Source organism: Bombus pascuorum, chromosome 3 (assembly GCF_905332965.1).
Source record: "Bombus pascuorum chromosome 3, iyBomPasc1.1, whole genome shotgun sequence".
Taxonomy (NCBI): domain Eukaryota; kingdom Metazoa; phylum Arthropoda; class Insecta; order Hymenoptera; family Apidae; genus Bombus; species Bombus pascuorum.
This window is the reverse complement of record NC_083490.1, coordinates 16,502,573-16,646,751: the sequence shown is the minus strand read 5'-3', so window position 1 is coordinate 16,646,751 and position 144,179 is coordinate 16,502,573.

The window sequence follows — 144,179 nt, the reverse complement described above, 5'->3', positions numbered from 1 at the left end:
TAACGTAATAGTATATAACGTTATATATTAGTACGTAATATTATATAACGTTATATGCTCGTACGTAATAGTATATAATGTTATAAATTAGTACGTAATGGTATATAACGTTATACGTTATTAGGTAGCAGTGTATAACGTTATACGTTAGTACGTAATAGTACATAACGTTATACATTCGAACGTTTTAGTATATAACGTTACACGACAGTACGTAATAGTATATAACGTTATACGTTAGTACGTATTATAATATAACGTTATACGTTAGTACGTAATAGTATATAACATTATACGTTAGTACCTATTAGTATATAACTTTATACGTTATAACGTAATAGTATATAACTGTATACGTTGTAAGGTAATACTACATAACGTTATTCGATATAACGTAATAGTATATAACGTTATACGTCAGAAGGTAATACTACATAAAGTTATGCGTTATAAGGTAATACAACATCACCTTTTACGACATAACGTAATAGTATATAACGTTATACGTCGAAAGGTAATACTACTTAACATTATACGTCATGAGGTAATACTATATAACGTTATACGTTATACGGTAATACTACACAACGTTTTACGTTATAACGTAATAGTATATAACGTTATACGTTAGTACGTAATAGTATATAACGTTATACGTTATTACGTAATAGTATACAGCGTTATACGTTAGTACCTATTAGTATCTAACTTTATACGTTATAAGGTAATACTATATAACGGTGTACGTTATAAGGTAATACTACATAAAGTTATACGTTAGTACGTAATAGTATATAGAGTTATACGTTATTACGTAATAGTATACAGCGTTATACATTAGTACCTACTAGTATATAACTTTATACGTTATAATGTAATACTTCATAACGTTATACGTTATAACGTAATAGTATATAACGTTATGCGTTATACGGTAATACTACATGACGTTTTACGTTATAACGTAATAGTATATAACGTTATATATTAGGACGTATTAGTATATAACGTTGTATGTTCGTATGTAATAGTATATAACGTTATACGTTATAACGTAATAGTATATAACGTTATACGTTATACGGTAATACTACACAACGTTTTAAATTATAACGTAATAGTATATAACGTTATACGTCGAAAGGTAATACTACTTAACATTATGCGTCATGAGGTAATACTATATAACGTTATACGTTATACGGTAATACTTCATAACGTTATACGTTATAACGTAATAGTATATAACGTAATACGTTAGTACGTAATAGTATATAACGTTATACGTTATTACGTAATAGTATACAGCGTTATACGTTAGTACCTATTAGTATATAACTTTATACGTTATAAGGTAATACTACATAACGTTATACGTTAGTACGTAATAGTATATAACGTTATACGTCAGAAGGTAATACTACATAACGTTATGCGTTATAAGGTATTTCTACATATCGTTTTACGTTATTACGTAACAGTGTATAACGTTATACGTTAGTACGTAATAGTACATAACGTTATACATTAGAATGTATTAGCATATAACGTTACACGACAGTACGTAATAGTATATAACGTTATACGTCAGAAGGTAATACTACATAACGTTATACGTCATAACGTGATACTACATAACGTTTTACGTTATAACGTAATAGTATATAACATTATATATTAGTACGTAATAGTATATAACGTTATATGTTCGTACGTAAGAGTATATAACGTTATACATTAGTACGTAATAGTATATAACGTTATATGTTCGTCCGTAATAGTATATAACGTTATATGTTACTACGTAATAGTATATAACTTTATACATTAGTACGTAATAGTATATAACGTTATACGTTAGTACGATATAGTACATAACGTTATACATTAGAACGTATTAGCTTACAACGTTACACGACAGTACGTAATAGTATATAACGTTATACGTCAGAAGGTAATACTACATAAAGTTATGCGTTATAAGGTAATACAACATCACCTTTTACGACATAACGTAATAGTATATAACGTTATACGTCGAAAGGTAATACTACTTAACATTATACGTCATGAGGTAATACTATATAACGTTATACGTTATACGGTAATACTACACAACGTTTTACGTTATAACGTAATAGTATATAACGTTATACGTTAGTACGTAATAGTATATAACGTTATACGTTATTACGTAATAGTATACAGCGTTATACGTTAGTACCTATTAGTATCTAACTTTATACGTTATAAGGTAATACTATATAACGGTGTACGTTATAAGGTAATACTACATAAAGTTATACGTTAGTACGTAATAGTATATAGAGTTATACGTTATTACGTAATAGTATACAGCGTTATACATTAGTACCTACTAGTATATAACTTTATACGTTATAATGTAATACTTCATAACGTTATACGTTATAACGTAATAGTATATAACGTTATGCGTTATACGGTAATACTACATGACGTTTTACGTTATAACGTAATAGTATATAACGTTATATATTAGGACGTATTAGTATATAACGTTGTATGTTCGTATGTAATAGTATATAACGTTATACGTTATAACGTAATAGTATATAACGTTATACGTTATACGGTAATACTACACAACGTTTTAAATTATAACGTAATAGTATATAACGTTATACGTCGAAAGGTAATACTACTTAACATTATGCGTCATGAGGTAATACTATATAACGTTATACGTTATACGGTAATACTTCATAACGTTATACGTTATAACGTAATAGTATATAACGTAATACGTTAGTACGTAATAGTATATAACGTTATACGTTATTACGTAATAGTATACAGCGTTATACGTTAGTACCTATTAGTATATAACTTTATACGTTATAAGGTAATACTACATAACGTTATACGTTAGTACGTAATAGTATATAACGTTATACGTCGAAAGGTAATACTACATAACGTTATGCGTTATAAGGTATTTCTACATATCGTTTTACGTTATTACGTAACAGTGTATAACGTTATACGTTAGTACGTAATAGTACATAACGTTATACATTAGAATGTATTAGCATATAACGTTACACGACAGTACGTAATAGTATATAACGTTATACGTCAGAAGGTAATACTACATAACGTTATACGTCATAACGTGATACTACATAACGTTTTACGTTATAACGTAATAGTATATAACATTATATATTAGTACGTAATAGTATATAACGTTATATGTTCGTACGTAAGAGTATATAACGTTATACATTAGTACGTAATAGTATATAACGTTATATGTTCGTCCGTAATAGTATATAACGTTATATGTTACTACGTAATAGTATATAACTTTATACATTAGTACGTAATAGTATATAACGTTATACGTTAGTACGATATAGTACATAACGTTATACATTAGAACGTATTAGCTTACAACGTTACACGACAGTACGTAATAGTATATAACGTTATACGTCAGAAGGTAATACTACAGAACGTTATACGTTATAACGTAATAGTATATAACTGTATACGTTATACGGTAATACTACATAAGGTTATACGCTCAAACGTAATAGTATATAACGTTATACGTCAGAAGGTAATACTACATAACGTTATGTGTTATAAGGTAATTCTACATATCGTTTTACGTTATTACGTAACAGTGTATAACGTTATACGTTAGTACGTAATAGTACATAACGTTATACATTAGAATGTATTAGCATATAACGTTACACGACAGTACGTAATAGTATATAACGTTATACGTCAGAAGGTAATACTACATAACGTTATACGTTATAACGTAATAGTATATAACGTCATATATTAGTACGTAGTGGTATATAACGATATATGTTCGTACGTAATAGTATATAACGATATACATTAGTACGTAGTAGTATATAACGTTATACGTTCGTTTGTAATAGTATATAACGTTATAAGTTAGTACGTAAGATTATATATCGTTATACGTTATTCCTTAACAGTATATAACGTTATACGACAGTACGCAATAGTATATAACGTTATACTTTATAACGTAATAGTATATAACGTTATACTTTATAACGTAATAGTATATAACGTTATACTTTATAACGTAATAGTATATAACGTTATACTTTATAACGTAATAGTATATAACGTTATACTTTATAACGTAATAGTATATAACGTTATACTTTATAACGTAATAGTATATAACGTTATACTTTATAACGTAATAGTATATAACGTTATACTTTATAACGTAATAGCATATAACGCTATACGTTCGTAAGTAATAGTATATAACGTTATATGTTAGTACGTAATAGTATATAACGTTATACGTTAGTACGTAATAGTATATAGAGTTACACGTTCGTAAGTAATACTGTATAACGTTATAAGTTAGTACGTAAGATTATATAGTGTTATACGTTATTCCTTAAAAGTATATAACGTTATACGACAGTACGTAATAGTATATAACGTTATACGTTAGTATCTATTAGTATCTAACTCTATATGTTATAACGTAATAGTATATAACTGTGTACGTTAGAAGGTAATACTACATAACGTTATACATTATAACGTAATAGTATATAACGTTATACGTCAGAAGGTATTACTACATAACGTTATGCGTTATAAGGTAATACTGCATAACGTTATACGTTATAACGTAATAGTATATAACTTCATAATTTAGTACGTAATAGTATATAACGTTATATGTTCGTACGTAATAGTATATAACGATATACATTAGTACGTGATAGTATATAACGTTATACGTTCGTAAGTAATAGTGTATAACGTTATAAGTTAGTACGTAAGATTATATAGTGTTATACGTTATTCCTTAAAAGTATATAACGTTATACGACAGTACGTAATAGTATATAACGTTATATATTAGTACGTAATAGTATATAACGTTATTCGTTCGTAGGTAGTAGTATATAACGTTATACATTAGCTCGTAATAGCATATAACGTTATACGTTCGTGCGTAATGGTATATAACGTTATACATTAGTACGTAATAGTATAAAACGTTATACGTTAGTACGTAATAGCATACAACGTTATACGTTAGTACGGAATAGTATATAACTTTATACGTTAGTACCTATTAGTATATAACTTTATACATTATAACGTAATAGTATATAACTGTATACGTTGTAAGGTAATACTACATAACGTTATACGATATAACGTAATAGTATATAACGTGTTACGTCAGAAGGTAATACTACATAACGTTATGTGTTATAAGGTAGTACTACATAACGTTATACTTTATAACGTAATAGCATATACCGTTATACGTTAGTACGTATTAGTATATAACGTTATACGTTAGTACCTATTAGTATTTAACTTTATACGTTATAACGTAATAGTATATAACTGTATACGTTATAAGGTAATACTACATAACGTTATTAGATATAACGTAATAGCATATAACGTTATACGTCAGAAGGTAATACTACATAACGTTATGCGTTATAAGGTAATACTACATAACGTTTTACGTTATAACGTAATAGTATATAACGTTATACGTTAGTACGTAATAGTATATAGAGTTATACGTTATTACGTAATAGTATACAGCGTTATACGTTAGTACCTATTAGTATTTAACTTTATACGTTATAACGTAATAGTATATAACTGTATACGTTATAAGGTAATACTACATAACTTTATACGATATAACGTAATAGTATATAACGTTATTCGTCAGAAGGTAATACTACATAACGTTATGCGTCATAAGGTAATACTACATAACGTTTTACGTTATAACGTAATACTACATAACGTTATGCGTTATAAGGTAATACTACATAACGTTTTACGTTATAACGTAATAGTATATAACGTTATACGTTAGTACGTATTATAATATAACGTTATGCGTTAGTACGTAATAGTATATAACATTATACGTTAGTACCTATTAGTATATAACTTTATACGTTATAACGTAATAGTATATAACTGTATACGTTGTAAGGTAATACTACATAACGTTATTCGATATAACGTAATAGTATATAACGTTATACGTCAGAAGGTAATACTACATAACGTTATGCGTTATAAGGTAATACAACATCACCTTTTACGACATAACGTAATAGTATATAACGTTATACGTCGAAAGGTAATACTACTTAACATTATACGTCATGAGGTAATACTATATAACGTTATACGTTATACGGTAATACTACACAACGTTTTACGTTATAACGTAATAGTATATAACGTAATACGTTAGTACGTAATAGTATATAACGTTATACGTTATTACGTAATAGTATAGAGCGTTATACGTTAGTACCTATTAGTATCTAACTTTATATGTTATAAGGTAATACTTCATAACGTTATACGTTATAACGTAATAGTATATAAAGTTATACGTTATACGGTAATACTACATAACGTTTTACGTTATAACGTAATAGTATATAACGATATACGTTAGTACGTAATAGTATATAACGTTATACTTTATAACGTAATAGTATATAACTTTATAAATTAGTACGTAATAGTATATAACGTTATACGTTAGTACGTAATAGTACATAACGTTATACATTAGAACGTATTAGCTTATAACGTTACACGACAGTACGTAATAGTATATAACGTTATACGTCAGAAGGTAATACTACATAACGTTATACGTTATAACGTAATAGTATATAACGTTATACGTTAGTACGTAATAGTATATAGAGTTATACGTTATTACGTAATAGTATACAGCGTTATACGTTAGTACCTATTAGTATATAAGTTATACGTTATAACGTAATAGTATATAACTGTATACGTTATAAGGTAATACTACATAACTTTATACGATATAACGTAATAGTATATAACGTTATACTTTATAACGTAATAGTATATAACTTTATACATTAGTACGTAATAGTATATAACGTTATACGTTAGTACGTAATAGTACATAACGTTATACATTAGAACGTATTAGCTTATAACGTTACACGACAGTACGTAATAGTATATAACGTTATTCGTCAGAAGGTAATACTACAGAACGTTATACGTTATAACGTAATAGTATATAACTGTATACGTTATACGGTAATACTACATAAGGTTATACGCTCAAACGTAATAGTATATAACGTTATACGTCAGAAGGTAATACTACATAACGTTATGTGTTATAAGGTAATTCTACATATCGTTTTACGTTATTACGTAACAGTGTATAACGTTATACGTTAGTACGTAATAGTACATAACGTTATACATTAGAATGTATTAGCATATAACGTTACACGACAGTACGTAATAGTATATAACGTTATACGTCAGGAGGTAATACTACATAACGTTATACGTTATAACGTAATAGTATATAACGTCATATATTAGTACGTAGTGGTATATAACGATATATGTTCGTACGTAATAGTATATAACGATATACATTAGTACGTAGTAGTATATAACGTTATACGTTCGTTTGTAATAGTATATAACGTTATAAGTTAGTACGTAAGATTATATATCGTTATACGTTATTCCTTAACAGTATATAACGTTATACGACAGTACGCAATAGTATATAACGTTATACTTTATAACGTAATAGTATATAACGTTATACTTTATAACGTAATAGTATATAACGTTATACTTTATAACGTAATAGTATATAACGTTATACTTTATAACGTAATAGTATATAACGTTATACTTTATAACGTAATAGTATATAACGTTATACTTTATAACGTAATAGTATATAACGTTATACTTTATAACGTAATAGTATATAACGTTATACTTTATAACGTAATAGCATATAACGCTATACGTTCGTAAGTAATAGTATATAACGTTATATGTTAGTACGTAATAGTATATAACGTTATACGTTAGTACGTAATAGTATATAGAGTTACACGTTCGTAAGTAATACTGTATAACGTTATAAGTTAGTACGTAAGATTATATAGTGTTATACGTTATTCCTTAAAAGTATATAACGTTATACGACAGTACGTAATAGTATATAACGTTATACGTTAGTATCTATTAGTATCTAACTCTATATGTTATAACGTAATAGTATATAACTGTGTACGTTAGAAGGTAATACTACATAACGTTATACATTATAACGTAATAGTATATAACGTTATACGTCAGAAGGTATTACTACATAACGTTATGCGTTATAAGGTAATACTGCATAACGTTATACGTTATAACGTAATAGTATATAACTTCATAATTTAGTACGTAATAGTATATAACGTTATATGTTCGTACGTAATAGTATATAACGATATACATTAGTACGTGATAGTATATAACGTTATACGTTCGTAAGTAATAGTGTATAACGTTATAAGTTAGTACGTAAGATTATATAGTGTTATACGTTATTCCTTAAAAGTATATAACGTTATACGACAGTACGTAATAGTATATAACGTTATATATTAGTACGTAATAGTATATAACGTTATTCGTTCGTAGGTAGTAGTATATAACGTTATACATTAGCTCGTAATAGCATATAACGTTATATGTTCGTGCGTAATGGTATATAACGTTATACATTAGTACGTAATAGTATAAAACGTTATACGTTAGTACGTAATAGCATACAACGTTATACGTTAGTACGGAATAGTATATAACTTTATACGTTAGTACCTATTAGTATATAACTTTATACGTTATAACGTAATAGTATATAACTGTATACGTTGTAAGGTAATACTACATAACGTTATACGATATAACGTAATAGTATATAACGTGTTACGTCAGAAGGTAATACTACATAACGTTATGTGTTATAAGGTAGTACTACATAACGTTATACTTTATAACGTAATAGCATATACCGTTATACGTTAGTACGTATTAGTATATAACGTTATACGTTAGTACCTATTAGTATTTAACTTTATACGTTATAACGTAATAGTATATAACTGTATACGTTATAAGGTAATACTACATAACGTTATTAGATATAACGTAATAGCATATAACGTTATACGTCAGAAGGTAATACTACATAACGTTATGCGTTATAAGGTAATACTACATAACGTTTTACGTTATAACGTAATAGTATATAACGTTATACGTTAGTACGTAATAGTATATAGAGTTATACGTTATTACGTAATAGTATACAGCGTTATACGTTAGTACCTATTAGTATTTAACTTTATACGTTATAACGTAATAGTATATAACTGTATACGTTATAAGGTAATACTACATAACTTTATACGATATAACGTAATAGTATATAACGTTATTCGTCAGAAGGTAATACTACATAACGTTATGCGTCATAAGGTAATACTACATAACGTTTTACGTTATAACGTAATACTACATAACGTTATGCGTTATAAGGTAATACTACATAACGTTTTACGTTATAACGTAATAGTATATAACGTTATACGTTAGTACGTATTATAATATAACGTTATGCGTTAGTACGTAATAGTATATAACATTATACGTTAGTACCTATTAGTATATAACTTTATACGTTATAACGTAATAGTATATAACTGTATACGTTGTAAGGTAATACTACATAACGTTATTCGATATAACGTAATAGTATATAACGTTATACGTCAGAAGGTAATACTACATAACGTTATGCGTTATAAGGTAATACAACATCACCTTTTACGACATAACGTAATAGTATATAACGTTATACGTCGAAAGGTAATACTACTTAACATTATACGTCATGAGGTAATACTATATAACGTTATACGTTATACGGTAATACTACACAACGTTTTACGTTATAACGTAATAGTATATAACGTAATACGTTAGTACGTAATAGTATATAACGTTATACGTTATTACGTAATAGTATAGAGCGTTATACGTTAGTACCTATTAGTATCTAACTTTGTATGTTATAAGGTAATACTTCATAACGTTATACGTTATAACGTAATAGTATATAAAGTTATACGTTATACGGTAATACTACATAACGTTTTACGTTATAACGTAATAGTATATAACGATATACGTTAGTACGTAATAGTATATAACGTTATACTTTATAACGTAATAGTATATAACTTTATAAATTAGTACGTAATAGTATATAACGTTATACGTTAGTACGTAATAGTACATAACGTTATACATTAGAACGTATTAGCTTATAACGTTACACGACAGTACGTAATAGTATATAACGTTATACGTCAGAAGGTAATACTACATAACGTTATACGTTATAACGTAATAGTATATAACGTTATACGTTAGTACGTAATAGTATATAGAGTTATACGTTATTACGTAATAGTATACAGCGTTATACGTTAGTACCTATTAGTATATAAGTTATACGTTATAACGTAATAGTATATAACTGTATACGTTATAAGGTAATACTACATAACTTTATACGATATAACGTAATAGTATATAACGTTATACTTTATAACGTAATAGTATATAACTTTATACATTAGTACGTAATAGTATATAACGTTATACGTTAGTACGTAATAGTACATAACGTTATACATTAGAACGTATTAGCTTATAACGTTACACGACAGTACGTAATAGTATATAACGTTATACGTCAGAAGGTAATACTACATAACGTTATGCGTCATAAGGTAATACTACATAACGTTTTACGTTATAACGTAATACTACATAACGTTATGCGTTATAAGGTAATACTACATAACGTTTTACGTTATAACGTGATATTATATAACGTCATACGTTAGTACCTATTAGTATCTAACTTTATACGTTATAACGTAATAGTATATAACGTTATACGCTAATACTTAACAGTATATAACGTTACACGACAGTACGTAATAGTATATAACGTTATACGTCAGAAGCTAATATACATAACGTTATACGTCATAAGGTAATATACATAACGTTATGCGTCATAAGGTGATACTACATAACGTTATACGTTTTGAAGTAATACTACATAACGTTATACGTCATAATGTAATGCTATATAACGTTATATATTAGTACGTAATAGTATATAACGTTATACGTTATAAAGTACTACTACATAACGTTATACGTTAGTAGCACGTAGTATATAACTTTATACGTTATAACGTAGTAGTATATAACGGTATACGTTATAAGGTAATACTACATAACGTTATACGTTATAACGTAATGGTATATAACGTTATACGTTATAACGTAACAGTATATAACGTTATATATTAGGACGTAATAGTATATAACGTTATATGTTCGTTCGTTATAGTATGTAACGTTATACATTAGAACGTATTATTATATAACGTTACACGGCAGTGCGTAATAGTATATAACGTTATACTTTATAACGTAATAGTATATAACGTTATACGTCAGAAAGTAATATACATAACGTTATACGTCATAACGTGATACTACATAACGTTTTACGTTATAACGTAATAGTATATAACGTTATATATTAGTACGTAATATTATATAACGTTATATGCTCGTACGTAATAGTATATAATGTTATAAATTAGTACGTAATGGTATATAACGTTATACGTTATTAGGTAGCAGTGTATAACGTTATACGTTAGTACGTAATAGTACATAACGTTATACATTCGAACGTTTTAGTATATAACGTTACACGACAGTACGTAATAGTATATAACGTTATACGTTAGTACGTATTATAATATAACGTTATACGTTAGTACGTAATAGTATATAACATTATACGTTAGTACCTATTAGTATATAACTTTATACGTTATAACGTAATAGTATATAACTGTATACGTTGTAAGGTAATACTACATAACGTTATTCGATATAACGTAATAGTATATAACGTTATACGTCAGAAGGTAATACTACATAAAGTTATGCGTTATAAGGTAATACAACATCACCTTTTACGACATAACGTAATAGTATATAACGTTATACGTCGAAAGGTAATACTACTTAACATTATACGTCATGAGGTAATACTATATAACGTTATACGTTATACGGTAATACTACACAACGTTTTACGTTATAACGTAATAGTATATAACGTTATACGTTAGTACGTAATAGTATATAACGTTATACGTTATTACGTAATAGTATACAGCGTTATACGTTAGTACCTATTAGTATCTAACTTTATACGTTATAAGGTAATACTATATAACGGTGTACGTTATAAGGTAATACTACATAAAGTTATACGTTAGTACGTAATAGTATATAGAGTTATACGTTATTACGTAATAGTATACAGCGTTATACATTAGTACCTACTAGTATATAACTTTATACGTTATAATGTAATACTTCATAACGTTATACGTTATAACGTAATAGTATATAACGTTATGCGTTATACGGTAATACTACATGACGTTTTACGTTATAACGTAATAGTATATAACGTTATATATTAGGACGTATTAGTATATAACGTTGTATGTTCGTATGTAATAGTATATAACGTTATACGTTATAACGTAATAGTATATAACGTTATACGTTATACGGTAATACTACACAACGTTTTAAATTATAACGTAATAGTATATAACGTTATACGTCGAAAGGTAATACTACTTAACATTATGCGTCATGAGGTAATACTATATAACGTTATACGTTATACGGTAATACTACACAACGTTTTATGTTATAACGTAATAGTATATAACGTTATACGTTAGTACGTAATAGTATATAACGTTATACGTTATTACGTAATAGTATAGAGCGTTATACGTTAGTACCTATTAGTATCTAACTTTATACGTTATAAGGTAATACTACATAACGTTATACGTTAGTACGTAATAGTATATAACGTTATACGTCGAAAGGTAATACTTCATAACGTTATACGTTATAACGTAATAGTATATAACGTAATACGTTAGTACGTAATAGTATATAACGTTATACGTTATTACGTAATAGTATACAGCGTTATGCGTTAGTACCTATTAGTATATAACTTTATACGTTATAAGGTAATACTACATAACGTTATACGTTAGTACGTAATAGTATATAACGTTATACGTCAGAAGGTAATACTACATAACGTTATACGTTATAACGTAATAGTATATAACTGTGTACGTTATTCGGTAATACTACATAACGTTATACGCTCAAACGTAATAGTATATAACGTTATACGTCAGAAGGTAATACTACATAACGTTATGTGTTATAAGGTAATTCTACATATCGTTTTACGTTATTACGTAACAGTGTATAACGTTATACGTTAGTACGTAATAGTACATAACGTTATACATTAGAATGTATTAGCATATAACGTTACACGACAGTACGTAATAGTATATAACGTTATACGTCAGAAGGTAATACTACATAACGTTATACGTTATAACGTAATAGTATATAACGTCATATATTAGTACGTAATGGTATATAACGATATATGTTCGTACGTAATAGTATATAACGATATACATTAGTACATAGTAGTATATAACGTTATACGTTCGTTTGTAATAGTATATAACGTTATAAGTTAGTACGTAAGATTATATATCGTTATACGTTATTCCTTAACAGTATATAACGTTATACGACAGTACGCAATAGTATATAACGTTATACTTTATAACGTAATAGTATATAACGTTATACTTTATAACGTAATAGTATATAACGTTATACTTTATAACGTAATAGTATATAACGTTATACTTTATAACGTAATAGTATATAACGTTATACTTTATAACGTAATAGTATATAACGTTATACGTTCGTACGTAATAGTATATAACGTTATACATTAGTACGTAATAGCATATAACGTTATACGTTCGTGCGTAATGGTATATAACGTTATACATTAGTACGTAATAGTATAAAACGTTATACGTTAGTACGTAATAGCATACAACGTTATACGTTAGTACGGAATAGTATATAACTTTATACGTTAGTACCTATTAGTATATAACTTTATACGTTTGTTTGTTCATCCAGTCGCGGGGAGACGAGTCTCCGTTAGGAGCGTCAACGGGAGTCGTAAATTCCCGTTACGATCTGATGATCGACACCACGAGCAGGGCGATCCCCTGATTTCAGTTACGACAATAGGGGTGGTTAATTGAAATAACTGTAGTCTCCAGTTATCTGTTTTTATTTATTTCGCCACTTTTCACAACACTTGGAACGTATGTATAAATATGTTATAATGGATATCGGTTAATGTGATGAATCCCGATATCGTGTGAAACTATTAGACTAGCTTGCCGAATGAATGCAAGAACCGTCCGACGTATGTTGACGCGAAGAATCGAATGTCTCGTTCGCGTGAATTGAAGTTACTACTTAGTGCCTCGATGGCTAGAATTATACTTGAATGACTTGCCGAATGTTAGATTGCGAATTTGCGATACTTCTCAATGAGTTCGTTGGACCGAGCGATCGTGGTAGACGTGTTGATTGACTTGACGACGGAGATGAACTGACTTGATCGTGACGATGCTGTGTCGGAGGTGAGCTAAGGAAGGGTGTGTCTAACGCACGGAGTCATCCGATTTGTTGATGACAGTTTTTGGTTGGAGAAGTGAGGGCAATAGAAATTGTTTCTATTGGTTAGTAAGACTATCGATGGACTAGGAAGGGTATTAGCCACCCTCGATGGAAAGTTGGGAGTAGGAGGCATCGCACGTGTGAACACTTAGCGTTCACGTGTTTTCCAGATGCTAACCAGAAACCTTGGAAAACGCTTTCGCGGAAAAGTCCTTGTTTGCAATGAAAGACTTTCGCCAGATTTTTCTGTGATTTATAGTCGGGCTGCGAGTATTTTCAAGAGTACGCGATAAGGATGTGCGGACATCTGGCTGCCATCCGTCCGCGATGTGAGGTCCGGCCCAGGTAGAGAGTCGGGCGACGTAACAACGTTATAACGTAATAGTATATAACTGTATACGTTGTAAGGTAATACTACATAACGTTATACGATATAACGTAATAGTATATAACGTGTTACGTCAGAAGGTAATACTACATAACGTTATGCGTTATAAGGTAGTACTACATAACGTTATACTTTATAACGTAATAGCATATACCGTTATACGTTAGTACGTATTAGTATATAACGTTATACGTTAGTACCTATTAGTATTTAACTTTATACGTTATAACGTAATAGTATATAACTGTATACGTTATAAGGTAATACTACATAACGTTATTAGATATAACGTAATAGCATATAACGTTATACGTCAGAAGGTAATACTACATAACGTTATGCGTTATAAGGTAATACTACATAACGTTTTACGTTATAACGTAATAGTATATAACGTTATACGTTAGTACGTAATAGTATATAGAGTTATACGTTATTACGTAATAGTATACAGCGTTATACGTTAGTACCTATTAGTATTTAACTTTATACGTTATACCGTAATAGTATATAACTGTATACGTTATAAGGTAATACTACATAACGTATTACGTTATAACGTGATATTATATAACGTTATACGTTAGTACCTATTAGTATCTAACTTTATACGTTATAACGTGTTAGTATATAACGTTATACGTTAATACTTAACAGTATATAACGTTACACGACAGTACGTAATAGTATATAACGTTATACGTCAGAAGCTAATATACATAACGTTATACGTCATAAGGTAATATGCATAACGTTATGCGTCATAAGGTGATACTACATAACGTTATACGTTTTGAAGTAATACTACATAACGTTATACGTCATAATGTAATGCTATATAACGTTATACGTTATACGGTAATACTACATAACGTTATATATTAGTACGTAATAGTATATAACGTTATACGTTATAAAGTACTACTACATAACGTTATACGTTAGTAGCTCGTAGTATATAACTTTATACGTTATAACGTAGTAGTATATAACGGTATACGTTATAAGGTAATACTACATAACGTTATACGTTATAACGTAATGGTATATAACGTTATACGTTATAACGTAATAGTATATAACGTTATACGTTATACGGTAATACTACATAACGTTTTACGTTATAACGTAATAGTATATAAAGTTATATATTAGGACGTAATAGTATATAACATTATATGTTCGTACGTTATAGTATGTAACGTTATACATTAGAACGTATTATTAAATAACGTTACACGGCAGTACGTAATAGTATATAACGTTATACTTTATAACGTAATAGTATATAACGTTATACGTCAGAAAGTAATATACATAACGTTATACGTCATAACGTGATACTACATAACGTTTTACGTTATAACGTAATAGTATATAACGTTATATATTAGTACGTAATATTATATAACGTTATATACTCGTACGTAATAGTATATAATATAGTATAAACTTAACATTATACGTCATGAGGTAATACTATATAACGTTATACGTTTTACGGTAATACTACACAACGTTTTACGTTATAACGTAATAGTAAATAACGTTATACGTTAGTACGTAATAGTATATAACGTTATACTTTATAACGTAATAGTATATAACGTTATACGTCAGAAAGTAATATACATAACGTTATACGTCATAACGTGATACTACATAACGTTTTACGTTATAACGTAATATTATATAACGTTATATATTAGGACGTATTAGTATATAACGTTGTATGTTCGTATGTAATAGTATATAACGTTATACGTTATAACGTAATAGTATATAACGTTATACGTTATACGGTAATACTACATAACGTTTCACGTTATAACGTAATAGTATATAACGTTAAATATTAGGACGTAATAGTATATAACGTTATATGTTCGTACGTAATAGTATATAACGTTATACATTAGTACGTAATAGTATATAACGTTATACGTTATAAAGTACTACTACATAACGTTATACGTTAGTAGCTCGTAGTATATAACTTTATACGTTATAACGTAGTAGTATATAACGGTATACGTTATAAGGTAATACTGCATAACGTTATACGTTATAACGTAATGGTATATAACGTTATACGTTATAACGTAATAGTATATAACGTTATACGTTATACGGTAATACTACATAACGTTTTACGTTATAACGTAATAGTATATAACGTTATATATTAGGACGTAATAGTATATAACGTTATATGTTCGTACGTTATAGTATGTAACGTTATACATTAGAACGTATTATTATAAAACGTTACACGTCAGAAAGTAATATACATAACGTTATACGTCATAACGTGATACTACATAACGTTTTACGTTATAACGTAATAGTATATAACGTTATATATTAGTACGTAATATTATATAACGTTATATGCTCGTACGTAATAGTATATAATGTTATACATTAGTACGTAATGGTATATAACGTTATACGTTATTAGGTAACAGTGTATAACGTTATACGTTAGTACGTAATAGTACATAACGTTATACATTCGAACGTTTTAGTATATAACGTTACACGACAGTACGTAATAGTATATAACGTTATACGTTAGTACGTAATGGTATTTAACGTTATACGACAGTACGTAATAGTATATAACGTTATACGACACAAGGTAATACTACATAACGTTTTACATTATAACCTAATAGTATATAACGTTATATGTTAGTACGTATTATAATATAACGTTATACGATAGTACGTATTATAATATAACGTTATACGTTAGTACGTAATAGTATATAACGTTATACGTTATTACGTAATAGTATACAGCGTTATACGTTAGTACCTATTAGTATCTAACTTTATACGTTATAAGGTAATAGTATATAACGGTGTACGTTATAAGGTAATACTACATAACGTTTTACGTTATAACGTAATAGTATATAACGTTATATATTAGGACGTATTAGTATATAACGTTGTATGTTCGTATGTAATAGTATATAACGTTATACGTTATAACGTAATAGTATCTAACGTTATACGTTATTACGTGATAGTATGTAACGTTATAAGTTAATACGTAGTAGTATATAACGTTATACGTTATAACATAATAGTATATAACGTTATACGTTATAAAGTACTACTACATAACGTTATAGGTTAGTAGCTCGTAGTATATAACTTTATACGTTATAACGTAGTAGTATATAACGGTATACGTTATAAGGTAATACTACATAACGTTATACGTTATAACGTAATAGTATATAACGTTATACGTTATAACGTAATAGTATATAACGTTATACGTTATACGGTAATACTACATAACGTTTTACGTTATAACGTAATAGTATCTAACGTTATATGTTAGGACGTATTAGTATATAACGTTGTATGTTCGTATGTAATAGTATATAACGTTATACATTAGTACGTAATAGTATATAACGTTGTACATCAGTACGTAATAGTATATATCGTTATACGTTATTACGTAACAGTGTATAACGTTATACGTTAGTACGTAATAGTACATATCGTTATACATTAGAACGTATTAGCATATAACGTTACACGACAGTACGTAATAGTATATAACGTTATACGTCGGAAGGTAATACTACATAACGTTATACATTATAACGTAATAGTATATAACTGTATACGTTATACGGTAATACTACATAACGTTATACGATCTAACGTAATAGTATATAACGTCAAACGTCAGAAGGTAATACTACATAACGTTATGCGTTATAAGGTAATTCTACATATCGTTTTACGTTATAACGTAATAGTATATAACGTTATACGTTATACCGTAATAGTATATAACGTTATACGTTATAACGTAATAGTATATAACGTTATACGTTATACGGTAATACTACATAACGTTTTGCGTTATAACGTAATAGTATATAACGTTATATATTAGGACGTATTAGTACATAACGTTGTATGTTTGTATGTAATAGTATATAACGTTATACATTAGTACGTAATAGTATATAACGTTATACGACAGTACGCAATAGTATATAACGTTATACTTTATAACGTAATAGTATATAACGTTATGCTTTATAACGTAATAGTATATAACGTTATACGTTCGTACGTAATAGTATATAACGTTATACATTAGTACGCAATAGCATATAGCGCTATACGTTCGTAAGTAATAGTATATAACGTTATATGTTAGTACGTAATAGTATATAACGTTATACGTTAGTACGTAATAGTATATAGAGTTATACGTTATTACGTAATAGTATACAGCGTTATACGTTAGTACCTATTAGTATCTAACTTTATACGTTATAAGGTAATAGTATATAACGGTGTACGTTATAAGGTAATACTACATAACGTTATACGTTAGTACGTAATAGTATATAGAGTTATACGTTATTACGTAATAGTATACAGCGTTATAGGTTAGTACCTATTAGTATATAACTTTCTACGTTATAAGGTAATACTTCATAACGTTATACGTTATAACGTAATAGTATATAACGTTATACGTTATACGGTAATACTACATAACGTTTTACGTTATAACGTAATAGTATATAACGTTATATATTAGGACGTATTAGTATATAACGTTGTATGTTCGTATGGAATAGTATATAACGTTATACGTTATAACGTAATAGTATATAACGTTATACGTTATACGGTAATACTACACAACGTTTTACGTTATAACGTAATAGTATATAACGTTATACATTAGTACGTAATAGTATATAACGTTATACGTTATAACGTAATAGTATATAACTGTATACGTTGTAAGGTAATACTACATAACGTTATTCGATATAACGTAATAGTATATAACGTTATACGTCGAAAGATAATACTACTTAACATTATACGTCATGAGGTAATACTATATAACGTTATACGTTATACGGTAATACTACACAACGTTTTACGTTATAACGTAATAGTATATAACGTTATACGTCAGAAGGTATTACTACATAACGTTATGCGTTATAAGGTAATACTAAATAACGTTATACGTTATAACGTAATAGTATATAACGTAATACGTTATAACGTAATAGTATATAACGTTATACGTTATACGGTAATACCATATAACGTTTTACGTTATAACGTAATAGTATATAACGTTATATATTAGGACGTAATAGTATATAACGTTGTATGTTCGTATGTAATAGTATATAACGTTATACATTAGTACGTAATAGTATATAACGTTGTACATCAGTACGTAATAGTATATAACGTTATACGTTATTACGTAACAGTGTATAACGTTATACGTTAGTACGTAATAGTACATAACGTTATACATTAGAACGTATTAGCATATAACGTTACACGACAGTACGTAATAGTATACAACGTTATACGTCAGAAGGTAATACTACATAACGTTATACGTTATAACGTAATAGTATATCTGTATACGTTATACGGTAATACTACATAACGTTATACGATCTAACGTAATAGTATATAACGTTATACGTCAGAAGGTAATACTACATAACGTTATGCGTTATAAGGTAATTCTACATATCGTTTTACGTTATAACGTAATAGTATATAACGTTATAAGTTATAACGCAATAGTATATAACGTTATACGTTATAACGTAATAGTATATAACGTTATACGTTATACGGTAATACTACATAACGTTTTGCGTTATAACGTAATAGTATATAACGTTATACTTTATAACGTAATAGTATATAACGTTATACGTTCGTACGTAATAGTATATAACGTTATACATTAGTACGCAATAGCATATAGCGCTATACGTTCGTGAGTAATAGTACATAACTTTATATGTTAGTACGTAACAGTATATACAGTTATACGTTAGTACGTAATAGTATATAGAGTTATACGTTATTACGTAGTAGTATACAGCGTTATACGTTAGTACCTATTCGTATATAACTTATACGTTGTAACGTAATAGTATATAACTGTATCCGTTATAAGGTAATACTATATAACGTTATACGCTATAACGCAATAGTATATAACGTTATACGTAAGAAGGTAATACTACATAACGTTATGCGTTATAAGGTAATACTACATAACGTTTTACGTTATAATGTAATAGTATATAACGTTATACGTTATACGGTAATACTACATAACGTTTTACGTTATAACGTAATAGTATATAACGTTATATATTAGTACGTAATATTATATAACGTTATATGCTCGTATGTAATAGTATATAATGTTATACATTAGTACGTAATGGTATATAACGTTATACGTTATTAGGTAACAGTGTATAACGTTATACGTTAGTACGTAATAGTACATAACGTTATACATTCGAACGTTTTAGTATATAACGTTACACGACAGTACGTAATAGTATATAACGTTATACGTTAGTACGTAATGGTATTTAACGTTATACGACAGTACGTAATAGTATATAACGTTATACGACAGAAGGTAATACTACATAACGTTTTACATTATAACCTAATAGTATATAACGTTATATGTTAGTACGTATTATAATATAACGTCATACGATAGTACGTATTATAATATAACGTTATACGTTAGTACGTAATAGTATATATCATTATACGTTAGTATCTATTAGTATATAACTTTATACGTTATAACGTAATAGTATATAACTGTATAAGTTGTAAGGTAATACTACATAACGTTATTCGATATAACGTAATAGTATATAACGTTACACGTTATACGGTAATACTACACAACGTTTTACGTTATAACGTAATAGTATATAACGTTATACGTTAGTACGTAATAGTATATAACGTTATACGTTATTACGTAATAGTGTACAGCGTTATACGTTAGTACCTATTAGTATCTAACTTTATACGTTATAAGGTAATAGTATATAACGGTGTACGTTATAAGGTAATACTACATAACGTTATACGTTAGTACGTAATAGTATATAGAGTTATACGTTATTACGTAATAGTATACACCGTTATAGGTTAGTACCTATTAGTATATAACTTTCTACGTTATAAGGTAATACTTCATAACGTTATACGTTATAACGTAATAGTATATAACGTTATACGTTATACGGTAATACTACATAACGTTTTACGTTATAACGTAATAGTATATAACGTTATATATTAGGACGTATTAGTATATAACGTTGTATGTTCGTATGTAATAGTATATAACGTTATACGTTATAACGTAATAGTATATAACGTTATACGTTATACGGTAATACTACACAACGTTTTACGTTATAACGTAATAGTATATAACGTTATACGTCAGAAGGTATTACTACATAACGTTATGCGTTATAAGGTAATACTAAATAACGTTATACGTTATAACGTAATAGTATATAACGTAATACGTTATAACGTAATAGTATATAACGTTATACGTTATACGGTAATACCATATAACGTTTTACGTTATAACGTAATAGTATATAACGTTATATATTAGGACGTAATAGTATATAACGTTGTATGTTCGTATGTAATAGTATATAACGTTATACATTAGTACGTAATAGTATATAACGTTGTACATCAGTACGTAATAGTATATAACGTTATACGTTATTACGTAACAGTGTATAACGTTATACGTTAGTACGTAATAGTACATAACGTTATACATTAGAACGTATTAGCATATAACGTTACACGACAGTACGTAATAGTATACAACGTTATACGTCAGAAGGTAATACTACATAACGTTATACGTTATAACGTAATAGTATATCTGTATACGTTATACGGTAATACTACATAACGTTATACGATCTAACGTAATAGTATATAACGTTATACGTCAGAAGGTAATACTACATAACGTTATGCGTTATAAGGTAATTCTACATATCGTTTTACGTTATAACGTAATAGTATATAACGTTATAAGTTATAACGCAATAGTATATAACGTTATACGTTATAACGTAATAGTATATAACGTTATACGTTATACGGTAATACTACATAACGTTTTGCGTTATAACGTAATAGTATATAACGTTATACTTTATAACGTAATAGTATATAACGTTATACGTTCGTACGTAATAGTATATAACGTTATACATTAGTACGCAATAGCATATAGCGCTATACGTTCGTGAGTAATAGTACATAACTTTATATGTTAGTACGTAACAGTATATACAGTTATACGTTAGTACGTAATAGTATATAGAGTTATACGTTATTACGTAGTAGTATACAGCGTTATACGTTAGTACCTATTCGTATATAACTTATACGTTGTAACGTAATAGTATATAACTGTATCCGTTATAAGGTAATACTATATAACGTTATACGCTATAACGCAATAGTATATAACGTTATACGTAAGAAGGTAATACTACATAACGTTATGCGTTATAAGGTAATACTACATAACGTTTTACGTTATAATGTAATAGTATATAACGTTATACGTTATACGGTAATACTACATAACGTTTTACGTTATAACGTAATAGTATATAACGTTATATATTAGTACGTAATATTATATAACGTTATATGCTCGTATGTAATAGTATATAATGTTATACATTAGTACGTAATGGTATATAACGTTATACGTTATTAGGTAACAGTGTATAACGTTATACGTTAGTACGTAATAGTACATAACGTTATACATTCGAACGTTTTAGTATATAACGTTACACGACAGTACGTAATAGTATATAACGTTATACGTTAGTACGTAATGGTATTTAACGTTATACGACAGTACGTAATAGTATATAACGTTATACGACAGAAGGTAATACTACATAACGTTTTACATTATAACCTAATAGTATATAACGTTATATGTTAGTACGTATTATAATATAACGTCATACGATAGTACGTATTATAATATAACGTTATACGTTAGTACGTAATAGTATATATCATTATACGTTAGTATCTATTAGTATATAACTTTATACGTTATAACGTAATAGTATATAACTGTATAAGTTGTAAGGTAATACTACATAACGTTATTCGATATAACGTAATAGTATATAACGTTACACGTTATACGGTAATACTACACAACGTTTTACGTTATAACGTAATAGTATATAACGTTATACGTTAGTACGTAATAGTATATAACGTTATACGTTATTACGTAATAGTGTACAGCGTTATACGTTAGTACCTATTAGTATCTAACTTTATACGTTATAAGGTAATAGTATATAACGGTGTACGTTATAAGGTAATACTACATAACGTTATACGTTAGTACGTAATAGTATATAGAGTTATACGTTATTACGTAATAGTATACACCGTTATAGGTTAGTACCTATTAGTATATAACTTTCTACGTTATAAGGTAATACTTCATAACGTTATACGTTATAACGTAATAGTATATAACGTTATACGTTATACGGTAATACTACATAACGTTTTACGTTATAACGTAATAGTATATAACGTTATATATTAGGACGTATTAGTATATAACGTTGTATGTTCGTATGTAATAGTATATAACGTTATACGTTATAACGTAATAGTATATAACGTTATACGTTATACGGTAATACTACACAACGTTTTACGTTATAACGTAATAGTGTATAACGTTATACATTAGTACGTAATAGTATATAACGTTATACGTTATAACGTAATAGTATATAACTGTATACGTTGTAAGGTAATACTACATAACGTTATTCGATATAACGTAATAGTATATGACGTTATACGTCAGAAGGTAATACTACATAACGTTATGCGTTATAAGGTAATACAACATCACCTTTTACGACATAACGTAATAGTATATAACGTTATACGTCGAAAGGTAATACTACTTAACATTATACGTCATGAGGTAATACTATATAACGTTATACGTTATACGGTAATACTACACAACGTTTTACGTTATAACGTAATAGTATATAACGTTTTACGTTATAATGTAATAGTATATAACGTTATACGTTATAACGTAATAGTATCTAACGTTATACGTTATTACGTGATAGTATGTAACGTTATAAGTTAATACGCAGTAGTATATAACGTCATACGTTATAACGTAGTAGTATATAACGGTATACGTTATAAGGTAATACTACATAACGTTATACGTTATAACGTAATAGTATATAACGTTATACGTTATAACGTAATAGTATATAACGTTATACGTTATACGGTAATACTACATAACGTTTTACGTTATAACGTAATAGTATCTAACGTTATATATTAGGACGTATTAGTATATAACGTTGTATGTTCGTATGTAATAGTATATAACGTTATACATTAGTACGTAATAGTATATAACGTTGTACATCAGTACGTAATAGTATATATCGTTATACGTTATTACGTAACAGTGTATAACGTTATACGTTAGTACGTAATAGTACATATCGTTATACATTAGAACGTATTAGCATATAACGTTACACGACAGTACGTAATAGTATATAACGTTATACGTCGGAAGGTAATACTACATAACGTTATACATTATAACGTAATAGTATATAACTGTATACGTTATACGGTAATACTACATAACGTTATACGATCTAACGTAATAGTATATAACGTCAAACGTCAGAAGGTAATACTACATAACGTTATGCGTTATAAGGTAATTCTACATATCGTTTTACGTTATAACGTAATAGTATATAACGTTATACGTTATAACGTAATAGTATATAACGTTATACGTTATAACGTAATAGCATATAACGTTATACGTTATACGGTAATACTACATAACGTTTTGCGTTATAACGTAATAGTATATAACGTTATATATTAGGACGTATTAGTACATAACGTTGTATGTTTGTATGTAATAGTATATAACGTTATACATTAGTACGTAATAGTATATAACGTTATACGACAGTACGCAATAGTATATAACGTTATACTTTATAACGTAATAGTATATAACGTTATGCTTTATAACGTAATAGTATATAACGTTATACGTTCGTACGTAATAGTATATAACGTTATACATTAGTACGCAATAGCATATAGCGCTATACGTTCGTAAGTAATAGTATATAACGTTATATGTTAGTACGTAATAGTATATAACGTTATACGTTAGTACGTAATAGTATATAGAGTTATACGTTATTACGTAATAGTATACAGCGTTATACGTTAGTACCTATTAGTATCTAACTTTATACGTTATAAGGTAATAGTATATAACGGTGTACGTTATAAGGTAATACTACATAACGTTATACGTTAGTACGTAATAGTATATAGAGTTATACGTTATTACGTAATAGTATACAGCGTTATAGGTTAGTACCTATTAGTATATAACTTTCTACGTTATAAGGTAATACTTCATAACGTTATACGTTATAACGTAATAGTATATAACGTTATACGTTATACGGTAATACTACATAACGTTTTACGTTATAACGTAATAGTATATAACGTTATATATTAGGACGTATTAGTATATAACGTTGTATGTTCGTATGGAATAGTATATAACGTTATACGTTATAACGTAATAGTATATAACGTTATACGTTATACGGTAATACTACACAACGTTTTACGTTATAACGTAATAGTATATAACGTTATACATTAGTACGTAATAGTATATAACGTTATACGTTATAACGTAATAGTATATAACTGTATCCGTTGTAAGGTAATACTACATAACGTTATTCGATATAACGTAATAGTATATAACGTTATAAGTCAGAAGGTAATACTACATAACGTTATGCGTTATAAGGTAATACAACATCACCTTTTACGACATAACGTAATAGTATATAACGTTATACGTCGAAAGATAATACTACTTAACATTATACGTCATGAGGTAATACTATATAACGTTATACGTTATACGGTAATACTACACAACGTTTTACGTTATAACGTAATAGTATATAACGTTATACGTCAGAAGGTATTACTACATAACGTTATGCGTTATAAGGTAATACTAAATAACGTTATACGTTATAACGTAATAGTATATAACGTAATACGTTATAACGTAATAGTATATAACGTTATACGTTATACGGTAATACCATATAACGTTTTACGTTATAACGTAATAGTATATAACGTTATATATTAGGACGTAATAGTATATAACGTTGTATGTTCGTATGTAATAGTATATAACGTTATACATTAGTACGTAATAGTATATAACGTTATACATCAGTACGTAATAGTATATAACGTTATACGTTATTACGTAACAGTGTATAACGTTATACGTTAGTACGTAATAGTACATAACGTTATACATTAGAACGTATTAGCATATAACGTTACACGACAGTACGTAATAGTAAATAACGTTATACGTCAGAAGGTAATACTACATAACGTTATACGTTATAACGTAATAGTATATCTGTATACGTTATACGGTAATACTACATAACGTTATACGATCTAACGTAATAGTATATAACGTTATACGTCAGAAGGTAATACTACATAACGTTATGCGTTATAAGGTAATTCTACATATCGTTTTACGTTATAACGTAATAGTATATAACGTTATAAGTTATAACGCAATAGTATATAACGTTATACGTTATAACGTAATAGTATATAACGTTATACGTTATACGGTAATACTACATAACGTTTTGCGTTATAACGTAATAGTATATAACGTTATACTTTATAACGTAATAGTATATAACGTTATACGTTCGTACGTAATAGTATATAACGTTATACATTAGTACTCAATAGCATATAGCGCTATACGTTCGTGAGTAATAGTACATAACTTTATATGTTAGTACGTAACAGTATATACAGTTATACGTTAGTACGTAATAGTATATAGAGTTATACGTTATTACGTAGTAGTATACAGCGTTATACGTTAGTACCTATTCGTATATAACTTATACGTTGTAACGTAATAGTATATAACTGTATCCGTTATAAGGTAATACTATATAACGTTATACGCTATAACGCAAAAGTATATAACGTTATACGTAAGAAGGTAATACTACATAACGTTATGCGTTATAAGGTAATACTACATAACGTTTTACGTTATAATGTAATAGTATATAACGTTATACGTTATACGGTAATACTACATAACGTTTTACGTTATAACGTAATAGTATATAACGTTATATATTAGTACGTAATATTATATAACGTTATATGCTCGTATGTAATAGTATATAATGTTATACATTAGTACGTAATGGTATATAACGTTATACGTTATTAGGTAACAGTGTATAACGTTATACGTTAGTACGTAATAGTACATAACGTTATACATTCGAACGTTTTAGTATATAACGTTACACGACAGTACGTAATAGTATATAACGTTATACGTTAGTACGTAATGGTATTTAACGTTATACGACAGTACGTAATAGTATATAACGTTATACGACAGAAGGTAATACTACATAACGTTTTACATTATAACCTAATAGTATATAACGTTATATGTTAGTACGTATTATAATATAACGTCATACGATAGTACGTATTATAATATAACGTTATACGTTAGTACGTAATAGTATATATCATTATACGTTAGTATCTATTAGTATATAACTTTATACGTTATAACGTAATAGTATATAACTGTATAAGTTGTAAGGTAATACTACATAACGTTATTCGATATAACGTAATAGTATATAACGTTACACGTTATACGGTAATACTACACAACGTTTTACGTTATAACGTAATAGTATATAACGTTATACGTTAGTACGTAATAGTATATAACGTTATACGTTATTACGTAATAGTGTACAGCGTTATACGTTAGTACCTATTAGTATCTAACTTTATACGTTATAAGGTAATAGTATATAACGGTGTACGTTATAAGGTAAAGTACATAACGTTATACGTTAGTACGTAATAGTATATAGAGTTATACGTTATTACGTAATAGTATACACCGTTATAGGTTAGTACCTATTAGTATATAACTTTCTACGTTATAAGGTAATACTTCATAACGTTATACGTTATAACGTAATAGTATATAACGTTATACGTTATACGGTAATACTACATAACGTTTTACGTTATAACGTAATAGTATATAACGTTATATATTAGGACGTATTAGTATATAACGTTGTATGTTCGTATGTAATAGTATATAACGTTATACGTTATAACGTAATAGTATATAACGTTATACGTTATACGGTAATACTACACAACGTTTTACGTTATAACGTAATAGTGTATAACGTTATACATTAGTACGTAATAGTATATAACGTTATACGTTATAACGTAATAGTATATAACTGTATACGTTGTAAGGTAATACTACATAACGTTATTCGATATAACGTAATAGTATATGACGTTATACGTCAGAAGGTAATACTACATAACGTTATGCGTTATAAGGTAATACAACATCACCTTTTACGACATAACGTAATAGTATATAACGTTATACGTCGAAAGGTAATACTACTTAACATTATACGTCATGAGGTAATACTATATAACGTTATACGTTATACGGTAATACTACACAACGTTTTACGTTATAACGTAATAGTATATAACTTTATACGTTATAACGTAGTAGTATATAACGGTATACGTTATAAGGTAATACTACATAACGTTATACGTTATAACGTAATAGTATATAACGTTATTCGTTATAACGTAATAGTATATAACGTTATACGTTATACGGTAATACTACATAACGTTTTACGTTATAACGTAATAGTATATAACGTTATATATTAGGACGTATTAGTATATAACGTTGTATGTTCGTATGTAATAGTATATAACGTTATACATTAGTACGTAGTAGTATATAACGTTGTACATCAGTACGTAATAGTATATAACGTTATACGTTATTACGTAACAGTGTATAACGTTATACGTTAGTACGTAATAGTACATAACGTTATAAATTAGAACGTATTAGCATATAACGTTACACGACAGTACGTAATAGTATATAACGTTATACGTCGGAAGGTAATACTACATAACGTTATACGTTATAACGTAATAGTATATAACTGTATACGTTATACGGTAATACTACATAACGTTATACGATCTAACGTAATAGTATATAACGTCAAACGTCAGAAGGTAATACTACATAACGTTATGCGTTATAAGGTAATTCTACATATCGTTTTACGTTATAACGTAATAGTATATAGCGTTATACGTTAGTACGTAATGGTATTTAACGTTATACGACAGTACGTAATAGTATATATCGTTATACGACAGAAGGTAATACTACATAACGTTTTACATTATAACGTAATAGTATATAACGTTATATGTTAGTACGTATTATAATATAACGTTATACGATAGTACGTATTATAATATAACGTTATACGTTAGTACGTAATAGTATATAACATTATACGTTAGTATCTATTAGTATATAACTTTATACGTTATAACGTAATAGTATATAACTGTATACGTTGTAAGGTAATACTACATAACGTTATTCGATATAACGTAATAGTATATAACGTTATACGTCAGAAGGTAATACTACATAACGTTATGCGTTGTAAGGTAATACAACATAACATTTTACGACATAACGTAATAGTATATAACGTTATACGTCGAAAGGTAATACTATTTAACATTACACGTCATGAGGTAATACTATATAACGTTATACGTTATACGGTAATACTACACAACGTTTTACGTTATAACGTAATAGTATATAACGTTATACGTTAGTACGTAATAGTATATAACGTTATACGTTATTACGTAATAGTATACAGCGTTATACGTTAGTACCTATTAGTATCTAACTTTATACGTTATAAGGTAATAGTATATAACGGTGTACGTTATAAGGTAATACTACATAACGTTATACGTTAGTACGTAATAGTATATAGAGTTATACGTTATTACGTAATAGTATACAGCGTTATAGGTTAGTACCTATTAGTATATAACTTTCTACGTTATAAGGTAATACTTCATAACGTTATACGTTATAACGTAATAGTATATAACGTTATATATTAGGACGTATTAGTATATAACGTTGTATGTTCGTATGTAATAGTCTATAACGTTGTACGTTATAACGTAATAGTATATAACGTTATACGTTATACGGTAATACTACACAACGTTTTACGTTATAACGTAATAGTATATAACGTTATACATTAGTACGTAATAGTATATAACGTTATACGTTATAACGTAATAGTATATAACTGTATACGTTGTAAGGTAATACTACATAACGTTATTCGATATAACGTAGTAGTATATAACGTTATACGTCAGAAGGTAATACTACATAACGTTATGCGTTATAAGGTAATACAACATCACCTTTTACGACATAACGTAATAGCATATAACGTTATACGTCGAAAGGTAATACTACTTAACATTATACGTCATGAGGTAATACTATATAACGTTATACGTTATACGGTAATACTACACAACGTTTTACGTTATAACGTAATAGTATATAACGTTATACGTCAGAAGGTATTACTACATAACGTTATGCGTTATAAGGTAATACTAAATAACGTTATACGTTATAACGTAATAGTATATAACGTTATACGTTATAACGTAATAGTATATAACGTTATACGTTATACGGTAATACCACATAACGTTTTACGTTATAACGTAATAGTATATAACGTTATATATTAGGACGTAATAGTATATAACGTTGTATGTTCGTATGTAATAGTATGTAACGTTATACATTAGTACGTAATAGTATATAACGTTATACATCAGTACGTAATAGTATATAACGTTATACGTTATTACGTAACAGTGTATAACGTTATACGTTAGTACGTAATAGTACATAACGTTATACATTAGAACGTATTAGCATATAACGTTACACGACAGTACGTAATAGTATACAACGTTATACGTCAGAAGGTAATACTACATAACGTTATACGTTATAACGTAATAGTATATCTGTATACGTTATACGGTAATACTACATAACGTTATACGATCTAACGTAATAGTATATAACGTTATACGTCAGAAGGAAATACTACATAACGTTATGCGTTATAAGGTAATTCTACATATCGTTTTACGTTATGACGTAATAGTATATAACGTTATACGTTATACGGTAATACTACATAACGTTTTACGTTATAACGTAATAGTATATAACGTTATATATTAGTACGTAATATTATATAACGTTATATGCTCGTACGTAATAGTATATAATGTTATACATTAGTACGTAATGGTATATAACGTTATACGTTATTAGGTAACAGTATATAACGTTATACGTTAGTACGTAATAGTACATAACGTTATACATTCGAACGTTTTAGTATATAACGTTACACGACAGTACGTAATAGTATATAACGTTATACGTTAGTACGTAATGGTATTTAACGTTATACGACAGTACGTAATAGTATATAACGTTATACGACAGAAGGTAATACTACATAACGTTTTACATTATAACCAAATAGTATATAACGTTATATGTTAGTACGTATTATAATATAACGTTATACGATAGTACGTATTATAATATAACGTTATACGTTAGTACGTAATAGTATATAACATTATACGTTAGTATCTATTAGTATATAACTTTATACGTTATAACGTAATAGTATATAACTGTATACGTTGTAAGGTAATACTACATAACGTTATTCGATATAACGTAATAGTATATAACGTTATACGTCAGAAGGTAATACTACATAACGTTATGCGTTGTAAGGTAATACAACATAACCTTTTACGACATAACGTAATAGTATATAACGTTATACGTCGAAAGGTAATACTACTTAACATTATACGTCATGAGGTAATACTATATAACGTTATACGTTATACGGTAATACTACACAACGTTTTACGTTATAACGTAATAGTATATAACGTTATACGTTAGTACGTAATAGTATATAACGTTATACGTTATTACGTAATAGTATACAGCGTTATACGTTAGTACCTATTAGTATCTAACTTTATACGTTATAAGGTAATAGTATATAACGGTGTACGTTATAAGGTAATACTACATAACGTTATACGTTAGTACGTAATAGTATATAGAGTTATACGTTATTACGTAATAGTATACAGCGTTATACGTTAGTACCTATTAGTATCTAACTTTATACGTTATAAGGCAATAGTATATAACGGTGTACGTTATAAGGTAATACTACATAACGTTATACGTTAGTACGTAATAGTATATAGAGTTATACGTTATTACGTAATAGTATACAGCGTTATAGGTTAGCACCTATTAGTATATAACTTTCTACGTTATAAGGTAATACTTCATAACGTTATACGTTATAACGTAATAGTATATAACGTTATACGTTATACGGTAATACTACATAACGTTTTACGTTATAACGTAATAGTATATAACGTTATATATTAGGACGTATTAGTATATAACGTTGTATGTTCGTATGTAATAGTATATAACGTTATACGTTATAACGTAATAGTATATAACGTTATACGTTATACGGTAATACTACACAACGTTTTATGTTATAACGTAATAGTATATAACGTTATACATTAGTACGTAATAGTATATAACGTTATACGTTATAACGTAATAGTATATAACTGTATACGTTGTAAGGTAATACTACATAACGTTATTCGATATAACGTAATAGTATATAACGTTATACGTCAGAAGGTAATACTACATAACGTTATGCGTTATAAGGTAATACAACATCACCTTTTACGACATAACGTAATAGTATATAACGTTATACGTCGAAAGGTAATACTACTTAACATTATACGTCATGAGGTAATACTATATAACGTTATACGTTATACGGTAATACTACACAACGTTTTACGTTATAACGTAATAGTATATAACGTTATACGTCAGAAGGTATTACTACATAACGTTATGCGTTATAAGGTAATACTAAATAACGTTATACGTTATAACGTAATAGTATATAACGTTATACGTTATAACGTAATAGTATATAACGTTATACGTTATACGGTAATACCACATAACGTTTTACGTTATAACGTAATAGCATATAACGTTATATATTAGGACGTAATAGTATATAACGTTGTATGTTCGTATGTAATAGTATATAACGTTATACGTTAGTACGTAATGTTATATAACGTTATACGAAAGTACGTAATAGTATATAACGTTATACGTTATTACGCAACAGTATATAACGTCATACGTTAGTACGTAATAGTGCATAACGTTGTACATTAGAACGTATTAGTATTTAACGTTACACGACAGTACGTAATAGTATATAACTTTAGACGTTATAACGTAATAGTATATAACGTTATACGTTAGTACGTATTATAATATAACGTTATACGTTAGTACGTAATAGTATATAACTTTATACGTTAGTACCTGTTAGTATATAACTTTATACGTTATAACGTAATAGTATATAACTGTATACGTTGTAAGGTAATACTTCATAACGTTATTCGATATAACGTAATAGTATATAACGTTATACGTCATGAGGTAATACTATATAACGTTATACGTTATAAAGTACTACTACATAACGTTTTACGTTATCACGTAAGAGTATATAACGTTATACATTAGTACGTAATAGTATATAACGTTATACGTTATTACGTAATAGTATGTAACGTTATAAGTTAGTACGTAATAGTATATAACGTTATACGTTATAAACTACTACTACATAACGTTATACGTTAGGACCTAGTAGTATATAACTTTATACGTTATAACGTAGTAGTATATAACGGTATACGTTATAAGGTAATACTACACAACGTTTTACGTTATAACGTAATAGTATATAACGTTATACGTTTGTACGCAATAGTATATATCGTTATACGTTATTACGTAATAGTATACAGCGTTATACGTTAGTACCTATTAGTATCTAATTTTATACGTTATAAGGTAATAGTATATAACGGTGTACGTTATAAGGTAATACTACATAACGTTATACGTTATAACGTAATAGTATATAACGTTATACGTCAGAAGGTATTACTACATAACGGTATGCATTATAAGGTAATACTACATAACGTTTTACGTTATAACGTAATAGTATATAACGTTATACGTCGGAAGGTAATACTACATAACGTTATGCGTTATAAGGTAATACTATATAACCTTTTACGTTTTAACGTGATAGTATATAACGTTATACGTTAGTACTTATTAGTATCTAACTTTATACGTTATAAAGTAATAGTATATAACGTTATACGTCGAAAGGTAATACTACTTAACATAATACGTCATAAGGTAAAACTATATAACGTTATACGTTATAAAGTACTACTACATAACGTTTTACGGTATATGGTAATAGTATATAACGTTATACATTAGTACGTAATAGTATATAATGTTATAAGTTAGTACGTAATAGTATATAACGTTATATGTTATAACGTAATAGTATATAACGTTATACGTTATACGGTAATACTACATAACGTTATACGATCTAACGTAATAGTATATAACGTTATACGTCAGAAGGTAATACTACATAACGTTATGCGTTATAAGGTAATTCTACATATCGTTTTACGTTATAACGTAATAGTATATAACGTTATACGTTATAACGTAATAGTATATAACGTTATACGTTATAACGTAATAGTATATAACGTTATACGTTATACGGTAATACTACATAACGTTTTGCGTTATAACGTAATAGTATATAACGTTATACTTTATAACGTAATAGTATATAACGTTATACGTTCGTACGTAATAGTATATAACGTTATACATTAGTACGCAATAGCATATAGCGCTATACGTTCGTGAGTAATAGTACATAACGTTATATGTTAGTACGTAATAGTATATAAAGTTATACGTTAGTACGTAATAGTATATAGAGTTATACGTTATTACGTAGTAGTATACAGCGTTATACGTTAGTACCTATTCGTATATAACTTATACGTTGTAACGTAATAGTATATAACTGTATCCGTTATAAGGTAATACTATATAACGGTATACGCTATAACGTAATAGTATATAACGTTATACGTAAGAAGGTAATACTACATAACGTTATGCGTTATAAGGTAATACTACATAACGTTTTACGTTATAATGTAATAGTATATAACGTTATACGTTATACGGTAATACTACATAACGTTTTACGTTATAACGTAATAGTATATAACGTTATATATTAGTACGTAATATTATATAACGTTATATGCTCGTACGTAATAGTATATAATGTTATACATTAGTACGTAATGGTATATAACGTTATACGTTATTAGGTAACAGTGTATAACGTTATACGTTAGTACGTAATAGTACATAACGTTATACATTCGAACGTTTTAGTATATAACGTTACACGACAGTACGTAATAGTATATAACGTTATACGTTAGTACGTAATGGTATTTAACGTTATACGACAGTACGTAATAGTATATAACGTTATACGACAGATGGTAATACTATATAACGTTTTACATTATAACCTAATAGTATATAACGTTATATGTTAGTACGTATTATAATATAACGTTATACGATAGTACGTATTATAATATAACGTTATACGTTAGTACGTAATAGTATATAACATTATACGTTAGTATCTATTAGTATATAACGTTATACGTTATAACGTAATAGTATATAACTGTATACGTTGTAAGGTAATACTACATAACGTTATTCGATATAACGTAATAGTATATAACGTTATACGTCAGAAGGTAATACTACATAACGTTATGCGTTATAAGGTAATACAACATCACCTTTTACGACATAACGTAATAGTATATAACGTTATACGTCGAAAGGTAATACTACTTAACATTATACGTCATGAGGTAATACTATATAACGTTATACGTTATACGGTAATACTACACAACGTTTTACGTTATAACGTAATAGTATATAACGTTATACGTCAGAAGGTATTACTACATAACGTTATGCGTTATAAGGTAATACTAAATAACGTTATACGTTATAACGTAATAGTATATAACGTTATACGTTATAACGTAATAGTATATAACGTTATACGTTATACGGTAATACCACATAACGTTTTACGTTATAACGTAATAGCATATAACGTTATATATTAGGACGTAATAGTATATAACGTTGTATGTTCGTATGTAATAGTATATAACGTTATACATTAGTACGTAATAGTATATAACGTTATACATCAGTACGTAATAGTATATAACGTTATACGTTATTACGTAACAGTGTATAACGTTATACGTTAGTACGTAATAGTACATAACGTTATACATTAGAACGTATTAGCATATAACGTTACACGACAGTACATAATAGTATACAACGTTATACGTCAGAAGGTAATACTACATAACGTTATACGTTATAACGTAATAGTATATCTGTATACGTTATACGGTAATACTACATAACGTTATACGATCTAACGTAATAGTATATAACGTTATACGTCAGAAGGTAATACTACATAACGTTATGCGTTATAAGGTAATTCTACATATCGTTTTACGTTATAACGTAATAGTATATAACGTTATACGTTATAACGTAATAGTATATAACGTTATACGTTATAACGTAATAGTATATAACGTTATACGTTATACGGTAATACTACATAACGTTTTGCGTTATAACGTAATAGTATATAACGTTATACTTTATAACGTAATAGTATATAACGTTATACGTTCGTACGTAATAGTATATAACGTTATACATTAGTACGCAATAGCATATAGCGCTATACGTTCGTGAGTAATAGTACATAACGTTATATGTTAGTACGTAATAGTATATAAAGTTATACGTTAGTACGTAATAGTATATAGAGTTATACGTTATTACGTAGTAGTATACAGCGTTATACGTTAGTTCCTATTCGTATATAACTTATACGTTGTAACGTAATAGTATATAACTGTATCCGTTATAAGGTAATACTATATAACGTTATACGCTATAACGTAATAGTATATAACGTTATACGTAAGAAGGTAATACTACATAACGTTATGCGTTATAAGGTAATACTACATAACGTTTTACGTTATAATGTAATAGTATATAACGTTATACGTTATACGGTAATACTACATAACGTTTTACGTTATAACGTAATAGTATATAACGTTATATATTAGTACGTAATATTATATAACGTTATATGCTCGTACGTAATTGTATATAATGTTATACATTAGTACGTAATGGTATATAACGTTATACGTTATTAGGTAACAGTGTATAACGTTATACGTTAGTACGTAATAGTACATAACGTTATACATTCGAACGTTTTAGTATATAACGTTACACGACAGTACGTAATAGTATATAACGTTATACGTTAGTACGTAATGGTATTTAACGTTATACGGCAGTACGTAATAGTATATAACGTTATACGACAGAAGGTAATACTACATAACGTTTTACATTATAACCTAATAGTATATAACGTTATATGTTAGTACGTATTATAATATAACGTTACACCATAGTACGTATTATAATATAACGTTATACGTTAGTACGTAATAGTATATAACATTATACGTTAGTATCTATTAGTATATAACTTTATACGTTATAACGTAATAGTATATAACTGTATACGTTGTAAGGTAATACTACATAACGTTATTCGATATAACGTAATAGTATATAACGTTATACGTCAGAAGGTAATACTACATAACGTTATGCGTTGTAAGGTAATACAACATAACCTTTTACGACATAACGTAATAGTATATAACGTTATACGTCGAAAGGTAATACTACTTAACATTATACGTCATGAGGTAATACTATATAACGTTATACGTTATACGGTAATACTACACAACGTTTTACGTTATAACGTAATAGTATATAACGTTATACGTCAGAAGGTATTACTACATAACGTTATGCGTTATAAGGTAATACTAAATAACGTTATACGTTATAACGTAATAGTATATAACGTTATACGTTATAACGTAATAGTATATAACGTTATACGTTATACGGTAATACCACATAACGTTTTACGTTATAACGTAATAGTATATAACGTTATATATTAGGACGTAATAGTATATAACGTTGTATGTTCGTATGTAATAGTATATAACGTTATACATTAGTACGTAATAGTATATAACGTTATACATCAGTACGTAATAGTATATAACGTTATACGTTATTACGTAACAGTGTATAACGTTATACGTTAGTACGTAATAGTACATAACGTTATACATTAGAACGTATTAGCATATAACGTTACACGACAGTACATAATAGTATACAACGTTATACGTCAGAAGGTAATACTACATAACGTTATACGTTATAACGTAATAGTATATCTGTATACGTTATACGGTAATACTACATAACGTTATACGATCTAACGTAATAGTATATAACGTTATACGTCAGAAGGTAATACTACATAACGTTATGCGTTATAAGGTAATTCTACATATCGTTTTACGTTATAACGTAATAGTATATAACGTTATACGTTATAACGTAATAGTATATAAAGTTATACGTTAGTACGTAATAGTATATAGAGTTATACGTTATTACGTAGTAGTATACAGCGTTATACGTTAGTTCCTATTCGTATATAACTTATACGTTGTAACGTAATAGTATATAACTGTATCCGTTATAAGGTAATACTATATAACGTTATACGCTATAACGTAATAGTATATAACGTTATACGTAAGAAGGTAATACTACATAACGTTATACGTTATACGGTAATACTACATAACGTTTTACGTTATAACGTAATAGTATATAACGTTATATATTATGACGTATTAGTATATAACGTTGTATGTTCGTATGTAATAGTATATAACGTTATACGTTATAACGTAATAGTATATAACGTTATACGTTATAACGTAATAGTAAATAACGTTATACGTTATACGGTAATGCTACACAACGTTATACGTTATAACGTAATAGTATATAACGTTATACATTAGTACGTAATAGTATATAACGTTATACGTTATAACGTAATAGTATATAACGTTATACGTTATACGGTAATACTACATAACGTTTTACGTTATAACGTAATTGTATATAACGTTATACGTCAGAAGGTAATACTACATAACGTTATGCGTTATAAGGTAATACTACAGAACGTTTTACGTTATAACGTAATAGTATATAACGTTATACGTTAGTACGTAATAGTATATAGAGTTATACGTTATTAAGTAATAGTATACAGCGTTATACGCTAGTACCTATTAGTATATAACTTATACGTTATAACGTAATAGTATATAACTGTATCCGTTATAAGGTAATACTATATAACGTTATACGATATAACGTAATAGTATATAATGTTATACGTAAGAAGGTAATACTACATAACGTTATGCGTTATAAGGTAATACTACATAACGTTTTACGTTATAATGTAATAGTATATAACGTTATACGTTATAACGTAATAGTATCTAACGTTATACGTTATTACGTGATAGTATGTAACGTTTTACGTTATAACGTAATAGTATATAACGTTATACGTTATAAAGTACTACGACATAACGTTATAGGTTAGTAGCTCGTAGTATATAACTTTATACGTTATAACGTAATAGTATATAACGTTATACGTCATACGGTAATACTACATAACGTTTTACGTTATAACGTAATAGTATATAACGTTATATATTAGGACGTATTAGTATATAACATTGTATGTTCGTATGTAATAGTATATAACGTTATACATTAGTACGTAATAGTATATAACGTTATACGACAGTACGCAATAGTATATAACGTTATACTTTATAACGTAATAGTATATAACGTTATACTTTATAACGTAATAGTATATAACGTTATACTTTATAACGTAATAGTATATAACGTTATACGTTCGTACGTAATAGTATATAACGTTATACATTAGTACGCAATAGCATATAGCGCTATACGTTCGTAAGTAATAGTATATAACGTTATATGTTAGTACGTAATACTATATAACGTTATACGTTAGTACGTAATAGTATATAGAGTAATACGTTATTACGTAGTAGTATACAGCGTTATACGTTAGTACCAATTCGTATATAACTTATACGTTGTAACGTAATAGTATATAACTGTATCCGTTATAAGGTAATACTATATAACGTTATCCGATATAACGTAATAGTATATAACGTTATACGTAAGAAGGTAATACTACATAACGTTATGCGTTATAAGGTAATACTACATAACGTTTTACGTTTTAATGTAATAGTATATAACGTTATACGTTATAACGTAATAGCATATAACTGTATACGTTATAAGGTAATACTACATAACGTTATACGTCAGAAGGTAATACTACATAACGTTATGCGTTATAAGGTAATACTACATAACGTTTTACGTTATAACGTAATAGTATATAACGTTATATATTAGGACGTAATAGTATATAACGTTATATGTTCGTACGTAATAGTATATAACGTTATACATTAGTACGTAATAGTATATAACGTTATACGTTCGTCCGTAATAGTATATAACGTTATATGTTACTACGTACTAGTATATAACGTGATACATTAGAACGTAATAGTATATAACGTTATACATCAGTACGTAATAGTATATAACGTTATACGTTATTACGTAACAGTGTATAACGTTATACGTTAGTACGTAATAGTACATAACGTTATACATTAGAACGTATTAGTATATAACGTTATACGTTATTACGTAACAGTGTATAAAGTTATAGGTTAGTACGTAATAAGTACATAACGTTATACATTATAACGTATTAGTATATAACGTTACACGACAGTACGTAATAGTATATAACGTTATAATTTATAACGTAATAGTATATAACGTTATAAGTCAGAAGGTAAAATACATAACGTTATACGTCATAACGTGATACTACATAACGTTTTACGTTATAACGTAATAGTTAATAACATTATATATTAGTACGTAATAGTATATAAAGTTATATGTTCGTACGTAATAGTATATAACGTTATACATTAGTACGTAATAGTATATAACATTATATGTTCGTCCGTAATAGTATATAACGTTATATGTTACTACGTAATAGTATTACTTTATACATTAGTACGTAATAGTATATAACGTTATACATTAGAACGTATTAGTATATAACGTTACACGACAGTACGTAATAGTATATAACGTTATACGTTATACGGTAATACTACACAACGTTTTACGTTATAACGTAATAGTATATAACGTTATACATTAGTACCTAATAGTATATAACGTTATACGTTATAACGTAATAGTATATAACGTTATATATTAGGACGTAATAGTATATAACGTTATATGTTCGTACGTAATAGTATATAACGTTATACATTAGTACGTAATAGTATATAACGTTATACGTTCGTCCGTAATAGTATATAACGTTATATGTTACTACGTACTAGTATATAACGTGATACATTAGAACGTAATAGTATATAACGTTATACATCAGTACGTAATAGTATATAACGTTATACGTTATTACGTAACAGTGTATAACGTTATACGTTAGTACGTAATAGTACATAACGTTATACATTAGAACGTATTAGTATATAACGTTATACGTTATTACGTAACAGTGTATAAAGTTATAGGTTAGTACGTAATAAGTACATAACGTTATACATTATAACGTATTAGTATATAACGTTACACGACAGTACGTAATAGTATATAACGTTATAATTTATAACGTAATAGTATATAACGTTATAAGTCAGAAGGTAAAATACATAACGTTATACGTCATAACGTGATACTACATAACGTTTTACGTTATAACGTAATAGTTAATAACATTATATATTAGTACGTAATAGTATATAAAGTTATATGTTCGTACGTAATAGTATATAACGTTATACATTAGTACGTAATAGTATATAATATTATATGTTCGTCCGTAATAGTATATAACGTTATATGTTACTACGTAATAGTATTACTTTATACATTAGTACGTAATAGTATATAACGTTATACATTAGAACGTATTAGTATATAACGTTACACGACAGTACGTAATAGTATATAACGTTATACGTTATACGGTAATACTACACAACGTTTTACGTTATAACGTAATAGTACATAACGTTATACATTAGAACGTATTAGTATATAACGTTATACGTTATTACGTAACAGTGTATAAAGTTATAGGTTAGTACGTAATAAGTACATAACGTTATACATTATAACGTATTAGTATATAACGTTACACGACAGTACGTAATAGTATATAACGTTACACGACAGTACGTAATAGTATATAACGTTATAATTTATAACGTAATAGTATATAACGTTATAAGTCAGAAGGTAAAATACGTAACGTTATACGTCATAACGTGATACTACATAACGTTTTACGTTATAACGTAATAGTTAATAACATTATATATTAGTACGTAATAGTATATAAAGTTATATGTTCGTACGTAATAGTATATAACGTTATACATTAGTACGTAATAGTATATAATATTATATGTTCGTCCGTAATAGTATATAACGTTATATGTTACTACGTAATAGTATTACTTTATACATTAGTACGTAATAGTATATAACGTTATACATTAGAACGTATTAGTATATAACGTTACACGACAGTACGTAATAGTATATAACGTTATACGTTATACGGTAATACTACACAACGTTTTACGTTATAACGTAATAGTATATAACGTTATACATTAGTACCTAATAGTATATAACGTTATACGTTATAACGTAATAGTATATAACGTTATATATTAGGACGTAATAGTATATAACGTTATATGTTCGTACGTAATAGTATATAACGTTATACATTAGTACGTAATAGTATATAACGTTATACGTTCGTCCGTAATAGTATATAACGTTATATGTTACTACGTACTAGTATATAACGTGATACATTAGAACGTAATAGTATATAACGTTATACATCAGTACGTAATAGTATATAACGTTATACGTTATTACGTAACAGTGTATAACGTTATACGTTAGTACGTAATAGTACATAACGTTATACATTAGAACGTATTAGTATATAACGTTATACGTTATTACGTAACAGTGTATAAAGTTATAGGTTAGTACGTAATAAGTACATAACGTTATACATTATAACGTATTAGTATATAACGTTACACGACAGTACGTAATAGTATATAACGTTATAATTTATAACGTAATAGTATATAACGTTATAAGTCAGAAGGTAAAATACATAACGTTATACGTCATAACGTGATACTACATAACGTTTTACGTTATAACGTAATAGTTAATAACATTATATATTAGTACGTAATAGTATATAAAGTTATATGTTCGTACGTAATAGTATATAACGTTATACATTAGTACGTAATAGTATATAATATTATATGTTCGTCCGTAATAGTATATAACGTTATATGTTACTACGTAATAGTATTACTTTATACATTAGTACGTAATAGTATATAACGTTATACATTAGAACGTATTAGTATATAACGTTACACGACAGTACGTAATAGTATATAACGTTATACGTTATACGGTAATACTACACAACGTTTTACGTTATAACGTAATAGTATATAACGTTATACATTAGTACCTAATAGTATATAACGTTATACGTTATAACGTAATAGTATATAACGTTATACGTTATAACGTAATAGTATCAAACGTTATACGTTATTACGTGATAGTATGTAACGTTATAAGTTAATACGTAGTAGTATATAACGTTATACGTTATAACATAATAGTATATAACGTTATACGTTATAAAGTACTACTACATAACGTTATAGGTTAGTAGCTCGTAGTATATAACTTTATACGTTATAACGTAGTAGTATATAACGGTATACGTTATAAGGTAATACTCCATAACGTTATACGTTATAACGTAATAGTATATAACGTTATACGTTATAACGTAATAGTATATAACGTTATACGTTAGTACGTAATAGTACTTAACGTTATACATTAGAACGTATTAGCATATAACGTTACACGGCAGCACGTAATAGTATATAACGTTATAAGTCAGAAGGTAATACTACATAACGTTATACGTTATAACGTAATAGTATATAACTGTATACGTTATACGGTAATACTACATAACGTTATACGCTCTAACATAATAGTATATAACGTTATACGTCAGAAGGTAATACTACATAACGTTTTACGTTATAACGTAATAGTATATAACATTATGTATTAGTACGTAATAGTATATAACGTTATATGTTCGTACGTAACAGTATATAACGATATACATTAGTACGTAATAGTATACAACGTTATACGTTAGTACGTAATAGTACATAACGTTATACATTAGAACGTATTAGTATATAACGTTATACGTTATTACGTAACAGTGTATAACGTTATACGTTAGTAGGTAATAGTACATAACGTTATACATTAGAACGTATTAGTATATAACGTTACACGACAGTACGTAATAGTATATAACGTTATACTTTATAACGTAATAGTATATAACGTTATAAGTCAGAAGGTAATATAGATAACGTTATGCGTTATAAGGTAATACTGCATAACGTTTTACTTTATAACGTAATAGTATATAACGTCATATATTAGTACGTAATGGTATATAACGCTATATGTTCGTACGTAATAGCATATAACGATATACATTAGTACGTAATAGTACATAACGTTATACGTTCGTAAGTAATATTATATAACGTTATAAGTTAGTACGTAAGATTATATATCGTTATACGTTTTTGCTTAACAGTATATAACGTTATACGACAGTACGTAATAGTATATAACGTTATACGTTATTACGTAATAGTATACAGCGTTATACGTTAGTACCTATTAGTATCTAATTTTATACGTTATAAGGTAATAGTATATAACGGTGTACGTTATAAGGTAATACTACATAACGTTATACGTTAATACGTAATAGTATATAACGTTATACGTCGAAAGGTAATACTACTTTACATTATACGTCATGAGGTAACACTATATAACGTTATATGATATACGGTAATACTACACAACGTTTTACGTTATAACGTAATAGTATATAACGTAATACGTTAGTACGTAATAGTATATAACGTTGTACGTTATACGGTAATACTACACAACGTTTTACGTTATAACGTAATAGTATATAACATTATATATTAGTACGTAATAGTATATAACGTTATATGTTCGTACGTAATAGTATATAACGATATACGTTAGTACGTAATAAGATATAACGTTATACTTTATAACGTAATAGTATATAACGTTATAAGTCAGAAGGTAATATACATAACGTTATACGTCATAACGTGATACTACATAACGTTTTACGTTATAACGTAATAGTATATAACATTATATATTAGTACGTAATAGTATATAACGTTATATGTTCGTACGTAATAGTATATAACGTTATACATTAGTACGTAATAGTATATAACGTTATATGTTCGTACGTAATAGTATGTAACGTTATACGTTATTACGTAACAGTGTATAACGTTATACGTTAGTACGTAATAGTACATAACATTATACATTAGAACGTATTAGCATATAACGTTACACGACAGTACATAATAGTATACAACGTTATACGTCAGAAGGTAATACTACATAACGTTATACGTTATAACGTAATAGTATATCTGTATACGTTATACGGTAATACTACATAACGTTATACGATCTAACGTAATAGTATATAACGTTATACGTCAGAAGGTAATACTACATAACGTTATGCGTTATAAGGTAATTCTACATATCGTTTTACGTTATAACGTAATAGTATATAACGTTATACGTTATAACGTAATAGTATATAACGTTATACGTTATACGGTAATACTACATAACGTTTTACGTTATAACGTAATAGTATATAACGTTATATATTAGTACGTAATATTATATAACGTTATATGCTCGTACGTAATTGTATATAATGTTATACATTAGTACGTAATGGTATATAACGTTATACGTTATTAGGTAACAGTGTATAACGTTATACGTTAGTACGTAATAGTACATAACGTTATACATTCGAACGTTTTAGTATAAAACGTTACACGACAGTACGTAATAGTATATAACGTTATACGTTAGTACGTAATGGTATTTAACGTTATACGACAGTACGTAATAGTATATAACGTTATACGACAGAAGGTAATACTACATAACGTTTTACATTATAACCTAATAGTATATAACGTTATATGTTAGTACGTATTATAATATAACGTTATACGATAGTACGTATTATAATATAACGTTATACGTTAGTACGTAATAGTATATAACATTATACGTTAGTATCTATTAGTATATAACTTTATACGTTATAACGTAATAGTATATAACTGTATACGTTGTAAGGTAATACTACATAACGTTATTCGATATAACGTAATAGTATATAACGTTATACGTCAGAAGGTAATACTACATAACGTTATGCGTTGTAAGGTAATACAACATAACCTTTTACGACATAACGTAATAGTATATAACGTTATACGTCGAAAGGTAATACTACTTAACATTATACGTCATGAGGTAATACTATATAACGTTATACGCTATAACGTAATAGTATATAACGTTATACGTAAGAAGGTAATACTACATAACGTTATGCGTTATAAGGTAATACTACATAACGTTTTACGTTATAATGTAATAGTATATAACGTTATACGTTATACGGTAATACTACATAACGTTTTACGTTATAACGTAATAGTATATAACGTTATATATTAGTACGTAATATTATATAACGTTATATGCTCGTACGTAATTGTATATAATGTTATACATTAGTACGTAATGGTATATAACGTTATACGTTATTAGGTAACAGTGTATAACGTTATACGTTAGTACGTAATAGTACATAACGTTATACATTCGAACGTTTTAGTATAAAACGTTACACGACAGTACGTAATAGTATATAACGTTATACGTTAGTACGTAATGGTATTTAACGTTATACGACAGTACGTAATAGTATATAACGTTATACGACAGAAGGTAATACTACATAACGTTTTACATTATAACCTAATAGTATATAACGTTATATGTTAGTACGTATTATAATATAACGTTATACGATAGTACGTATTATAATATAACGTTATACGTTAGTACGTAATAGTATATAACATTATACGTTAGTATCTATTAGTATATAACTTTATACGTTATAACGTAATAGTATATAACTGTATACGTTGTAAGGTAATACTACATAACGTTATTCGATATAACGTAACAGTGTATAACGTTATACGTTAGTACGTAATAGTACATAACATTATACATTAGAACGTATTAGCATATAACGTTACACGACAGTACATAATAGTATACAACGTTATACGTCAGAAGGTAATACTACATAACGTTATACGTTATAACGTAATAGTATATCTGTATACGTTATACGGTAATACTACATAACGTTATACGATCTAACGTAATAGTATATAACGTTATACGTCAGAAGGTAATACTACATAACGTTATGCGTTATAAGGTAATTCTACATATCGTTTTACGTTATAACGTAATAGTATATAACGTTATACGTTATAACGTAATAGTATATAACGTTATACGTTATAACGTAATAGTATATAACGTTATACGTTATACGGTAATACTACATAACGTTTTGCGTTATAACGTAATAGTATATAACGTTATACTTTATAACGTAATAGTATATAACGTTATACGTTCGTACGTAATAGTATATAACGTTATACATTAGTACGCAATAGCATATAGCGCTATACGTTCGTGAGTAATAGTACATAACGTTATATGTTAGTACGTAATAGTATATAAAGTTATACGTTAGTACGTAATAGTATATAGAGTTATACGTTATTACGTAGTAGTATACAGCGTTATACGTTAGTACCTATTCGTATATAACTTATACGTTGTAACGTAATAGTATATAACTGTATCCGTTATAAGGTAATACTATATAACGTTATACGCTATAACGTAATAGTATATAACGTTATACGTAAGAAGGTAATACTACATAACGTTATGCGTTATAAGGTAATACTACATAACGTTTTACGTTATAATGTAATAGTATATAACGTTATACGTTATACGGTAATACTACATAACGTTTTACGTTATAACGTAATAGTATATAACGTTATATATTAGTACGTAATATTATATAACGTTATATGCTCGTACGTAATTGTATATAATGTTATACATTAGTACGTAATGGTATATAACGTTATACGTTATTAGGTAACAGTGTATAACGTTATACGTTAGTACGTAATAGTACATAACGTTATACATTCGAACGTTTTAGTATATAACGTTACACGACAGTACGTAATAGTATATAACGTTATACGTTAGTACGTAATGGTATTTAACGTTATACGACAGTACGTAATAGTATATAACGTTATACGACAGAAGGTAATACTACATAACGTTTTACATTATAACCTAATAGTATATAACGTTATATGTTAGTAGGTATTATAATATAACGTTATACGATAGTACGTATTATAATATAACGTTATACGTTAGTACGTAATAGTATATAACATTATACGTTAGTATCTATTAGTATATAACTTTATACGTTATAACGTAATAGTATATAATGTTATACGTAAGAAGGTAATACTACATAACGTTATGCGTTATAAGGTAATACTACATAACGTTTTACGTTATAATGTAATAGTATATAACGTTATACGTTATAACGTAATAGTATCTAACGTTATACGTTATTACGTGATAGTATGTAACGTTATAAGTTAATACGTAGTAGTATATAACGTTATACGTTATAACATAATAGTATATAACGTTATACGTTATAAAGTACTACGACATAACGTTATAGGTTAGTAGCTCGTAGTATATAACTTTATACGTTATAACGTAGTAGTATATAACGGTATAGGTTATAAGGTAATACTCCATGACGTTATACGTTATAACGTAATAGTATATAACGTTATACGTTATAACGTAATAGTATATAACGTTATACGTCATACGGTAATACTACATAACGTTTTACGTTATAACGTAATAGTATATAACGTTATATATTAGGACGTATTAGTATATAACGTTGTATGTTCGTATGTAATAGTATATAACGTTATACATTAGTACGTAATAGTATATAACGTTATACGACAGTACGCAATAGTATATAACGTTATACTTTATAACGTAATAGTATATAACGTTATACTTTATAACGTAATAGTATATAACGTTATACGTTCGTACGTAATAGTATATAACGTTATACATTAGTACGCAATAGCATATAGCGCTATACGTTCGTAAGTAATAGTATATAACGTTATATGTTAGTACGTAATAGTATATAACGTTATACGTTAGTACGTAATAGTATATAGAGTTATACGTTATTACGTAGTAGTATACAGCGTTATACGTTAGTACCAATTCGTATATAACTTATACGTTGTAACGTAATAGTATATAACTGTATCCGTTATAAGGTAATACTATATAACGTTATCCGATATAACGTAATAGTATATAACGTTATACGTTATTACGTAATAGTATACAGCGTTATACGTTAGTACCTATTAGTATCTAACTTTATACGTTATAAGGTAATAGTATATAACGGTGTACGTTATAAGGTAATACTACATAACGTTATACGTTAGTACGTAATAGTATATAGAGTTATACGTTATTACGTAATAGTATACAGCGTTATACGTTAGTACCTATTAGTATATAACTTTCTACGTTATAAGGTAATACTTCATAACGTTATACGTTATAACGTAATAGTATATAACGTTATACGTTATACGGTAATACTACATAACGTTTTACGTTATAACGTAATAGTATATAACGTTATATATTAGGACGTATTAGTATATAACGTTGTATGTTCGTATGTAATAGTATATAACGTTATACGTTATTACGTAATAGTATACAGCGTTATACGTTAGTACCTATTAGTATCTAACTTTATACGTTATAAGGTAATAGTATATAACGGTGTACGTTATAAGGTAATACTACATAACGTTATACGTTAGTACGTAATAGTATATAGAGTTATACGTTATTACGTAATAGTATACAGCGTTATACGTTAGTACCTATTAGTATATAACTTTCTACGTTATAAGGTAATACTTCATAACGTTATACGTTATAACGTAATAGTATATAACGTTATACGTTATACGGTAATACTACATAACGTTTTACGTTATAACGTAATAGTATATAACGTTATATATTAGGACGTATTAGTATATAACGTTGTATGTTCGTATGTAATAGTATATAACGTTATACGTTATAACGTAATAGTATATAACGTTATACGTTATACGGTAATACTACACAACGTTTTATGTTATAACGTAATAGTATATAACGTTATACATTAGTACGTAATAGTATATAACGTTATACGTTATAACGTAATAGTATATAACTGTATACGTTGTAAGGTAATACTACATAACGTTATTCGATATAACGTAATAGTATATAACGTTATACGTCAGAAGGTAATACTACATAACGTTATGCGTTATAAGGTAATACAACATCACCTTTTACGACATAACGTAATAGTATATAACGTTATACGTCGAAAGGTAATACTACTTAACATTATACGTCATGAGGTAATACTATATAACGTTATGCGTTATAAGGTAATTCTACATATCGTTTTACGTTATAACGTAATAGTATATAACGTTATACGTTATAACGTAATAGTATATAACGTTATACGTTATAACGTAATAGTATATAACGTTATACGTTATACGGTAATACTATATAACGTTTTGCGTTATAACGTAATAGTATATAACGTTATACTTTATAACGTAATAGTATATAACGTTATACGTTCGTACGTAATAGTATATAACGTTATACATTAGTACGCAATAGCATATAGCGCTATACGTTCGTGAGTAATAGTACATAACGTTATATGTTAGTACGTAATAGTATATAATGTTATACGTTAGTACGTAATAGTATATAGAGTTATACGTTATTACGTAGTAGTATACAGCGTTATACGTTAGTACCTATTCGTATATAACTTATACGTTGTAACGTAATAGTATATAACTGTATCCGTTATAAGGTAATACTATATAACGTTATACGCTATAACGTAATAGTATATAACGTTATACGTAAGAAGGTAATACTACATAACGTTATGCGTTATAAGGTAATACTACATAACGTTTTACGTTATAATGTAATAGTATATAACGTTATACGTTATACGGTAATACTACATAACGTTTTACGTTATAACGTAATAGTATATAACGTTATATATTAGTACGTAATATTATATAACGTTATATGCTCGTACGTAATTGTATATAATGTTATACATTAGTACGTAATGGTATATAACGTTATACGTTATTAGGTAACAGTGTATAACGTTATACGTTAGTACGTAATAGTACATAACGTTATACATTCGAACGTTTTAGTATATAACGTTACACGACAGTACGTAATAGTATATAAAGTTATACGTTAGTACGTAATGGTATTTAACGTTATACGACAGTACGTAATAGTATATAACGTTATACGACAGAAGGTAATACTACATAACGTTTTACATTATAACCTAATAGTATATAACGTTATATGTTAGTACGTATTATAATATAACGTTATACGATAGTACGTATTATAATATAACGTTATACGTTAGTACGTAATAGTATATAACATTATACGTTAGTATCTATTAGTATATAACTTTATACGTTATAACGTAATAGTATATAACTGTATACGTTGTAAGGTAATACTACATAACGTTATTCGATATAACGTAATAGTATATAACGTTATACGTCAGAAGGTAATACTACATAATGTTATGCGTTGTAAGGTAATACAACATAACCTTTTACGACATAACGTAATAGTATATAACGTTATACGTCGAAAGGTAATACTACTTAACATTATACGTCATGAGGTAATACTATATAACGTTATACGTTATACGGTAATACTACACAACGTTTTACGTTATAACGTAATAGTATATAACGTTATACGTTAGTACGTAATAGTATATAACGTTATACGTTATTACGTAATAGTATACAGCGTTATACGTTAGTACCTATTAGTATCTAACTTTATACGTTATAAGGTAATAGTATATAACGGTGTACGTTATAAGGTAATACTACATAACGTTATACGTTAGTACGTAATAGTATATAGAGTTATACGTTATTACGTAATAGTATACAGCGTTATACGTTAGTACCTATTAGTATCTAACTTTATACGTTATAAGGTAATAGTATATAACGGTGTACGTTATAAGGTAATACTACATAACGTTATACGTTAGTACGTAATAGTATATAGAGTTATACGTTATTACGTAATAGTATACAGCGTTATACGTTAGTACCTATTAGTATATAACTTTCTACGTTATAAGGTAATACTTCATAACGTTATACGTTATAACGTAAAAGTATATAACGTTATACGTTATACGGTAATACTACATAACGTTTTACGTTATAACGTAATAGTATATAACGTTATATATTAGGACGTATTAGTATATAACGTTGTATGTTCGTATGTAATAGTATATAACGTTATACGTTATAACGTAATAGTATATAACGTTATACGTTATAACGTAATAGTATATAACGTTATACGTTATACGGTAATGCTACACAACGTTATACGTTATAACGTAATAGTATATAACGTTATACATTAGTACGTAATAGTATATAACGTTATACGTTATAACGTAATAGTATATAACGTTATACGTTATACGGTAATACTACATAACGTTTTACGTTATAACGTAATTGTATATAACGTTATACGTCAGAAGGTAATACTACATAACATTATGCGTTATAAGGTAATACTACAGAACGTTTTACGTTATAACGTAATAGTATATAACGTTATACGTTAGTACGTAATAGTATATAGAGTTATACGTTATTAAGTAATAGTATACAGCGTTATACGCTAGTACCTATTAGTATATAACTTATACGTTATAACGTAATAGTATATAACTGTATCCGTTATAAGGTAATACTATATAACGTTATACGATATAACGTAATAGTATATAATGTTATACGTAAGAAGGTAATACTACATAACGTTATGCGTTATAAGGTAATACTACATAACGTTTTACGTTATAATGTAATAGTATATAACGTTATACGTTATAACGTAATAGTATCTAACGTTATACGTTATTACGTGATAGTATGTAACGTTATAAGTTAATACGTAGTAGTATATAACGTTATACGTTATAACATAATAGTATATAACGTTATACGTTATAAAGTACTACGACATAACGTTATAGGTTAGTAGCTCGTAGTATATAACTTTATACGTTATAACGTAGTAGTATATAACGGTATACGTTATAAGGTAATACTACATAACGTTATACGTCAGAAGGTAATACTACATAACGTTATGCGTTATAAGGTAATACTACATAACGTTTTACGTTATAACGTAATAGTATATAACGTTATATATTAGGACGTAATAGTATATAACGTTATATGTTCGTACGTAATAGTATATAACGTTATACATTAGTACGTAATAGTACATAACGTTATACATTAGAACGTATTAGTATATAACGTTATACGTTATTACGTAACAGTGTATAAAGTTATAGGTTAGTACGTAATAAGTACATAACGTTATACATTATAACGTATTAGTATATAACGTTACACGACAGTACGTAATAGTATATAACGTTATACTTTATAACGTAATAGTATATAACGTTATAAGTCAGAAGGTAAAATACATAACGTTATACGTCATAACGTGATACTACATAACGTTTTACGTTATAACGTAATAGTTAATAACATTATATATTAGTACGTAATAGTATATAAAGTTATATGTTCGTACGTAATAGTATATAACGTTATACATTAGTACGTAATAGTATATAATATTATATGTTCGTCCGTAATAGTATATAACGTTATATGTTACTACGTAATAGTATTACTTTATACATTAGTACGTAATAGTCTATAACGTTATACATTAGAACGTATTAGTATATAACGTTACACGACAGTACGTAATAGTATATAACGTTATACGTCAGAAGGTAATACTACATGACGTTATACGTCATAAGGTAATTCTACATATCGTTTTACGTTATAACGTAATAGTATATAACGTTATACGTTAGTACGTAATAGTACTTAACGTTATACATTAGAACGTATTAGCATATAACGTTACACGGCAGCACGTAATAGTATGTAACTTTATACGTCAGAAGGTAATACTACATAACGTTATACGTTATAACGTAATAGTATATAACTGTATACGTTATACGGTAATACTACATAACGTTATACGCTCTAACATAATAGTATATAACGTTATACGTCAGAAGGTAATACTACATAACGTTTTACGTTATAACGTAATAGTATATAACATTATGTATTAGTACGTAATAGTATATAACGTTATATGTTCGTACGTAACAGTATATAACGATATACATTAGTACGTAATAGTATACAACGTTATACGTTAGTACGTAATAGTACATAACGTTATACATTAGAACGTATTAGTATATAACGTTATACGTTATTACGTAACAGTGTATAACGTTATACGTTAGTAGGTAATAGTACATAACGTTATACATTAGAACGTATTAGTATATAACGTTACACGACAGTACGTAATAGTATATAACGTTATACTTTATAACGTAATAGTATATAACGTTATAAGTCAGAAGGTAATATAGATAACGTTATGCGTTATAAGGTAATACTACATAACGTTTTACTTTATAACGTAATAGTATATAACGTCATATATTAGTACGTAATGGTATATAACGCTATATGTTCGTACGTAATAGTATATAACGATATACATTAGTACGTAATAGTACATAACGTTATACGTTCGTAAGTAATATTATATAACGTTATAAGTTAGTACGTAAGATTATATATCGTTATACGTTTTTGCTTAACAGTATATAACGTTATACGACAGTACGTAATAGTATATAACGTTATACGTTATTACGTAATAGTATACAGCGTTATACGTTAGTAGGTAATAGTACATAACGTTATACATTAGAACGTATTAGTATATAACGTTACACGACAGTACGTAATAGTATATAACGTTATACATTAGAACCTATTAGCATATAACGTTACACGGCAGCACGTAATAGTATATAACGTTATACGTCAGAAGGTAATACTACATAACGTTATACGTTATAACGTAATAGTATATAACTGTATACGTTATACGGTAATACTACATAACGTTATACGCTCTAACATAATAGTATATAACGTTATACGTCAGAAGGTAATACTACATAACGTTATACGTTATAACGTAATAGTATATAACTGTATACGTTATACGGTAATACTACATAACGTTATACGCTCTAACGTAATAGTATATAACGTTATACGTCAGAAGGTAATACTACATAACGTTATGCGTCATAACGTGATACTACATAACGTTTTACGTTATAACGTAATAGTATATAACATTATATATTAGTACGTAATAGTACATAACGTTATACATTAGAACGTATTAGCATATAACGTTACACGGCAGTACGTAATAGTATATAACGTTATACGTCAGAAGGTAATACTACATAACGTTATACGTTATAACGTAATAGTATATAACTGTATACGTTATACGGTAATACTACATAACGTTATATGCTCTAACGTAATAGTATATAACGTTATACGTCAGAAGGTAATACTACATAACGTTTTACGCTATAACGTAATAGTATATAACATTATATATTAGTACGTAATAGTATATAACGTTATATGTTCGTACGTAAGAGTATATAACGTTATACATTAGTACGTAATAGTATATAACGTTATATGTTCGTACGTAATAGTATATAACGTTATACGTTATTACGTAATAGTATACAGCGTTATATGTTAGTACCTATTAGTATCTAACTTTATAGGTTATAAGGTAGTAGTATATAACTTTATACGTTATAAGGTAATACTTCATAACGTTATACGTTATAACGTAATAGTATATAACGTTATACTTTATACGGTAATACTACACAACGTTTTACGTTATAACGTAATAGTATATAACGATAAACGTTAGTACGTAATAGTATATAACGTTATACTTTATAACGTAATAGTATATAACGTTATAAGTCAGAAGGTAATATACATAACGTTATACGTCATAACGTGATACTACATCACTTTTTACGTTATAACGTAATAGTATATAACATTATATATTAGTACGTAATAGTATATAACGTTATATGTTCGTACGTAATAGTATATAACGTTATACATTAGTACGTAATAGTATATAACGTTATATGTTCGTACGTAATAGTATGTAACGTTATACATTAGTACGTAACAGTATATAACGTTATATGTTCGTCCGTAATAGTATATAACGTTATATGTTACTACGTAATAGTATATAACTTTATACATTAGTACGTAATAGTATATAACGTTATACGTTAGTACGTAATAGTACATAACGTTATACATTATAACGTATTAGTATATAACGTTACACGACAGTACGTAATAGTATATAACGTTATAATTTATAACGTAATAGTATATAACGTTATAAGTCAGAAGGTAAAATACATAACGTTATACGTCATAACGTGATACTACATAACGTTTTACGTTATAACGTAATAGTTAATAACATTATATATTAGTACGTAATAGTATATAAAGTTATATGTTCGTACGTAATAGTATATAACGTTATACATTAGTACGTAATAGTATATAATATTATATGTTCGTCCGTAATAGTATATAACGTTATATGTTACTACGTAATAGTATTACTTTATACATTAGTACGTAATAGTATATAACGTTATACATTAGAACGTATTAGTATATAACGTTACACGACAGTACGTAATAGTATATAACGTTATACGTTATACGGTAATACTACACAACGTTTTACGTTATAACGTAATAGTATATAACGTTATACATTAGTACCTAATAGTATATAACGTTATACGTTATAACGTAATAGTATATAACGTTATACGTTATAACGTAATAGTATCTAACGTTATACGTTATTACGTGATAGTATGTAACGTTATAAGTTAATACGTAGTAGTATATAACGTTATACGTTATAACATAATAGTATATAACGTTATACGTTATAAAGTACTACTACATAACGTTATAGGTTAGTAGCTCGTAGTATATAACTTTATACGTTATAACGTAGTAGTATATAACGGTATACGTTATAAGGTAATACTCCATAACGTTATACGTTATAACGTAATAGTATATAACGTTATACGTTATAACGTAATAGTATATAACGTTATACGTTATACGGTAATACTACATAACGTTTTACGTTATAACGTAATGGTATATAACGTTATATATTAGGACGTATTAGTATATAACGTTGTATGTTCGTATGTAATAGTATATAACGTTATACGTTATAACGTAATACTATATAACGTTATACGTTATACGGTAATACTACACAACGTTTTACGTTATAACGTAATAGTATATAACGTTATACATTAGTACCTAATAGTATATAACGTTATACGTTATAACGTAATAGTATATAACGTTATACGTTATACGGTAATACTACATAACGTTTTACGTTATAACGTAATTGTATATAACGTTATACGTCAGAAGGTAATACTACATAACGTTATGCGTTATAAGGTAATACTGCATAACGTTTTACGTTATAACGTAATAGTATATAACGTTATACGTTAGTACGTAATAGTATATAGAGTTATACGTTATTACGTAATAGTATACAGCGTCATACGTTAGTACCTATTAGTATATAACTTATACGTTATAACGTAATAGTATATAACTGTATCCGTTATAAGGTAATACTATATAACGTTATACGATATAACGTAATAGTATATAATGTTATACGTAAGAAGGTAATACTACATAACGTTATGCGTTATAAGGTAATACTACATAACGTTTTACGTTATAATGTAATAGTATATAACGTTATACGTTATAACGTAATAGTATCTAACGTTATACGTTATTACGTGATAGTATGTAACGTTATAAGTTAATACGTAGTAGTATATAACGTTATACGTTATAACATAATAGTATATAACGTTATACGTTATAAAGTACTACTACATAACGTTATAGGTTAGTAGCTCGTAGTATATAACTTTATACGTTATAACGTAGTAGTATATAACGGTATACGTTATAAGGTAATACTCCATAACGTTATACGTTATAACGTAATATTATATAACGTTATACGTTATAACGTAATAGTATATAACGTTATACGTTATACGGTAATACTACATAACGTTTTACGTTATAACGTAATAGTATATAACGTTATATATTAGGACGTATTAGTATATAACGTTGTATGTTCGTATGTAATAGTATATAACGTTATACGTTATAACGTAATACTATATAACGTTATACGTTATACGGTAATACTACACAACGTTTTACGTTATAACGTAATTATATATAACGTTATACGTCAGAAGGTAATACTACATAACGTTATGCGTTATAAGGTATTACTGCATAACGTTTTACGTTATAACGTAATAGTATATAACGTTATACGTTAGTACGTAATAGTATATAGAGTTATACGTTATTACGTAATAGTATACAGCGTTATACGTTAGTACCTATTAGTATATAACTTATACGTTATAACGTAATAGTATATAACTGTATCCGTTATAAGGTAATACTATATAACGTTATACGATATAAAGTACTACGACATAACGTTATAGGTTAGTAGCTCGTAGTATATAACTTTATACGTTATAACGTAGTAGTATATAACGGTATACGTTATAAGGTAATACTCCATAACGTTATACGTTATAACGTAATAGTATATAACGTTATACGTTATAACGTAATAGTATATAACGTTATACGTCATACGGTAATACTACATAACGTTTTACGTTATAACGTAATAGTATATAACGTTGTATGTTCGTATGTAATAGTATATAACGTTATACATTAGTACGTAATAGTATATAACGTTATACGACAGTACGCAATAGTATATAACGTTATACTTTATAACGTAATAGTATATAACGTTATACTTTATAACGTAATAGTATATAACGTTATACTTTATAACGTAATAGTATATAACGTTATACGTTCGTACGTAATAGTATATAACGTTATACATTAGTACGCAATAGCATATAGCGCTATACGTTCTTAAGTAATAGTATATAACGTTATATGTTAGTACGTAATAGTATATAACGTTATACGTTAGTACGTAATAGTATATAGAGTTATACGTTATTACGTAGTAGTATACAGCGTTATACGTTAGTACCAATTCGTATATAACTTATACGTTGTAACGTAATAGTATATAACTGTATCCGTTATAAGGTAATACTATATAACGTTATCCGATATAACGTAATAGTATATAACGTTATACGTAAGAAGGTAATACTACATAACGTTATGCGTTATAAGGTAATACTACATAACGTTTTACGTTATAATGTAATAGAATATAACGTTATACGTTACAACGTAATAGCATATAACTGTATACGTTATAAGGTAATACTACATAACGTTATACGTCAGAAGGTAATACTACATAACGTTATGCGTTATAAGGTAATACTACATAACGTTTTACGTTATAACGTAATAGTATATAACGTTATATATTAGGACGTAATAGTATATAACGTTATATGTTCGTACGTAATAGTATATAACGTTATACATTAGTACGTAATAGTATATAACGTTATACGTTCGTCCGTAATAGTATATAACGTTATATGTTACTACGTACTAGTATATAACGTGATACATTAGAACGTAATAGTATATAACGTTATACATCAGTACGTAATAGTATATAACGTTATACGTTATTACGTAACAGTGTATAACGTTATACGTTAGTACGTAATAGTACATAACGTTATACATTAGAACGTATTAGTATATAACGTTATACGTTATTACGTAACAGTGTATAAAGTTATAGGTTAGTACGTAATAAGTACATAACGTTATACATTATAACGTATTAGTATATAACGTTACACGACAGTACGTAATAGTATATAACGTTATACTTTATAACGTAATAGTATATAACGTTATAAGTCAGAAGGTAAAATACATAACGTTATACGTCATAACGTGATACTACATAACGTTTTACGTTATAACGTAACAGTTAATAACATTATATATTAGTACGTAATAGTATATAAAGTTATATGTTCGTACGTAATAGTATATAACGTTATACATTAGTACGTAATAGTATATAATATTATATGTTCGTCCGTAATAGTATATAACGTTATATGTTACTACGTAATAGTATTACTTTATACATTAGTACGTAATAGTCTATAACGTTATACATTAGAACGTATTAGTATATAACGTTACACGACAGTACGTAATAGTATATAACGTTATACGTCAGAAGGTAATACTACATGACGTTATACGTCATAAGGTAATTCTACATATCGTTTTACGTTATAACGTAATAGTATATAACGTTATACGTTAGTACGTAATAGTACTTAACGTTATACATTAGAACGTATTAGCATATAACGTTACACGGCAGCACGTAATAGTATATAACTTTATACGTCAGAAGGTAATACTACATAACGTTATACGTTATAACGTAATAGTATATAACTGTATACGTTATACGGTAATACTACATAACGTTATACGCTCTAACATAATAGTATATAACGTTATACGTCAGAAGGTAATACTACATAACGTTTTACGTTATAACGTAATAGTATATAACATTATGTATTAGTACGTAATAGTATATAACGTTATATGTTCGTACGTAACAGTATATAACGATATACATTAGTACGTAATAGTATACAACGTTATACGTTAGTACGTAATAGTACATAACGTTATACATTAGAACGTATTAGCATATAACGTTATACGTTATTACGTAACAGTGTATAACGTTATACGTTAGTAGGTAATAGTACATAACGTTATACATTAGAACGTATTAGTATATAACGTTACACGACAGTACGTAATAGTATATAACGTTATACTTTATAACGTAATAGTATATAACGTTATAAGTCAGAAGGTAATATAGATAACGTTATGCGTTATAAGGTAATACTACATAACGTTTTACTTTATAGCGTAATAGTACATAACGTCATATATTAGTACGTAATGGTATATAACGCTATATGTTCGTACGTAATAGTATATAACGATATACATTAGTACGTAATAGTACATAACGTTATACGTTCGTAAGTAATATTATATAACGTTATAAGTTAGTACGTAAGATTATATATCGTTATACGTTTTTGCTTAACAGTATATAACGTTATACGACAGTACGTAATAGTATATAACGTTATACGTTATTACGTAATAGTATACAGCGTTATACGTTAGTACCTATTAGTATCTAATTTTATACGTTATAAGGTAATAGTATATAACGGTGTACGTTATAAGGTAATACTACATAACGTTATACGTTAATACGTAATAGTATATAACGTTATACGTCGAAAGGTAATACTACTTTACATTATACGTCATGAGGTAACACTATATAACGTTATATGATATACGGTAATACTACACAACGTTTTACGTTATAACGTAATAGTATATAACGTTATACGTTAGTACGTAATAGTACTTAACGTTATACATTAGAACCTATTAGCATATAACGTTACACGGCAGCACGTAATAGTATATAACGTTATACGTCAGAAGGTAATACTACATAACGTTATACGTTATAACGTAATAGTATATAACTGTATACGTTATACGGTAATACTACATAACGTTATACGCTCTAACGTAATAGTATATAACGTTATACGTCAGAAGGTAATACTACATAACGTTATGCGTCATAACGTGATACTACATAACGTTTTACGTTATAACGTAATAGTATATAACATTACATATTAGTACGTAATAGTACATAACGTTATACATTAGAACGTATTAGCATATAACGTTACACGGCAGTACGTAATAGTATATAACGTTATACGTCAGAAGGTAATACTACATAACGTTATACGTTATAACGTAATAGTATATAACTGTATACGTTATACGGTAATACTACATAACGTTATATGCTCTAACGTAATAGTATATAACGTTATACGTCAGAAGGTAATACTACATAACGTTTTACGCTATAACGTAATAGTATATAACATTATATATTAGTACGTAATAGTATATAACGTTATATGTTCGTACGTAAGAGTATATAACGTTATACATTAGTACGTAATAGTATATAACGTTATATGTTCGTACGTAATAGTATATAACGTTATACGTTATTACGTAATAGTATACAGCGTTATATGTTAGTACCTATTAGTATCTAACTTTATAGGTTATAAGGTAGTAGTATATAACGGTGTACGTTATAAGGTAATACTACATAACGTTATACGTTAGTACGTAATAGTATATAGAGTTATACGTTATTACGTACTAGTATACAGCGTTATACGTTAGTACCTATTAGTATATAACTTTATACGTTATAAGGTAATACTTCATAACGTTATACGTTATAACGTAATAGTATATAACGTTATACTTTATACGGTAATACTACACAACGTTTTACGTTATAACGTAATAGTATATAACGATAAACGTTAGTACGTAATAGTATATAACGTTATACTTTATAACGTAATAGTATATAACGTTATAAGTCAGAAGGTAATATACATAACGTTATACGTCATAACGTGATACTACATCACTTTTTACGTTATAACGTAATAGTATATAACATTATATATTAGTACGTAATAGTATATAACGTTATATGTTCGTACGTAATAGTATATAACGTTATACATTAGTACGTAATAGTATATAACGTTATATGTTCGTACGTAATAGTATGTAACGTTATACATTAGTACGTAACAGTATATAACGTTATATGTTCGTCCGTAATAGTATATAACGTTATATGTTACTACGTAATAGTATATAACTTTATACATTAGTACGTAATAGTATATAACGTTATACGTTAGTACGTAATAGTACATAACGTTATACATTATAACGTATTAGCATATAACGTTACACGACAGTACGTAATAGTATATAACGTTATACGTCAGAAGGTAATACTACATAACGTTATACGTTATAACGTAATAGTATATAACTGTATACGTTATACGGTAATACTACATAACGTTATACGCTCTAACGTAATAGTATATAACGTTATACGTCAGAAGGTAATACTACATAACGTTATACGTCATATCGTGATACTACATAACGTTTTACGTTATAACGTAATAGTATATAACATTATATATTAGTACGTAATAGTATATAACGTTATATGTTCGTACGTAAGAGTATATAACGTTATACATTAGTACGTAATAGTATATAACGTTATATGTTCGTACGTAATAGTATATAACGTTATACATTAGTACGTAATAGTATATAACGTTATATGTTCGTACGTAGGAGTATATAACGTTATATGTTACTACGTAATAGTATATAACTTTATACATTAGTACGTAATAGTATATAACGTTATACATTAGTACGTAATGGTATATAACGTTATACGTTATTACGTAACAGTGCATAACGTTATACGTTAGTACGTAATAGTACATAACGTTATACATTAGAACGTATTAGTATATAACGTTATACGTTATTACGTAACAGTGTATAAAGTTATAGGTTAGTACGTAATAAGTACATAACGTTATACATTATAACGTATTAGTATATAACGTTACACGACAGTACGTAATAGTATATAACGTTATAATTTATAACGTAATAGTATATAACGTTATAAGTCAGAAGGTAAAATACATAACGTTATACGTCATAACGTGATACTACATAACGTTTTACGTTATAACGTAATAGTTAATAACATTATATATTAGTACGTAATAGTATATAAAGTTATATGTTCGTACGTAATAGTATATAACGTTATACATTAGTACGTAATAGTATATAATATTATATGTTCGTCCGTAATAGTATATAACGTTATATGTTACTACGTAATAGTATTACTTTATACATTAGTACGTAATAGTATATAACGTTATACATTAGAACGTATTAGTATATAACGTTACACGACAGTACGTAATAGTATATAACGTTATACGTTATACGGTAATACTACACAACGTTTTACGTTATAACGTAATAGTATATAACGTTATACATTAGTACCTAATAGTATATAACGTTATACGTTATAACATAATAGTATATAACGTTATACGTTATAACGTAATAGTATCTAACGTTATACGTTATTACGTGATAGTATGTAACGTTATAAGTTAATACGTAGTAGTATATAACGTTATACGTTATAACATAATAGTATATAACGTTATACGTTATAAAGTACTACTACATAACGTTATAGGTTAGTAGCTCGTAGTATATAACTTTATACGTTATAACGTAGTAGTATATAACGGTATACGTTATAAGGTAATACTCCATAACGTTATACGTTATAACGTAATAGTATATAACGTTATACGTTATAACGTAATAGTATATAACGTTATACGTTATACGGTAATACTACATAACGTTTTACGTTATAACGTAATAGTATATAACGTTATATATTAGGACGTATTAGTATATAACGTTGTATGTTCGTATGTAATAGTATATAACGTTATACGTTATAACGTAATACTATATAACGTTATACGTTATACGGTAATACTACACAACGTTTTACGTTATAACGTAATTATATATAACGTTATACGTCAGAAGGTAATACTACATAACGTTATGCGTTATAAGGTATTACTGCATAACGTTTTACGTTATAACGTAATAGTATATAACGTTATACGTTAGTACGTAATAGTATATAGAGTTATACGTTATTACGTAATAGTATACAGCGTTATACGTTAGTACCTATTAGTATATAACTTATACGTTATAACGTAATAGTATATAACTGTATCCGTTATAAGGTAATACTATATAACGTTATACGATATAACGTAATAGTATATAATATTATACGTAAGAAGGTAATACTACATAACGTTATGCGTTATAAGGTAATACTACATAACGTTTTACGTTATAATGTAATAGTATATAACGTTATACGTTATAACGTAATAGTATCTAACGTTATACGTTATTACGTGATAGTATGTAACGTTATAAGTTAATACGTAGTAGTATATAACGTTATACGTTATAACATAATAGTATATAACGTTATACGTTATAAAGTACTACGACATAACGTTATAGGTTAGTAGCTCGTAGTATATAACTTTATACGTTATAACGTAGTAGTATATAACGGTATACGTTATAAGGTAATACTCCATAACGTTATACGTTATAACGTAATAGTATATAACGTTATACGTTATAACGTAATAGTATATAACGTTATACGTCATACGGTAATACTACATAACGTTTTACGTTATAACGTAATAGTATATAACGTTATATATTAGGACGTATTAGTATGTAACGTTGTATGTTCGTATGTAATAGTATATAACGTTATACATTAGTACGTAATAGTATATAACGTTATACGACAGTACGCAATAGTATATAACGTTATACTTTATAACGTAATAGTATATAACGTTATACTTTATAACGTAATAGTATATAACGTTATACTTTATAACGTAATAGTATATAACGTTATACGTTCGTACGTAATAGTATATAACGTTATACATTAGTACGCAATAGCATATAGCGCTATACGTTCTTAAGTAATAGTATATAACGTTATATGTTAGTACGTAATAGTATATAACGTTATACGTTAGTACGTAATAGTATATAGAGTTATACGTTATTACGTAGTAGTATACAGCGTTATACGTTAGTACCAATTCGTATATAACTTATACGTTGTAACGTAATAGTATATAACTGTATCCGTTATAAGGTAATACTATATAACGTTATCCGATATAACGTAATAGTATATAACGTTATACGTAAGAAGGTAATACTACATAACGTTATGCGTTATAAGGTAATACTACATAACGTTTTACGTTATAACGTAATAGTATATAACGTTATATATTAGGACGTAATAGTATATAACGTTATATGTTCGTACGTAATAGTATATAACGTTATACATTAGTACGTAATAGTATATAACGTTATACGTTCGTCCGTAATAGTATATAACGTTATATGTTACTACGTACTAGTATATAACGTGATACATTAGAACGTAATAGTATATAACGTTATACATCAGTACGTAATAGTATATAACGTTATACGTTATTACGTAACAGTGTATAACGTTATACGTTAGTACGTAATAGTACATAACGTTATACATTAGAACGTATTAGTATATAACGTTATACGTTATTACGTAACAGTGTATAAAGTTAAAGGTTAGTACGTAATAAGTACATAACGTTATACATTATAACGTATTAGTATATAACGTTACACGACAGTACGTAATAGTATATAACGTTATACTTTAAACGTAATAGTATATAACGTTATAAGTCAGAAGGTAAAATACATAACGTTATACGTCATAACGTGATACTACATAACGTTTTACGTTATAACGTAATAGTTAATAACATTATATATTAGTACGTAATAGTATATAACGTTATATGTTCGTACGTAATAGTATATAACGTTATACATTAGTACGTAATAGTATATAATATTATATGTTCGTCCGTAATAGTATATAACGTTATATGTTACTACGTAATAGTATTACTTTATACATTAGTACGTAATAGTCTATAACGTTATACATTAGAACGTATTAGTATATAACGTTACACGACAGTACGTAATAGTATATAACGTTATACGTCAGAAGGTAATATAGATAACGTTATGCGTTATAAGGTAATACTACATAACGTTTTACGTTATAACGTAATAGTATATAACATTATGTATTAGTACGTAATGGTATATAACGCTATATGTTCGTACGTAATAGTATATAACGATATACATTAGTACGTAATAGTACAGAACGTTATACGTTCGTAAGAAATATTATATAACGTTATAAGTTAGTACGTAAGATTATATATCGTTATACGTTTTTGCTTAACAGTATATAACGTTATACGACAGTACGTAATAGTATATAACGTCATACGTTATTACGTAATAGTATACAGCGTTATACGTTAGTACCTATTAGTATCTAATTTTATACGTTATAAGGTAATAGTATATAACGGTGTACGTTATAAGGTAATACTACATAACGTTATACGTTAATACGTAATAGTATATAACGTTATACGTCGAAAGGTAATACTACTTTACATTATACGTCATGAGGTAACACTATATAACGTTATACGATATACGGTAATACTACACAACGTTTTACGTTATAACGTAATAGTATATAACGTTATAAGTCAGAAGGTAATATACATAACGTTATACGTCATAACGTGATACTACATAACGTTTTACGTTATAACGTAATAGTATATAACATTATATATTAGTACGTAATAGTATATAACGTTATATGTTCGTACGTAATAGTATATAACGTTATACATTAGTACGTAATAGTATATAACGTTATATGTTCGTACGTAATAGTATGTAACGTTATACATTAGTACGTAATAGTATATAACGTTATATGTTCGTCCGTAATAGTATATAACGTTATATGTTCGTACGTAATAGTATATAACGTTATACATTAGTACGTAATAGTATATAACGTTATATGTTCGTACGTAAGAGTATATAACGTTATACATTAGTACGTAATAGTATATAACGTTATATGTTCGTACGTAATAGTATATAACGTTATACGTTATTACGTAATAGTATACAGCGTTATATGTTAGTACCTATTAGTATCTAACTTTATAGGTTATAAGGTAGTAGTATATAACGGTGTACGTTATAAGGTAATACTACATAACGTTATACGTTAGTACGTAATAGTATATAGAGTTATACGTTATTACGTAATAGTATACAGCGTTATACGTTAGTACCTATTAGTATATAACTTTATACGTTATAAGGTAATACTTCATAACGTTATTCGATATAACGTAATAGTATATAACGTTATACTTTATACGGTAATACTACACAACGTTTTACGTTATAACGTAATAGTATATAACGATAAACGTTAGTACGTAATAGTATATAACGTTATACTTTATAACGTAATAGTATATAACGTTATACTTTATAACGTAATAGTATATAACGTTATAAGTCAGAAGGAAATATACATAACGTTATACGTCATAACGTGATACTACATAACTTTTTACGTTATAACGTAATAGTATATAACATTATATATTAGTACGTAATAGTATATAACGTTATATGTTCGTACGTAATAGTATATAACGTTATACATTAGTACGTAATAGTATATAACGTTATATGTTCGTACGTAATAGTATGTAACGTTATACATTAGTACGTAACAGTATATAACGTTATATGTTCGTCCGTAATAGTATATAACGTTATATGTTACTACGTAATAGTATATAACTTTATACATTAGTACGTAATAGTATATAACGTTATACGTTATTACGTAATAGTATGTAACGTTATAAGTTAGTACGTAATAGTATATAACGTTATACGTTATAACGTAATAGTACATAACGTTATACGTTATTACGTGATAGTATGTAACGTTATAAGTTATTACGTAATAGTATATAACGTTATACGTTATAACGTAATAGTATATAACGTTTTACGTTATCACGTAATAGTATATAACGTTATACATTAGTACGTAATAGTATATAACGTTATTACGTGATAGTATGTAACGTTATAAGTTATTACGTAATAGTATATAACGTTATACGTTATAACGTAATAGTATATAACGTTTTACGTTATCACGTAATAGTATATAACGTTATACATTAGTACGTAATAGTATATAACTTTATACGTTATTACGTAATAGTATGTAACGTTATAAGTTAGTACGTAATAGTATATAACGTTATACGTTATAACGTAATAGTACATAACGTTTTACGTTATAACGTAATAGTATATAACGTTATATATTAGGACGTAATAGTCTATAACGTTATATGTTCGTACGTAACAGTGTATAACGTTATACATTACTACGTAATAGTATATAACGTTATACGTTCGTGCGTAATAGTATATAACGTTATATGTTACTACGTACTAGTATATAACGATATACATTAGTACGTAATAGTATATAACGTTATACATCAGTACGTAATAGTATATAACGTTATAAGGTATTACGTAACAGTGTATAGCGTTATACGTTAGTACGTAATAGTACATAACGTTATACATTGGAACGTATTTGTATATAACGTTACAGGACAGTACGTAATAGTATATAACGTTACACGACAGTACGTAATAGTATATAACGTTATACGTTAGAAGGTAATACTACATAACGTTATACGTTATAACGTGATAGTATATAACGTTATACGTTAGTACCTATTAGTATCTAACTTTATACGTTATAACGTAATAGTATATAACTTGTACGTTAGAAGGTAATACTACATAACGTTATACATTACAACGTAATAGTATATAACGTTATACGTCAGGAGGTAATACTGCATAACGTTATGCGTTATAAGGTAATACTACATAACATTTTACGTTATAACGTAATAGTATATAACGTCATATATTAGTACGTAATGGTATATAACGTTATATGTTCGTACGTAATAGTATATAACGATATTCATTAGTACGTAATAGTATATAACGTTATACGTTATAACATAATAGTATATAACGTTATACGATATAAAGTACTACTACATAACTTTATACGTTAGTAGCTCGTAGTATATAACTTAATACGTTATAACGTAGTAGTATATAACGGTATACGTTATAAGGTAATACTACATAACGTTATGCGTTATAACGTAATAGTGTATAACGTTAATCGTTAGTACGTAATGGTATATAACGTTATACGACAGTACGTAATAGTATATAACATTATACGTTATTACGTAACAGTATATAACGTCATACGTTAGTACGTAATAGTACATAACGTTATACATTAGAACGTATTAGTATATAACGTTACACGACAGTACGCAATAGTATATAACTGTAGACGTTATAACGTAATAGCATATAACGTTATACGTTGGTACGTATTATAATATAACCTTATACGTTAGTACGTAATAGTATATAACTTTATACGTTAGTACCTATTAGTATATAACTTTATACGATATAACGTAATAGTATATAACTGTATACGTTGTAAGGTAATACTTCATAACGTTATTCGATATAACGTAATAGTATATAACGATATACGTCATGAGGTAATGCTATATAACGTTATGCGTTATAAAGTACTTCTACATAACGTTTTACGTTATCACGTAATAGTATATAACGTTATACATTAGTACGTAATAGTATATAACGTTATACGTTATTACGTAATAGTATGTAACGTTATAAGTTAGTACGTAATAGTATATAACGTTATACGTTATAACGTAATAGTACATAACGTTATACGTTATTACGTGATAGTATGTAACGTTATAAGTTATTACGTAATAGTATATAACGTTATACGTTATAACGTAATAGTATATAACGTTTTACGTTATCACGTAATAGTATATAACGTTATACATTAGTACGTAATAGTATATAACGTTATTACGTGATAGTATGTAACGTTATAAGTTATTACGTAATAGTATATAACGTTATACGTTATAACGTAATAGTATATAACGTTTTACGTTATCACGTAATAGTATATAACGTTATACATTAGTACGTAATAGTATATAACGTTATACGTTATTACGTAATAGTATGTAACGTTATAAGTTAGTACGTAATAGTATATAACGTTATACGTTATAACGTAATAGTACATAACGTTTTACGTTATAACGTAATAGTATATAACGTTATATATTAGGACGTAATAGTCTATAACGTTATATGTTCGTACGTAACAGTGTATAACGTTATACATTACTACGTAATAGTATATAACGTTATACGTTCGTGCGTAATAGTATATAACGTTATATGTTACTACGTACTAGTATATAACGATATACATTAGTACGTAATAGTATATAACGTTATACATCAGTACGTAATAGTATATAACGTTATAAGGTATTACGTAACAGTGTATAGCGTTATACGTTAGTACGTAATAGTACATAACGTTATACATTGGAACCTATTTGTATATAACGTTACAGGACAGTACGTAATAGTATATAACGTTACACGACAGTACGTAATAGTATATAACGTTATACGTTAGAAGGTAATACTACATAACGTTATACGTTATAACGTGATAGTATATAACGTTATACGTTAGTACCTATTAGTATCTAACTTTATACGTTATAACGTAATAGTATATAACTTGTACGTTAGAAGGTAATACTACATAACGTTATACATTACAACGTAATAGTATATAACGTTATACGTCAGAAGGTAATACTATATAACGTTATGCGATATAAGTTAATACTACATAACATTTTACGTTATAACGTAATAGTATATAACGTCATATATTAGTACGTAATAGTATTTAACGTTATACGTTATAACATAATAGTATATAACGTTATACGATATAAAGTACTACTACATAACTTTATACGTTAGTAGCTCGTAGTATATAACTTAATACGTTATAACGTAGTAGTATATAACGGTATACGTTATAAGGTAATACTACATAACGTTATATGTTATCACGTAATAGTAAATAACGTTATACATTAGTACGTAATAGTATATAACGTTATACGTTATTACGTAATAGTATGTAACGTTATAAGTTAGTACGTAATAGTATATAACGTTATACGTTATAACGTAATAGTACATAACGTTTTACGTTATAACGTAATAGTATATAACGTTATATATTAGGACGTAATAGTCTATAACGTTATATGATCGTACGTAAAAGTGTATAACGTTATACATTACTACGTAATAGTATATAACGTTATACGTTCGTGCGTAATAGTATATAACGTTATATGTTACTACGTACTAGTATATAACGTTATACATTAGTACGTAATAGTATATAACGTTATACATCAGTACGTAATAGTATATAACGTTATAAGGTATTACGTAACAGTGTATAGCGTTATACGTTAGTACGTAATAGTACATAACGTTATACATTGGAACGTATTTGTATATAACGTTACAGGACAGTACGTAATAGTATATAACGTTACACGACAGTACGTAATAGTATATAACGTTATACGTTAGAAGGTAATACTACATAACGTTATACGTTATAACGTGATAGTATATAACGTTATACGTTAGTACCTATTAGTATCTAACTTTATACGTTATAACGTAATAGTATATAACGGTGTACGTTAGAAGGTAATACTACATAACGTTATACATTACAACGTAATAGTATATAACGATATACGTCAGGAGGTAATACTACATAACATGCGTTATAAGTTAATACTACATAACATTTTACGTTATAACGTAATAGTATATAACTTGAACGTTAGAAGGTAATACTACATAACGTTATACATTACAACGTAATAGTATATAACGTTATACGTCAGGAGGTAATACTGCATAACGTTATGCGTTATAAGGTAATACTACATAACATTTTACGTTATAACGTAATAGTATATAACGTCATATATTAGTACGTAATGGTATATAACGTTATATGTTCGTACGTAATAGTATATAACGATATTCATTAGTACGTAATAGTATATAACGTTATACGTCAGGAGGTAATACTGCATAACGTTATGCGTTATAAGGTAATACTACATAACATTTTACGTTATAACGTAATAGTATATAACGTCATATATTAGTACGTAATAGTATATAACGTTATACGTTATTACGTAATAGTATGTAACGTTATAAGTTAGTACGTAATAGTATATAACGTTATACGTTATAACGTAATAGTACATAACGTTTTACGTTATAACGTAATAGTATATAACGTTATATATTAGGACGTAATAGTCTATAACGTTATATGTTCGTACGTAACAGTGTATAACGTTATACATTACTACGTAATAGTATATAACGTTATACGTTCGTGCGTAATAGTATATAACGTTATATGTTACTACGTACTAGTATATAACGATATACATTAGTACGTAATAGAATATAACGTTATACATCAGTACGTAATAGTATATAACGTTATAAGGTATTACGTAACAGTGTATAGCGTTATACGTTAGTACGTAATAGTACATAACGTTATACGGTATTACGTAACAGTGTATAGCGTTATACGTTAGTACGTAATAGTACATAACGTTATACATTGGAACGTATTTGTATATAACGTTACAGGACAGTACGTAATAGTATATAACGTTACACGACAGTACGTAATAGTATATAACGTTATACGTTAGATGGTAATACTACATAACGTTATACGTCATAAGGTGATACTACATAACGTTATACGTTTTAAGGTAATACTACATAACGTTTTACGTTATAACGTTATAGTATATAACGTTATACGTCAGAAGTGGATACTACATAACGTTATACGTTAGTACGTAATAGTACATAACGTTATACGTTCGTACGTAATGGTATATAACGTTATACATTAGTACGTAATAGTATATAACGTTACACGACAGTTCGTAATAGTATATAACGTTATACGTCAGAAGGTAATACTACATAACGTTTTACGTTATAACGTAATAGTATATAACGTTATACGTTAGTACGTAATAGTACATAACGTTATACGTTCGTACGTAATGGTATATAACGTTATACGTTAGTACGTAATGGTAGATAACGTTATACGACAGTACGTAATAGTATATAACGTTATACGTTATTACGTAACAGTACATAACGTCATACGTTAGTACGCAGTAGTACATAACGTTATACATTAGAACGTATTAGTATATAACGTTACACGACAGTACGTAATAGTATATAACTTTAGACGTTATAACGTAATAGCATATAACGTTATACGTTAGTACGTATTATAATATAACGTTATACGTTAGTACGTAATAGTATATAACTTTATACGTTAGTACCTATTAGTATATAACTTTATACGTTATAACGTAATAGTATATAACTGTATACGTTGTAAGGTAATACTTCATAACGTTACTCGATATAACGTAATAGTATATAACGTTATACGTCATGAGGTAATACTATATAACGTTATGCGTTATAAAGTACTTCTACATAACGTTTTACGTTATCACGTAATAGTATATGTATAACGTTATACATTAGTACGTATTAGTATATAACGTTATACATTATTACGTAATAGTATGTAACGTTATAAGTTAGTACGTAATAGTATATAACGTTATACGTTATAACGTAATAGTACATAACGTTATACGTTATTACGTGATAGTATGTAACGTTATAAGCTATTACGTAATAGTATATAACGTTATACGTTATAACGTAATAGTATATAACGTTATACGTTATACGGTAATACTACATAACGTTATACGTTATTACGTAATAGTATGTAACGTTATAAGTTAGTACGTAATAGTATATAACGTTGTACGTTATAACGTAATAGTATATAACGTTATATGTTACTACGTACTAGTATATAACGTTATACATTAGTACGTAATAGTATATAACGTTATATGTTACTACGTACTAGCATATAACGTTATACATTAGTACGTAATAGTATATAACGTTATACATCAGTACGTAATAGTATATAACGTTATACGGTATTGCGTAACAGTGTATAGCGTTATACGTTAGTACGTAATAGTACATAACGTTATACATTGGAACGTATTAGTATATAACGTTACAGGACAGTACGTAATAGTATATAACGTTACACGACAGTACGTAATAGTATAAAACGTTATACGTTAGAAGGTAATACTACATAACGTTATACGTCATAATGTGATACTACATAACGTTATACGTTTTAAGGTAATACTACATAACGTTTTACGTTATAACGTTATAGTATATAACGTTATACGTCAGAAGGGGATACTACATAACGTTAAACGTTTTGAGGTAATACTACATAACGTTATACGTTAGTACGTAATAGTACATAACGTTATACGTTCGTACGTAATGGTATATAACGTTATACATTAGTACGTAATAGTATATAACATTACACGACAGTACGTAATATTATATAACGTTATACGTCAGAAGGTAATACTACATAACGTTTTACGTTATAACGTAATAGTATATAACGTTATACGTTAGTACGTAATAGTATATAACGTTATACGTTATACGGTAATACTACATAACGTTATACGTTATTACGTAATAGTATGTAAAGTTATAAGTTAGTACGTAATAGTATATAACGTTATACGTTATAACGTAATATTATATAACGGTGTACGTTCTAAGGTAATACTACATAACGTTTTACGTTATAACGTAATAGTATATAACGTTATACGTTGAATGTTAATACTACTTAACATAATACGTCATAAGGTAAAATTATATAACGTTATACGTTCTAAAGTACTACTACATAACGTTTTACGTTATAACGTAATAGTATATAACGTTATACATTAGTAGGTAATAGTATATAACGTTATATGTTCGTACGTAATAGTATATAACGTTATACATTAGTACGTAATAGTATATAACGTTATACGTTCGTAAGTAATAGTATATAACGTTATATGTTAGTACGTAATAGCATATAACGTTATACGTTAGTACGTATTAGTATATAACGTTATACGTTAGTACCTATTAGTATATTACTTTATACGTTATAACGTAATAGTATATAACGTTATACATTAGTAGGTAATAGTATATAACGTTATACGTTCGTACGTAATAGTATATAACGTTATACATTCGTACGTAATAGTATATAACGTTATACGTTCGTACGTAATAGTATATAACGTTATACATTAGTACGTAATAGTATATAATGTTATACGCTCGTAAGTAATAGTATATAACGTTATATGTTAGTACGTAATAGTATATAACGTTATACGTTATTACATAATAGTATGTAACGTTTTAAGTTAGTACGTAATAGTATATAACGTTATACGTTATAACATGACAGTACATAACGTTATACGTTATAAACTACTACTACATAACGTTATAAGTTAGTACCTAGTATTATATAACTTTATACGTTATAACGTAATAGTAAATAACTGTATACGTTATAAGGTAATACTACATAACGTTATTCGATATAACGTTGTAGTATATAACGTTATACTTCATAAGGTAATACTATATAACGTTATAGGTCATAAGGTGATACTACATAATGTTATACGCTTTAAGGTAATACTACATAACGGTTTACGTTATAACGGAATAGTATGTAACGTTATACGTCAGAAGGTAATACTACATAACGTTATGCGTTATAAGGTAATACTACATAGCGTTTTACGGTATAACGTAATAGTATATAACGTTATACGTTAGTACGTAATAGTATATAAATTTATACGTTATTACGTAATAGTATACAGCGTTATACGTTAGTACCTATTAGTATATAACTTATACGTTATAACGTAATAGTATATAACTGTATACGTTATAAGGTAATACTACATAACGTTATACGATATAACGTAATAGTATCTAACTTTACACGTTATTACGTAATATTATATAACGGTGTACGTTATAAGGTAATACTACATAACGTTTTACGTTATAACGTAATAGTATATAACGTTATACATTAGTACGTAATAGTATATAACGTTATACGTTAGAAGGTAATATACATAACGTTATACGTCATAAGGTAATATACATAACGTTATACGTCATAAGGTGATTCTACATAACGTTATACGTTTTGAAGTAATACTACATAACGTTATACTTTATAACGTAATGTTATATAACGTTATACTTTATAACTTAATACTATATAACGTTATACGTTAGTACGAAATACTACACAATGTTATACGTTATAACGTAATAGTACATAACGTTATACGCTATTACGTGATAGTATGTAATGTTATACGTTATTACGTAATAGTATATAACGATATACGTTATAACATAATAGTATATAACGTTATACGTTATTACGTAACAGTGCATAACGTTATACGTTAGTACGTAATAGTACATAACGTTATACATTAGAACGTATTAGCATATAACGTTACACGACTGTAGGTAATAGTATATAACGTTATACGTCAGAAGGTAATACTACATAACGTTATACGTCATAAGGTAATGCTATCTAACGTTATACGTTATTACTTAACAGTATATAACCTTACACGACAGTACGTGATAGTATATAACGTTATACGTCAGAAGGTAATACTACATAACGTTATACGTCATAAGGTGATACTACATAACGTGTTACGTTTTAAGGTAATACTACATAACGTTTTACGTTATAACGTAATAGTATATAACGTTATACGTCAGAAGGGTATACTACATAACGTTATACGTTTTAAGGTAATACTACATAACGTTATACGTTTTAAGGTAATACTACATAACGTTATACGTTAGTACGTAATAGTACATAACGTTATACGTTAGTACGTAATAGCATACAACGTTATACGTTAGTACGTAATAGTATATAACTTTATACGTTAGTACTTATTAGTATCTAACTTTATACGTTATAACGTAATAGTATATAACGGTGTACGTTAGAAGGTAATACTACATAACGTTATACATTATAATGTAATAGTATATAACGTTATACGTTAGTACGTAATAGTATATAACGTTATACGTTATTACGTAATAGTATACAGCGTTATACGTTAGTACCTATTAGTATCTAACTTTATACGTTATAAGGTAATAGTATATAACGGTGTACGTTATAAGGTAATACTACATAACGTTATACGTTAGTACGTAATAGTATATAACGTTATACGTCGAAAGGTAATACTACTTAATATTATACGTCATGAGGTATTACTATATAGCGTTATACGTTATACGGTAATACTGCACAACGTTTTACGTTATAACGTAATAGTATATAACGTTATAGGTTAGTACGTAATAGTATATAACGTTATACGTTATTACGTAATAGTATACAGCGTTATACGTTAGTACCTATTAATATCTAACTTTATACGTTATAAGGTAATAGTATATAACGGTGTACGTTATAAGGTAATACTACATATCGTTATACGTTAGTACGTAATAGTATATAGAGTTATACGTTATTACGTAATAGTATACAGCGTTATACGTTAGTACCTATTAGTATATAACTTTATACGTTATAAGGTAATACTTCATAACGTTATACGTTATAACGTAATAGTATATAACGTTATACGTTATACGGTAATACTACATAACGTTTTACGTTATAACGTAATAGTATATAACGTTATAAATTAGGACGTATTAGTATATAACGTTGTATGTTCGTATGTAATAGTATATAACGTTATACGTTATAACGTAATAGTATATAACGTTATACGTTATACGGTAATACTACACAACGTTTTACGTTATAACGTAATAGTATATAACGTTATACGTCGCAAGGTAATACTACTTAACATTATGCGTCATGAGGTAATACTATATAACGTTATACGTTATACGGTAATACTACATAACGTTATGCGTTATAAGGTAATACTACATAACGTTTTACGTTATAATGTAATAGTATATAACGTTATACGTTATAACGTAATAGCATATAACTGTATACGTTATAAGGTAATACTACATAACGTTGTACGATATAACGTAATAGTATATAACGTTATACGTCAGAAGGTAATACTACATAACGTTATGCGTTATAAGGTAATACTACATAACGTTTTACGTTATAACGTAATAGTATAAAACGTTATACGTCGGAAGGTAATACTACATAACGTTATGCGTTATAAGGTAATACTACATAACGTTTTATGTTATAACGTGATAGTATATAACGTTATACGTTAGTATCTATTAGTATCTAACTTTATACGTTATAACGTAATAGTTTATAACTGTGTACGTTAGAAGGTAATACTACATAACGTTATACATTATAACGAAATAGTATATAACGTTATACGTCAGAAGGTATTACTACATAACGTTATGCGTTATAAGGTAATACTACATAACGTTTTACGTTATAACGTAATAGTATACAACTTCATAATTTAGTACGTAACAGTATATAACGTTATATGTTCGTACGTAATAGTATATAACGATATACATTAGTACGTAATAGTATATAACGTTATATGTTACTACGTACTAGTATATAACGTGATACATTAGAACGTAATAGTATATAACGTTATACATCAGTACGTAGTAGTATATAACGTTATACATTAGTACGTAATAGTATATAACATTATATGTTCGTCCGTAATAGTATATAACGTTATATGTTACTACGTAATAGTATTACTTTATACATTAGTACGTAATAGTATATAACGATATACATTAGAACGTATTAGTATATAACGTTACACGACAGTACGTAATAGTATATAACGTTATACGTCAGAAGGTAATACTACATAACGTTATACGTCATAAGGTAATGCTATCTAACGTTATACGTTATTACTTAACAGTATATAACCTTACAACGACAGTACGTGATAGTATATAACGTTATACGTCAGATGGTAATACTACATAACGTTATACGTGATAAGGTGATACTACATAACGTGTTACGTTTTAAGGTAATACTACATGACCCTTTACGTTATAACGTAATAGTATATAACGTTATACGTCAGAAGGGTATACTACATAACGTTATACGTTATACGGTAATAATACATAACGTTTTACGTTATAACGTAATAGTATATAACGTTATATATTAGGACGTATCAGTATATAACGTTGTATGTTCGTATGTAATAGTATATAACGTTATACGTTATAACGTAATAGTACATAACGTTATACGTTATACGGTAATACTACACAACGTTTTACGTTATAACGTAATAGTATATAACGTTATACGTCGAAAGGTAATACTACTTAACATTATGCGTCATGAGGTAATACTATATAACGTTATACGTTATACGGTAATACTACACAACGTTTTACGTTATAACGTAATAGTATATAACGTTATACGTTAGTACGTAATAGTATATAACGTTATACGTTATTACGTAATAGTATACAGCGTTATACGTTATTACCTATTAGTATATAACTTTATACGTTATAAGGTAATACTACATAACGTTATACGTTAGTACGTAATAGTATATAGAGTTATACGTTATTACGTAATAGTATACAGCGTTATACGTTAGTACCTATTAGTATATATCTTTATACGTTATAAGGTAATACTTCATAACGTTATACGTTATAACGTAATAGTATATAACGTTATACGTCAGAAGGTAATACTACATAACGTTATGCGTTATAAGGTAATACTACATAACATTTTACGTTATAACGTAATAGTATATAACGTCATATAATTAGTACGTAATGGTATATAACGTTATATGTTCGTACGTAATAGTATATAACGATATACATTAGTACGTAATAGTATACAGCGTTATACGTTAGTACCTATTAGTATATAACTTTATACGTTATAAGGTAATACTTCATAACGTTATACGTTATAACGTAATAGTATATAACGTTGTACGTTATACGGTAATACTACATAACGTTTTACGTTATAACGTAATAGTATATAACGTTATATATTAGGACGTATTAGTATATAACGTTGTATGTTCGTATGTAATAGTATGTAACGTTATACATTAGTACGTAATAGTATATAACGTTATATGTTCGTCCGTAATGGTATATAACGTTATATGTTACTACGTAGTAGTATATAACGTTATAAGTCAGAAGGTAATATAGATAACGTTATGCGTTATAAGGTAATACTACATAACGTTTTACTTTATAACGTAATAGTATATAACGTCATATATTAGTACGTAATGGTATATAACGTTATATGTTCGTACGTAATAGTATATAACGATATACATTAGTACGTAATAGTATACAGCGTTATACGTTAGTACCTATTAGTATATAACTTTATACGTTATAAGGTAATACTACATAACGTTATACGTACAGTAGCGGACAAAAGTTTAAGACGAAATGGAAGAAATAAATAATTGATTTACTTTCCATAAAAAATATAAATACGGTGTTCTACTTTTGGTATTAACTAATTGTACATTTGTTTGTACACTTAGAAAAAAAATTTCATTTTGATATTTTGCTCAATAGCTAAGTTATAAAAAAGGAACGAAATCTGTATAATATTTCGTCGGTCAAAAGTTTAAGACTATACAAAAAATATTAATTTTTGGTTAAAAAATATACACAATTTTTGTTTAAATTCAATATTTTGTTCAATATCCGTTATTTCTTATCCCTTCGGTACATCTTCTTGGCATAGAATCTATTAATTTTTTATATTAATCTACCGTAATATTATTCCAGGCTGTTTCAATCGTAGAGTAAAGTTCATTTAAATTTTTCGGTTTATAACCTTGTACTGTCTTTTTTATGATGCTTCACAAATTCTCGATTGGGTTAATGTCTGGTGATTGCGACGGCCACGGCAGCACGGTGATATTTTCTTCTTGAAAAAACTGTTTCACAACCCGAGCCGTGTGCTTCGGATCATTATCATTTTGAAAAATAAAATCATCACTCATATTGTTGCGTGCAAAAGGTAACATTGTGTTCTTGAGTATGTCCTTGTATTGAAAACGGTCCATAATTCCATTGATACGACATATCGGACCAGGGCCGCTTCGAGAAAAACACGCCCACACCATAACGTTGCCACCACCATGTTTAAGAGTTTTTAAAACGCACTGTGTTTTCAAACTTTCGCCAATTCGACGTCTAACGTACCGTATCCCGTCAGAACAGACGCGATTGAATTTCGATTCGTCAGAAAACAATACCTTTTGCCAATCTTCACTTGTCCAATGCTTATGAGCTTTAGCAAATGCAAGTCGTCTTTTTCGATTCCTAGAACTCAGCAGTGGTTTCTTTTGGGGTTTTCGTCCTCTTAAGTTAAAGTCTTCTAATCTTCTCCTAACAGTTCTAGCACTAATTTGTGTATCGTTTTCATAGTTTATCTCCGCAGCAATATTATTTGCACTACGAAAACGATCCTTTTCGCTCAATCGATGAATCCGGCGATCCATTTTCGGTGTTGTTTTCCGTGGTCTTCCGTTTTTCGGTTGATCGCAATACATGCCTGTCTTTAAACATTTATACCAAGCTTGTTTACAAGCTGTTTCTGACCTGTTCACTATATTTGCTATTTCGGTGAAGGTTTTACTTTGCTTTCGCAGCCTTACGATTTGTTCCCTTTCGTTTTCAAGTAAATTCTTTGATTTACCCATAGTCTGTTCCTACCTAAATGAATTTTAAGCAATAAAAGGTACACTAAACAATGATTTTGACATTCCAGAATCAAAATGTTCAAAAACTGTACTCGTACTCACGTTTTACACAGATCGTCTTAAACTAATGTCCACTGTTTCCAAGTGCTAGGCGGTAACTAACTGTTGTAACTCCTACATTGTTTGTATTTAACAACTGACTGTCTGAGGTTACGAAGGTCAAACATACAGCTACGTTATTCCAAAGAGACAAACCGAATAGAAGAACAATATGCGTATAAGATGTTTGTAATCCGGTTTACAAATCATCGTCTTAAACTTTTGTCCGCTACTGAAAGTACGTAATAGTATATAGAGTTATACGTTATTACGTAATAGTATACAGCGTTATACGTTAGTACCTATTAGTATATAACTTTATACGTTATAAGGTAATACTTCATAACGTTATACGTTATAACGTAATAGTATATAACGTTATACGTTATACGGTAATACTACACAACGTTTTACGTTATAACGTAATAGTATATAACGATATACGTTAGTACGTAATAGTATATAACGTTATACTTTATAACGTAATAGTATATAACGTTATAAGTCAGAAGGTAATATACATAACGTTATACGTCATAACGGGATACTACATAACGTTTTACGTTATAACGTAATAGTATATAACATTATATATTAGTACGTAATAGTATATAACGTTATATGTTCGTACGTAATAGTATATAACGTTATACATTAGTACGTAATAGTATATAACGTTATATGTTCGTACGTAATAGTATGTAACGTTATACATTAGTACGTAATAGTATATAACGTTATATGTTCGTCCGTAATAGTATATAACGTTATATGTTACTACGTAATGGTATATAACTTTATACATTAGTACGTAATAGTATATAACGTTATACGTTAGTACGTAATAGTACATAACGTTATACATTAGAACGTATTAGCATATAACGTTACACGACAGTACGTAATAGTATATAACGTTATACGTCAGAAGGTAATACTACATAACGTTATACGTTATAACGTAATAGTATATAACTGTATACGTTATACGGTAATACTACATAACGTTATACGCTCTAACGTAATAGTATATAACGTTGTACGTCGGAAGGTAATACTCCATAACGTTATGCGTTATAAGGTAATTCTACATATCGTTTTACGTTATAACGTAATAGTATATAACGTTATACGTTAGTACGTAATAGTACATAACATTATACATTAGAACGTATTAGCATATAACGTTACACGACAGTACGTAATAGTATATAACGTTATACGTCAGAAGGTAATACTACATAAAGTTATACGTTATAACGTAATAGTATATAACTGTATACGTTATACGGTAATACTACATAACGTTACACGCTCTAACGTAATAGTATATAACGTTATACGTCAGAAGGTAATACTACATAACGTTATACGTCATAACGTGATACTACATAACGTTTTACGTTATAACGTAATAGTATATAACATTATATATTAGTACGTAATAGTATATAACGTTATATGTTCATACGTAAGAGTATATAACGTTATACATTAGTACGTAATAGTATATAACGTTATATGTTCGTACGTAATAGTATATAACGTTATACATTAGTACGTAATAGTATATAACGTTATACATTAGTACGTAATGGTATATAACGTTATACGTTATTACGTAACAGTGTATAACGTTATACGTTAGTACGTAATAGTACATAACGTTATACATTAGAACGTATTAGTATATAATGTTACACGACAGTACGTAATAGTATATAACGTTATACTTTATAACGTAATAGTATATAACGTTATATATTAGTACGTAATAGTATATAACGTTATATGTTCGTACGTAATAGTATATAACGTTATACATTAGTACGTAATAGTATATAACGTTATACATTAGTACGTAATGGTATATAACGTTATACGTTATTACGTAATGGTATATAACGTTATACGTTATTACGTAACAGTGTATAACGTTATACGTTAGTACGTAATAAGTACATAACGTTATACATTATAACGTATTAGTATATAACGTTACACGACAGTACGTAATAGTATATAACGTTATACTTTATAACGTAATAGTATATAACGTTATAAGTCAGAAGATAAAATACATAACGTTATACCTCATAACGTGATACTACATAACGTTTTACGTTATAACGTAATAGTTAATAACATTATATATTAGTACGTAATAGTATATAAAGTTATATGTTCGTACGTAATAGTATATAACGTTATACATTAGTACGTAATAGTATATAACATTATATGTTCGTCCGTAATAGTATATAACGTTATATGTTACTATGTAATAGTATATAACTTTATACATTAGTACGTAATAGTATATAACGTTATACATTAGAACGTACTAGTATATAACGTTACACGACAGTACGTAATAGTATATAACGTTATACGTCAGAAGGTAATACTACATAACGTTATACGTCATAAGGTAATGCTATCTAACGTTATACGTTATTACTTAACAGTATATAACCTTACACTACAGTACGTGATAGTATATAAAGTTATACGTCAGAAGGTAATACTACATAACGTTATACGTCATAAGGTGATACTACATAACGTTATACGTTTTAAGGTAATACTACATAACGTTTTACGTTATAACGTAATAGTATATAACGGTGTACGTTAGAAGGTAATACTACATAACGTTATTCATTATAATGTAATAGTATATAACGTTATACGTTAGTACGTAATAGTATATAACGTTATACGTTATTACGTAATAGTATACAGAGTTATACGCTAGTACCTATTAGTATCTAACTTTATACGTTATAAGGTAATAGTATATAACGGTGTACGTTATACGGTAATACTACATAACGTTTTACGTTATAACGTAATAGTATATAATGTTATATATTAGGACGTATTAGTATATAACGTTGTATGTTCGTATGTAATAGTATATAACGTTATACGTTATAACGTAATAGTATATAACGTTATACGTTATACGGTAATACTACACAACGTTTTACGTTATAACGTAATAGTATATAACGTTATACGTCGAAAGGTAATACTACTTAACATTATGCGTCATGAGGTAATACTATATAACGTTATACGTTATACGGTAATACTACACAACGTTTTACGTTATAACGTAATAGTATATAACGTTATACGTTAGTACGTAATAGTATATAACGTTATACGTTATTACGTAATAGTATACAGCGTTATACGTTAGTACCTATTAGTATATAACTTTATACGTTACAAGGTAATACTACATAACGTTATACGTTAGTACGTAATAGTATATAACGTTATACGTCGGAAGGTAATATACATAACGTTATACGTCAGAAGGTAATATACATAACGTTATACGTCATAAGGTAATATACATAACGTTATACGTCATAAGGTGATACTACATAACGTTATACGTTTTGAAGTAATACTACATAACGTTATACGTCATAATGTAATGCTATATAACGTTATACGTTATACGGTAATACTACATAACGTTATATATTAGTACGTAACAGTATATAACATTATATATTAGTACGTAATAGTATATAACGTTATATGTTCGTACGTAATAGTATATAACGTTATACATTAGTACGTATTAGTATATAACGTTGTACGTTATTACGTAACAGTGTATAACGTTATACGTTAGTACGTAATAGTACATAACGTTATACATTAGAACGTATTAGTATATAACGTTACACGACAGTACGTAATAGTATATAACGTTATACGTCAGAAGGTAATACTACATAACGTTATACGTCATAAGGTAATGCTATCTAACGTTGTACGTTATTACTTAACAGTATATAACCTTACACGACAGTACGTAACAGTATATAACATTATATATTAGTACGTAATAGTATATAACGTTATACATTAGTACGTATTAGTATATAACGTTGTACGTTATTACGTAACAGTGTATAACGTTATACGTTAGTACGTAATAGTACATAACGTTATCCATTAGAACGTATTAGTATATAATGTTACACGACAGTACGTAATAGTATATAACGTTATACTTTATAACGTAATAGTATATAATATTATATATTAGTACGTAATAGTATATAACGTTATATGTTACTACGTAATAGTATATAACTTTATACATTAGTACGTAATAGTATATAACGTTATACATTAGTACGTAATGGTATATAACGTTATACGTTATTACGTAAGAGTGTATAACGTTATACGTTAGTACGTACTAGTATATAACGGTATACATTAGTACGTAATAGTATATAACGTTATACATCAGTACGTAATAGTATATAACGTTATACTTTATAACGTAATAGTATATAACGTTATACGTTATTACTTAACAGTATATAACGTTATACGACAGTACGTAATAGTATGTAACGTTATACTTTATAACGTAATATTATATACCGTTATAATTTATAACGTAATGTTATATAACGTTATACTTTTTAAATTAATACTATATAACGTTATGCGTTAGTACGAAATACTACACAACGTTATACGTTATAACGTAATAGTATATAACGTCATACATCGAAAGGTAATACTACTTAACATTATACGTCATAAGGTATTACTACATAACGTTATACTCTATAACGTAATAGCATATAACGTTATACGTTATTACGTAATAGTATACAGCGTTATACGTTAGTACCTATTAGTATAAAACTTATTCGTTATAACGTAATAGTATATAACTGTATACGATATAAGGTAATACTACATAACGTTATATATTAGTACGTAATAGTATATAACGTTATACATTAGTACGTAATAGTATATAACGTTATAATTTATAACGTAATATTATATAACGTTATACTTTATAACGTAATGTTATATAACGTTATACTTTATAACTTAATACTATATAACGTTATACGTTAGTACGAAATACTACACAACGTTATACGTTATAACGTAATAGTACATAACGCTATACGTTATTACGTGATGGTATGTAACGTTATAAGTTATTACGTAATAGTATATAAAGTTATACGGTATAACATAATAGTATATAACGTTATACGTTATAAAGTAATACTACATAACGTTATACGTTAGTAGCTCGTAGTATATAACTTTATACGTTATAACGTAATAGTATATAACTGTATACGTTGTAAGGTAATACTTCATAACGTTATTCGATATAACGTAATAGTATATAACGTTATACGTCAGAAGGTAATACTACATAACGTTATGCGTTATAAGGTAGTACTACATAACGTTATACTTTAAGACGTAATAGCATATAACGTTATACGTTAGTACGTATTAGTATTTAACGTTATACGTTAGTACCTATTAGTATATAACTTTATACGTTATAACGTAATAGTATATAACTGTATACTTTATAAGGTAATACTACACAACGTTATTCGATATAACGTCATAGTATATAACGTTATACGTCAGACGGTAATACTACATAACGTTATGCTTTATAAGGTAATACTGCATAACGTTTTACGTTATAACATAATAGTATATAACGTTATACGTTAGTACGTAATAGCATACAACGTTATACGTTAGTACGTAATAGTATATAACTTTATACGTTAGTACCTATTAGTATATAACTTTATACGTTATAACGTAATAGTATATAACTGTATACGTTGTAAGGTAATACTGAATAACGTTATTCGATATAACGTAATAGTATATAACGTTATACGTCAGAAGGTAATACTACATAACGTTATGCGTTATAAGGTAGTACTACATAACGTTATACTTTATAACGTAATAGCATATAACGTTATACGTTAGTACGTATTAGTATTTAACGTTATACGTTAGTACCTATTAGTATATAACTTTATACGTTATAACGTAATAGTATATAACTGTATACTTTATAAGGTAATACTACACAACGTTATTCGATATAACGTAATAGTATATAACGTTATACCTCAGAAGGCAATACTACATAACGTTATGCGTTATAAGGTAATACTGCATAACGTTTTACGGTGTAACATAATAGTATATAACGTTATACGTTAGTACGTAATAGCATACAACGTTATACGTTAGTACGTAATAGTATATAACTTTATACGTTAGTACCTATTAGTATATAGCTTTATACGTTATAACGTAATAGTATATAACTGTATACGTTGTAAGGTAATACTGAATAACGTTATTCGATACAACGTAATGGTATATAACGTTATACGTCAGAAGGTAATACTACATAACGTTATACGATATGCGGTAACACTACATAACGTTATATATTAGTACGTAATAGTATATAACGTTATACGTTCGTAAATAATAGTATATAACGTTATAAGTTAGTACGTAAGTGTATATAACGTTATACGTTGTTACTTAACAGTATATAACGTTATACGACAGTACGTAATAGTATATAACGTTATACGACAGTACGTAATAGTATATAACGTTATAATTTATAACGTAATATTATATAACGTTATACTTTATAACGTAATGTTATATAACGTTATACTTTATAACTTAATACTATATAACGTTATACGTTAGTACGAAATGCTACACAACGTTATACGTTATAACGTAATAGTACATAACGTTATACGTTATTACGTGATAGTATGTAACGTTATAAGTTATTACGTAATAGTATATAAAGTTATACGGTATAACATAATAGTATATAACGTTATACGTTATAAAGTAATACTACATAACGTTATACGTTAGTAGCTCGTAGTATATAACTTTATACGTTATAACGTAATAGTATATAACTGTATACGTTGTAAGGTAATACTTCATAACGTTATTCGATATAACGTAATAGTATATAACGTTATACGTCATGATGTAATACTATATAACGTTATACGTTATAAAGTACTACTACATAACGTTTTACGTTATAACGTAATAGTATATAACGTCATACATCGAAAGGTAATACTACTTAACATTATACGTCATAAGGTAATGCTATATAACGTTATACGTTATAAAGTACTACTACACAACGTTTTACGTTATAACGTAATAGTATATAACGTTGCATATTAGTACGTAATAGTGTATAACGTTATACGTTCGTACGTAGTAGTATTAGCACGTAATAGCATATAACGTTATACGTTAGTACGTATTCGTATATAACGTTATACGTTAGTACGTAATAGTATATAACGTTATATGTTAGTACGTAATAGCATAAAACGTTAGACCTTAGTACGTAATAGTATATAACTTTATACGTTAGTACCTGTTAGTATATAACTTTATACGTTATAACGTAATAGTATTTAACTGTATACGTTGCAAGGTAATACTGAATAACGTTATTCCATATAACGTAATAGTATATAACGTTATACGTCAGAAGGTAATACTACATAACGTTATGCGTTATAAGGTAGTACTACATAACGTTATACTTTATAACGTAATAGCATATAACGTTATACGTTAGTACGTATTAGTATTTAACGTTATACGTTAGTACCTATTAGTATATAACTTTATACGTTATAGGGTAATAGTATATAACTGTATACTTTATAAGGTAATACTACACAACGTTATTCGATATAACGTCATAGTATATAACGTTATACGTCTGACGGTAATACTACATAACGTTATGCTTTATAAGGTAATACTGCATAACGTTTTACGTTATAACATAATAGTATATAACGTTATACGTTAGTACGTAATAGCATACAACGTTATACGTTATTACGTAATAGTATACAGCGTTATACGTTAGTACCTATTAGTATAAAACTTATTCGTTATAACGTAATAGTATATAACTGTATACGATATAAGGTAATACTACATAACGTTATACGATATAACGTAATAATATATAAAGTTATACGTCAGAAGGTAATATACATAACGTTATACGTCAGAAGGTAATATACATAACTTTATACGTCATAAGGTAATATACATATACGTTATACGACATAAGGTGGTACTACATAACGTTATACGTTTTGAAGTAATACTACATAACGTTATACGTTATAACGTAATAGTATATAACGTTTTACGTTATAACGTAATAGTATATAACGTTATATATTAGGACGTAATAGTCTATAACGTTATATGTTCGTACGTAATAGTATATAACTTTAGACGTTATAACGTAATAGCATATAACGTTATACGTCAGTACGTATTATAATATAACGTTATACGTTAGTACGTAATAGTATATAACTTTATACGCTAGTACCTATTAGTATATAACTTTATACGTTATAACGTAATAGTATATAACTGTATACATTGTAAGGTAATACTACACAACGTTATTCGATATAACGTCATAGTATATAACGTTATACGTCAGACGGTAATACTACATAACGTTATGCTTTATAAGGTAATACTGCATAACGTTTTACGTTATAACATAATAGTATATAACGTTATACGTTAGTACCTATTAGTATATAGCTTTATACGTTATAACGTAATAGTATATAACTGTATACGTTGTAAGGTAATACTGAATAACGTTATTCGATACAACGTAATGGTATATAACGTTATACGTCAGAAGGTAATACTACATAACGTTATACGATATGCGGTAACACTACATAACGTTATATATTAGTACGTAATAGTATATAACGTTATACGTTCGTAAATAATAGTATATAACGTTATAAGTTAGTACGTAAGTGTATATAACGTTATACGTTGTTACTTAACAGTATATAACGTTATACGACAGTACGTAATAGTATATAACGTTATACGACAGTACGTAATAGTATATAACGTTATAATTTATAACGTAATATTATATAACGTTATACTTTATAACGTAATGTTATATAACGTTATACTTTATAACTTAATACTATATAACGTTATACGTTAGTACGAAATGCTACACAACGTTATACGTTATAACGTAATAGTACATAACGTTATACGTTATTACGTGATAGTATGTAACGTTATAAGTTATTACGTAATAGTATATAAAGTTATACGGTATAACATAATAGTATATAACGTTATACGTTATAAACTACTACTACATAACGTTATACGTTAGTGCCTAGTAGTATATAACTTTATACGTTATAACGTAATAGTATATAACTGTATACGTTGTAAGGTAATACTTCATAACGTTATTCGATATAACGTAATAGTATATAACGTTATACGTCATGATGTAATACTATATAACGTTATACGTTATAAAGTACTACTACATAACGTTTTACGTTATAACGTAATAGTATATAACGTCATACATCGAAAGGTAATACTACTTAACATTATACGTCATAAGGTAATGCTATATAACGTTATACGTTATAAAGTACTACTACACAACGTTTTACGTTATAACGTAATAGTATATAACGTTGCATATTAGTACGTAATAGTGTATAACGTTATACGTTCGTACGTAGTAGTATTAGCACGTAATAGCATATAACGTTATACGTTAGTACGTATTCGTATATAACGTTATACGTTAGTACGTAATAGTATATAACGTTATATGTTAGTACGTAATAGCATAAAACGTTAGACCTTAGTACGTAATAGTATATAACTTTATACGTTAGTACCTGTTAGTATATAACTTTATACGTTATAACGTAATAGTATTTAACTGTATACGTTGCAAGGTAATACTGAATAACGTTATTCCATATAACGTAATAGTATATAACGTTATACGTCAGAAGGTAATACTACATAACGTTATGCGTTATAAGGTAGTACTACATAACGTTATACTTTATAACGTAATAGCATATAACGTTATACGTTAGTACGTATTAGTATTTAACGTTATACGTTAGTACCTATTAGTATATAACTTTATACGTTATAGGGTAATAGTATATAACTGTATACTTTATAAGGTAATACTACACAACGTTATTCGATATAACGTCATAGTATATAACGTTATACGTCTGACGGTAATACTACATAACGTTATGCTTTATAAGGTAATACTGCATAACGTTTTACGTTATAACATAATAGTATATAACGTTATACGTTAGTACGTAATAGCATACAACGTTATACGTTATTACGTAATAGTATACAGCGTTATACGTTAGTACCTATTAGTATAAAACTTATTCGTTATAACGTAATAGTATATAACTGTATACGATATAAGGTAATACTACATAACGTTATACGATATAACGTAATAATATATAAAGTTATACGTCAGAAGGTAATATACATAACGTTATACGTCAGAAGGTAATATACATAACTTTATACGTCATAAGGTAATATACATATACGTTATACGACATAAGGTGGTACTACATAACGTTATACGTTTTGAAGTAATACTACATAACGTTATACGTTATAACGTAATAGTATATAACGTTTTACGTTATAACGTAATAGTATATAACGTTATATATTAGGACGTAATAGTCTATAACGTTATATGTTCGTACGTAATAGTATATAACTTTAGACGTTATAACGTAATAGCATATAACGTTATACGTCAGTACGTATTATAATATAACGTTATACGTTAGTACGTAATAGTATATAACTTTATACGCTAGTACCTATTAGTATATAACTTTATACGTTATAACGTAATAGTATATAACTGTATACATTGTAAGGTAATACTTCATAACGTTATTCGATATAACGTAATAGTATATAATGTTATACGTCATGAGGTAATACTATATAATGTTATACGTTATAAAGTACTAGTACATAACGTTTTACGTTATCACGTAATAGTATATAACGTTATACATTAGTACGTAATAGTATATAACGTTATACGTCAGAAGGTAATAATAAATAACGTTATGCGTTATATGGTAATACTACATAACGTTTTACGTTATAACGTAATAGTATATAACGTTATATATTAGTACGTAATAGTATATAACGTTATACGTTCGTACGTAGTAGTATTAGCACGTAATAGCATATAACGTTATACGTTAGTACGTATTCGTATATAACGTTATACGTTAGTACGTAATAGCATACAACGTTATACGTTAGTACGTAATAGTATATAACTTTATACGTTAGTACCTATTAGTATATAACTTTATACGTTATAACGTAATAGTATATAACTGTATACGTTGTACGGTAATACTTCATAACGTTATTCGATATAACGTAATAGTATATAACGTTATACGTCATGAGGTAATACTATATAACGTTATACGTTATAAAGTACTACTACATAACGTTTTACGTTATAACGTAATAGTATATAACGTCATACATCGAAAGGTAATACTGCTTAACATTATACGTCATAAGGTAGTACTACATAACGTTATACTTTATAACGTAATAGCATATAACGTTATACGTTATTACGTAATAGTATACATCGTTATACGTTAGTACCTATTAGTATATTACTTATACGTTATAACGTAATAGTATATAACTGTATACGTTGTAAACTACTACTACATAACGTTATATGTTCGTACGTAATAGTATATAACTTTAGACGTTATAACGTAATAGCATATAACGTTATACGTCATGAGGTAATACTATATAACGTTATACGTTATAAAGTACTACTACATAACGTTTTACGTTATCACGTAATAGTATATAACGTTATATATTAGTACGTAATAGTATATAACGTTATACGTTCGTACGTAGTAGTATTAGCACGTAATAGCATATAACGTTATACGTTAGAACGCATTCGTATATAACATTATACGTTAGTACGTAATAGTATATAACGTTATACGTTATTACGTAATAGCATACAACGTTATACGTTAGTACGTAATAGTATATAACATTATACGCTAGTACCTATTAGTATATAACTTTATACGTTATAACGTATTAGTATATAACTGTATACGTTGTAAGGTAATACTGAATAACGTTATTCGATATAACGTAATAGTATATAACGTTATACGTCAGAAGGTAATACTACATAACGTTATGCGTTATAAGGTAATACTACATAACGTTTTACGTTATAACATAATAGTATATAACGTTATACGTTAGTACGTAATAGTATGTAACGTTATACGTTATTACGTAATAGTATACAGCGTTATACGTTAGTACCTATTAGTATATAACTTATACGTTATAACGTAATAGTATATAACTGTATACGTTATAAGGTAATACTACCTAGCGTTATGCGATATAACGTAAAAGTTTATAACGTTATACGTCATAAGGTGATACTACATAACGTTCTACGTTTTGAAGTAATACTAGATAACGTTTTACTTTATAACGTAATGTTATATAACGTTATACTTTATAACTTAATACTATATAACGCTATACGTTAGTACGTAATAGTATATAACGTTATACGTTATTACGTAACAGCATATAACGTTATACGTTATTACTAAATAGTATGTAACGTTATAAGTTCGTACGTAATAGTACATAACGTTATACGTTAGTACGTAATAGTATATAGAGTTATACGTTATTACGTAATAGTATACAGCGTTATACGTTAGTACCTACTAGTATATAACTTATACTTTATAACGTAATTGTATATAACTGTATACGGTATAAGGTAATACTACATAACTTTATACGATATAACGTAGTAGTATATAACGTTATTCGTCAGAAGGTAATATTACATAACGTTATGCGTTATATGGTAATACTACATAACGTTTTACGTTATAACGTAATAGTATAAAACGTTATACGTCGGAAGGTAATACTACATAACGTTATGCGTTATAAGGTAATACTACATAACGTTTTACGTTATAACGTGATAGTATATAACGTTATACGTTAGTACCTATTAGTATCTAACTTTATACGTTATAACGTATTAGTATATAACGGTGTACGTTAGAAGGTAATACTACATAACGTTATACATTACAACGTAATAGTATATAACGTTATACGTCAGATGGTAATACTACATAACGTTATGCGTTATAAGGTAATACTATATAACATTTTACGTTATAACGTAATAGTATATAACGTCATATATTAGTACGTAATGGTATATAACGTTATATGTTCGTACGTATTAGTATATAACGATATACATTAGTACGTAATAGTATATAACGTTATACGTTATAACATAATAGTATATAACGTTATACGATATAAAGTACTACTACATAACGTTATACGTTAGTAGCTCGTAGTATATAACTTAATACGTTATGACGTAGTAGTATATAACGCTATACGTTATAAGGTAATACTACATAACGTTATACGTTAGTACGTAATAGTACATAACGTTATACGTTCGTACGTAATGGTATATAACGTTATACATTAGTACGTAATAGTATATAACGTTACACGACAGTTCGTAATAGTATATAACGTTATACGTCAGAAGGTAATACTACATAACGTTTTACGTTATAACGTAATAGTATATAACGTTATACGTTAGTACGCAATGGTATATAACGTTATACGACAGTACGTAATAGTATATAACGTTATACGTTATTACGTAACAGTATATAACGTCATACGTTTGTACGTAATAGTACATAACGTTATACATTAGAACGTATTAGTATATAATGTTACACGACAGTACGTAATAGTATATAACTTTAGACGTTATAACGTAATAGCATATAACGTTATACGTTAGTACGTATTATAATATAACGTTATACGTTAGTACGTAATAGTATATAACTTTATACGTTAGTACCTATTAGTATATAACTTTATACGTTATAACGTAATAGTATATAACTGTATACGTTGTAAGGTAATACTTCATAACGTTATTCGATATAAGGTAATAGTATATAACGTTATACGTCATGAGGTAATACTATATAACGTTATGCGTTATAAAGTACTTCTACATAACGTTTTACGTTATCACGTAATAGTATATAACGTTATACATTAGTACGTAATAGTATATAACGTTATACGTTATTACGTAATAGTATGTAACGTTATAAGTTAGTACGTAATAGTATATAACGTTATACGTTATAACGTAATAGTACATAACGTTATACGTTATTACGTGATAGTATGTAACGTTATAAGCTATTACGTAATAGTATATAACGTTATACGTTATAACGTAATAGTATATAACGTTATACGTTATACGGTAATACTACATAACGTTATACGTTATTACGTAATAGTATGTAAAGTTATAAGTTAGTACGTAATAGTATATAACGTTATACGTTATAACGTAATAGTATATAACGTTATATGTTACTACGTACTAGCATATAACGTTATACAATAGTACGTAATAGTATATAACGTTATATGTTACTACGTACTAGCATATTACGTTATACATTACTACGTAATAGTATATAACGTTATACATCAGTACGTAATAGTATATAACGTTATACGGTATTGCGTAACAGTGTATAGCGTTATACGTTAGTACGTAATAGTGCATAACGTTATACATTGGAACGTATTAGTATATAACGTTACAGGACAGTACGTAATAGTATATAACGTTACACGACAGTACGTAATAGTATATAACGTTATACGTTAGAAGGTAATACTACATAACGTAATACGTCATAATGTGATACTACATAACGTTATACGTTTTAAGGTAATACTACATAACGTTTTACGTTATAACGTTATAGTATATAACGTTATACGTCAGAAGGGGATACTACATAACGTTAAACGTTTTGAGGTAATACTACATAACGTTATACGTTACTACGTAATAGTACATAACGTTATACGTTCGTACGTAATGGTATATAACGTTATACATTAGTACGTAATAGTATATAACGTTACACGACAGTACGTAATATTATATAACGTTATACGTCAGAAGGTAATACTACATAACGTTTTACGTTATAACGTAATAGTATATAACGTTATACGTTAGTACGTAATAGTATATAACGTTATACGTTATACGGTAATACTACATAACGTTATACGTTATTACGTAATAGTATGTAAAGTTATAAGTTAGTACGTAATAGTATATAACGTTATACGTTATAACGTAATAGTATATAACGTTATACGTTATACGGTAATACTACATAACGTTATACGTTATTACGTAATAGTATGTAAAGTTATAAGTTAGTACGTAATAGTATATAACGTTATACGTTATAACGTAATAGTATATAACGTTATATGTTACTACGTACTAGTATATAACGTTATACAATAGTACGTAATAGTATATAACGTTATATGTTACTACGTACTAGCATATAACGTTATACATTAGTACGTAATAGTATATAACGTTATACATCAGTACGTAATAGTATATAACGTTATACGGTATTGCGTAACAGTGTATAGCGTTATACGTTAGTACGTAATAGTACATAACGTTATACATTGGAACGTATTAGTATATAACGTTACACGACAGTACGTAATATTATATAACGTTATACGTCAGAAGGTAATACTACATAACGTTTTACGTTATAACGTAATAGTATATAACGTTATACGTCAGACGGTAATACTACATAACGTTATACGTCATAAGGTAATGCTATCTAACGTTGTACGTTATTACTTAACAGTATATAACCTTACACGACAGTACGTAACAGTATATAACATTATATATTAGTACGTAATAGTATATAACGTTATACATTAGTACGTATTAGTATATAACGTTGTACGTTATTACGTAACAGTGTATAACGTTATACGTTAGTACGTAATAGTACATAACGTTATCCATTAGAACGTATTAGTATATAATGTTACACGACAGTACGTAATAGTATATAACGTTATACTTTATAACGTAATAGTATATAATATTATATATTAGTACGTAATAGTATATAACGTTATATGTTACTACGTAATAGTATATAACTTTATACATTAGTACGTAATAGTATATAACGTTATACATTAGTACGTAATGGTATATAACGTTATACGTTATTACGTAAGAGTGTATAACGTTATACGTTAGTACGTACTAGTATATAACGGTATACATTAGTACGTAATAGTATATAACGTTATACATCAGTACGTAATAGTATATAACGTTATACTTTATAACGTAATAGTATATAACGTTATACGTTATTACTTAACAGTATATAACGTTATACGACAGTACGTAATAGTATGTAACGTTATACTTTATAACGTAATATTATATACCGTTATAATTTATAACGTAATGTTATATAACGTTATACTTTTTAAATTAATACTATATAACGTTATGCGTTAGTACGAAATACTACACAACGTTATACGTTATAACGTAACAGTATATAACGTCATACATCGAAAGGTAATACTACTTAACATTATACGTCATAAGGTATTACTACATAACGTTATACTCTATAACGTAATAGCATATAACGTTATACGTTATTACGTAATAGTATACAGCGTTATACGTTAGTACCTATTAGTATAAAACTTATTCGTTATAACGTAATAGTATATAACTGTATACGATATAAGGTAATACTACATAACGTTATATATTAGTACGTAATAGTATATAACGTTATACATTAGTACGTAATAGTATATAACGTTATAATTTATAACGTAATATTATATAACGTTATACTTTATAACGTAATGTTATATAACGTTATACTTTATAACTTAATACTATATAACGTTATACGTTAGTACGAAATACTACACAACGTTATACGTTATAACGTAATAGTACATAACGCTATACGTTATTACGTGATGGTATGTAACGTTATAAGTTATTACGTAATAGTATATAAAGTTATACGGTATAACATAATAGTATATAACGTTATACGTTATAAAGTAATACTACATAACGTTATACGTTAGTAGCTCGTAGTATATAACTTTATACGTTATAACGTAATAGTATATAACTGTATACGTTGTAAGGTAATACTTCATAACGTTATTCGATATAACGTAATAGTATATAACGTTATACGTCAGAAGGTAATACTACATAACGTTATGCGTTATAAGGTAGTACTACATAACGTTATACTTTAAGACGTAATAGCATATAACGTTATACGTTAGTACGTATTAGTATTTAACGTTATACGTTAGTACCTATTAGTATATAACTTTATACGTTATAACGTAATAGTATATAACTGTATACTTTATAAGGTAATACTACACAACGTTATTCGATATAACGTAATAGTATATAACGTTATACCTCAGAAGGCAATACTACATAACGTTATGCGTTATAAGGTAATACTGCATAACGTTTTACGGTGTAACATAATAGTATATAACGTTATACGTTAGTACGTAATAGCATACAACGTTATACGTTAGTACGTAATAGTATATAACTTTATACGTTAGTACCTATTAGTATATAGCTTTATACGTTATAACGTAATAGTATATAACTGTATACGTTGTAAGGTAATACTGAATAACGTTATTCGATACAACGTAATGGTATATAACGTTATACGTCAGAAGGTAATACTACATAACGTTATACGATATGCGGTAACACTACATAACGTTATATATTAGTACGTAATAGTATATAACGTTATACGTTCGTAAATAATAGTATATAACGTTATAAGTTAGTACGTAAGTGTATATAACGTTATACGTTGTTACTTAACAGTATATAACGTTATACGACAGTACGTAATAGTATATAACGTTATACGACAGTACGTAATAGTATATAACGTTATAATTTATAACGTAATATTATATAACGTTATACTTTATAACGTAATGTTATATAACGTTATACTTTATAACTTAATACTATATAACGTTATACGTTAGTACGAAATGCTACACAACGTTATACGTTATAACGTAATAGTACATAACGTTATACGTTATTACGTGATAGTATGTAACGTTATAAGTTATTACGTAATAGTATATAAAGTTATACGGTATAACATAATAGTATATAACGTTATACGTTATAAAGTAATACTACATAACGTTATACGTTAGTAGCTCGTAGTATATAACTTTATACGTTATAACGTAATAGTATATAACTGTATACGTTGTAAGGTAATACTTCATAACGTTATTCGATATAACGTAATAGTATATAACGTTATACGTCATGATGTAATACTATATAACGTTATACGTTATAAAGTACTACTACATAACGTTTTACGTTATAACGTAATAGTATATAACGTCATACATCGAAAGGTAATACTACTTAACATTATACGTCATAAGGTAATGCTATATAACGTTATACGTTATAAAGTACTACTACACAACGTTTTACGTTATAACGTAATAGTATATAACGTTGCATATTAGTACGTAATAGTGTATAACGTTATACGTTCGTACGTAGTAGTATTAGCACGTAATAGCATATAACGTTATACGTTAGTACGTATTCGTATATAACGTTATACGTTAGTACGTAATAGTATATAACGTTATATGTTAGTACGTAATAGCATAAAACGTTAGACCTTAGTACGTAATAGTATATAACTTTATACGTTAGTACCTGTTAGTATATAACTTTATACGTTATAACGTAATAGTATTTAACTGTATACGTTGCAAGGTAATACTGAATAACGTTATTCCATATAACGTAATAGTATATAACGTTATACGTCAGAAGGTAATACTACATAACGTTATGCGTTATAAGGTAGTACTACATAACGTTATACTTTATAACGTAATAGCATATAACGTTATACGTTAGTACGTATTAGTATTTAACGTTATACGTTAGTACCTATTAGTATATAACTTTATACGTTATAGGGTAATAGTATATAACTGTATACTTTATAAGGTAATACTACACAACGTTATTCGATATAACGTCATAGTATATAACGTTATACGTCTGACGGTAATACTACATAACGTTATGCTTTATAAGGTAATACTGCATAACGTTTTACGTTATAACATAATAGTATATAACGTTATACGTTAGTACGTAATAGCATATAACGTTATACGTTATTACGTAATAGTATACAGCGTTATACGTTAGTACCTATTAGTATAAAACTTATTCGTTATAACGTAATAGTATATAACTGTATACGATATAAGGTAATACTACATAACGTTATACGATATAACGTAATAATATATAAAGTTATACGTCAGAAGGTAATATACATAACGTTATACGTCAGAAGGTAATATACATAACTTTATACGTCATAAGGTAATATACATATACGTTATACGACATAAGGTGGTACTACATAACGTTATACGTTTTGAAGTAATACTACATAACGTTATACGTTATAACGTAATAGTATATAACGTTTTACGTTATAACGTAATAGTATATAACGTTATATATTAGGACGTAATAGTCTATAACGTTATATGTTCGTACGTAATAGTATATAACTTTAGACGTTATAACGTAATAGCATATAACGTTATACGTCAGTACGTATTATAATATAACGTTATACGTTAGTACGTAATAGTATATAACTTTATACGCTAGTACCTATTAGTATATAACTTTATACGTTATAACGTAATAGTATATAACTGTATACATTGTAAGGTAATACTTCATAACGTTATTCGATATAACGTAATAGTATATAATGTTATACGTCATGAGGTAATACTATATAATGTTATACGTTATAAAGTACTACTACATAACGTTTTACGTTATCACGTAATAGTATATAACGTTATACATTAGTACGTAATAGTATATAACGTTATACGTCAGAAGGTAATACTACATAACGTTATGCGTTATATGGTAATACTACATAACGTTTTACGTTATAACGTAATAGTATATAACGTTATATATTAGTACGTAATAGTATATAACGTTATACGTTCGTACGTAGTAGTATTAGCACGTAATAGCATATAACGTTATACGTTAGTACGTATTCGTATATAACGTTATACGTTAGTACGTAATAGCATACAACGTTATACGTTAGTACGTAATAGTATATAACTTTATACGTTAGTACCTATTAGTATATAACTTTATACGTTATAACGTAATAGTATATAACTGTATACGTTGTACGGTAATACTTCATAACGTTATTCGATATAACGTAATAGTATATAACGTTATACGTCATGAGGTAATACTATATAACGTTATACGTTATAAAGTACTACTACATAACGTTTTACGTTATAACGTAATAGTATATAACGTCATACATCGAAAGGTAATACTGCTTAACATTATACGTCATAAGGTAGTACTACGTAACGTTATACTTTATAACGTAATAGCATATAACGTTATACGTTATTACGTAATAGTATACATCGTTATACGTTAGTACCTATTAGTATATTACTTATACGTTATAACGTAATAGTATATAACTGTATACGTTGTAAACTACTACTACATAACGTTATATGTTCGTACGTAATAGTATATAACTTTAGACGTTATAACGTAATAGCATATAACGTTATACGTCATGAGGTAATACTATATAACGTTATACGTTATAAAGTACTACTACATAACGTTTTACGTTATCACGTAATAGTATATAACGTTATATATTAGTACGTAATAGTATATAACGTTATACGTTCGTACGTAGTAGTATTAGCACGTAATAGCATATAACGTTATACGTTAGAACGCATTCGTATATAACATTATACGTTAGTACGTAATAGTATATAACGTTATACGTTATTACGTAATAGCATACAACGTTATACGTTAGTACGTAATAGTATATAACATTATACGCTAGTACCTATTAGTATATAACTTTATACGTTATAACGTATTAGTATATAACTGTATACGTTGTAAGGTAATACTGAATAACGTTATTCGATATAACGTAATAGTATATAACGTTATACGTCAGAAGGTAATACTACATAACGTTATGCGTTATAAGGTAATACTACATAACGTTTTACGTTATAACATAATAGTATATAACGTTATACGTTAGTACGTAATAGTATGTAACGTTATACGTTATTACGTAATATTATACAGCGTTATACGTTAGTACCTATTAGTATATAACTTATACGTTATAACGTAATAGTATATAACTGTATACGTTATAAGGTAATACTACCTAGCGTTATGCGATATAACGTAAAAGTTTATAACGTTATACGTCATAAGGTGATACTACATAACGTTCTACGTTTTGAAGTAATACTAGATAACGTTTTACTTTATAACGTAATGTTATATAACGTTATACTTTATAACTTAATACTATATAACGCTATACGTTAGTACGTAATAGTATATAACGTTATACGTTATTACGTAACAGCATATAACGTTATACGTTATTACTAAATAGTATGTAACGTTATAAGTTCGTACGTAATAGTACATAACGTTATACGTTAGTACGTAATAGTATATAGAGTTATACGTTATTACGTAATAGTATACAGCGTTATACGTTAGTACCTACTAGTATATAACTTATACTTTATAACGTAATTGTATATAACTGTATACGGTATAAGGTAATACTACATAACTTTATACGATATAACGTAATAGTATATAACGTTATTCGTCAGAAGGTAATATTACATAACGTTATGCGTTATATGGTAATACTACATAACGTTTTACGTTATAACGTAATAGTATAAAACGTTATACGTCGGAAGGTAATACTACATAACGTTATGCGTTATAAGGTAATACTACATAACGTTTTACGTTATAACGTGATAGTATATAACGTTATACGTTAGTACCTATTAGTATCTAACTTTATACGTTATAACGTATTAGTATATAACGGTGTACGTTAGAAGGTAATACTACATAACGTTATACATTACAACGTAATAGTATATAACGTTATACGTCAGATGGTAATACTACATAACGTTATGCGTTATAAGGTAATACTATATAACATTTTACGTTATAACGTAATAGTATATAACGTCATATATTAGTACGTAATGGTATATAACGTTATATGTTCGTACGTATTAGTATATAACGATATACATTAGTACGTAATAGTATATAACGTTATACGTTATAACATAATAGTATATAACGTTATACGATATAAAGTACTACTACATAACGTTATACATTAGTACGTAATAGTATATAACGTTATACATCAGTACGTAATAGTATATAACGTTATACGGTATTGCGTAACAGTGTATAGCGTTATACGTTAGTACGTAATAGTACATAACGTTATACATTGGAACGTATTAGTATATAACGTTACAGGACAGTACGTAATAGTATATAACGTTACACGACAGTTCGTAATAGTATATAACGTTATACGTCAGAAGGTAATACTACATAACGTTTTACGTTATAACGTAATAGTATATAACGTTATACGTTAGTACGCAATGGTATATAACGTTATACGACAGTACGTAATAGTATATAACGTTATACGTTATTACGTAACAGTATATAACGTCATACGTTTGTACGTAATAGTACATAACGTTATACATTAGAACGTATTAGTATATAATGTTACACGACAGTACGTAATAGTATATAACTTTAGACGTTATAACGTAATAGCATATAACGTTATAAGTTAGTACGTAATAGTATATAACGTTATACGTTATAACGTAATAGTACATAACGTTATACGTTATTACGTGATAGTATGTAACGTTATAAGCTATTACGTAATAGTGCATAACGTTATACATTGGAACGTATTAGTATATAACGTTACAGGACAGTACGTAATAGTATATAACGTTACACGACAGTACGTAATAGTATATAACGTTATACGTTAGAAGGTAATACTACATAACGTAATACGTCATAATGTGATACTACATAACGTTATACGTTTTAAGGTAATACTACATAACGTTTTACGTTATAACGTTATAGTATATAACGTTATACGTCAGAAGGGGATACTACATAACGTTAAACGTTTTGAGGTAATACTACATAACGTTATACGTTACTACGTAATAGTACATAACGTTATACGTTCGTACGTAATGGTATATAACGTTATACATTAGTACGTAATAGTATATAACGTTACACGACAGTACGTAATATTATATAACGTTATACGTCAGAAGGTAATACTACATAACGTTTTACGTTATAACGTAATAGTATATAACGTTATACGTTAGTACGTAATAGTATATAACGTTATACGTTATACGGTAATACTACATAACGTTATACGTTATTACGTAATAGTATGTAAAGTTATAAGTTAGTACGTAATAGTATATAACGTTATACGTTATAACGTAATAGTATATAACGTTATACGTTATACGGTAATACTACATAACGTTATACGTTATTACGTAATAGTATGTAAAGTTATAAGTTAGTACGTAATAGTATATAACGTTATACGTTATAACGTAATAGTATATAACGTTATATGTTACTACGTACTAGTATATAACGTTATACAATAGTACGTAATAGTATATAACGTTATATGTTACTACGTACTAGCATATAACGTTATACATTAGTACGTAATAGTATATAACGTTATACATCAGTACGTAATAGTATATAACGTTATACGGTATTGCGTAACAGTGTATAGCGTTATACGTTAGTACGTAATAGTACATAACGTTATACATTGGAACGTATTAGTATATAACGTTACAGGACAGTACGTAATAGTATATAACGTTACACGACAATACGTAATAGTATATAACGTTATACGTTAGAAGGTTTTTTTTTTTTTTTTTTTTTTTTTTTTTTTTTTTTTTTTTTTTTTTTTTTTTTTTTTTTTTACGACTTTTTTATTTTATTTTGGTTATTTTACAATTTGTCCTTGCGGACATTTGGTAAAGTGTTATATCTTGTTGGTGAAGAAAAAAAAATATAAATAAAAAATAATATAGCATGTGGGCGGCTACCCCCAGCGGGGTGCCAGCTTCGTTTTTTCTAAGTTATATCTTTTATGAGGTCTATTGGGTGTTTCCTTTTTAGTCTTCTTACGATGTTTGTTGTGTTGCACGTTTCAGCTGCCAGATGGTTCGGGTGTGTTTCTATTCTTGTTCTGTATCTTGTTGCGAATCTGGTAATCTCCTCCTTGACCGTTGGTATTCCGAGGTCTTTCCTTATGTCCTCGTTTCTAACGTACCACGGGGCGTTTACCATTGTTCTAAGGATTTTGGCTTGGATTGTTTCTATTTTGTTTATATGGCTCATTGCTGCTGTTCCCCATAGTGGAATTCCGTATGTCCAGATTGGCTTTATGATTATTTTGTATATTTTCAGTTTGTTTTCTGTGCTTAGTTTGGATTTTCGGCTTGTTAGCCAGTACATTTGTCTCCTTGCTATCTGTATCTTGTCTATTATTGATTTGATGTGCTGTTTCCATGTGAAGTGTGTATCTATGTGAAGTCCAAGGTATTTGACTTGCCTTGTTTGTGTTATTTGCGTGCCGTTCAGGAAGATGTTTGGTGTTATCTGTTTTCTCAATGTGAATGTAATGTGGTTGCATTTGTCAGGGTTAGCTTTGATTTGTTTGTCCTGTAGCCACTTTTCTATTTTTGTGATGTGCTCTTGTAGTATTGTGGCTGCTATTACAGGGTTAGTGTGCCTGACTAGCACGGCTGTGTCGTCCGCGAATGTCAGTATTTTGCTATTGGTAGTTGTTGGAATGTTGGCCGTGTATAATGTGTATAGTATGGGTCCTAGGACGCTTCCTTGTGGAACTCCTGCTTTGATGTCTTTTGCTTCGGAGTGTGCGTCCTTGATTTTTACTGTGAAGGTTCTGTTGCTTATGTATGATTTTATTATTTGGTATATTTTTTCCGGGAATTGTTTCTTGATTGTTTGTATTAGGCTTTCGTGGTTTATTTTGTCGAAAGCTTTCTCTATGTCCATGAATAGGGCTGTACAATATTGTTTGTTTTCTATTGTGTGTATTATTTCGTTGACAAGCCTGTGCATTTGTTCTATGGTGGAGTGTTTATTTCTGAATCCAAATTGATGGTCTGGTATTAGTTTTTCCTTCTCTATTATTGGTTTTAGTCGGGCGTATATTACTTTTTCTAGTATTTTGGAGAGCACGGGGAGTAGTGATATTGGTCTGTAGGATGTTGCTTCATGTGGGTCTTTGCCTGGTTTGGGTAACATTATGATTTGTGCCTGTTTCCATAATGCAGGATAATATTGTATTCTTAGTATTGCATTGAATATTATTGTAATTAACCGTATCGCTTTTGGAGGGAGGTTTTTCAATATTTTGCCATTGATTAGATCGATTCCTGGTGCTTTGTTGTTTTTTGTTTTTTCTATTATGTTTCTTATTTCTTGTGCTGTTGTTTTGGGTATGGTGTATTGCTTGTCGATTGCAGTGCTAGTGGCTATCGCGTCGTCGTCCGTATGGCTATTGTGGTTGCTGTTATTGATGTTGTGTGGTGTAAATGTGTTGCATAGGTGGATGGAAAATTCTTCGGCTTGCTCTTCGTTGCTTCTTGCCCATGTGTTGTCTGCTTTTCTGATTGCTGGGGCTGGTTTTATCGCCTTCTTTATTTTTTTTGTGGCTTTCCATAGTGAGTAGTTGTAGTTCTCGTGTGCAGATAGTGACTCTATGAACTTTGTGAATTCGTTGTTGTTGTGCTCTTTTATTTTGTTTTTTATTTCCTTTGCAAGTTTGTTTAGGTGTTTTTTGTTTTCTTTTGTTCTATGTTTTTGCCATTTTGCTTTCGCTTTTCTTTTATCTCTAATTTTTTCGAGGATGTCAGATGGGATTTGTTTTGTTTGTCTAGTGGTAGTTTCTGGTTTTGTGGTTGCCCGTGCTGCCTCTTGTATAGTTTCTGTAAGTGTTGTTACAGCTTGTTCGATGTGTTGGGGCGTTTTCAGTGGGATGTTGCAGTTGATTTTGCTCTCGATTATTTCTTTGAAGGTTTGCCAATTAGTGGATTTGTTGCATAGCGTCTCTGAGTTGTTGTAGAGTATTGGCTTGTTTCTGTATGTTATTATTATGGGTGTATGGTCGGAGCTAAGCTCGAGGCTGGATGCTATATTTATTTTATTTCCGTTTAATCCCTTTGTGACTGCAAAGTCGAGTAGGTCAGGGATTTTGCTCAGGTCTGTCGGCCAGTATGTCGGTCTTCCTGTGGATAATATATTGAGATTGTTTTTCCTGATGTGTTTTTCCAGGGTTCTGCCTCGAGGTGTAGTGATTCTTGATCCCCATGTTGTGTGCTTTGAGTTGTAGTCTCCTGCTGCGATAAACTTGTCGCCTAGTTGTTGGAAGTATTCTTCCCACATTTGTGTTGTAATTTTGTGTCGCGGTGGTGCATATACTGCTGACAGCTGTAGACGGTTGCTGCTAGTTTGTACGGTAACGGTAGTTGCTTGTATGTGTTCTTTACTAACTTGACTGTGTAGGTGGTGTTTAATATCGTTTCTTATTATCACTGCGGTTCCTCCGTGTGCTTTTCCTGAGGGGTGCTTGGTATCGTATATGGTATAGTGCGGTATTTTTGTGTAGCTTTTTGTTGTGAAATGCGTCTCCGATACAAGTAGTATGTCTATGTTGTTGTGGTATAGGAATGCTTTGGTTTCAATGGCCCTTTGTTGTAGACCGTTAGAGTTCCAGGCAGCTATTTTTAGTATGTCCGTTTTTACTTTTTGCTTAGCATGGTTGTTATCAGTTGTATCATAGCTGTGATTTGTAATGATTGCTGCTTGAATGCTTCGTTTAGTTCGCTTATCGTTCTTGTTAACATGTCGGTGCTTTTGATGGATTGTTTTAATAGTTCTTTTATTTCTGTAGCGTCGTTGGTGTTGTTGTTGTGGTTTTGGTTGGCTACGGGTGTTACTTCCTTGGTTGCTTGCGCGTAGCTTCGACTGCCAGTGGTGTTGATATTGTTGTGGTTGTTGTTCATTACGTACTGTACTTTAATTGGTGTCTCAGCTTCTGCCCTGTCTTGTTGTGTGTGGTGGTAGTTATATGTCCTGCTTCTAAGCGGCGGAAACAATTTACGTTGGAGTATTTTTCTGGCTGGGCAGCCTTTGTAGCTGGCTGGGTGGTTTCCGTTGCAGTTGTAGCACTTTACCTCTTTTATTTTTCCCGTATATGGGCAGTAAGTTGTCAGGTGCTTTCCTGCGCATTTGACGCACACCGGGTTTCTGTTGCAGTAATTTTTTGTGTGCCCATATTGTTGGCACCGCATGCACTGAGGTATGTCTTTTTTTTGTCTGGGTGGTTCGACTGTGATTATTGTGTTTAAGATTTGTTTAATGTCATAGATTTCCTTGTTGTTTTTGTTCGGTTCTAGTTCTATTAGGAACAGCGGTAGTGGTTGTTTGGTGTCAAATCTCGTTATGTTGTTTATTGCTCTTACCTGGTGTCCGATTTTGGCTAGTTCGTCGCATATGTTGCTTGTGTTTGTTCTTGGGTGTAGCCCTCTGATAACTGCTTTATAGCTTTTGTCAGTTTTGAGCTGGTAGGTGTGGTACCCGGCGTTTTTTTCTTTTAGCACTTTTACCACTTTTCTGTAGGTTTCTGGGGCGTTGGTTTGCACTTTTACCTGGTCCAGTTTTAATTGTTTTATTGAGTAGTTTTCTTTGCCTGCCGTATTGTTTAGCAGTTCGAGGAGGGGGTCTATTATTTGCGCATCGATGTATATTGGCGGTGGTTTGGGGTTGTGTGTTATTGGTTTTTCAGTTGTTTCAGTTGTTTCTGGTTCCTTCTCTTGTGGTAGTATGCTGAAGGGGTTTTGTAGTGGGATTTCTTGGAGCCACTGCTTACTTACTGTTTCTGCAGCCCTCCTAGTATTTGCGTTTGTTGTAATTTTTCTTCTTTTGCTGGGAGTTACGAGCTTCCAGCTTTCGTCTTGTTGTGTTAGATCGTTGTTGGTGGCGTTTCTCTCGTCACTCATCTGAGTCGTATCCATTTCGGTTTCTGTGCATTCATGGATTTCCATGGTTTTGTATATGGCGTATGTTTCACCGTTGTTTGATATCCTGAGCGGTGGCACTCGTTGCATTGCTTTGTTTTCCCCGCTTTTCGCACTTTCGGGGGCACTTTTTTCCACGTCCGATTTCGACTGAGAGACCTCTCCGGGCACCAGGCACGTCTGCACTCTTCGGCAGTCGAAAGGGAACTTGTAATAGTATATAACGTTATACCTCGAAAGGTAATACTACATAACGTTATGCGTTATAAAGTAATACTACATAACGTTTTACGTTATAACGTAATAGTATATTACGGTATATATTAGGACGTAATAGTCTATAACGTTATATGTTCGCACGTAATGGTATATAACGTTATACATTAGTACGTAATAGTAAATAACGTTATACGTTCGTGCGTAATAGTATATAACGTTATATGTTACTACGTACTAGTATATAACGTTATACAATAGTACGTAATAGTATATAACGTTACACGACAGTACGTAATAGTATATAACGTTACACGACAGTACGTAATAGTATATAACGTTATACGTCAGAAGGTAATACTACATAATGTTATACGTCATAAGGTAATGCTATCTAATGTTATACGTTATTACTTAACAGTATATAACCTTACACGACAGTATGTAATAGTATATAACGTTATACGTTAGAAGGAAATACTACATAACGTTATACGATTTAAGGTAATACTACATAATGTTATACGTCATAAGGTAATGCTATCTAATGTTATACGTTATTACTTAACAGTATATAACCTTACACGACAGTATGTAATAGTATATAACGTTATACGTTAGAAGGAAATACTACATAACGTTATACGATTTAAGGTAATACTACGTAACGTTTTACGTTATAACGTAATAGTATATAACGTTATACGTCAGAAGGGGATACTACATAACGTTATACGTTTTGAGGTAATACTACATAACGTTATACGTTAGTACGTAATAGTACATAACGTTATACGTTCGTACGTAATGGTATATAACGTTATACATTAGTACGTAATAGTGTATAACTTTATACGTTAGTACCTATTAGTATATAACTTTATACGTTATAACGTAATAGTATATAACTGTGTACGTTGTAAGGTAATACTTCATAACGTTATTCGATATAACGTAATAGTATATAACGTTATACGTCATGAGGTAATACTATATAACGTTATGCGTTATAAAGTACTTCTACATAACGTTTTACGTTATCACGTAATAGTATATAACGTTATACATTAGTACGTAATAGTATATAACGTTATACGTTACTACGTAATAGTATGTAACGTCATACGTTAGTACGTAATAGTACATAACGTTATACATTAGAACGTATTAGTATATAACGTTACACGGCAGTACGTAATAGTATATAACTTTAGACGTTATAACGTAATAGCATATAACGTTATACGTTAGTACGTATTATAATATAACGTTATACGTTAGTACGTAATAGTATATAACTTTATACGTTAGTACCTATTAGTATATAACTTTATACGTTATAACGTAATAGTATATAACTGTATACGTTGTAAGGTAATACTTCATAACGTTATTCGATATAACGCAATAGTATATAACGTTATACGTCATGAGGTAATACTATATAGCGTTATGCGTTATAAAGTACTTCTACATAACGTTTTACGTTATCACGTAATAGTATATAACGTTATACATCAGTACGTAATAGTATATAACGTTATACGTTATTACGTAATAGTATGTAACGTTATAAGTTAGTACGTAATAGTATATAACGTTATACGTTATAAACTACTACTACATAACGTTATACGTTAGGACCTAGTAGTATATAACTTTATACGTTATAACGTAGTAGTATATAACGGTATACGTTATAAGGTAATACTACACAACGTTTTACGTTATAACGTAATAGTATATAACGTTATACGTTAGTACGTAATAGTATATATCGTTATACGTTATTACGTAATAGTATACAGCGTTATACGTTAGTACCTATTAGTATATAACTTTATACGTTATAAGGTAATAGTATATAACGGTGTACGTTATAAGGTAATACTACATAACGTTATACGTTATAAGGTAATAGTATATAACGTTATACGTCAGAAGGTAATACTACATAACGTTATGCGTTATAAAGTAATACTACATAACGTTTTACGTTATAACGTAATAGTGTATAACGTTATACGTCATAACGTGAGACTACATAACGTTATGCGTTATAAAGTAATACTACATAACGTTTTACGTTATAACGTAATAGTATATTACGGTATATATTAGGACGTAATAGTCTATAACGTTATATGTTCGTACGTAATAGTATATAACGTTATATGTTAATACGTACTAGTATATAACGTTATACATTGGTACGTAATAGTATATAACGTTACACGACAGTACGTAATAGTATATAACGTTACACGACAGTACGTAAAAGTATATAACGTTATACGTCAGAAGGTAATACTACATAATGTTATACGTCATAAGGTAATGCTATCTAATGTTATACGTTATTACTTAACAGTATATAACCTTACACGACAGTATGTAATAGTATATAACGTTATACGTTAGAAGGAAATACTACATAACGTTATACGATTTAAGGTAATACTACGTAACGTTTTACGTTATAACGTAATAGTATATAACGTTATACGACAGAAGGGGATACTACATAACGTTATACGTTTTGAGGTAGTACTACATAACGTTATACGTTAGTACGTATTATAATATAACGTTATACGTTAGTACGTAATAGTATATAACTTTATACGTTAGTACCTATTAGTATATAACTTTATACGTTATAACGTAATAGTATATAACTGTATACGTTGTAAGGTAATACTTCATAACGTTATTCGATATAACGGAATAGTATATAACGTTATACGTCATGAGGTAATATTATATAACGTTATGCGTTATAAAGTACTTCTACATAACGTTTTACGTTATCACGTAATAGTATATAACGTTATACATTAGTACGTAATAGTATATAACGTTATACGTTATTACGTAATAGTATGTAACGTTATAAGTTAGTACGTAATAGTATATATCGTTATACGTTATTACGTAATAGTATACAGCGTTGTACGTTAGTACCTATTAGTATCTAACTTTATACGTTATAAGGTAATAGTATATAACGGTGTACGCTATACGGTAATACTACATAACGTTATACGTTATAACGTAATAGTATATAACGTTATACGTCAGAAGGTAATACTACATAACGTTATGCGTTATAAGGTAATACTACATAACATTTTACGTTATAACGTAATAGTATATAATGTCATATAATTAGTACGTAATGGTATATAACGTTATATGTTCGTACGTAATAGTGTATAACTTTATACGTTAGTACCTATTAGTATACAACTTTATACGTTATAACGTAATAGTATATAACTGTATACGTAGTAAGGTAATACTTCATAACGTTATTCGATATAACGTAATAGTATATAACGTTATACGTCATGAGGTAATTCTATATAACGTTATGCGTTATAAAGTACTTCTACATAACGTTTTACGTTATCACGTAATAGTATATAACGTTATACATTAGTACGTAATAGTATATAACGTTATACGTTACTACGTAATAGTATGTAACGTCATACGTTAGTACGTAATAGTACATAACGTTATACATTAGAACGTATTAGTATATAACGTTACACGGCAGTACGTAATAGTATATAACTTTAGACGTTATAACGTAATAGCATATAACGTTATACGTTAGTACGTATTATAATATAACGTTATACGTTAGTACGTAATAGTATATAACTTTATACGTTAGTACCTATTAGTATATAACTTTATACGTTATAACGTAATAGTATATAACTGTATACGTTGTAAGGTAATACTTCATAACGTTATTCGATATAACGGAATAGTATATAACGTTATACGTCATGAGGTAATACTATATAACGTTATGCGTTATAAAGTACTTCTACATAACGTTTTACGTTATCACGTAATAGTATATAACGTTATACATTAGTACGTAATAGTATATAACGTTATACGTTATTACGTAATAGTATGTAACGTTATAAGTTAGTACGTAATAGTATATATCGTTATACGTTATTACGTAATAGTATACAGCGTTGTACGTTAGTACCTATTAGTATCTAACTTTATACGTTATACGGTAATAGTATATAACGGTGTACGCTATACGGTAATACTACATAACGTTATACGTTATAACGTAATAGTATATAACGTTATACTTCATAACGTGATACTACATAACGTTATGCGTTATAAAGTAACACTACATAACGTTTTACGTTATAACGTATAGTATATTACGGTATACATTAGGACGTATTAGTCTATAACGTTATATGTTCGTACGTAATGGTATATAACGTTATACATTAGTACGTAATAGTAAATAACGTTATACGTTCGTGCGTAATAGTATATAACGTTATATGTTACTACGTACTAGTATATAACGTTATACATTAGTACGTAATAGTATATAACGTTACACGACAGTACGTAATAGTATATAACGTTACACGACAGTACGTAATAGTATATAACGTTATACGTCAGAAGGTAATACTACATAATGTTATACGTCATAAGGTAATGCTATCTTATGTTATACGTTATTACTTAACAGTATATAACCTTACACGACAGTATGTAATAGTATATAACGTTATACGTTAGAAGGTAATACTACATAACGTTATACGTCATAAGGTGATACTACATAACGTTATACGATTTAAGGTAATACTACGTAACGTTTTACGTTATAACGTAATAGTATATAACGTTATACGTCAGAAGGGGATACTACATAACGTTATACGTTTTGAGGTAATACTACATAACGTTATACGTTAGTACGTAATAGTACATAACGTTATACGTTCGTACGTAATGGTATATAACGTTATACATTAGTACGTAATAGTATATAACTTTATACGTTAGTACCTATTAGTATATAACTTTATACGTTATAACGTAATAGTATATAACTGTATACGTTGTAAGGTAATACTTCATAACGTTATTCGATATAACGTAATAGTATATAACGTTATACGTCATGAGGTAATACTATATATCGTTATGCGTTATAAAGTACTTCTACATAACGTTTTACGTTATCACGTAATAGTATATAACGTTATACATTAGTACGTAATAGTATATAACGTTATACGTTATTACGTAGTAGTATGTAACGTTATACGTTAGTACGTAATAGTATTTATCGTTATACGTTATTACGTAATATTATACAGCGTTATACGTTAGTACCTATTAGTATCTAACTTTATACGTTATAAGGTAATAGTATATAACGGTGTATGTTATACGGTAATACTACATAACGTTATACGTTATAACGTAATAGTATATAACGTTATACGTCAGATTGTAATACTACATAACGTTTTGGGTTATAACGTAATAGTATATAACGTTATACGTTAGTACGTAATAGTACATAACGTTATACGTTCGTACGTAATGGTATATAACGTTATACGTTAGTACGCAATTGTATATAACGTTATACGACAGTACGTAATAGTATATAACGTTATACGTTATTACGTAACAGTATATAACGTTATACGTTATGACGTAATAGTATATAACGTTATACGTCATAACGTGATACTACATAACGTTATGCGTTATAAAGTAATACTACATAACGTTTTACGTTATAACGTATAGTATATTACGGTATATATTAGGACGTAATAGTCTATAACGTTATATGTTCGTACGTAATGGTATATAACGTTATACATTAGTACGTAATAGTAACTAACGTTATACGTTCGTGCGTAATAGTATATAACGTTATATGTTACTACGTACTAGTATATAACGTTATACATTAGTACGTAATAGTATATAACGTTACACGACAGTACGTAATAGTATATAACGTTATACGTCAGAAGGGGATACTACTTAACGTTATACGTTTTGAGGTAATACTACATAACGTTATACGTTAGTACGTAATAGTACATAACGTTATACGTTCGTACGTAATGGTATATAACGTTATACATTAGTACGTAATAGTATATAACTTTATACGTTAGTACCTATTAGTATATAACTTTATACGTTATAACGTTATAGTATATAACTGTATACGTTGTAAGGTAATACTTCATAACGTTATTCGATATAACGTAATAGTATATAACGTTATACGTCATGAGGTAATACTATATAACGTTATGCGTTATAAAGTACTTCTACATAACGTTTTACGTTATCACGTAATAGTATATAACGTTATACATTAGTACGTAATAGTATATAACGTTATACGTTATTACGTAATAGTATGTAACGTTATACGTTAGTACGTAATAGTATTTATCGTTATACGTTATTACGTAATAGTATACAGCGTTATACGTTAGTACCTATTAGTATCTAACTTTATACGTTATAAGGTAATATTATATAACGGTGTACGTTATACGGTAATACTACATAACGTTATACGTTATAACGTAATAGTATATAACGTTATACGTCAGATTGTAATACTACATAACGTTTTACGTTATAACGTAATAGTATATAACGTTATACGTTAGTACGTAATAGTACATAACGTTATACGTTCGTACGTAATGGTATATAACGTTATACGTTAGTACGTAATGTTATATAACGTTATACGAAAGTACGTAATAGTATATAACGTTATACGTTATTACGCAACAGTATATAACGTCATACGTTAGTACGTAATAGTGCATAACGTTATACATTAGAACGTATTAGTATTTAACGTTACACGACAGTACGTAATAGTATATAACTTTAGACGTTATAACGTAATAGCATATAACGTTATACGTTAGTACGTATTATAATATAACGTTATACGTTAGTACGTAATAGTATATAACTTTATACGTTAGTACCTGTTAGTATATAACTTTATACGTTATAACGTAATAGTATATAACTGTATACGTTGTAAGGTAATACTTCATAACGTTATTCGATATAACGTAATAGTATATAACGTTATACGTCATGAGGTAATACTATATAACGTTATACGTTATAAAGTACTACTACATAACGTTTTACGTTATCACGTAAGAGTATATAACGTTATACATTAGTACGTAATAGTATATAACGTTATACGTTATTACGTAATAGTATGTAACGTTATAAGTTAGTACGTAATAGTATATAACGTTATACGTTATAAACTACTACTACATAACGTTATACGTTAGGACCTAGTAGTATATAACTTTATACGTTATAACGTAGTAGTATATAACGGTATACGTTATAAGGTAATACTACACAACGTTTTACGTTATAACGTAATAGTATATAACGTTATACGTTTGTACGTAATAGTATATATCGTTATACGTTATTACGTAATAGTATACAGCGTTATACGTTAGTACCTATTAGTATCTAATTTTATACGTTATAAGGTAATAGTATATAACGGTGTACGTTATAAGGTAATACTACATAACGTTATACGTTATAACGTAATAGTATATAACGTTATACGTCAGAAGGTATTACTACATAACGGTATGCATTATAAGGTAATACTACATAACGTTTTACGTTATAACGTAATAGTATATAACGTTATACGTCGGAAGGTAATACTACATAACGTTATGCGTTATAAGGTAATACTATATAACCTTTTACGTTTTAACGTGATAGTATATAACGTTATACGGTATATGGTAATAGTATATAACGTTATACATTAGTACGTAATAGTATATAATGTTATAAGTTAGTACGTAATAGTATATAACGTTATATGTTATAACGTAATAGTATATGACGTTATACGTTATACGGTAATACTACATAACGTTTTACGTTATAACGTAATAGTATATAACGTCATACATCGAATGGTAATACTACATAACGTTATGCGTTATAAGTTAATACTACATAACGTTTTACGTTTTAACGTGATAGTATATAACGTCATACATCGAATGGTAATACTACATAACGTTATGCGTTATAAGTTAATACTACATAACGTTTTACGTTTTAAGGTGATAGTATATAACGTTATACGTTAGTACCTATTGGTATCTAACTTTTTACGTTATAACGTAATAGTATATAACGGTGTACGTTATAAGGTAATTCTACATAACGTTATACGTTATAACGTAATAGTATATAACGTTATACGTCAGAAGGTAATACTACATAACGTTATGCGTTATAAGGTAATACTACATAACGTTTTACGTTATAACGTAATAGTATATAACGTTATACGTCGGAAGGTAATACTACATAACGTTATGCGTTATAAGGTAATACTACATAACGTTTTACGTTATAACGTGATAGTATATAACGTTATACGTTAGTACCTATTATTATCTAACTTTATACGTTATTCCTTAGCAGTATATAACGTTATACGACACTACGTAATAGTATATAACGTTATACGTTATAACGTAATAGTATATAACGTTATACGTCATAACGTGATACTACATAACGTTATGCGTTATAAAGTAATACTACATAACGTTTTACGTTATAACGTAATAGTATATTACGGTATATATTAGGACGTAATAGTCTATAACGTTATATGTTCGTACGTAATGGTATATAACGTTATACATTAGTACGTAATAGTAAATAACGTTATACGTTCGTGCGTAATAGTATATAACGATATATGTTACTACGTACTAGTATATAACGTTATACATTAGTACGTAATAGTATATAACGTTACACGACAGTACGTAATAGTATATAACGTTACACGACAGTACGTAATAGTATATAACGTTATACGTCAGAAGGTAATACTACATAATGTTATACGTCATAAGGTAATGCTATCTAATGTTATACGTTATTACTTAACAGTATATAACCTTACACGACAGTATGTAATAGTACATAACGTTATACGTTAGAAGGTAATACTACATAACGTTATACGTCATAAGGTGATACTACATAACGTTATACGATTTAAGGTAATACTACATAACGTTTTACGTTATAACGTAATAGTATATAACGTTATACGTCAGAAGGGGATACTACATAACGTTATACGTTTTGAGGTAATACTACATAACGTTATACGTTAGTACGTAATAGTACATAACGTTATACGTTCGTACGTAATGGTATATAACGTTATACATTAGTACGTAATAGTATATAACGTTACACGACAGTACGTAATAGTATATAACGTTATACGTCAGAAGGTAATACTACATATCGTTATGCGTTATAGGGTAACACTACATATCGTTTTACGTTATAACGTAATAGTATATAACGTTTTACGTTAGTACGTAATAGTATATAACGTTATACGTTATTACGTAATAGTATGTAACGTTATAAGTTAGTAAGTAATGGTATATAACGTTATACGTTAGTACGTAATAGTATATAACGTTATACGTTAGTACGTAATAGTATATAACGTTATACGTTAGTACGTAATAGCATACAACGTTATACGTTAGTACGTAATAGTATATAGCGTTGTACGTTATACGGTAATACTACATAACGTTTCACGTTATAACGTAATAGTATATAACGTTATACGTTATAACGTAATAGTATATAACGTTATACGTTATAAGGTAATACTACATAACGTTTCACGTTATAGCGTAATAGTATATAACGTTATATATTAGGACGTAATAGTATATAACGTTATACGTTCGTGCGTAATAGTATATAACGTTATATGTTACTACGTACTAGCATATAACGTTATACATTAGTACGTAATAGTATATAACGTTACACGACAGTACGTAATAGTATATAACGTTATACTTTATAACGTAATAGTATATAACGTTATACGTCAGAAGGTTATACTACATAACGTTATGCGTTATAAGGTAATTCTACATATCGTTTTACGTTATAACGTAATAGTATATAACGTTATACGTTAGTACGTAATAGTACATAACGTTATACATTAGAACGTATTAGCATATAACGTTACACGACAGTACGTAATAGTATATAACGTTATACGTCAGAAGGTAATACTACATAACGTTATACGTTATAACGTAATAGCATATAACTGTATACGTTATACGGTAATACTACATAACGTTATACGCTCTAACGTAATAGTATATAACGTTATACGTCAGAAGGTAATACTACATAACGTTATGCGTTATAAGGTAATTCTACATATCGTTTTACGTTATAACGTAATAGAATATAACGTTATACGTTAGTACGTAATAGTACATAACGTTATACATTAGAACGTATTAGCATATAACGTTACACGACAGTACGTAATAGTATATGACGTTATACGTCAGAAGGTAATACTACATAACGTTATACGTCACAACGTGATACTACATAACGTTTTACGTTATAACGTAATAGTATATAACATTATATATTAGTACGTTATAGTATATAACGTTATATGTTCGTACGTAAGAGTATATAACGTTATACATTAGTACGTAATAGTATATAACGTTATATGTTCGTACGTAATATTATATAACGTTATACGTTATTACGTAATAGTATACAGCGTTATACGTTAGTACCTATTAGTATCTAACTTTATAGGTTATAAGGTAGTAATATATAACGGTGTACGTTATAAGGTAATACTACATAACGTTATACGTTAGTACGTAATAGTATATAGAGTTATACGTTATTACGTAATAGTATACAGCGTTATACGTTAGTACCTATTAGTATATAACTTTATACGTTATAAGGTAATACTTCATAACGTTATACGTTATAACGTAATAGTATATAACGTTATACGTTATACGGTAATACTACACAACGTTTTACGTTATAACGTAATAGTATATAACGATATACGTTAGTACGTAATAGTATATAACGTTATACTTTATAACGTAATAGTATATAACGTTATAAGTCAGAAGGTAATATACATAACGTTATACGTCATAACGTGATACTACATAACGTTTTACGTTATAACGTAATAGTATATAACATTATATATTAGTACGTAATAGTATATAACGTTATATGTTCGTACGTAATAGTATATAACGTTATACATTAGTACGTAATAGTATATAACGTAATATGTTCTTACGTAATAGTATGTAACGTTATACATTAGTACGTAATAGTATATAACGTTATATGTTCGTCCGTAATAGTATATAACGTTATATGTTGCTACGTAATAGTATATAACTTTATACATTAGTACGTAATAGTATATAACGTTATACGTTAGTACGTAATAGTACATAACGTTATACATTAGAACGTATTAGCATATAACGTTACACGACAGTACGTAATAGTATATAACGTTATACGTCAGAAGGTAATACTACATAACGTTATGCGTTATAAGGTAATACTACAAAACGTTTTGCGTTATAACGTAATAGTATATAACGTTATATATTAGGACGTATTAGTATATAACGTTGTATGTTCGTAAGTAATAGTATATAACGTTATATGTTAGTACGTAATAGTATATAACGTTATACGTCAGAAGGTAATATACATAACGTTATACGTCAGAAGGTATTGCTACATAACGTTATGCGTTATAAGGAAATACTAAATAACGTTATACGTTATAACGTAATAGTATATAACGTTATACGCTGTAACGTAATAGTATATAACGTTATACGTTATACGGTAATACCACATAACGTTTTACGTTATAACGTAATAGTATATAACGTTATATGTTCGTACGTAATAGTATATAACGTTATACATTAGTACGTAATAGTATATAACGTTATACGTCAGAAGGTATTGCTACATAACGTTATGCGTTATAAGGAAATACTAAATAACGTTATACGTTATAACGTAATAGTATATAACGTTATACGCTGTAACGTAATAGTATATAACGTTATACGTTATACGGTAATACCACATAACGTTTTACGTTATAACGTGATAGTATATAACGTTATACGTTAGTACCTATTAGTATCTAACTTTATACGTTATAACGTAATAGCATATAACTGTATACGTTATACGGTAATACTACATAACGTTATACGATCTAACGTAATAGTATATAACGTCATACGGCAGAAGGTAATACTACATAACGTTATGCGTTATAAGGTAATACTACATATCGTTTTACGTTATAACGTAATAGTATATAACGTTATACGTCAGAAGGTAATACTACATAACGTTATTCGATATAACGTAATAGTATATAACGTTATACTTCATAAGGTAATACTACATAACGTTATACGTCATAAGGTAGAACTATATAACGTTATACGTTATAAAGTACTACTACATAAAGTTTTACGTTATAAAGTAATAATATATAACGTTATACATTAGTACGTAATAGTATATAACGTTACACGACAGTACGTAATAGTATATAACGTTATACTTTATAACGTAATAGTATATAACGTTATAAGTCAGAAGTTAATATAGATAACGTTATACGTCATAACGTGATACTACATAACGTTTTACGTTATAACGTAATAGTATATAACGTTATACATTAGTACGTAATGGTATATAACGTTATACGTTATTACGTAACAGTGTATAACGTTATACGTTAGTACGTAATAGTACATAACGTTATACATTAGAACGTATTAGTATATAACGACATACGTCAGAAGGTAATACTACATAACGTTATGCGTTATAAAGTAATACTACATAACGTTTTACGTTATAACGTAATAGTATATTACCGTATATATTAGGACGTAATAGTCTATAACGTTATATGTTCGTACGTAATGGTATATAACGTTATACATTAGTACGTAATAGTAAATAACGTTATACGTTCGTGCGTAATAGTATATAACGTTATATGTTACTACGTACTAGTATATAACGTTATACATTAGTACGTAATAGTATATAACGTTATACGTTATTACGTAATAGTATGTAACGTTATAAGTTAGTAAGTAATGGTATATAACGTTATACGTTAGTACGTAATAGTATATAACGTTATACGTCAGTACGTAATAGTATATAACGTTATACGTTAGTAATGTAATGGTATATAACGTTATACATTAGTACGTAATAGTATATAACGTTATACGTTAGTACGTAATAGTATATAACGTTATACGTTAGTACGTAATAGCATACAACATTATACGTTAGTACGTAATAGTATATAGCGTTGTACGTTATACGGTAATACTACATAACGTTTCACGTTATAACGTAATAGTATATAACGTTATACGTTATCACGTAATAGTATATAACGTTATACATTATAAGGTAATACTACATAACGTTTCACGTTATAGCGTAATAGTATAAAACGTTATATATTAGGACGTAATAGTATATAACGTTATACGTTCGTGCGTAATAGTATATAACGTTATATGTTACTACGTACTAGCATATAACGTTATACATTAGTACGTAATAGTATATAACGTTACACGACAGTACGTAATAGTATATAACGTTATACTTTATAACGTAATAGTATATAACGTTATAAGTCAGAAGGTAATATAGATAACGTTATACGTCATAACGTGATACTACATAACGTTTTACGTTATAACGTAATAGTATATAACGTTATACATTAGTACGTAATGGTATATAACGTTATACGTTATTACGTAACAGTGTATAACGTTATACGTTAGTACGTAATAGTACATAACGTTATACATTAGAACGTATTAGTATATAACGTCATACGTCAGAAGGTAATACTACATAACGTTATGCGTTATAAAGTAATACTACATAACGTTTTACGTTATAACGTAATAGTATATTGCGGTATATATTAGGACGTAATAGTCTATAACGTTATATGTTCGTACGTAAAGGTATATAACGTTATACATTAGTACGTAATAGTATATAACGTTACATGACAGTACGTAGTAGTATATAACGTTATGCGTTATAAAGTAATACTACATAACGTTTTACGTTATAACGTAATAGTATATTACGTTATATATTAGGACGTAATAGTCTATAACGTTATATGTTCGTACGTAATGGTATATAACGTTATACATTAGTACGTAATAGTAAATAACGTTATACGTTCGTGCGTAATAGTATATAACGTTATATGTTACTACGTACTAGTATATAACGTTATACATTAGTACGTAATAGTATATAACGTTACACGACAGTACGTAATAGTATATAACGTTACACGACAGTACGTAGTAGTATATAACGTTATACGTCAGAAGGTAATACTACATAATGTTATACGTCATAAGGTAATGCTATATAATGTTATACGTTATTACTTAACAGTATATAACCTTACACGACAGTATGTAATAGTATATAACGTTATACGTTAGAAGGTAATACTACATAACGTTATACGTCATAAGGTGATACTACATAACCTTATACGATTTAAGGTAATACTACATAACGTTTTACGTTATAACGTAATAGTTTATAACGTTATACGTCAGAAGGGGATACTACATAACGTTATACGTTTTGAGGTAATACTACATAACGTTATACGTTAGTACGTAATAGTACATAACGTTATACGTTCGTACGTAATGGTATATAACGTTATACATTAGTACGTAATAGTATATAACGTTACACGACAGTACGTAATAGTATATAACGTTATACGTCAGAAGGTAATACTACATATCGTTATGCGTTATAAGGTAACACTACATAGCGTTTTACGTTATAACGTAATAGTATATAACGTTTTACGTTAGTACGTAATAGTATATAACGTTATACGCTATTACGTAATAGTATGTAACGTTATAAGTTAGTACGCAACGGTATATAACGTTATACGTTAGTACGTAATAGTATATAACGTTATACGTTAGTACGTAATAGTATATAACGTTATACGTTAGTACGTAATAGCATTCAACGTTATACGTTAGTACGTAATAGTATATAGCGTTATACGTTATACGGTAATACTACATAACGTTTTACGTTATAACGTAATAGTATATAACGTTATACGTTAGTACGTAATAGTATATAACGTTATACGTTATTACGTAATAGTATACAGCGTTATACGTTAGTACCTATTAGTATCTAACTTTACACGTTATAACGTAATAGTATATAACGGTGTACGTTATAAGGTAATACTACATAACGTTATGCGTTATAACGTAATAGTATATAACGTTATACGTCAGAAGGTAATACTACATAACGTTATGCGTTTTAAAGTAATACTACATAACGTTTTACGTTATAACGTAAAAGTATATAACTGTATACGTTATAAGGTAATACTACATAACGTTATTCGATATAACGTAATAGTATATAACTGTATACGTTATAAGGTAATACTACATAACGTTATACGATATAACGAAATAGTATCTAACTTTATACGTTATAACGTAATATTAAATAACGGTGTACGTTATAAGGTAATACTACATAACGTTTTACGTTATAACGTAATAGTATATAACGTTATACGTCGAAAGGTAATACTACTTAACATAATACGTCATAAGGTAAAACTATATAACGTTATACGTTATAAAGTACTACTACATAACGTTTTACGTTATAACGTAATAGTATATAACGTTATACGTCAGAAGGTAATACTACATAACGTTATGCGTTTTAAAGTAATACTACATAACGTTTTACGTTATAACGTAAAAGTATATAACGTTTTACGTTAGTACGTAATAGTACATAACGTTATACATTAGAACGTATTAGTATATAACGTCATACGTCAGAAGGTAATACTACATAACGTTATGCGTTATAAAGTAATACTACATAACGTTTTACGTTATAACGTAATAGTATATTGCGGTATATATTAGGACGTAATAGTCTATAACGTTATATGTTCGTACGTAAAGGTATATAACGTTATACATTAGTACGTAATAGTATATAACGTTACATGACAGTACGTAGTAGTATATAACGTTATGCGTTATAAAGTAATACTACATAACGTTTTACGTTATAACGTAATAGTATATTACGTTATATATTAGGACGTAATAGTCTATAACGTTATATGTTCGTACGTAATGGTATATAACGTTATACATTAGTACGTAATAGTAAATAACGTTATACGTTCGTGCGTAATAGTATATAACGTTATATGTTACTACGTACTAGTATATAACGTTATACATTAGTACGTAATAGTATATAACGTTACACGACAGTACGTAATAGTATATAACGTTACACGACAGTACGTAGTAGTATATAACGTTATACGTCAGAAGGTAATACTACATAATGTTATACGTCATAAGGTAATGCTATATAATGTTATACGTTATTACATAACAGTATATAACCTTACACGACAGTATGTAATAGTATATAACGTTATACGTTAGAAGGTAATACTACATAACGTTATACGTCATAAGGTGATACTACATAACGTTATACGATTTAAGGTAATACTACATAACGTTTTACGTTATAACGTAATAGTATATAACGTTATACGTCAGAAGGGGATACTACATAACGTTATACGTTTTGAGGTAATACTACATAACGTTATACGTTAGTACGTAATAGTACATAACGTTATACGTTCGTACGTAATGGTATATAACGTTATACATTAGTACGTAATAGTATATAACGTTACACGACAGTACGTAATAGTATATAACGTTATACGTCAGAAGGTAATACTACATATCGTTATGCGTTATAAGGTAACACTACATAGCGTTTTACGTTATAACGTAATAGTATATAACGTTTTACGTTAGTACGTAATAGTATATAACGTTATACGCTATTACGTAATAGTATGTAACGTTATAAGTTAGTACGCAACGGTATATAACGTTATACGTTAGTACGTAATAGTATATAACGTTATACGTTAGTACGTAATAGTATATAACGTTATACGTTAGTACGTAATAGCATTCAACGTTATACGTTAGTACGTAATAGTATATAGCGTTATACGTTATACGGTAATACTACATAACGTTTTACGTTATAACGTAATAGTATATAACGTTATACGTTAGTACGTAATAGTATATAACGTTATACGTTATTACGTAATAGTATACAGCGTTATACGTTAGTACCTATTAGTATCTAACTTTATACGTTATAACGTAATAGTATATAACGGTGTACGTTATAAGGTAATACTACATAACGTTATGCGTTATAACGTAATAGTATATAACGTTATACGTCAGAAGGTAATACTACATAACGTTATGCGTTTTAAAGTAATACTACATAACGTTTTACGTTATAACGTAAAAGTATATAACTGTATACGTTATAAGGTAATACTACATAACGTTATTCGATATAACGTAATAGTATATAACTGTATACGTTATAAGGTAATACTACATAACGTTATACGATATAACGAAATAGTATCTAACTTTATACGTTATAACGTAATATTAAATAACGGTGTACGTTATAAGGTAATACTACATAACGTTTTACGTTATAACGTAATAGTATATAACGTTATACGTCGAAAGGTAATACTACTTAACATAATACGTCATAAGGTAAAACTATATAACGTTATACGTTATAAAGTACTACTACATAACGTTTTACGTTATAACGTAATAGTATATAACGTTATACGTCAGAAGGTAATACTACATAACGTTATGCGTTTTAAAGTAATACTACATAACGTTTTACGTTATAACGTAAAAGTATATAACTGTATACGTTATAAGGTAATACTACATAACGTTATTCGATATAACGTAATAGTATATAACTGTATACGTTATAAGGTAATACTACATAACGTTATACGATATAACGAAATAGTATCTAACTTTATACGTTATAACGAAATATTAAATAACGGTGTACGTTATAAGGTAATACTACATAACGTTTTACGTTATAACGTAATAGTATATAACGTTATACGTCGAAAGGTAATACTACTTAACATAATACGTCATAAGGTAAAACTATATAACGTTATACGTTATAAAGTACTACTACATAACGTTTTACGTTATAACGTAATAGTATATAACGTTATACATTAGTACGTAATAGTATATAACGTTATACGTTCGTAAGTAATAGTATATAACGTTATAAGTTAGTACGTAAGATTATATATCGTTATACGTTATTCCCTAACAGTATATAACGTTATACGACAGTACGTAATAGTATATAACGTTATACGTTATAACGTAATAGTATATAACGTTATACGTTAGTACGTAATAGTATATAACGTTATACTTTATAACGTAATAGTATATAACGTTATAAGTCAGAAGGTAATATACATAACGTTATACGTCATAACGTGATACAACATAACGTTTTACGTTATAACGTAATAGTATATAACATTATATATTAGTACGTAATAGTATATAACGTTATATGTTCGTACGTAATAGTATATAACGTTATACATTAGTACGTAATAGTATATAACGTAATATGTTCTTACGTAATAGTATGTAACGTTATACATTAGTACGTAATAGTATATAACGTTATATGTTCGTCCGTAATAGTATATAACGTTATATGTTGCTACGTAATAGTATATAACTTTATACATTAGTACGTAATAGTATATAACGTTATACGTTAGTACGTAATAGTACATAACGTTATACATTAGAACGTATTAGCATATAACGTTACACGACAGTACGTAATAGTATATAACGTTATACGTCAGAAGGTAATACTACATAACGTTATGCGTTATAAGGTAATACTACATAACGTTTTGCGTTATAACGTAATAGTATATAACGTTATATATTAGGACGTATTAGTATATAACGTTGTATGTTCGTAAGTAATAGTATATAACGTTATATGTTAGTACGTAATAGTATATAACGTTATACGTCAGAAGGTAATATACATAACGTTATACGTCAGAAGGTATTGCTACATAACGTTATGCGTTATAAGGAAATACTAAATAACGTTATACGTTATAACGTAATAGTATATAACGTTATACGCTGTAACGTAATAGTATATAACGTTATACGTTATACGGTAATACCACATAACGTTTTACGTTATAACGTAATAGTATATAACGTTATATGTTCGTACGTAATAGTATATAACGTTATACATTAGTACGTAATAGTATATAACGTTATACGTCAGAAGGTATTGCTACATAACGTTATGCGTTATAAGGAAATACTAAATAACGTTATACGTTATAACGTAATAGTATATAACGTTATACGCTGTAACGTAATAGTATATAACGTTATACGTTATACGGTAATACCACATAACGTTTTACGTTATAACGTGATAGTATATAACGTTATACGTTAGTACCTATTAGTATCTAACTTTATACGTTATAACGTAATAGCATATAACTGTATACGTTATACGGTAATACTACATAACGTTATACGATCTAACGTAATAGTATATAACGTCATACGGCAGAAGGTAATACTACATAACGTTATGCGTTATAAGGTAATACTACATATCGTTTTACGTTATAACGTAATAGTATATAACGTTATACGTCAGAAGGTAATACTACATAACGTTATTCGATATAACGTAATAGTATATAACGTTATACTTCATAAGGTAATACTACATAACGTTATACGTCATAAGGTAGAACTATATAACGTTATACGTTATAAAGTACTACTACATAAAGTTTTACGTTATAAAGTAATAATATATAACGTTATACATTAGTACGTAATAGTATATAACGTTACACGACAGTACGTAATAGTATATAACGTTATACTTTATAACGTAATAGTATATAACGTTATAAGTCAGAAGTTAATATAGATAACGTTATACGTCATAACGTGATACTACATAACGTTTTACGTTATAACGTAATAGTATATAACGTTATACATTAGTACGTAATGGTATATAACGTTATACGTTATTACGTAACAGTGTATAACGTTATACGTTAGTACGTAATAGTACATAACGTTATACATTAGAACGTATTAGTATATAACGACATACGTCAGAAGGTAATACTACATAACGTTATGCGTTATAAAGTAATACTACATAACGTTTTACGTTATAACGTAATAGTATATTACCGTATATATTAGGACGTAATAGTCTATAACGTTATATGTTCGTACGTAATGGTATATAACGTTATACATTAGTACGTAATAGTAAATAACGTTATACGTTCGTGCGTAATAGTATATAACGTTATATGTTACTACGTACTAGTATATAACGTTATACATTAGTACGTAATAGTATATAACGTTATACGTTACTACGTAATAGTATGTAACGTTATAAGTTAGTAAGTAATGGTATATAACGTTATACGTTAGTACGTAATAGTATATAACGTTATACGTCAGTACGTAATAGTATATAACGTTATACGTTAGTAATGTAATGGTATATAACGTTATACATTAGTACGTAATAGTATATAACGTTATACGTTAGTACGTAACAGTATATAACGTTATACGTTAGTACGTAATAGCATACAACGTTATACGTTAGTACGTAATAGTATATAGCGTTGTACGTTATACGGTAATACTACATAACGTTTCACGTTATAACGTAATAGTATATAACGTTATACGTTATCACGTAATAGTATATAACGTTATACATTATAAGGTAATACTACATAACGTTTCACGTTATAGCGTAATAGTATAAAACGTTATATATTAGGACGTAATAGTATATAACGTTATACGTTCGTGCGTAATAGTATATAACGTTATATGTTACTACGTACTAGCATATAACGTTATACATTAGTACGTAATAGTATATAACGTTACACGACAGTACGTAATAGTATATAACGTTATACGTCAGAAGGTAATACTACATATCGTTATGCGTTATAAGGTAACACTACATAGCGTTTTACGTTATAACGTAATAGTATATAACGTTTTACGTTAGTACGTAATAGTATATAACGTTATACGTTATTACGTAATAGTATGTAACGTTATAAGTTAGTACGCAATGTTATATAACGTTATACGTTAGTACGTAATAGTATATAACGTTATACGTTAGTACGTAATAGTATATAACGTTATAGGTTAGTACGTAATAGCATTCAACGTTATACGTTAGTACGTAATAGTATATAGCGTTATACGTTATACGGTAATACTACATAACGTTTTACGTTATAACGTAATAGTATATAACGTTATACGTTAGTACGTAATAGTATATAACGTTATACGTTATTACGTAATAGTATACAGCGTTATACGTTAGTACCTATTAGTATCTAACTTTATACGTTATAACGTAATAGTATATAACGGTGTACGTTATAAGGTAATACTACATAACGTTATACGTTATAACGTAATAGTATATAACGTTATACGTCAGAAGGTAATACTACATAACGTTATGCGTTTTAAAGTAATACTACATAACGTTTTACGTTATAACGTAAAAGTATATAACTGTATACGTTATAAGGTAATACTACATAACGTTATTCGATATAACGTAATAGTATATAACTGTATACGTTATAAGGTAATACTACATAACGTTATACGATATAACGAAATAGTATCTAACTTTATACGTTATAACGTAATATTAAATAACGGTGTACGTTATAAGGTAATACTACATAACGTTTTACGTTATAACGTAATAGTATATAACGTTATACGTCGAAAGGTAATACTACTTAACATAATACGTCATAAGGTAAAACTATATAACGTTATACGTTATAAAGTACTACTACATAACGTTTTACGTTATAACGTAATAGTATATAACGTTATACGTCAGAAGGTAATACTACATAACGTTATGCGTTTTAAAGTAATACTACATAACGTTTTACGTTATAACGTAAAAGTATATAACTGTATACGTTATAAGGTAATACTACATAACGTTATTCGATATAACGTAATAGTATATAACTGTATACGTTATAAGGTAATACTACATAACGTTATACGATATAACGAAATAGTATCTAACTTTATACGTTATAACGTAATATTAAATAACGGTGTACGTTATAAGGTAATACTACATAACGTTTTACGTTATAACGTAATAGTATATAACGTTATACGTCGAAAGGTAATACTACTTAACATAATACGTCATAAGGTAAAACTATATAACGTTATACGTTATAAAGTACTACTACATAACGTTTTACGTTATAACGTAATAGTATATAACGTTATACATTAGTACGTAATAGTATATAACGTTATACGTTCGTAAGTAATAGTATATAACGTTATAAGTTAGTACGTAAGATTATATATCGTTATACGTTATTCCCTAACAGTATATAACGTTATACGACAGTACGTAATAGTATATAACGTTATACGTTATAACGTAATAGTATATAACGTTATACGTCAGAAGGTAATACTACATATCGTTATGCGTTATAAGGTAACACTACATAGCGTTTTACGTTATAACGTAATAGTATATAACGTTTTACGTTAGTACGTAATAGTATATAACGTTATACGTTATTACGTAATAGTATGTAACGTTATAAGTTAGTACGCAATGTTATATAACGTTATACGTTAGTACGTAATAGTATATAACGTTATACGTTAGTACGTAATAGTATATAACGTTATAGGTTAGTACGTAATAGCATTCAACGTTATACGTTAGTACGTAATAGTATATAGCGTTATACGTTATACGGTAATACTACATAACGTTTTACGTTATAACGTAATAGTATATAACGTTATACGTTAGTACGTAATAGTATATAACGTTATACGTTATTACGTAATAGTATACAGCGTTATACGTTAGTACCTATTAGTATCTAACTTTATACGTTATAACGTAATAGTATATAACGGTGTACGTTATAAGGTAATACTACATAACGTTATACGTTATAACGTAATAGTATATAACGTTATACGTCAGAAGGTAATACTACATAACGTTATGCGTTTTAAAGTAATACTACATAACGTTTTACGTTATAACGTAAAAGTATATAACTGTATACGTTATAAGGTAATACTACATAACGTTATTCGATATAACGTAATAGTATATAACTGTATACGTTATAAGGTAATACTACATAACGTTATACGATATAACGAAATAGTATCTAACTTTATACGTTATAACGTAATATTAAATAACGGTGTACGTTATAAGGTAATACTACATAACGTTTTACGTTATAACGTAATAGTATATAACGTTATACGTCGAAAGGTAATACTACTTAACATAATACGTCATAAGGTAAAACTATATAACGTTATACGTTATAAAGTACTACTACATAACGTTTTACGTTATAACGTAATAGTATATAACGTTATACATTAGTACGTAATAGTATATAACGTTATACGTTCGTAAGTAATAGTATATAACGTTATAAGTTAGTACGTAAGATTATATATCGTTATACGTTATTCCCTAACAGTATATAACGTTATACGACAGTACGTAATAGTATATAACGTTATACGTTATAACGTAATAGTATATAACGTTATACGTCATAACGTGATACTACATAACGTTATGCGTTATAAAGTAATACTACATAACGTTTTACGTTATAACGTAATAGTATATTACGGAATATATTAGTACGTAATAGTAAATAACGTTATACGTTCGTGCGTAATAGTATATAACGTTATATGTTACTACGTACTAGTATATAACGTTGTACATTAGTACGTAATAGTATATAACGTTACACGACAGTACGTAATAGTATATAACGTTACACGACAGTACGTAATAGTATATAACGTTATACGTCAGAAGGTAATACTACATAATGTTATACGTCATAAGGTAATGCTATCTAATGTTATACGTTATTACTTAACAGTATATAACCTTACACGACAGTATGTAATAGTATATAACGTTATACGTTAGAAGGTAATACTACATAACGTTATACGTCATAAGGTGATACTACATAACGTTATACGATTTAAGGTAATACTACATAACGTTTTACGTTATAACGTAATATTATATAACGTTATACGTCAGAAGGGAATACTACATAACGTTATACTTTTTGAGGTAATACTACATATCGTTTTACGTTATAACGTAATAGTATATAACGTTATACGTCAGAAGGGGATACTACATAACGTTATACGTCAGAAGGGGATACTACATAACGTTATACGTTTTGAGGTAATACTACATAACGTTATACGTTAGTACGTAATAGTACATAACGTTATACGTTCGTACGTAATGGTATATAACGTTATACATTAGTACGTAATAGTATATAACGTTACACGACAGTACGTAATAGTATATAACGTTATACGTCAGAAGGTAATACTACATATCGTTATGCGTTATAGGGTAACACTACATAGCGTTTTACGTTATAACGTAATAGTATATAACGTTTTACGTTAGTACGTAATAGTATATAACGTTATACGTTAATACGTAATAGTATGTAACGTTATAAGTTAGTAAGTAATGGTATATAACGTTATACGTTAGTACGTAATAGTATATAACGTTATACGTTAGTACGTAATAGTATATAACGTTATACGTTAGTACGTAATAGCATTCAACGTTATACGTTAGTACGTAATAGTATATAGCGTTATACGTTATACGGTAATACTACATAACGTTTTACGTTATAACGTAATAGTATATAACGTTATAAGTTAGTAAGTAATGGTATATAACGTTATACGTTATTACGTAACAGTGTATAACGTTATACGTTAGTACGTAATAGTACATAACGTTATACATTAGAACGTATTAGTATATAACGTCATACGGCAGAAGGTAATACTACATAACGTTATGCGTTATAAAATAATACTACATAACGTTTTACGTTATAACGTAATAGTATATTACGGTATATATTAGGACGTAATAGTCTATAACGTTATATGTTCGTACGTAATGGTATATAACGTTATACATTAGTACGTAATAGTAAATAACGTTATACGTTCGTGCGTAATAGTATATAACGTTATATGTTACTACGTACTAGTATATAACGTTATACATTAGTACGTAATAGTATATAACGTTACACGACAGTACGTAATAGTATATAACGTTACACGACAGTACGTAATAGTATATAACGTTATACGTCAGAAGGTAATACTACATAATGTTATACGTCATAAGGTAATGCTATCTAATGTTATACGTTATTACTTAACAGTATATAACCTTACACGACAGTATGTAATAGTATATAAAGTTATACGTCATAAGGTAATACTACATAACGTTATGCGTTATAAGGTAACACTACATAGCGTTATACGTTAGTACGTAATAGTAAATAACGTTATACGTTATAACATGATAGTATATAACGTTATACGTTATAAAATACTACTACTAAACGTTATACGTTAGTACCTAGTATTATATAACTTTGTACGTTATAACGAAATAGTATATAACTTTATACGTTATAAAGTACTACTACATAACGTTTTACGTTATAACGTAATAGTATATAACGGTATATATTAGTACGTAATAGTATATAAAGTTAAACGTTCGTACGTAGTAGTATATAACGTTATACGTTAGTACGTAATAGTATATATCGTTATACGTTAGTACGTCATAGCATACAACGTTATACGTTAGTACGAAATAGTATATAGCGTTATACGTTATACGGTAATACTACATAACGGTTTACGTTATAACGTAATAGTATATAACGTTATACGTCAAAAGGTAATACTACTTTACATAATACGTCATAAGGTAAAACTATATAACGTTATACGTTATAAAGTACTACTACATAACGTTTTACGTTATAACGTAATAGTATATAACGTTATACATTAGTACGTAATAGTATATAACGTTATACGTTCGTACGTAATAGTATATAAAGTTATACATTAGTCCGTAATAGTATATAACGTTATACGTTCGTAAGTAATAGTATATAACGTTATATGTTAGTACGTAATAGTATATAACGTTATATGTTAGTACGTAATAGTATATAACGTTATACGTCAGAAGGTAATACTACATAACGTTATGCGTTATAAGGTAATACTACATAGCCTTTTACGTTACAACGTAATAGTATATAACGTTATACGTTATTACGTAATAGTATACAGCGTTATACGTTAGTACCTATTAGTATATAACTTATACGTTATAACGTAATAGTATATAACTGTATACGTTATAATGTAATACTACATAACGTTATACGATATAACGTAATAGTATCTAACTTTATACGTTATAACGTAATAGTATATAACGGTGTACTATATAAGGTAATGCTACATAGCCTTTTACGTTATAACGTAATAGTATATAACGTTATACATTAGTACGTAATAGTATATAACGTTATACGTTCGTACGTAATAGTATATAAAGTTATACATTAGTACGTAATAGTATATAACGTTATACGTTCGTAAGTAATAGTATATAACGTTATACATTAGTACGTAATAGTATATAACGTTACATATTAGTACGTAATAGTATATAAAGTTATACGTTCGTACGTAGTAGTATATAACGTTATACATTATTACGTAATAGCATATAACGTTATACGTTAGTACGTATTCGTATATAACGTTATACGTTAGTACATATTAGTATATAACTTATACGTTATAACGTAATAGTATATAACTGTATACGTCATAAGGTAAAACTATATAACGTTATACGTTATAAAGTACTACTACATAACGTTTTACGTTATAGCGTAATAGTATATAACGTTATACATTAGTACGTAATAGTTTATAACGTTATACGTTCGTACGTAATAGTATATAACGTTATACATTAGTACGTAATAGTATATAACGTTATACATTCGTAAGTAATAGTATATAACGTTATATGTTAGTACGTAATAGTATATAACGTTATACGTTCGTAAGTAATAGTATATAACGTTATATGTTAGTACGTAATAGTATATAACGTTATACGTCCGAAGGTAATACTACATAACGTTATGCGTTATAAGGTAATACTACATAGCCTTTTACGTTATAACGTAATAGTATATAACGTTATAAGTTAGTACGTAATAGTATATAACGTTATACGTTCGTAAGTAATAGTATATAACGTTATACGTTAGTACGTAATAGTATATAACGTTATATATTAGTACGTAATAGTATATAAAGTTATACGTTCGTACGTAGTAGTATATAACGTTATACATTAGTACGTAATAGCATATAACGTTATACGTTAGTACGTATTCGTATATAACGTAATACGTTAGTACATATTAGTATATAACTTATACGTTATAACGTAATAGTATATAACTGTATACGTCATAAGGTAAAACTATATAACGTTATACGTTATAAAGTACTACTACATAACGTTTTGCGTTATAACGTAATAGTATATAACGTTATACATTAGTACGTAATACTTTATAACGTTATACGTTCGTACGTAATAGTATATAACGTTATACATTAGTACGTAATAGTATATAATGTTATACATTCGTAAGTAATAGTATATAACGTTATATCTTAGTACGTAATAGTATATAACGTTACACGTTCGTAAGTAATAGTATATAACGTTATATGTTAGTACGTAATAGTATATAACGTTATACGTCCGAAGGTAATACTACATAACGTTATGCGTTATAAGGTAATACTACATAGCCTTTTACGTTATAACGTAATAGTATATAACGTTATAAGTTAGTACGTAATAGTATATAACGTTATCCGTTATTTCGTAATAGTATACAGCGTTATACGTTAGTACCTATTAGTATATCTTATACGTTATAACGTGATAGTACATAACTGTATACGTTATAAGGTAATACTACATAACGTTATACGATATACCGTAATAGTATCTAACTTTATACGTTATAACGTAATAGTATATAACGGTGTACGATATAAGGTAATACTACATAACGTTTTACGTTATAACGTAATAGTATATAACGTTATACCTCGAAAGGTAATACTACATAACGTTGTGCGTTATAAGGTAATACTACATAGCGTTTTACGTTATAACGTGATAGTATATAACGTTATACGTTCGTACGTAGTAGTATATAACGATATACATTAGCACGTAATAGCATATAACGTTATACGTTAGTACGTATTCGTATATAAAGTTATACGTTAGTACGTAACAGTATATAACGTTATACGTTAGTACGTAATAGCATACAACGTTATACGTTAGTACGTAATAGTATATAGCGTTATACGTTATACGGTACTAGTACATAACGTTTTACGTTATAACGAAATAGTATATAACGTTATACGTCAGAAGGTAATACTACATAACGTTACACGTTAGTACCTATTAGTATATAACTTTATACGTTATAACGTAATAGTATATGACTGTATACGTTATAAGGTAATACTACATAACGTTATTCGATATAACGTAATAGTATATAACGTTATACGTCAGAAGGTAATACTACATAACGTTATGCGTTATAAGGTAATACTACATAGCCTTTTACGTTATAACGTAATAGTATATAACGTTATAAGTTAGTACGTAATAGTATATAACGTTATACGATATTACGTAATAGTATACAGCGTTATACGTTAGTACCTATTAGTATATAACTTATACGTTATAACGTGATAGTACATAACTGTATACGTTATAAGGTAATACTACATAACGTTATACGATATAACGTAATAGTATCTAACTTTATACGTTATAACGTAATAGTATATAACGGTGTACGATATAAGGTAATACTACATAACGTTTTACGTTATAACGTAATAGTATATAACGTTATACCTCGAAAGGTAATACTACATAACGTTATGCGTTATAAGGTAATTCTACATAGCGTTTTACGTTATAACGTGATAGTATATAACGTTATACGTTCGTACGTAGTAGTATATAACGATATGCATTAGCACGTATTAGCATGTCGGGTTGACGTTAGGGGCGTTTAATGAATCTTCACCAGTGTTGTTCATGGTTGTCGCACAGATATTTATTACACAAGTATGGCTGATACAAGATTGACAATCGGACGCGGTAGCTGGACGCTAATGACAATGGCCCTAGGTTCGATATAGCGAATCCACGGTCAACGGGATAACGAATATACTTTGCTTCAAAGTCTAAGTCGGTCTCAACTTACTACTCGTGATACTAGGAACGCTTGATTGACTCTTAGCTAATCGGATTGCCAGAAAAGAATGACTTTCCGTCGCGACGACGCTGCAGAGGAAAACTATGATGGGGTGTGCCTAAGGGCACGAGATCATCGGATTCGTCAAAGAAAGCCTCCACTCGGAGGGTGAGGGAAATAGACGCTGCTGTTAATTGGTCAATTTCTATGTTGGCGGTTAGAAAAGGATGCTAGCCGCCCTAGAGAGAGAGTTCCTAGCAGGCAACGTCGTGCGTGACCAAATCAGGCTTTCCCATAACTTCCCGCAATAGGTGACAGATTTACAGGCTGATAGAACAAAGACTGTTTGTCAATCTGAAGGACTTTAGTTAACTAGGTCCTAAGATTTGTAACGGTTCCTCAGGTTATCTGAACATAAACTGTAAACGATGCATCGGCATCTGGCGATCATCTGGCCCAAAGAATGGGGTCTGTGTGTGGCGAGCTGCGGGGCTGTTGGAATGTATTATTGTCAAGTGTCTGTACTGCCAATTCTTTAAAGGAAAGCTATGTTACTTTATATCTCTGTTTGGTGAAACGTTCATCCCGTGACCGTGGCTACGCTCGGCGACCGGTTGTCGCCTCGAGCCTAAACTCATTGTCTCAAGTTTCGAATGACTGTGTCTGGGTTATTTCGTAAATGCTACAGTATTGAGGCTTTTCCAAATAATTCCAACGGGGGGGACCCGGTGTCCTTTCATCTCCGACACGGCCATCCTGACTATCACACGTCCTCGGGTGTATCTAGAATATTGGATTTTCCCAATGTTAGACTCGATATAACTGTCGTTATTTACAATTTAGTTAAGTGTCAGAATAGGTCAAGGGTCCAGTTTGACAGCAAAATTCTGGTCGGACGTTTGATAAAGAAAGAGTTAAAAGAGAGTGGAAATCCGTGACGTTACGATTGATATTCGAAGTGCTAGTCGCATTTTGTGAATTATCAGTCTGGGCGTAATGACATGATGGACCATTCTCGATCTCGCACCTGGACGACCCTCAGTTCTCTGGATCATGATACCACACTGAGCTTTTGTTCAAACACTATGTTAGATGTTATCTCCGTAGTGTTAACGATACTTGAATTGAATTCGGTAACGGTGTGTTGATCCCACACTTACTTTGTTTGGGCCGTATGCCCCCCGTAAGCGTGTGTGTGCCACTATGTTCGATCCGACACCTGATTACCGCACTGGACATGTATGAAGACATTGTCCTTTGCCATATCGCCACACTGGCATATGCAAACTCTTTCTGCTAAGTGCTGTGGTCAGCATGATCCTCTGGGACCGAGGTACTCGCATCGTCATGGTCACTGTTCTCGTCATCACCGCAGACGTCCAACTCAATAGGAACGCGACTATCTGGCATTTTCTTTAACCTATCATGGCTGTATTTATATGACCGTTTGCCGTCTAGTGTTTTTAAAATGTACCTATCTCCTTCCAAAATTTCCGCTATCACAAATGGACCGCTAAATTTCGGATCTAGTTTCGTTTGGTTCCTTTCCTCGTTTTTCTTTAATACAAAGTCACCGAGATTGAATTTAACTACTTTGGCTTTCGTTTTATCGAATCTTTCCTTATCATACTTAGCGCTATCTTCCATATTTCGTATGGCCTGTTGTCTTACGTTGCAGATATCTATTTCCTTTTCTTCGGTATTTTCAGATAGTAGTAACCCGTAGGGTCTCGCTGTTTTACCAATTAATAATTCTAGCGGACTCGATTTAGTCACACGATGAGTGGTGCAATTTAAAGCTAACTGTATTTCGCCGATCGCGTCTTGCCATGATCGCCCGGTCGTTTCTACTGTTGTAAACATATTCTTCAATGTACCCATAGTACGCTCTACTTGTCCATTCGCTCTACTAGCACCGGTTGCTATTAGGTGGAGTTTAATTTGTCTATCCTTACAAAAATCTTGAAATTCTTTGCCGGTAAAACATCGCCCTTGATCTGCTATTATCCGAGAGGGACTGCCGAATAGAAATATGGCGGACTTAAGTGCCTTAACGGTGCTAAGTGAGTCTATTTTACGAGTGTGGTGTAAGTATACAAATTTGGTAAAGGCATCGATCAGGACAATGACGTATTCTTTCGAGTCGTTCTTGCCGCTCAGCTTTCCCGTTATGTCTACGTGAATGGTATGCCAAGGTATGCTGGTCTTAGGTATGGGATGTAATTCAACTTGCACTTTGCCTGAATTCGCCTTAGAAATCTGACAAGCATGACAGTTCTCTACG